Source organism: Lichenostomus cassidix, chromosome 24, assembly GCF_008360975.1.
Source record: "Lichenostomus cassidix isolate B80296 chromosome 24, HeHo_3.0, whole genome shotgun sequence".
NCBI lineage: Eukaryota > Metazoa > Chordata > Aves > Passeriformes > Meliphagidae > Lichenostomus > Lichenostomus cassidix.
The window spans coordinates 1,876,121-1,982,500 of NC_139504.1; the positions used below are offsets into that span (position 1 = coordinate 1,876,121).

Consider the following 106,380-nt stretch of genomic DNA (forward strand, 5'->3'; position numbering starts at 1 on the left):
TGATGTGTTCTTGGAAAATGCTGGGCAGGTTAGTCAATGCAGAGGAGGACTCAGCAGGTGAGCAGGGCAGAGCAGCCAGCCCTGCCCACTTCCCAGCCCCAGAGGAAGGATTGCTGCCCTGACCACACCACCTCCTCACACCACATGCCATGCCAAGAACACCTCCCCAGGACCCTGCTGGCAGGGCTGGGGAAGCCCAGAGCTCTGCTGGGAGGCATTCAAGCCATCCAGGAGGCAGCAGGGGATGGAGCAGGCTGGATCACTGCCTAACGACCTCACAAGCTGATCTGTTTCCCCAGCAGCACTGCAGGCTCCCAGCTCCAGACACAGCTGTCCAGCCCCAAGAGCCCAGAGCCAGTGCAGCAGGAGGAGCAGATTCCAGTGCCTGGCTGCTCAGGCTGACCTTCATCAGGAGATGGAGCAGATGTTCCAGCCCAGGCTCTGAGGGGGCTCAGCAGCCAGAGCTGTGTTGTAACTCTTGGCTGGCTGTGCACAGAGATTCCCCTGCCCCTCATTCCTGCATTTTTGGTAATGATTATTACTATAAAAGATGAACAGAAAGAAAAGGAACGTGGATTCCTTGCACCCTCATAATTTTAATTGGATTTATCTTCCCTAAATGGTAACTATAATTGACCTCATCTCGAAGGAGGCCCAGAGGAGCAAGTTAACCTTCCCCATGGGATAATTTCCCTGCAGCTCAGGGGTTCAGCCTGTTAACGTGGCTCCCAGTTGTTAGTCTATAAAACAACCCATCACCAAGCCCTGTAATGAACTGCACATTTAGATATTGATCAATGGTTAAAGCATCTCTGAAATGCACTCTGTTAAAAGGGAAATGACCTTATGATTCCTTTGAGACTCTTCACCTTCCTCCTCCTCCTCCAAGAATTCCTTCAGCATGACTTGCTGCAATCCCTGCCTTCCCCTTGCTGCATGGGACTCTAGCATGACTTTCAGGAGACCTTTTTCAGAGCTCAGTTTCCTCTCCAAAGCAATGCCAACCAAATGCAGCACAAAAAAACCCTTAAGAGACACTTTGTTAACCTGCTCCCCTCCCACTCAAGCCTCCTCTTCTGGCTAAGAATTAAAAATGTCATTAAAAGTGGGGGGAAACTCAGATTCGACCCAAAAGGTTTGTGGAGCCTGACCTCTGTGGTTCAGGTCACTTTATAAGTTGCCACACTAATTTGATATTAAAAAGCAAGACTGAGAGAAAAGGTAGTTCTGGGCTGATCCCTGGGGGTTTTCCATGGGAGGCACAGTCTGTGCTGAGCCCAGGGATGGCCTGGGGCAGTGAGAGCCACCCAGACACCCCAGGCCACTTGCAGACACAGGGCTGCAGCCCTGAATAAACCCCCAGGTGACTTCATTTCAATCCCTTCTTTCCTGTTCTGAAGGATCAGCAAGGAGATGGGAGCACCAAAGGCTCCCAAGACATCCACACTCAGAAACGTCACCCCAGCGTGGCAGAGCAGCACATCTGAAATTCAAGGTGCTTGGATCAGAGTGTGATCTCCACAGGAGGGAAATGCTGAATGCTGCTCCAAGCCCAAGGCTCCAGAGAAGACATTTGGCAGGATCAGGAAAGGGAGGCAGGTAACCATGACAACCACTCATTTCTCAGCAGCAGACAACAAAAAAATGACTCCTGAAGACACAAAGCCCCATGACCACCACCTCTGTCCCCTCCTGGGCAGGACTGTCCATTATTTGTGCCACCCTGGGGATGTAACACAGACTTCCCCCTAATTCAGAAACCCCCAATATCACTTCTCTGCTCAGCACAGACAGGGCAAACCTATCCAGTTCCACACTTCTAGGTCACAATCCTCCCTGTTTCACCACTAACACAGATGCCAGGCAGTCACCTCCAAGCATTTTATTTCCAAAAAACCTGAGAAAAACAAATGGAAAAACCATATGAAAATGAGCACAGGTGCTAAGAAACAGCCAAAGCTTGAGGAAATCTACCATTTCATGGCAGAACTTCATCTTTCTGCAATAGCAGGAACAACTCTAAAACGTGCAACTTCATTATCATTGTTATTCACTGTACACATCAGGTGGGAAGCTTTCTTCTCCACTGGGCACCCACATCACTGATTTTATGAGCTGTGCACACACATAAAGTCAGGAATCAAATTCAAATGGTTCAGACCTCGGCATGAACACCTTAGTGCTTCAGGCAAAAGGCACTGAACAGAGCAGCCCCCTCACCCTCCCAGCCCACCTCCCTGGCACTGGAAACAGAGTCACAGAGTATTCTGGGCTGGAAGGAACCCACGAGTTCTCACTCCCACCTTTCACTGCCTTCACTGCATCCTCCCAGCACTTGGAGCACCTTCTGGTCGTGTTGTCCTCTCAAAGAGCTCAGCCAGACACAAAACTGCTGCTCCCTTTGAAGCTTCAGCTCTTCAAGGCAGACATTTGGGGTTGTTTTCTGTCCCTGCTTTAGGGGAGAAAAAGGCTTCTACACCCCTGGGCACCCAAGGGTGGGATCCAGCAGCCAATTGTGCTGAAAATGGAAATTAAGGAGTAGGGTGAGACCCTGCATTACCTTTGCAAGTTTCTCAGAGCTTGGTCTCAACTCAGTTTTTTTCCCTGGATGACCTTTGCCATCTCAAAGTGAGTTTTTTTTAAAAAAAGCTAAACCACATGTACCCTTGCCTGCTCTGCCAGCAGCATTCCCAAGCTCTGCACTGCCCAGAGAGTGATCAGGCAGAAATACAATCACTGCACAGCTTTCCTCCCCACCTCAATTCACACAGCCTTTGTGCCTGAGCAGTATGCAGCACCACTGACCAAAACCCACCTTGGCTTTCCAGCAGGCTGCATCCTGAAAGCTGCCCAGCTTAGTCTCCCAAATCTGAGAAGGAGGCTTTTCCAGCAGGCTCTCCAACATCCATCTCCTGCAAAACCACATTCCCCAGTATAAGATCCTTGCCTTTTCCTTCAAGCTTTCACCTTCCCAGGAAGGGCTGGAGAAGCTCCTGGAGCAGAAGGCAAGGTTAGGCAGCTCTCCTCCCCCAGGATTAAAACCCAGCCAGGTACTCATGTTTAGCTTAACTGGAAGATTTGGGTCAAGCTAGCCCCAACTCAAGCCTGATCCTAAGCAAAACCACCCAACACAGCTGCTCCATGACAAAAAACCACCCCATGGAGCTGCTCCCAGTTAGGTAGCCAAACTGGGAGTCACAAAAACAGCCCATGAACCTAGATTTTCATAGCTAAGGATTTTTTTTTTTTTTGGGCTAAGGTTTCATTATCCTTGAGCACCTGCTTTTCTGGCCTGAGTTCATTGCAAGGCACCAAAGGGGAACTCTGTGCTGTGGAGGGAGCCAGGAGTGTTTCAGATGTCAGTGTCTCCAGCTGCTGTGTTGATTTGGAGGGAACAAATGTGCCCAGTGAAGCAGAGAGGTTGACAGAACTCTGTCACTGCTCAGTGCTACACAAAGCTTGAGGTTCAAGGAGTGAGAGCACAGAAACCCTGTTTGGAAATGTACTGAATTAAACACACAGAAGAAGAAGAGTGGAATCAAAATGCACAGAATTTCAAAGCTGACACCAAATGAGCCTTGCAGAATGAGCTTTTAATTAAACAATATTAGAGGCCCCCTTTTCAGGGCAGGGGGTGGGGGGAAGAAGGGCTTAAAGCTGTCATTTGCTTCAATAAATTTTGCAAAGTGGTTCTTCTCATGAGATGGAAGTTGCTGAGGGATGAGTTTTGAGTTGGGGAGCATAGGTACCACCTTGCCTTTGGCAAGAGCAGCAAGAAAGAGATAAAAAAGATGCTTCTGGTCTGAGACATAACCCTGTTCAACCCTTTTCTTCCCCACTAAGTATGGAACTCAAAAGCAGTGACTGGGGAGAGCTCAGGGCAGTATTTTGGACAGGAGAGTCAAAGGCAAGATTTGCTTTAACCACAGCCCTGGGGTGTCATGGGGCAGATGCACATGAGTGGATTGGGAAGTGAAGAGGGAGAAGCTATGGCAGAGACAGGGAAGGGAAAAGGCAGTTTTGCTCTATAACTGGATTGTATTTCAAGCCAAAAACTTGAAATGCAATACAGTAGTTGGTTTTCTTGAGAGTTTTCTTGACTTCCAAGATGATTCTTGCCCAGGTGCTCTGCAGCAGGGAGGGAGGTGCTTTGGGAACACAGGGTCTGAACATTGCCAGGGAGCTCTTCAGTTGTTAAAAAATGCAGAAAATAACATTTTAATGGGTCCCACAAAACCAACCAAACAAAAAAACCCAACCCAACCCAACCCAAACCAACAAACAAACCCCCACAAAACCAAAAAATCAACCCGAAAAACCCAAGACAAAAAAACCCCAAAACCACCCCAAAACCCCCCAAAAAACCAAACAAACCCCCCCAACAAAATTCCTCCCTTCAAAAACCTCCACACCAAAAAAAACAAACCCCTACCTCCCCAAACAAACACCAAAAAACCAAACAACAAACCAAAACAAAAAGCCCCAAAACCCACAAACAAAAAAACCCAAAACAACAAACAAATGATCAAAAAAACCAAACAAAAAACAGTCAGGAAAAAAAAAAACTGCTGCTGGACTAAACAATGCAATGAATTCCCCTAATTACCACAAGATGCTCCCCAAGTCTGTCAGTATCTCTTGGAGCAGATGTGCTGCAATAATATTTCCTCATCCTCCAGGCTGCATGGGCAGATTCCAGCAGCAGGCACTAATGTCAAAAACTACCTAATGAGCATCGACATTTAAGAGCCTGCCTTGGCTTTTGGTGTCTGCATTTTCCCCATCTCCCAGGCCAAGTTACAAACGTTCTGCTGGCATTATTCACCTCAGAAAGTGCTTGATTTAACTCAAACCCAAACCACTAAAATCTGGATTCGTGAAAGCAGTTGCTAGAAAGGAAGGACTGGAGCCCTTGAAGTTTTCCTGTAGACACAGTGAGTGCAAAGGGGAAGGTCTGAGCTTTTTCCAGCAGTGACAGCAAACGCTGCCTCCCCTGCTCAGAAGGCCCTGCAGATGTTATTCAGGGATGAAGGATTATACACACTCACACACAGAGCCCAAGCAGGTTTTTCTCATGAGTTCCCCTGTGGTTTGCTGTGCTCAGCCTGCTGCAGGGCGATGGAGGTTCTTGGAGTGATGTCTTCACTGAGCAACAGGCAAGTTGGCAGCTGCAAAAATGCAGGAGATAAAATTAAGCCAATTTTTTCTCCACAGTCCTTCCCTTGCTGCTTGGGAATGGACTGTCCAAAGAGCTGAGAGGTTTTGAAGCAGACCCAAGAACAAATGTTCTGAATTCTGCCATCTGTTGCCTCCCCTCTATCACTGGTGTTCCTTAGCTGCTCTGCAAATGTTTAAGTGGAGAGCATCATGACAGCTTGTAAAGAACATCTTCACAGAGTCTCTTTTCCATTTCCCTCTCCCTTTTCCCTGTTGCCATGCTCTGAGCAACCTCCTCTCCTCTCCTCTCCTCTCCTCTCCTCTCCTCTCCTCTCCTCTCCTCTCCTCTCCTCTCCTCTCCTCTCCTCTCCTCTCCTCTCCTCTCCCTCTCCTCTCCTCTCCTCTCCTCTCCTCTCCTCTCCTCTCCTCTCCTCTCCTCTCCTCTCCTCTCCTCTCCTCTCCTCTCCTCTCCTCTCCTCTCCATTTACACTCAGAAAGAACTGCTTTAATTAGCAATGATTGCTTTAAACAGAAAAAAGCATCCTGGAATGAGGGAACTCTGGGAAAATCCACCTTGGACAGTGGCAGCCACCTGAGCCCTCATCAAGCAGTGCTCTGTGTGTCCCTCAGCCATCTCTGGGGACAGACATGGAAGAGCTGCTTGAAGGGCTGGAAATGAAGAAATGCTACTTGTAACCTTGCCAGTTAATCCCTCAAAGGGTGAGGGATGGATTGCTGACAGCAGGTACCTTCTGCCCTTGCTCTGAGCTTGGTTTCAGACTCCAAGCTCTTGTCCTCCTCAGGGCCCCTCTCTCTTCCCCCACTCTCCATCCTCAGTTCTGAACGAGCTCCAGGGTTGATTTCCTGCGTGTTTGAATAGGACCAGCTTGACACAGCCTGCCTTAGGATGAAATCACCAACTTGGCTTGCCTTCTGTCTGAAAAACAAATCCTTCTGCAGGGCTTTCATCTAGAAAAAGGACAAGGATTCTGAAATGCAGGCAGGCCTCTGCCAAGTTCCTGTGAACTGCTGCCTGAGTAAAGCTCATGTTTTCTGTGTACTTAGCTTATCTTTAATAAAGGTAACCTACCTGAGATTTTACTCTTAAAATCATCAATGGGCCTCTACCTGTTCACTCCCTTAGTGGCTCAAAATAAGGAAGTAGAAACAGAGGGAAGTGAGATATGGGTGCTTGTAGGAACTTGTTGTTTCCAAAGAGGAATGTAAAGCCACTGGGAAGGAAATCTCATCCCCTGGGGGAACAAAGACCAGGGCAAGTGGAGAAAGGGAAACTGAGACACCAACCTCAAACTGAGAGGACCTTTTCCCATGAGCCAATCTTCCCAGGTGTTTAGGTTGTTACAGCAATACCATCTCCTGGATACCTGGGCTTTGGCTTCCCTATTACTCTGCAGAAAATGATGATGATAATGATGATGTTGATAACTCTGGGGGAGCTGAGACCTCTGCAGACATTTCTTTGTATGCAGGCAGCACCATGCAAGGGCAAAGGGGTACAGCATGCACCAGGGGCTCACACTGTGGCTCCTGCACTGCTCTGGGGACAGAGTCACTTCTGTGACAGTCCTCAAACCTGCCAGGCAGTTGATGGGCTGCTCCAGCTGCAGATGGTTGGCAGCATTTCCATCCTCAATGAGTAAGATGCCACAATGATAAGGTACCAGTTGTGTTTGGTTTGCTCCCAAACCCTGAGAGCAGCCCAAGGCCTCTCTCTGCCCTTGTCCAGCCCCTCCAATTTGCTTTCCCAGAACAGAAAATGTGCTCACATGAAAAGCAGTGGAGATGAGCAGTGGAGATGAGAGAGCTTCCTCTCCCAGCAAAGTGCTGGGGATGAGAGATGCAATCAGAGTTTGGGCTCAGGGACCAGAGTTTGTGGGGTTCCTGTCCTCCAGCCCAGTCCTCCTCAGCTTGGGCGATGCTGAGCCACAAAACAAGGTACCACTGCCCTCCCATTCCTGCTGGGAAGGTGTCTGCTGGGCACAGGCAGGGCTGGGGTCTGGATTTGCTCTGCCCTGAGTCCTGCTAACACTTCTCCTCGCTGGAGAGCTGAGATCTGAAAGCCACCATCTGGTTATCATTGGTACCGGAGCAGCATGTGGCCAGGACACGTGGAACTCACATTTTCCTCTGGACCACACTCAGCCTGCACTCACTTATCGTGGGGGAGGGACTGGAAAAACCATTGACTCACTGGCAGGAACAAAACATTCAAAATCTTGAAAATGATTCTTTTTAACAAAGCTTTTCTGCTGGTGCAGAGGAAAGGGAACAAGTGTTGACTAGGAAAGTTTGGGGGCTGCACGGAGTTTTCCTTCAGCGAGTAGAAGTGGGAGGGATTGATGGAAGGGACAGTACTTGCTGGCACTGCTTTAATCAGTGTCAGATTTCCACTCTGGCCTTGCTCTCTCTGTACCTGGTTGAACCCATGCAGAAAAATAAAGAGCCACAACCTCTGTTCCTCAAGCCCTGTCTGGTTTGGAAATGTCTCCATCAGAAATGGAGGGAACCCTGCAGCTCCAACCCACCTGCCAGCTTGGACACTAACTCAGAGCAAAAGGCACTCTGCAGATGGTTGAAATGCAGTGTGCTGGGAGAGGAGGGAATTGAAGGTTTCACCTGGAATTCAGGTACATTCCACAGCTCTGCTGAACACTCCCTGGCATCTTGGCATGAGCTGTTCTGCAGCTCTGTGCCTCAGCTTTCCCACACCAATGGGTCAAAGGCTGCAATGCATGTGTCACTCTAAAAGCTGATCTTCAGAGAAAGAAGAAAATAAGTCTAGAAAAACCAAGGATGTAAAATACCTGGGGGCAAAAAGGCCTCAGTTGTGGGCAAGGCTCCCCTCTGCCCTGTTCCACAGCCCAGTTCAGCAGCTGCACTCTTGTCTGGTTCAGAGAGGCTGAGATGCACTCAGCTACTTAGAGAGCTCCTGCAGATGGAAGGAGGCTCTGCTGGGCCTGAGAGCTGAGCCAAGCTTAAGCCTGGATTGCTGCATCCAGCTCTGTTTGCCACAATGGATCCTGCCAAGCTCGCCTGAGCACAGGAAAGATGTCCAGTTCTAATTCTCAGCTCTGCTCTCTTGCCTCTGCACTCTTCATCCCTTGTTCTGCTGCTGGAAAACACACGGATAATGGAGATTAGCCAGAGCTCAAAGGCCTTTCAAGTATTTTCCACAGAGCACGAAACCTCTGTCTCTATTCCTTGCTGGCGTCACACAGAGACAATTCTCCCCCCACCCCACACTCTCCCAGACATCTGAGAACAGCGAGTGTCTCACATAACCAAAGAGGGTTCCATCCTCAAATCTCACAAACAGTGAGCTGGCTGAACATCTGGAAGGAACAGATGCTTCTCATATCCCTGGATGGTGCAATTCAGTGTGCACTTGATGCCACCCAGGAATGTCCACCCCTGGAGAGAGGGAATGTGGGCTCCTTGGCAGAGCAGAGCCGTGAGTCACAGAGCTGCTGGTGCAGCACCATGTGCAGCTGGTGCCTCGCTGTGAAGGATAGAAACAAACTGAGCAGCCCCATCCACCTGATGGTCTCAAAACACACAGCAAGACAGGGAGATATTCACACAACATGTGGAAAGACCAGGAATAGCTGGCAGTAAGGCACAGGTGAAGGTTGTGCACACAGGCACTGCAAAATCAGTGAGCTTAGCCCAACTGCCCCATGGCTCTCAGAAAACCTTGTCCCAGCTCCCAGCAGGGTGTGCAGCAGAACTGACCTGCTGGTTCAGCCTGTGGAGTTTCCAACCAGAAAGACTGACAGGTAAATAACAAGGACTAAACCCACAACCATCAGCTGACAAGAATGATCTCTTTTTGCAGCCACTACTGAAGCAGAAGCCTCTTGACTCCTGTTGCAGACCAAGAATGGACAAGAACAAAATACAGCTGTCCTTCAGCCCTTATCTGAGTGCCTTGATCAGGTGTCCTGTTTGTCTGCTGAGCACCCAAAGGAGGAGCAGGTGGCTTTGTTTTGGCACTCAGAGGCTGCCAAGCCAAGGCTCTGTGGGAAGGACACTTTGAAGACAGATCCTGTGCTATTTTCACAGCCCAACCTTTCATGGTCTGACTTCTGGAGATGGAGGAGTGAGATCATACCTGCCAGGTGAGAAAGGGAAGAGCTGTGCTGACAAGTCCCACCTACAGCACCAGCAAAGGGAGATGAGGATGTTGCAAGTTGCCACAGCTTTAATCTGTTCTCAGCTAAACTGAGCCCTCCAACTCCAAACCCATGAAAGTTTATGGTTCAAATCCACAAGGTATTAATCTAGCTCTGTCCCTTCCAGCAGTCACTGAGCTGCCAAGCAGCAGCATTGGGTGTTGCACAGAAATAATCCCAGCCTGAGCTTCTTATGGCATCATAAATTGCCTGTGTCGTCAGTCAGCAGAAACCTGAGATGAAATTTTTTTATTTGCAGTTAATTATTTCCAAGCCTTTGCAGCCTTAGCAGAGCTGGTGAAAGGTGCTGAAGTGACAGCCCTGAAGAAAGAGCTTTCCCTGTGTCCACAGGGATGGGCAGAAGGAGCCAGTAGCAAGAGCTTCAGCCTGCTCTGCCAAGGACCTGCGAGGCTTGGACTGCTCTTCCTTCCTACTGCTCCAGGCTGAGCAGCTCTGCCTGCATGCCCCTGGAAAACCACAGCCCCAGAGTTATGGACTTTATTCCCAGGGCCAAACCCAGCGTGGATTTCAGCCTGAGTGTCTGGCAGCCTGGGAGGGTGCAGCAGCCTCCTCCAGCCCTGCTGCTGACGTTTATCATGGCCAGGTGCAAATCTTCTTGCGCTGGCCCAGCGCCATCAGACCAGCATGTTTTTCAGAGTTTCACCCTCCTACCAGACAGTGTTTTTCAATATTTTGCATTAAATCTTCTGCTGTATTTGATTAGCCCGCAGCAGCTGTTTTCCACTCTCACAACAAATCATAAATCTATAAGCTTATGTGTGAGAGACTGTCTGTGCCTAAGAATGCTGCTGTCTGAGGGAGCGCGTGGCTGCACAGCTGTGAGTGAATCTGTACCTGAGCACGGGCTGGGGAGAGACAGCAAAGCCAGGAACCCTTTTGGAGCTATGGCAGAGGCCATTTGCTTATGCAAGGTGGCTTATGAATGGTGTATGAATGAGGGTAAGAATTCCTGAAGGATCCACAGGAATCTGTGTGATTCCTCACATGAGTGTTCCACACCGGAGACATGAGAATAATGCAAATAAACACTTGCTGGCACCAGTGTGAGCTCAGGCATGGGCTCATTTCTGTGAAGGAAGGTGAGTTTTAGCACAAACAGGTACAACACGTGAGCCTGGGGACATCAGGACACAGGTAAGGAAGTGTAACAGATCCCTGACACGCCCATCCCCATCCACAAAAACACAAATCCATGTGCAAGCTGCTTTGAGATTGTGCCTACCCAGTCAGGAACTGCCTGTTGGGAAGCCAAGATCTCCTGTCCCACAGCCAATTCAGATAAGGAGAGCAAATGGCTGAAAGAGAAGGGAGGGAATCTGCTACATGTATTTAAAAAAAAAGGTGTTATTCAAAGACTATAAAAGGCAAAAGTTTGGATGAAGGAGAGGAGAGAGGGTTGCCAAGTCATCGCAATAAAAAAAAAAAGGAGGAGGCTGCTGCCAGGTCTTGGCACGTGTGCTTTTACTTGTATAAATCAGTCACTCTAGACCTGTGGTAGTTCTTGCTGACAAGCTGTCAAGCTCCTTGGCTGGGAGAACAGGGCATGTGCTTTACATGCACTTACAGAATAGTAAACTGTTATTAAAAATGGGAAAAAAACCCAGGCTGATTTACTTGTGGTTTTGCCTGCTCGGCTGTATTATCACAGAACAAATTCACTCATGCATGCAGCAGTCTGGATTCATGGAAAACTACAGGCTAAGCTCCCCGTGGAAGCACTTGACCTCTTAAGGGGAAGGGCTAAAGCAGAACATCTCCAAGAACAGAGAGCATAAGCTGAAGAAAGAGGCCAAAGCCACAGCAAGGCTGTGTGGATTCCAGAGAGCCCAGAGCTCCTTGGGATGTGGCTCACCTGTGCTGTGAGCCAGGCAGACACCTGGGAACATCCCAGCCTGGCTGGGGAAATGGGGAAAGCAGATGGGCAAATGGGATCAGCCTTGGGACAGACCTGTCCTGTGTCAAACCCAGATGGGTTAACTGGGCTCAGAGCAGAGAAACTGCCTCAAATCCAGGGGCAGCCAAGAGTCCTGAGCTGCCCAGGGGCCAAGGCAGGAGGAGGAGGAGGAGGAGGGGATGAGGAGGGGATGATGAGGAGGAAGAAGAGGCTGGAGTTTGTGCTGATGACAGGAGATGTGCACTTTGTCCGAGGCTGCTGGCAGGGCTGGCAGCAAGGAGCTTCAGCCAGCAGAAGACAGGAAAGGATGGATGTCCAGCTTCAGGGAGGAAAGGAGAATTAAAAGCAGAAAATCCAGCAAAGGCTTCAGAGGGATGTCATCCCTATAAGAGAATAAATGGCGTATTGTCTGAGGGAAACCTGACCAGACTAGTTCTCTCTGTTGGCTTTGCAGCTCAGGAAGCCCCATGGCTGCTGATCCATGGCACCTGCCCTGTCCCACTGTTCTGTGAGCAGGACCATGCCCAGACACACAGCAGCCCCAACAATGTGCCAGTGCCCCACCAAAACACCCCAACCCACCCAGATCCCAGCAGCTTCCCCAGACAGGCTGCTCCTCTACCCCCCAGAACACACTGACTCATCCTGGACAGCAGTGCAGCATTCCTGGGCTCAGCTCACTCACCAGATTTTCTTTTTTTTGAAACATCCTTGTCAGGACATTCAAACCTGCAAGAATAAAAAGTGAAACCCAACACAGATATGAAATTTTATGGTGCAGTTTGTAGCAATACTTCCAAAACTAGCTTTGGCTGGAGCACAGAGAGCTGGATTGTGCTGATCCAGGACCCACAAGACACACAAAACATCCCTACTGGAAGAGATGGAGTTTTTCTCTATGTCTTTTACTGTATTCCTCAGTTTGTAACCCCACAGCTCTGCTGTAACGTGTTCTGAGCAGTCCCAAGGGCTGGTTCCTCCTCAACAGCACATTTTTGCCACTGAGTTTTTACTGCTTATTTGTTGTAGTTATATTGGGAGGAAAACGTTTGTAAGACAAAAACTATTTTAAAAAATGTCTGCTAACAAACCCAAATGCAACAACTGCTACAGCCTAAATCTAAATCAAGAGCTTATCTGAGTGTGCAAGCAGACAAAATTCCAGTAATAATCCCACCACTAATTCACAGGGAGTACAAGTTCATCAGGACACAGACCATGGATACCACGGAAAAAAAAGGAGCAAATGAGATGTTTGTGTGTATTTGCAAAGCCAGGCTGTGGCCAAATCAAGCACTCAGGGTTTCCAAACCCCAGCTCCTGGCCCCAGCTGACACACTGGCTGTCTCACGACTTCCAGAGCATGGGGCTTTGCCATGGCCTGTGCTGCTGAGGGCTCAGGGTGGATCCTGCAGGGAAGGTCAGGCTTGAGCAAGACTCGTGTGATGAAGTAGGTCACTGATCCAAGCCCTCCAGAGCAGGTTCTGGAGCCTTGCTGATGACTTCAGCATCCAACCAGCCTGGCAGTGCCAGCGAGGGAGAGCTGCTGCCAAGGCATTAATGGATCTGGGGCAGAGCTCAGCCCCGAGCAGGAGCTGCAGGAACACCCAGGCACCTCCAGCACCTTCCAAACAGCCTCAGCCAGGGCCTGGGTGCACCTGGGAATGGGCACAGCCCAGCTGGGGCTCAGGGTGGCTCTGCAGGGCACAGAGCTCAGTGCCCAGCAGGAGGGAGGTGATCCTGCCCCTCCTCCAGATCAGGGCTCACTGCACACCAAGGATGTGGAGCTGCTGCAGAGAGTGCAGAGGAGGTACCAGGATGATCAGAGGGATGGAGCAGCTCTGCTGTGAAGGAAAGCTGAGGAAACTGGGATTGTTCAGCCTGTAGAAAGGCTTGACATAACTGGGGCCTTTCAGGACATAATGTGGCCGAAAAGAAAGATGGGGAGAGATTTTTCACCATGGCCTGGAGAGACAGGACAAGGGAGAATGGCTTCAAACTGATAGAGAGTAGATTTAGGTTAGATATATGGAAGAAATTCTCCCTGTGAGGGTGGGCAGGCCCTGGCTCAGGGTGCCCAGAGAAGCTGGGCTGCCCCTGGATCCCTGGCAGTGTCCAAGGTGAGGATGGACAGGGCTTGGAGCAACCTGGGACAGTGGAAGGTGTCCCTGCCCATGGCAGGATGGGATGAGCTTTAAGGTCCTTTCCACTCAAACCATTCTGGGATTCTCTACACATTACTGAGGCTCACCTGCCCATGTGGGGTTTGTGCAGCACAGAACTATCCCTGAACACATCACAAAACACACAAATTCCAACTCTGGGACAATAACTGCACACCCAAGCCCAGCAAACCCAAGACAAACACCTCAGCAGCCCAGTAGTTATCTCAGGCAGTTTACTTTGGTCTTCTTTAAAAGGTGTGGCTGTGAATGAGTCATGAGGCACAGGGGATTAAAGGAAGGGGGAGTAAGAGGTTAATTGGATTCTATTTGAAGAGGGATTTAGGTTGGCTGAGTTTTTTCAGTCAGCAGCACATAGTGGAACATGTCACTTGTAATTGAGCTAATGAAACACCTCTGGAGATAAAAAAACACAAGCTAAATTCAGACTTGGCTTTAGAGACTTGACGTTCATTCACCACAAGGGTATGCAGAGATGGAACTGCTTTGTTTGAGGACAGGGGCTGGAAAGGTAAGAGCAGAACTGAGTTTACTTTGCAAGATCTGCTTTTTGTCACTCAGCCTGCTGGGCCTTGGGGTGATTAAGCAGCCTGTTTTGTTATGGACACTCTTCCAGGACAGGAACCTACCCTCTGCCAATATGCTAATGCAATTTTCTCAGTCCAGCCTCTCCCCAGCTCTAATGACATTATATTTATTTTCTATAAATAGGCCTTGTGCTCCATGGTTATTGCTGTGGAGCTATACATGGCTGAGCTGACAGAGAGCTGCCAATACCTGTCCTTTCCTTTTCTCCCACACCTTCTTGGTGACTCCCAGTGCAGTCCTTTTGGTTTTGACGAGGGTGGTGAAGGGTTTGTTTTTCAGTCCTCAAAACCGTGACAAAAGCACCTTTGCCCCAAAGCCAAACTACCAGACATGACTTGACTGCAAGGAGGGAGTGTTGACTTCCTGAGCTTTCCCAAAGCCCAACCAGGGTCCTCTCTGTGAGAGATTTTAATGATCTGAAATTACCTTGTCTTCCAAGTCAAGAAGAAAACCTTTCACAGCAAGGTATATCATGTTAAAAAATAAAAGGGAGACATTTTCTGGAGGCAATTTCAAAAGCCTAGAGGTATTTTGCACAAAATCAAGACCTCCATCTTTTCAAAATGAACCACCGGCTCTGAATGAAAGTCACTTTCGAAATTAAAAAGTTGCAGTGAAAATTAGTTTCCAATTTTGCAGGTTTTATATTCTTGCTTTGGGGATAATTACAATAATCCAGTAATTTTCTTTGCAAGACACTTTCAGAAAACTAAAACTCCACTTCTTCATTTGCTCTGTCGCCCTTCAGGAGTTTAAAAATAAAGTTAGTTTTAATGAGAAAAGTGAATGTGCTTGACACCCCTGATAAAAGAAACCAAAACCAACGCAGTAATGAATTTTATGCAGTTGTATAAAAACATCACGGGCAGGAGGACCTCAGTTTCTACACTTGTGTGCCAATCTCAGAACACAGGAAACCCTGCAGGGATGTGGCTGCACTCTGTGTCAGGGAAAGGCAAGACAGCACAAAGCAGTAAGAGGAAGTGCAGACTTACACCTCTGGCCCTGCACTGAGCTAGAGGGCAGCGACAGGAGGAGGCTGGTTTTCATATCCTGCTAAGAGTGACACTTGTTCAGCAGGAATTGCCTCTTTCCCTTCAGTTTCTCCTGCTGTGGTTTGATTCTTCCCTCTTCCTGCAGAGGTTTGATTCCTCCTTCTCTGGCTTTAGGCAAGAAGACAGGAAAGTCTGCCTGGTCTGCCAGCAGGAATGGAAACTGGAATGTCTCAGGTTAATTAAGGGATCAAAACATCCAAGGTGCTGAAGGAGAGGGAAATGTGCCCTGGTCAGTGCTGCTACAGCCTTTGTCTCTCTCAGCATCCATCCCAGAGCTCTGTGCTGGCCAGCAAACAAAAGAGAGACTTGCTCAGAACACAAGTCCTGCAAATCCACTCTGAGATGGGAATTCAGGCTGCAGGCTTTCTGGCACCATCCTAGCAACAAAGACAAGACCACTTCGTGCCCAGTGACAGCTCTGCAGCTGATGCAGGGAATTTGCAGAAACACCAACTGATGGGGAAAAGTCCCCATTGCCACCCAAATTCAGCTGCCAGGTCTCCAAAGGAAGGAATCCCATTCCCTCCCCAGAAGCTGCACAGTGCAGAGACAAAGAGGGGCAAAGCCAGCAGCCAAAAACTACTTAGGACATGGCAGACAGTGACAAGGATCATCTCCATGGAACAGCCTTATTCTAGAGAGGCTCTACAGCCTCCTTTGATGAGAGCCATACTTCAAAGCAATCTGCCCTGGATTAGAAACTGTATCATATCTGAGGAGCCAAGAGCTTGCAATTTCCCATTAAGTGGTATTAATTGCCCTGGTTATCGTGTTCTGCAGTTTGACCTAACCTACTGATTCCCTTCCCCTCCTGCTGCAGAACATCCATCACTTTTTAAAGGGTTGCATAAAGCGACAGGGAAGGCTCTGGTTTGTGTTAGCTTGATTGCTCTGGACTCTAACAAAGCACCCATCACAGCTGCCCAGCCACACTATAGATCAAACTCCTCCAATCTTTTCATGTCTCCAGAGGGGAAGGCAAGGCAAATCATCAAATTTAACCTCCTGGGGCTTTTCTGGCTTGGAGGATGTCAGAGGCCATGTGAGCTTTCACTTTTTCCTTGTTCCCTTCAAATCCACAGCAACAGACAGAGGAAGAGAGCAGGAAAGGCAAGGAAGAACAAGAGAAACTAGACTTTTCATGTCACTGGACAGGTAGGGAATCCAGCACAAAAGCTCATGGCAGCTGAGCATGGATGGATAGTCAGTGTTTTCTATCCTGCAGGTTTCCTTCAGCACTTTTCTGACTGAACCTGTTCTATCCAGGGTAGTGAATTCCCAGGATGACTCACACTAACCAGCACACAGCAGTGGGATGTGTAGCAAACCCATCTCGTGTAGGCTCCTCCACAATCTGCTTCCTCCTCTCCCTCTGGAAGCAACAAGCTCAGGGCTCTTCTGCTTCCTGCTGCAGGTGAGAAAGGTGAGGAGGAGCAAAGAAACAACAGATTTAATTTTTATCCCCCGTCTCTCCCTCAGTGCTTTATTCCCTGAATCAACAGGAAAAATTCATAGAATCACAGAATGGTTTGGGTTGGAGGAGACCTTTAAGACCATCTAGTTCCAACCCCAATGCCATGGGCAGGGAACCTTGCACTGGACCCACTCTGGAGAAACAGAAAATTTGCAGTATTTCTTTGGTAAGAGACTCACCCTGGCACAGTTTGATACACCTACCTCACAATGGCAGATGAATCCTAGGAGTTTGGCTCATGCCTGCACAAACCCACTGCTGTATGAGCAGTAATTGCATCCTGCCTCATCAGAGAGATCTCAGGGAATGAACTGGGAGCAGCTCCTGTCAAAGCAGGCAGGGCTCTGACAGCCACTTTGGATTTTCCCAGGTTTTCTTTCTGTGAATCCAAGCAGCATTCACCCTAAGGAAGCATTCCTGTCTGGGATGTCAGATGATTCCTTCAGCTCCACTCCCAAACATCCATAAGCCTGCCAGATGGGGAGGGCAGGGAATGATGTGGATGCACACGAGAACATGGGCCTTGAGGTATCACAGCACCCAGTGAGACACTGGGAAATGGGTTTGAAAGGGCAGTCTTAAAGGAACTTGAGCAAAATTAAAATATTGAACTAGCTGTCAGATTTTAAAAAAATGAGCTCCAAAGCTTAGAAGATAAACACCATTTTGCCTTTAACACAAAGAGAGTTTTTAAGAGCAATTCACTCTGTTCTTCAAGGAGATTTTTCAGCCTGGGCTTATGCTCACTTTTTCAAAAGAGGCTGACCTGAGCATTTTTTTCTTTCTTTCAAGCATAACAATTCAACCCAAAGCCATTTCTTTTTGTCTGGCTCCTTCCTTTCTCTGTATTAATTTCAATTCAATCAACGAGGCAGTTGCATAACTGTTGTTTGTAATTGCTGTCACGTCAACCCTGAAACCGATCACTGCAACACTGAAGTTATATAAAAGGTTTTGTTAGGATTTCTGTTATTTTTCTCGTTTAAATTGTGGGAAGATGAAGTCCTACCCTGGAGAGATGTTTTGGTTTTCTGAGCTCTGTTGTCTATTAGTCTTGTGCTTTGGTGTCTTTTCTCTCCAGTTTTGTTTTACACAGTGCAAGGATCTGTTTATGCACAGAAATTCTCCAAAACAAGTTCTGTGCACCCCATTAGCACACAGGCTATAAAGTAAACTGTGCTGAGTCAGAGAAGCTACTGGCAAAAGTAAAGTTCACAAAATGGGTAAGCTCTTAAGGAGCAATTTAAATTTCTGGAAAGGCAGACTATTTAAATGCTTCAGTGGCTGGGATTGTAATTTACCTTGTTCTTCCAAAAGCAGTGGACTGTTTCCCTGCAATGATGGAGTATCAAACCCTGTGGGATCATTTCTCCTTGTGTGTCTCTTCACTCAAACACACAGAAATGATCCTGGAATTGAGTCAGCTCCCCCACCACTCACAAACACATCATGGTGCCCTTGCTCCTCCTGAGCACTCCTGATTATCCTCTCTGACTCAGGGTGTGCTCACCCTGGCAGGGAGACTTCTCCCTGCCCCAGACAATCTACATGATCCATTTTACCAGTTTTCTGTCTTTCTCAAGGCACAACTGCCAGGGCTACCCTCACACATCTCTCAGGCACAAGGTAGCTTGAAAGCCATTCTGCACTGCAGACAGAAATGCTTCAAGCCAACAAATAATTAAGGATTTTATTCTGATGTGATTTCTACCCAATACTTATTTGATATTTCTTCATATTTAAAAGCAATCTGTTTGTGGCTGGCATTGCTTTTTCTTAAAAAGAGTCTAGACAATGTCAGACTCTACAAAGAGAAAGAAACAGGAGAAAAATATACTGAAGTACCATCAGTGCTCACTCCCTCCTAAAAAACCCCAAAAAACCCTTCAAGGCCACAAAATATATCTGCTTCCCTACAGTATTCTGTCCATAACTCCTGCCTCCCTGTGGAGGAGAAGCTTGTTCAAATATGAGCAGGGGATGGCAGGAGAGCACATCTCTCCACTCCAAACTCAAGAGAAGCTTGTCAGGCTAAAAGAGCAAAGCAAGGTTCTTGCTGGAGGTCTGAGACTGTAACCCATTTCATCTGAGAATCACCCAAGAGACAGCAGTACCAGCTGTTCCTGCAGGGAATCAGCAAGGACAGAGTTGGCCAACTGATGTTTTCACATGGTCGTTGTTCAAAATTCCTTCGGCATGAGCACACAGGGATTGCGTGAGCACGTTCAGGGGAACAGGCAGTGCTCTGTGAGACAAAACTGTTACCTTCTGGATGATGGGAGCTTCACGAAACACAGATTTCAAGCACCTGGCTTTATGCAGGTGTATGGGAGGGTGGGAATGCAGCATACCCAGATGCAGTGCATGGATTCCTCAAGACACTCCCACAGAAATCCTGTAGTGTTTGAAATGAGAGGGATGAGTGTGTCTAAGAGTCAGGGCACAGCCACTCCAATTAACATACAGTTGAATTCATTAATGTTATAATTTGGATAGAAGAGTTCAAACTTCAACAGTGAGGTAAAGGTTCAAGTGAGACACACAGAGAGATGCTCCGTGAGTTGCTTTCTTATCTTCACCTGAGACCTTGTGACTGAGACAAAGGCAGCTCATGCTTAAAGGCAATTAAATCAAACCCTTAGAGTGGTTTTCAAACACACAGATCTCACTCTGGGTGTTTGTGGCCTATTTCTCAAGGATTTGTGAAAGGCAGCTGAGGAAATCAGGGCTACTATCAGTAAATCTGCTATTCAAGCATGCTTGTGTGCTCTGAAAAACAGTGTTAACAGATCCCAACCTCCACAATGACTGAAGCCCACAATGACTGGGCTGTAAGAAAGGTTCTACCACAGACACAGTTCCCCTGCTCTGCATGCTCAGGGTCTCACAGCAATCTTGGCTCTTACAGTGATGATGAGTTACCTTAGCACTCTGGAGATGCAGCTTGTGGAAAGCACTTTCTGCATAATCCAAGCCAGGTTTCTCTTAGCAGCTTCATTTTCCTGGGAATATCACCGAGGCAGGAATGGTGCAATAAGCCCTGGGAGAACTGTCATCCCTGCCCTACCACATTCTCAGCAGCTGAGTTTGGTCTCAGCTCAGATATTCTCCTCTGCGCAAAAGAGATTACTGTCAGGAATGAAATGCTCAACGCTCTAGGGAAGTCACACAAAAAGCTTCAGTAGTGTGCACTTGCTTTGTTAAGAATGACTAAAAGATGTTCCACACTAAACATATGGTTGTGCTTTGGCAAAACCTGCTCAAGTCACTAGCCCAGGTCTCACCATCCATTCAAGGTGTGCCCTGCTCAGCTCTGGGGTGCTGTGTGTGCATTTACAGTCAGCCAGACTTGAATTTGGGACACTTGGCTAAGCATCACTGCAGTCTGCAGCTGGGGGCTGGCTTCAAAGAACCAACGGTTTTGCTTTTATAGGAGACCCAAGCCTTTGCCTCTCAGACTGCATCCTCTCCAGAGCCCTCAGCAGATAAACTCCCTCTTCCAATTATGCTCTGGGTTAAGACACTTGTCCCTGCATGGTCCTCAGGAAAAGGGGAACTTGGGATTTAAAAACTCTCAATGCCTAGCCAAGGTTCAGCAGGGCCAACCACTCTGCACCAGGGAGTGCTTTTCCATTTCACTTCTCACTGCTGTGTCAGACACTGAACTCCGTTTGGCAGCTGCTGCATTCATCACTCCAGCCTGCTTGTCATTCAGCTGGTGCAGGGCAGAGTTAGCACTTCAGCCAAGCAGCTCCAAACCTCCCATTTCCCCAAGTTCTGCATTGATCCAGCCAGGATTCCAGTTTGCTCAGACAGGTGGGTCTGTAGGAGGGAAATTATTTTAATTGCAAAGGTTGTAGAAACAGCAGAGATAGATTTTAAGCGCCATGACTCTGGGCTGTTTTGTGACCATTTTGAAGCTCACTGCCACTACACTGACTGTCTGCTGTCCTTTTTAAACATCTTCTGCTTTGGCTGCCCCTTGACTTTCCATCCACATCACCCCATGGAAAGTTGGCCCCACCACTTTTGCAGAGTGAGGTCTAAAGAGAACATGAACAGAAGGCAATGTAATATACAATGGAAAACGAAACAGAAATGTGTACTTTATTCTTAATACCCTTCACTCATGTAACTTCTCCAACCATTTATTAATGTTAATTTTGTTTTAAACTACCTTCCTCCCAGTGACAGCTTCAGCAGCAGTGAGTTCTCCTCATGCTCAGCTATTTTGGGACTCATTATAAGCAAAAGGTGTAAGAGAATGTAGCTCAAGGGACATTTGCACCTTCTTACTGAAGGTCCAAGTGACTCTGTTGTACTGCAAGACAAACTCAGGCAGAATTAAATAATGACACAAACCAAAGATATACTCCATAAAACATTAATATTTTAATGAAAAATCTTAGCTTCATGTTTCTATCCAAAGACACTCAAAACTAGTTTTTCTCCCCCCTTAATTTTGACCTATAATGGGACCAGTTTGGAGATTTTTTTTTTGTATTTTGGAACTTTTTTTTTAAAGATTAAACAACCAGGCTAGCAAAAAGGTACCCAATACATACTTTTCTTATATCAAACAAGCTAGTATTTCAATACAATGTAACTATACAGAATATATACATTACACATATGATCACAAAGCAAACACTACAGGCTCAGAACAGATTTGAAAAAACATGATATTCACATTGATTACAATAACTCTAAAAATGATTGTAACGTTGAAACGGCACTTAGTTTACAAAAAAAGTCACAAAAATATATATAGCCACCAAGAACTATGGTTCCTGAAAAATACTAATAGCCAGATAGTATTATATAAAATGTGAAGTGTATTTAAACATCGTATACATTAAAAAACAAAACCAAAACCCAAAACCAATTCTGTTAGGTCAATAAACATGCCAAGTAATCTAGCTGTGGCCAGCATCAACAAGAGAAGCTGTACTGTGGATGAGATGATGACTGGATATACGGCTGGTGACTGGAGACTGGCACAGTTAAGGGGGTTTCACTGGTACTAAAATGCACAAAGAAGCCCAACAATAATTTAATTCACATTTTTTTTTTCCTCCAGCTTCCGCTTTTCCCTCTTGGGGGTTTCACCATAGGGCAGCACCTCGAGTGAAGGCACTGCAGGAACAGAGCAAGGAAGCTGTCCAAGGACTCGGTGGAGCCAGGGTTACAGGTCAGAATATCAAAAGCATGCATCAGCTAAATGAATAGTGAAACAAAATCACTCTTCTGGGGACTTCAGCAACCCTCAGGAAGACTGTAGGTACAGTTGCCACACAGGCTGGCAGCACCAGATTCCATTTTTTTTTTTTTTTTTAGTGCAACCAGATTTGTAGCTGAGACCTGTGGGACACTGAGTGACTGAGCTAGCACACACTGAGTGAACAAAAACCCAGAGCAGTAAGTACTGTTGCACTAAAAAAATTCACATTTGTTTCTTTTATGGTACATTTCCTCAAGTACTTGGAACCCACTCTATTTCCCAGGTACCTCTGATGTGGCTGAGGTACCATCTGGCCTTGAACCCTCTTACCTGCCATCACGATGCTATGGGATTTATTATGTCTAGAGTTGGAGATGAGAACCCTTCAAAACTGGATTCCACCTTGTGAGCAAAACTCGAACGTAACCGGCCTGAATGAAAATTAGCTATTTTCCATATTCTGATGGTGTGGAAGTTGCAATGGATGCAGGAGCAGCAGGTGCTCCTCCATCTGAATTCTCTCATCCCTGCAGGGTGCACAAAGCTCCCGTTGGATTTGCATATAAAATGCTTCCTGGTTTGTCTCAGAGAGAGACCAGCACTCATCTCAGCACTCCCACAGCCTGGGCTGGAGGGTGGAACCAGCGACCAGGAAGCGACTGAAGCCCTCATATAAAAACTTTAAACCATAGCTTACAAACAATAAAATTTTATCCCGCAGGGGACATATAGGGATCATAGTCTTATAAAACATATTTGACTGCATTGGCAGCTATTACTTTTTTAAAAAGTTTAAATTCACACCTTTTAGACTCAGAATCCACGTGAACCCAGAACCATTTTCAATAAGCGAGTCTACTGATCTCTCAGTATGAGAGACTTGACCATGGTCTCTGCTAGCCTGACAACTGAACTCCAGCTGTGGGAAACACCACTTGTGGCTGACTCTGCTTTGAGCATGAGGGTTGAATCAAATCAACCTCAGCCCTTGTCATGCAGAAATAGAAATGTTTACTAAATAATGGATTTTTTTGGGGGCAGGAAAAAAAAAAAGAATGAACAAATAAGAAAATGCATCCCAGAATTCAAAACTCTCTGATAATGTACTGAAAGAAATTTATGCTTTGGGTTTTTTTAATCCCAAGTGTAATTTAAGGCAAGTTTTTTCTATTTTTGTCATCTCTCTTGCTCTGTTTGGAATCCAAGCACATTAGTGACAAAGATTGTTTTGAGATGTCCTGTGTTTTTACATCTCTCTTGTGAAGAACACCAGCATTTCAAAGAACTGAACACTTCCAACAAGTTAGAGAGGAGAAATAAAACAGTATTTGCATTTGAACTGTATTCATTTCTATGAAGAGATATTAACAAGAAACAATTACTAACAGGAAATTTAACAAGTAAACCCAAACCTAAACCAGCCAACCAAAATCCTCCAAGAACTCCACTGTTCCTCCAGTTGAACCAGGTTGAAAAGTGAGAACTAAATTAAGATGTTACCCAGAGATTAGGAGGTTGAAAAGATACTGTGTAACACAAAATGCAGTGAATAATGAATCCCAGGCCTTGCCTTGTCCCTTGGTGTTAATGATCCTCATTTCTTTTCAAGGAAGAACAGATCAGAGCTATAAAGTCTTTGTAACTTTTCCCCTTCTCTTTGGTATTCTGAAAGCAATTTGCCTTCCGACTCAAAATTTTAAGTCTTAAAAATCCAATATCCAGATATGTCTATTGTGTATTTGTACCTTCTCACCTATGAACTCTTTAGCAAAATACTGGAGGGATGAAAATGATCAGATTCTAATGATAGATTATGTCCACCACCTTAGACCTGACCACCTTTGATTATTACATCTCTGCAGTCAGGAAAGGTGGCTGTGGGTGAAGCACTTTTCAGAACATGAATCACAAAGGACTCTCATTTGCCTGCATAACATGGCAGGAAAAAAAAGAAAATGCTGTATTTGAGTTCAGTGTCATAGCCCTCTAATAAAGCTCAGTAAAAGGCATTGTCTTGTCTCACTGGCTTCTCAGTTACAGAAATCAGAAGTGGAAGAGAAATGGTCTTTAAATTCAGCTCATCAACAGGCACTGGGCTATTTCACAGTACAGCAGCCCAGAAAAAGCATTTCTCCTTCAAGCCCTTTTAAGAAGCCTCACAAAGGTATACATGAGACTGAATTGCAGCACAGAACTTCTTTGCAGAGTGTTTCTAAAACACCCTTTGAATTTGGTGGAGAAACTTCATTCCAGCAACTTGGAAAGTACTTAAATCCCAACTGTTTTCACTCTATTTAACTGAAATATGTGGGTTTTACCTAAAAAGAGAAAAAATGCTTAAGTCACTGAAACCCTTTAAACTCTTTCCAAAGGTCAATAAACTTTTTTTTCCTTACAAAAGTTGGCTATTAATAGAAAGAACTCAGAGAGTATCAGAGCTGCCTAGGCTGACTGAATACAAATTGATGTGCAATATAATACGACTTTTGTGTCTTCTGTTTCTTCAGGAGCAACCTTTCTCTATTGGTTTCATTTCCTCCTCATGTTTGCATAAAACAAATCCGGCCAGAAAACAACAATTTCCAAAAAATCAAGGCTGAAAACTGAGGGAGTATATCATGCCTTTGGAATACTGAGATCAAGCAATACCTACTCACTCAGCACATCATCTGTAGGCCATGGGCATTTGGCATCAAACGCTGAGTTAACTTCAGAAGCTGTAAGAAAAATCACAGATCTCCTAATGTACTTCCTAATTTAGGTTTCAAAGCAGTACTTGAGCCCAAACAGCCTCAACCAAACAAGACTCACTGCTCTGAAAATCCCACACCCTACATTTGTAGCTTTTTCTAAATATGGAAAAATGAAATTGCAAATATTTCCGTTTATTGCTTGCTTGAGCTGTGTGTGTAGCTGGAGTAATGGCCTTTAATAAACCGAGTTGGCAAGGATTTAAAGTGTTTTGAAACAGGAACAATTCATCATTGCTCTATAGGCTTTTTGTAAACAACCCCCCGTTGGTTAGAAAGTTGTCCTTAGAGAGAATAAATTGCTTGTTTTGTCCAAAACAGGCTAATAAAAATCTCTGAAACTATACATACATATGTATAAACAAAAAATGTGCAATAATGCACAAAAGAGCTTATTTTTTTCCCCATCTGTAAACTCCCTCTAGCTAGCTTTCAGATTAGTAAAAATACAGTGTGTATGCGAGGGGGCAACGATCAGAACTGCAAATAATCTGGCCGTGGTTTAAGAATTTCAGCTTGGGAAAACCTTCATTTTCCTTTGTGGTTCCCCATCTACAGACAGATACAGTCAGGAGGTATTTGTCAGGCTTGCATGGCTCTACACTTTTCCATCATCCCCAATTCCTGGGGCACCTTGAGACTTTCCACGCCTAACCTTAGCTGGGCAGATCTGTTTGATCAAGCAGTTTCTAAAAGGACTGCAACAGAAGAAGTAGGAATACCTGGCATTTGTCTGGGATGGACAGGGATCATGTGTTTTGAAGAAGTGTGTGACTGTTCCTTTCAAAACTGCTCACCATTTCCAAGCTCAGGGCACAGTAAGCACTTTGAAAAACAGCAGGCACATATAGGAAGCATCACTTCTTTATGCAGAAGATTAAAGCATCCACTCAAAACTAGTCAAAACTGTTCAATCATTATTTCCAATGCATCCTTTTGTTTACCATTTGAGAAAGGTTTCCTCTGATTTCTTTCCCTTAACCAGAGGGCCTGCAGAAGCAAGAGAAACTTAATGAGCTGCTCTAACTGTGGAAGAAGGAATAGTTAAAGTGATCTGAATCAGTTGTTCTTCTTTAGAAGTATATCACAGCTTCCAGGATGTTCTGACAAGATCTTTTTTTGTGCAATCAGTCTTAAATATTTTCACAGAAGTGATCAATCAGTCATGAAAAATAACGTAACATCTGTTGCAGTTTTCAGTTTAAAGCGTAGCTTACAAAGTAAAAAGGGGAAAAACCTCCCCACTTTTTGTTTAAAAAAATTAAATTAAAATGTACAGGACCAAACACAGGCACTTTCCAAAGAACAAAAATGAAACCAAACCATGAATTATTCGATAGTAATAGATGACAGCTCCGGTTTCGGAGGGTCACCCGCGGCTGCCTCAGCAGTGGCGTTAGTCTTTGGCTGCTCTGGCACATCTTCTTCCTTCTCTGCCAACCCACCCAGAGACCCCAAGGGGAAAGTGCTTTCACAATTCTGAGTTGACGACACCTGTGAAATGACAGGCATTTGGACAGAAGAGTTGCTTTCAAAGCCATGCTCCCCTAGCTCATACTGCCCGAGGGTCTCCTCTTGTTCCTGGTTTAAGTAGTCCGGGACTAGGAAGTCACTAGAAGAGGGGTAAAGGACAGAAGAGAAATGTCATTTCCCACACGATGGCATCAGCTACATCACACAAGCTACACACTGCATTGCACAGAGAACAAAGGTACTCAATTCACATTGTCCAAGATCATGGCAGTGACATACTCCACTAAGCACCACAACCTGCTTCTCATTTCAACACACACAGAATTTATTCAATGGCATCTATTTTGCACTCTTATTTCCTACGCAGCAACTTCTTATTAGATTGTATCACCTTGATGAGAATGAAAGTTAATGTCTGGAACACATTTGGCACTGAAAATCTCTTTGAAGAAAAGGGAGCACTCAGGCTTAAAAAATGGAAACAAAAATGAGTTCAGCACTGGCAAAATGTGGCCCTTCCCATTTCTGAGGTACAATATCCCCCAGAGCAGCAGCAGGACTTCCCTCCGAGTGGGCAGGCTGGAGTTGTGATCCTGACATGTATCACACTCCTGAGAAAAGAATGGAAGTGCATTTCCTTTCCCTTTTAATCCTTTCTGGACTTCTGTTACATACTCTCAACAGCTGAGGGCTGAGTGGATCCAAAGAAAACCTACCAAACGCTCCAGTTGTATTTTCAGAGCATGAGGATGTAATGAAAATGAATGTCTTTGCAAGTTTTCAGCACCAGACATGAAGTTTGTACCTGAGACATTTATATACATGTATCACATATATGCACGTTGGTATGCTTTGGTTCCACCTGGCAATGTGGTAGTTAAAAGAAGTCCTTAGCTGACAGCAGCATTAACTGCTCCAACCCAAACTCACAGTCAGCTGTGCTAAACCTCGTGTTTGTCAAATCAGACTGAAGCAAGGGCTATAGGCAACTAAAATCACACCCTTTAATCTGACTTTGATGACAACAGTGCAGTTCTTACCACAGCCAGGGCATCACCCTGCAGAGTTTTCCCTCCAGTTTTGGCACAAGAGCCAAGAACAAGAACTGCGTAAACCCACAAATATGAAGCACTTGTACTTTTAAACAATATTCTGCTGAAAAAACAGAGACTGGCTTTCCTGGTTTGTTTTTCAATTTTTTTCATCCTACGTCACTTCTGAGTTAATTAAATAGAACAAAATGCTCAAGTGTTTTTTAGGGGAAAAAGAATAATGTCTGGAAATCAGGAGAGGTGGGATTGTGATGCTGTAACATTCAGAACACGTCTTTTGCATTGCTGAAGGCAGATGACTTACACACACCAAGCAGCACTCTCTCTATAGATTTAAGAGCTGGAAGACCTTCCTGTCTTCAATTTCTCTCATCCAGCTCTCATATTTTCTATCTTAAATTCCAACAATTACATTTATAATCAATGAGAGAATACAGTGCTCGTCTGATACCTCAGAACTCTTTTAATAGTCTTTAGCAGTGCATTTGTGAGATATGCCAAGACTTTTGTGCCCTGATAAAAAATGTCCAAGTGGCCCTTACTATTTACAAACCTATTAATCTAATAATTGAGTAATGTTATCCAGAAAATGAAAAAGGAGAAGGTATGGAGTCATGCAATCTTTCCACAGTGTTAAGCAAATGAAGTAGGAAGTCTGTGTCCTATGAAAGTGAAAAGGCTACGAACATGATTTTAAATGGCAAATCAATGTAAAATCACAGATACTGTGGTATAGAACACTATGGCTTCACACCATTAGCCTGGCCATAGATACTACTGAAAAGAGAAATTAAGTAACCCAGAACCAGCCTCTGCATATCACTGGATTCTTCAGTGGCCTCCTATATAGCTCCCATGCTGTAAGACAGATCAGATACAACAGAGAGTGGAGCAGGAGTCAATCTGACTGGAATTAGCTGGCAACCTGATGAGAGGCACAGCAGGCTGCCCTGAAAGCAGGAAATGATGGTCTAAGAAAAAAAAAAAAAAGGAAGAAAAAAAGGCAAAAAAAAAAAAGAAAAAAAAAGGCAAAAAAAAAAAAGCAAGTTTCCCTGTTAGGTTTTTGCTGTGCACCTCACCTGCTCTGGAAGTAGTTTGCTAGCTCTGACGCTTCATGGTTCAAGCTCCTCAGGTGAACGATTAAATTTCCAGAGTTGGTGAACATGGCGCCGCATGTTTTGCACTCGTAAATCCGAGGCTTGCGGATAATGTGCCGGGAAACCCGCATGTGGTGTTTATATTCCCCGAAGGAAGTGAAAGTGGCACTACATATCTGGCACCGGAAACAGCGTTTACCTTCGTGCTTCAGGCGATGCATCTTGAGCGAGTAAGCTCGGGTGAACTTTTTCCCACAGCGGTCACACTGAAATGGTTTAATGCCTGTGGAAGAGAGAGTGCAAACACGTTCACCTTTTGGAACCTGAAGTCAGGGGCAAAATCCTTCCAGAGTTCTACAGCGCAGGGACAGCAGCTGTAGGCGGTCACAGCAAAGCCCTGTTTGAGGAAGAGATTCTCTGGTTAACTTTAAAAAGGCAGAGCGGTTAGAGTGGAGCTGCACTTCCTCAGTAAGAACCTCCAGCAAATCTCATCACTGTGACCTGTCCTGAGGCTCCTTCCCCACGCTTTACACTGAACACAAGGCCCCATGGATTAGAGCACGGCTAAGATCCCGAGGCACAGCCAACAAAGACCTGATGCTGCAGTCATCTGCAACGCCTTTGAACTCCTTTGATCTCGGCAGATTCTTGTGCCAGACTGGTTTCCAACAATGCAATTATCAGCCTACCCTTAATTGCAATGTTTTTTTCTGTCTGCTTTTGGCCTCGGAGAAGTGTTCTGGCAGGGGGACTGTGTGCACACGGATGTCCCTGTAATGCAGCAGGAATGGTGATAAAAGGGGGCACTAGGAGCCTTTATGCTGCGTGGGAACCTTGCTATACAAGAATTTTCAGCAACTTTGCATGACAGACGGCTCTCTAACACAGTTTAGCTTCATGCCTCTCATTTTTTCTTGTATTAATTTAGAAATTCAGTTCCTAGCTCATTTTTCATTTCTTACCCTAAAACATACGAGCTCTGTTGCAGTAGCTGAGTGTGTAATCACACACAAACAGAACTATTACAACATAAAAGTCTAAGTCACCAAAACCTTCAGATTTAATAAAAAGTCTGAACTCCAGAAAGAGAGAAAATCCAAACACGAGGCTAAGAATCTGGAATATGGAGCTCTATTCATAATAGGGCTGTCAAGGAATAAAAAAGATTTTTTCAAAAGGCTGAATGTGCATCAGCCCTGGCTGTTAATTCCCTCAGTCTTTCACTCTGCTTTCCTTACTTTCAAAGCAGGAGGTGAACTTTTAATTGAGGGCTTTTAGACGGAGAAAGCTGTAGTTAAGGTTACACTGAAACGCCCTGTTAAGCATGTGAAAACAAGTTAATAAACTGGAATATGGTCTGGTGGAGCTCAAACTTTTCATGCTTTCCTACTGTCCAAGGGCATCTATTTCCTCTGGTAGCTTGAGGGAAATCTCTTTAGCCATTTTGCTCATGTGAAAACACTTTCAACATTTACAAGCTTTGAGAGTTCTTTTGCATGTTAATTATTCTAAACCAGCTATTCAAATCTCTCCCAACTTTGCCCAGGGGTTGCCAGTTGACAGGTTGGCCAGAAATGCTTTGCTGTCAGATTTTAACAACAGGCTTGGGATCATTTCACACCTGATATGCCCACAGAATTTGCTTTTTAAAGTATTAAACACATATCTGGTTATTTTGCTTGAAAGGATTTGACAAATAATTGCTGACAGTGAAAAAATTAGAGCTTGGTAGTTGTGGCTGCTCTGTCCCAGAATGGTACAGCTCTGCACAGGTGAGAGTGAGACTCAAACCAGGAGATGCTAAACCATGAGGCTTAGTGCCCAAGTAACCCTTCAATATTTCCTTCATTCCCTCAAATGTCAATGCTATTTCCAGAGAATGCTGACAACTCTTGAAAACACCAATAGCAAAGATGTTGGGGAGTTCATGCTTGGTTAGAAATCAAAATTAATTTGGGGATCAGAGGAGACATTCACATAAACCTCTGTCTGCCTGCACTATCTGCAGGACCTAAACTGATTATCAAACCAATTCAGTTGTCCTGCAGTCCCTCCAAAATTCTGAGATCCAAAGGTGTACAACATTCTTCAATGCAAGGACAGATAGATAATATTTTCTTACTCATTTTCATTTTCTTATGGCTGCAAGTCTCCTCTAAAACACAGCAGAGAATTACAACATGGCAGAGGAAGAATTTCAGTCAGGTTCTTTAGTGCAATAAAAGGGCTAAGTATACTTTATTTCATCTCAGATATTTTTCAGGAAAATGACTTATCCTGATGATTCCCAGGCAATCAGGTTTTTTTCAGTCCACACAAATGCTAATCATCCACGAGCAGAACTATCAGTCAGACTCCAGGGATCAAAACAAGCATTCAACGAGACAAACCTCTACCCAGTCATTCTGAAATCAACACTGAAGCACTTGGCAGGTGAGTAAAAAACCTGCATTGTTACAATTGCTGCACAACGAGGCTGTGAGTCAGGAATTCTGGGGAAACAGTGGTGTTCCTTACCTGAGTGGATAAGCATGTGTTGTTTTAGGTTCTGAATGCGAGTGAAGCGCACCCCACACGTGGGACACTGAAAGGGTCTGTCGGGGCCGTTTGGGCTGGGCCTCTCTGTGCTGCTGGTGGAAGGACCAATGTAGAGTTGGTAGGGATACTGAACGTTCTCCAGACTACAAAGAAAAAAGGCACTGGTTTACAAACAAGCCAGGGAAATGAGAGAAGAAGCCTCGTCTGTGAAAATCTGAACCTTGAGCACTTTTGTGCGAGAAGAAGAAAGAGACTGGTACATCACATTTGTGCTGAAATCTCCATTTATTCTGGAAATCTCTAGGTCTGTAGCAATGTGTCTGATCTGCACCTGAAGTCTTGCAGTCACTGACTCTGCACATCTGAACAAACCCGGGGCATAAGCTCAGACTTCTGTTTCTTTGGGCACAACTGCAAACTGAACTTTATTTTCCAGGCGTGGGCATTTCCTCAAGCATATCGATGAGTTGCAATCACTAAACAGTCCCTGAGGAAGAGTTTAACGAGCTGAGCAAATGAAAAGCGAAGGCATATTCTGCAGCTTCAGTGATATTTACGAATGAAATTAAAGCCAATTAATTTTTTATCTCAATCCCAGTTCCATGTACAAATACTAGTATCTACAATTGCATATTTCTAAGTTTAAAATATTAATCTGTTGAATCAATGCTTGCTCCTTGTCTGATTCAAAGAGCTCCATGAGCACAGCTCCAGCACTGTGTTTAAAAAACAGCACACAGACTGCAATAAGGAACAATTTAACTTTCAAAGTAATTTATTTAAAACTGACTAATTGCTCCTCCATAGCCTCCAGCTGCAAACTGTTTAAGGGAACTATAGAGCTCTAATCCAAGTCCTCTGGCAAGGAACTTGCTAAAGGGCACAGTGAAATGAGAACAAATCTTCTGGTCCAAACATGGGAACAACAGGATTTGTACTTACCTGGGGTTTCCCTTCCCTGAGCATTAAGGGCTATATTTTTTTATGAAATAGCCATTTCAGCTTGTTCACAGCCTGCTGAAAGATCAGACATCACTGGCAGCAGGGAACTGCTCTGACCCTGACTATTCATTCCGTGGCCAGCACACTGCCACTTTATCTTTACTGAACTGCAATGTCTGAAATGTTCTGAGAAAAAAATACAGTAATGTCTCCTCACAGTCAGGAGGTTTTCCTAACTGAGGAAACCCTTCTGCTGCTCTGCTTCCACCTCAAGTCCAGAGGTCTGGCTTCAGGGTTATGCTGGATTTGGGGACTTCTACCATTTACACCAATGAAACATGCACTTTGCACAAATACATTTTCCTGGACATCATACAAAAATCCACAGAGCAGATCAGCACAGGAGGCAAGAACTAGGATCACCTCTTTCAAATCAATACTTGAACTGTCTTTACTCTGGAAAAGGATGTCACTGTAACTGTGAGGACAGGGGGTATATGAATTCTGAGTGCAGAATTCTCAGAAGCCAAAGTTCCAGTTGTAAAATTTATCTGGAGAGAGAGCATCAGGTATGTCTTGATACACACAAGACTAAAGAGTTTCCTGTAGGAGTTTAGTATCACTCAGTCTGTAAAACCCATAAGGATTTCTGATTTCACATGGCACCAGAGTGAGATTTGCTCTAAAGAAGAAATTTTATTGTCCTTCACTTTTTACACACAGTGGGTCCCAGAGCTGTGGGAAACAGAGATGCTGACAGACTTGTTGATCTCTGATAAAGGGAATATTTGCAGGATATTGTCCTTTATATCTGTAATATTTGCAAGCTCATGTCCTGGGCCTGGCAGAATGAAGCTCTTTGCCATTCTGGCTGGGGTATAAAAAAACCAGCTGAGGGTTCTTGAAGTAAGTGAGGGTATTTTAAACACAGGTTCTGATTTTTCTAACCAAATTCCTGACCACCTCCACTTCCTTTTTTACACATGTAGCATGCTCAAATAAGAATAACATTTGGGTTTTGTGATAACAAAGAGTTTCATCTTCTACTGCCATGTTCCTTAGGTCCTTCCTCCCTCATTCCTGCACTGTGAGGAAGCACAAGTGCATTGTGCTCCTGGAGCTTCCTCGGGAGACACTCAAAGTAGGGCAGGAATCAGGAGCCAGAGCTCTCCTTTTGTTTCCAGCTTGCTCAGGCTCACTCACCCTCCATGCCTGTGCTGGTGCCACCTCCTCTCCCACTGAAGGAGAAGTGCTGTGGGCACATCTCCATAGAAGAAATTTAAAATAAAGTTTGTTTTTGTAATTTATAAATCTTTCATGATGAGGAAGGCTGATTAAAGCAGATCCAATGAGAATCCTGAGGCTCTCAGCTACCAGCTTGTCTGTTCCCATGCTCACACTGCCAGCAGGGTGAAATACCTATTTGGTGACATAACTTAGCACGATGAGATTATATTTGAAACTCTACGAGATTTTCTCTCCCCTGCTTCTTTTCCCTTCACATTTACTTAATTTTTCATGACTTTCAATTTGTGATCAATGTGGCATTTAACAGTTGAGATTTGTCTGAGGTCTCCAAAACCTTCTGTACCAGCTCCGTAAAGAGAGAGGTTTCAAATGTTTTCACTGAAATATCCTACTTGCACTTTTTCCTTCTTTTCACCCTGAAATCATATACATATTTAACTATGTGGAACTAAACTCTGACAAATGTGAATGCTAAAATGCTCAGTGAACCTAGAAATGTTCTCTATTTGCAAATAACAATTATTTTAGTGGAGGTTCTCATTCTATTGGATCAGATAAATCTTTTGTAACTTTTATAACTGAGCAGCTCCTTTTTAAGTGCAGCCACAAACTGATCCAGAGACCAACTGTTAAAGAACCAAGATTATGGATCTATGTTAGAAAAGTGTTTAACAATCCAATTGTGAAATATCAGAGAAAGAATAGATTAGACTTCCCAGTGGAACAGCAATTTGAACACCTAACAGATTCCTGTGTGCCTATTAAGCTGACAACAATTACATGTGACCTACTGTTTATGAAACACTGATTATGGAGGAGGCCAAATTAATGATGCTAATTATTTAAGACAGAAACTCAAGAGATAAGACATCTTAGTTTTTGAAATTCTTGTGATTCTTTCCACAGTGACATAGATGTAATACTGAGAGATCTTTAGAGGGACTAGTCTTTTGCTTTGTTTTCGAAATAGAAAAGTAATATATAGTTAATTACAACATACATTTTTCAATATTAACTTGCACTGGGCACACAAAATTGATTTTGACATTTTGAGAATTTCTAGTAATAAAGAAATGTACAACATGGACTTAAAGGTGCATGAAACACCCAAAAAGTTTGGGAGATAAATTTTCTCCATCTGTAGACATACTGATAGCTTCTTCTGTTTCAGCTAGAGAAACATGTTTTATTTTATTCCAAATTCTTATGCACCCAAAATTTGCTCCCAAATTGCTGCACAGTGAATGACAGGCCTCATTTATTTGCTGCTGTGTGCATCCCATGCTTGAGATGGGAATTCAAGCCATGCTTGAAGGGCTCTCACAGTGTATTCAAATGCACTGTCCCACCCTGAGAACGCAAATACACACAAACACCTGAAAGGAAACTGCTTAGGGCTTGGAAGCACCATTTTACACATTGAACTGCTTCTTGGAATAAGAAAATTCTTGACACTTTCATTTGAATTTATGAAAGAAATCACTTGGTAGGAAATTTTAGTTCTGGAGTCTAAAATTCCCGTAACTCTTAGTTCACTTATAGCTATATAAACAAAGTGCAAATTCTATTTCATTTTGCTGATACTTCTGTCACTCTGAGACAAATTATTTTCAAATCTGGGCATAAACTGAGGTAAATATTCTTTCCTTCTCTGCATGGAAGAGATGTTTTAGTGGGAATTTTCAGTGTGTTTAAAGAATTTTTATCTTTTGAATTTTCTATGCAGTTTGTACTGAAGCTCTACAGTTTTATAAGAAATTTCTCAAATAATCCACTGCTGAAAGTGTGTGTGCCACTTGACTTCAGAATTACAGGTTTTAAATCCTGGATTAGTTCTAGTGAAACATGTGCTCCTACTATTAATTCAACCCTTAAGTGCTGGGTGTTATTTTTATACTCAGGTTTGTTAGCAGATAGATAAAATCTTCCATGTCATCCAAAAAGTCTTATCCAAGCAGTTATTTTCCCTTTTTAATCCTACAGTGGGACAGATTTTAGATAGAAATGACAGGAAAGATTTTATGAGCTATGAAAATGCAGCTCTTGGTTATTTTCTCTGTAGGGAGCTTCTCTTGACACAGTTTCTGGAATAACTTCCAAAGGTTCACACTTCTTCCTCAGACCCACTTGTCTTACAAACCCCTGCAAACACCAGTTTGGAAAAAGGTGCTTATAGAGGGAATAACTAAGAATAAGGAGTCAAAGCAGCTGTGTGCAGCCCTGTGTGCCATGTGTAGGTACCTCACTTGGCTCCAGCAGAACTGTGATGTCTCTTTGACCAAACAGACCTGGTTTAGTTTGGTTTTCTCTGCCAGCCTTCCCTTATAAGGGATTCCCTTCATAAATCACTCAGCTCAGCACAGTAAAAACCTGCTAAATATTTACAGCAAGTGCCACACAGCATCTTGGTAAAAAGTTACAGGCAGAAAGTTTGGGAGAAGAGATTTAAGGCTGCTCTGCCTGTTCTGTGGGTTGCAGTAGTGAGGTCTGGTGAAGTCAGGGCTAGGCAGCTTTTGGGGCTGCATATCAGCTTTAGCATGAATGTTTCACATAGAGGTTTAATTAAAATTTATTAATAAAGAGCAATGATGAAGAGACAGCAAAAACATGGCTATCTTTCTTCACCAGTGCTGCCTGGAACTAGACGGGAAACAAAAAGCAACGAGTAAGCAGATTCTGACTTTCATCACCTACATTCCTCTGAAGCATCTGCCCCTCCAGGCACTGATTGTACTTTGATCAACACAGAGAACTAGATGTAGGAACAACGAAACATTCTGGGATTAAGGCTGGGGAGGTTAATTACAGCACAGCACTTGCTGCAGAACACTTTGCACACCAGGTTGGTACATACCGATCATCATCGTCTGCATGAGCGTTAGTGCCAGAGGTGCTTTGGAGTGTGGGCAATCCCTCTGTAACCCCCTCATCTATTGAGCCTAGGCAAAGAAAAAAGGGTAATTTAATGCAAAGAACTGTTCAAAAAGGGTTGGGGGGCAGGTAAATACACATCAAGCTTGCTTCCCCAAATCTCTGATAGACGCTGCTGCCTGGGTGATAAGATAATAAAAGTGCCTTGGGAAAGTCATTTAGAACACCCAGAAGCAACTTGTTCCAAATCAGCTTCTCTCTGCACAGATTATCCAGTAAATTGACAACTCAATGAAGGGCACATATTTGGTACACCTAGAAAATGGAAATGTTAAATACAGCCAGTTTTCAAAACACATTTAAAGCAGAAATGTTACATTCACCTCAAGGGACTCTTCTGTCAACTTTTCAAGGCTTCCTGAGCAATAAGGAGTTCAAACCTGCTACACTAATTTTGTGTTCCAAATCTTCCATAAATACATTAATTGATAATACCTTCATTTATTGATTAGCTGCTGAGACAGGAAGAGCCCTCTGAGAAATCACAAATGCAACAGGAAAGAGACCAAACACCTGTTTGTTAGAGAATTGTACCAACCAAACCCCTCCAGTGGGGCAAGTGTCGTTCAAGGGGCTTCAGGAACAGAATCCAGTGGAAATGCAGCACTAAAACAAAACCACACCTTCATTCAGTGATGTGGCTTTTGCTCATCTGGGCCTCTTTCATCACCACTGGGAGTTTGGTCAAGCAGCCTCTGGATGTTCCCCACTGAATCCATGGGAGACAAGGACAGATGGGGAAGGAGATTTCTCTCCCTACATCCTGAGAGCAAGCAAAGTGTAGCACAGTGCTAGGAGCTGCTCTTGCTGCTGTGGTAAAATAATTCTGCTTTCAGAGAGGGGGGTATGTGAGCAATCTGAATTTGGGAACCCCACAGCTCACTAGTAAAATCAAGCAGCATTAGGTGTGTGCTGGCAAGTGTCAGACAAAATAGAAAACCAAAGGAAAGGAACAAAGATACAAAAAGTGAAGCAGAAAATGTGCATATTCTGTCAAAAAGAATGAGAGATCTTTCCTGAAGTGAAAGATTCTTGTCTTAATGAGATGTCATGTTATGTGGCCAGTGACAAGAGGAAAATTGCATCTCTGGCAGCTTCACAATTAGTAAAATCAAAATTTTTGATTTTGTTAAGAGGTGACAGACTATAGTTGGGAAATTCATCAGCTAAGAAATCTATAAAGTTACCAAAGTTAATCTTATTTTGATTTATCCTTCTTTCTCATGAAATACTTAAATGAAAGTCTACTGGAAAATAAGCCCAACTGCTGTTAGGTTTAATTTCATGCCTTCACCTCTCAAATGGCAAAAGTGCTAATGAGTTATGAGAGCATCTTCTCAGACACAGCTGTTTTGTAACCATAATGACTTATTTATCAAGTCCCTGCTCCACGGCTCCTTCCGCATTATAAAATGCTTCCAAATACCATAAATTGCAAATGAACAATTCTTAAATTTCCCAAAGAGTGAATAAGAGCTTTTTGGAATATCAGAGAGAGAGGCAAGAATGCTTTTATAAATGCACTATAAAACACTGAGATAAATATGTGCAATTATATGAGGAAAATACGTTCAGGGAAGAAAAAGCTGTACTTTAACATATCTTGCTGCCTCCATTTACTATTCTCACATTACTGCATAAAGCAATGCATCTTTGGGAGGTAAAAAGTGCTTTCTAGCTACAAAGTGTGCTATATCATAACTGCTAAAAAGCAAAGAACACTGTTTCCCTTTATAGCAAAACATGAAGGAAAAGCATTCTGAGGATGGTTATTATGCCAAGACCACAAAATATTAATTCAAACATATTCAAAGACAAAGAGCAGATTTGTACTTTAAAGATTTTGCCCTGGCACATTTTCCTTCTCTCTGCAGCTGTTTTAAGGCAGAACATGCTGCACTATAACATCAATGACAGATATTTAAGTTAAAATATTATAATCATTAAAGCCTGAGATTCTCTGCCCCATGCACACAAAACTACTCAGCTGTAGCCTGGAGTTTACATCCAGTTTGTTCTTTCAAGCTGCTTTGGTGGGATATTTATTCATATATTTCTGATATATATCACTTGATATGCTATTTTTAACTTTCCCTAATCATTCTTGCTACTTGTTCTATTTTGTTTGTGATGATATAATTACATCCATGAAATAATTTGCATCTCTTACCGCATGGCCCTGGCAAAGTCTTTAAATTCTACAATGAGTCAAAAACTGAAGCAAACAAAACCTGTTTTTGAACAAGGACCACTTTTCCTGCGGAGTCCCCAGCAAACAAATAGTTTCTTTTAGTTTTTAATTTATTCACTATTTTAGAAAACTACATTTTGGGATTTATAGTTAAACTATAAGATATTAAGTCTGTTCCTCAGCAAAGATAAACATCCTTGTCTCCAATAAATAAAACATTTTCATTTGGAAAAGGCATTACAACCTAAAATATCAACACATGAGCTATACAAACTGGAGAACAATCCAACAGCAAAGGATGGCATAAATGGGAAATATTTTTATTTCTTTTCAGTGAGTATTACCTGAATAGTTTGACACTGGTTGTATATTGCTATTCTGGAAGGTCAGCCTGATCTCACTCTCTCCACAGAAGGCAAAGTGTTGCACTGACCAAACCAAACAAATAATGCAGATTACCAGGCTTCAACTATTGACTTGGTTGTAGTTTATTTATTTAATTAACTGGGGCAGCCTTTCACACACACATTATTTGAATGAAGCTGAGCAGTACATTTGCCATTCTTAGTCTTCAAACAGAACAGGCTTTATTAAAGATCTTTCAGTAAACAAACTCTGCTGAGCACAGGTCAAGCCACTTGAGAATGAAATAGCTGACTCGGGCAAAATTTTGATAATTAAACTAGAAATATTGCAAAATTTTTAAAATCTTCTGATTTACTGAAAGCCATTCAATGCATTCTGTGCTGAGGAAAAAACCGGATTGTTCCAGTAACCTTTAAGTATTAGTGCTTAATAAAGAACAGCCTGCTATAAGAACCCAAAACTGGTTTCAAATTGTCTTTCATGGAAAAAAAGATTTCTCTCAGCAACCAGCAGCATTTGAAGAAGCAACTTGAGAATCAAATCCCACAGAAATGGAAAGATTCTCAATATTATGACTGTGTGGTTTTATTTTTGTCTGGGGCATTAAGATGACAGTGTTTCACCACTTATTTTGCAAATCCTCTTACAAAGGCTCTCTGTCACGATTATACAGGATCTGATGTCTGATGCAAAGTACTATTCTAACCCTTTGTGGCTACAGGCACAAGCCTTTCAAATCTGGTGCTGCAGCTCAGCTGAAATTGTGCCTTTTGACACTAATGAAAGCAGAATTAAGTTTCCCCAGTCAGGCAACTAAAGGTAAAAAGGAGTTATCAACCTCTGCTGAATAGAGAGGGCTACCACAGGCTTACCATTCTCAGCTGCCTCCTGCAAAGTTATTTAAAGTACTCCAAGTTTATGTGTAACATTTCATAAATCAGGGGGAAAAAAAGGGAGTTTCATGAAAATAAAGCATGAAAAGCCATGAGGCAGATTTCCTCCACCAAAATCACCAGTGCTGATTGCTGTATGTAACTCCAGAAATGGTCATACCTATAGATGAAGACTGAGGGCTGATCAGGAGATCTTCCTGCACTTGCTCACTCCCTGGGACCGTCTGCTGGTCACTCAGGGAGCTCTGGGATGCACTCACAGGCTGCGACACCTCCTCGTGAACCTCCTCGTCACTCAGCCGCTCCACCTTGACACGCACGTCTTCCTCGATCACCAGGGGAGAACTGGCTTTTGTGCTCTCACAAGTCACATAATCTGCCATTCTCCGGTTGGACTCGGAGGGCCCAGGCATTTCCAAAGTCCGAGAGTTCTCCGCCTGCTTCGCCTTTTCTGGCTGAAGTCTTCGATCAATTCCAAAAGGAAAAGTCCAGGGAAAAGCTAAGGACGAGTCCACGGGCTGATTTCTGGACTCTGGGTAGGAAGTGGAAGGATTAAGCACTTGGGGGGAACTGGTTTGTGTGTTACACTTGAGGGGGCTCTCGGGAGACATAACGATGTAGCTTTTCCGCTTTCTCCGAGACTCCCGGCAAACAGGAATGGTTCTTTCCACGACGCTGCACTCGGAAGAGACGGGGGAAAGGCTGCCGTCTCGGGAGGTGAAATTGCAGTTTGCATTGTTCTCCTGTCCTGCATCCAGCACCTTCTCCTGCTGGCTGTTGGGTGTATTCCATAAAATGCTGGACTTCATGAATTCCGAGCACGTGCTGGCCACGCTGAACATCTGCATGTAGCTGGCTGCAGCCAGCACATCGATAATGTTCTCTGTGTTGATGGATAGTGTTGCTGTGTAAGCGTATTCCAGCAGAGGGATGAACCCGGTCACTGTCACATGGTGCAGGTCTAACACGCTCTTGCTCTCGTCCTCTGCTTGGCCGACGAGTTTGGAGCGGAAGAAGTCACTGCAGGCTGCCAGAACCACCTTGTGTGCCCTGAAGATCTTGTCCTGGACGCGGATGGTGATGTCACAGAAGTGGCCATCGTTCCGGAGCATGTTCAGCTTGCCCAGCATCTCCTGACTGTGAGCAGGGGAGTTATGAGTGAATGTTTTAACACCCATTTTTAGACGGTTCTCTTAGCGTTCTTCCCACATACGACAGATCAAAGGTATCCTGAAATAAAGAGGAAAACTGTCATTTTCATCTCTGAAAGGAAAAGTCAAGTGGATTCATGTTTATAAGACTCTGTACGAAGAAAACTCATCGGAATTCTCTAAGGCCAGATTCTTCTAGGGTCCAGACTGTGCAAGGAACTAACTCTACAGAAATGCAATTATTTACTTGTAATTTTCATAATCACAGATTCAATTATTTGCAATCCATCCCTATCATCTTCCATATATCTTTGTATCTGTATCTCCCTATACATATAGGGGTATCTCTTTCCACATTCCTGCTACTGCCTACCCAAAACCAAATTCCCAACACAGTTCAAAAAAAGTTTGTAATACTAAAAGTAAAGCATTTTAAAATCTATTATCTGTGTAGAAACCTGTGTTTTTATTTCCTGGGCCCAGAAAACAATTCTTCACGGTTCTTAAACCTGACAGACTATTAAATGTTTCTTTTAAGCAGAAAATTCATCAGCCTGAGTCAACAACAAGGGTGCAGGAGTAAGCAAATCTCCCAGGGAAGGTATTTAATACCAGAAAAGCTTTAGAGAAACTACAGCATGAATTTTCAGAGGCCAGAGTTCAAACTAGTAAACATAAAACAAAAGTTGCCAATTGTTCTGATTTCCTGCTGTAGTGCAGGTATTGATTACCTAAAGCTGCTTTTAATAAATAGTTTTAGTCTAGGATGAGAAGTTATTGAAAATCCTTTCAAAAACACAATGCATTATAAACCTCAAAGGAAAGTTTAAATCAAATACACATAAACTGATTTTATATGTGTGATAAACAAAGCAAGGAGGGCAACTTCTTTCTTCTGAAAAACACAAACCTGCCTTCTTGGGGACCAGTTCTCTCCATGTGGGAGCAAATGCATGTTTTGTGCAAGGTCCTGATGAGAATGGGGTGTTTGACCCCGGATTTCTCCAAAAATTTCAGGACTATTTCACTGTAAAGGGAACATAAACCACCACGTTTCACCTCCCTAAGCCCCTTCCAAGTTTCCATGGAGGTTTTCTGTGCTGTACATGCCTCATACAATTAACATGATACAGAATTATCTCACTCGTTCAACATCAACAACATCATTGGATTTGATTAGCTACTGGAGTCAGCCAGCTTCTGCACATCATCCTTCTTTCCCTTCCATGTGAAAAAACATAGCATGCTTGCAAATGGCTCCTGTGGAGCTTTGCAGATACAAAGAGCAACTGTAAGTGTGGAACAACTTCCCCCAAATCTGACATATCAAAACAGCAGCTGCCACAGCCCACCTGGTTCTACAGACATTTACACTTGGCTGCTTCTTGTTCCTGGGTTTTCACTTTTGATACTCAAACCCTTGCAGAGGAAAGCTAACTGTTCAAGGGAGCAGATTAACTAACACTTGATAATATATATAAAGTCTGGTGGAAACTCTAAGGGCCACTTGGGTTTAAAATGAAATTTCACACTAGTGCAGAGGAAGAAGTTAAACACAAGCAAAACATTCCCTTCACTGAAAGAAAAGGGATCGACCTCAAGAGGCATCTGAAGATCCAGACTGTTTGTTCTCCAGCATGAATCAAATGAAAAGCATATTTCATTGATCTCAGACCAAAACACTACAGCAAAATCTTGTAACAGCATATTCAAAAATGGCCTTTGGATACCCTTCCTTCTGAAATCCTGGTTGCTGCAGCTGTTCCTTGGCACATTAGAAGTCCAGAAGTACTTTTGTTCAGTACAAGAAGAACAATACATTCACAAAGCCTAGCCACGGAATAATTTGGTATTTAGAAATAGTACCAATACATCATTATAAACAAGGAGGAAAATCTGAGAGCAATCCTCCCAGTTCCTACAGGCCCAAAAGTCAAGCCCATTTTCCCCTTTGTTCTTCTGAACAAGCAATGCTGATCCCTCCAGTCCCCAAGTGAGAGCTTGATTCTGCTACCCTGCTCTAAACCATTCCTTGTCCTGCTCCCCCCTTCCTGCCTCCTCTCCCCTCTCCTGGCTTCCTTTCCCCTTCTCCTTTCATCTTTTGCTTCCTTGACCTTGATCTGGTTACAGAATTGAAAATAAAATAGCGGAAGTCAGTGATGTGCAATAAATTGATTTAAATTTATTACAGGAGCAGTGTTCCTGCCACAAAGGTGGGACATTGCTCTGTTAAATCACTTCTGTAGAATGACTTTCACCCTCATTGCACTGACACCTCCATTCAAACAAGTGGCTCCTACCCAGGCCTCAAGTGAGAACAAGGAGCGTGCACACATACATGCTGTTTTCAGGAAAATCCAAAGGGTTGGGCTGAGGAGAGGGGAACAATATCAGTTCTTTACAGTTAATGAAGTAGTAAAAACATCAAATATTTTTAGAAGGTACTTTAAACAGTACGAAAATATTTTCCACATGAAAAGATGAGCGCGCTAAAGCACAGCCAGGTTACACAATGGTTCAATTCTCTTTCTAATCTTTCAGTGGCACAAGGCACTTTTACAGCTGCACTCAATGCACAGTGACCTAAGAGGGTAAAAGGCTGCAACATTACAGCTTCACCCCAAGTCCATCATCTCTGCATCATCACCATTTCAAAATTACACTTTGTCATGTCTTATTTGCCATTATCAGGCAGTCCCTGAGTGCAGCTCTTGGACCACAAGGTGCAGGATGCCACATCCACAGCCACTCCAGAACCAGAAACCAGAACTAAATATACCCACGCCCTTGGGAATGCTGGGGTGGGGAGATCAAGGTGCACACCTAGACTAAGTGCTAAGTGGGTTGGAGCCGGAAAAGCTGTTAATTTTGGAGCCACAAACCATCAGGGATTCTCTAAGCAGGATGGTATCACAGAGAGGGTGGCTTTTCCTTCCCAGCTGTTAAAAGCAGGGCTCCTCCTCCCAATCCCCAGGCACAGACTTCTGCCCTGGCCCACAACACATCTCAAACCTCTAGAGAAACAGTGAAATTCAAAGACACTTTCACAAGTTTTAAAAATATTCACAGTGGGACACTTCAGTCCACATTTAACGGGCTGTATTTAACTTTGCCACAGACATTTACAGTTGGAGAGAATGGTTTTTCCAGCATGCATTCCTGCCCTGGAAACATGTGAGGAATCACCACCACAGCACAGATCCCTAAACAAAGTGAAAATTCAACCAGGAGCACTTCAGGGCTTCTAGAGCAAGGACAATTTTGACCACTATTGGCCAAAAGCAGTCGGAAGGGAAGTGCTACTGTACCAATGATTTTGTACAATTAAAAAATTAGTTGGGTTTTTTCTACTCCTAGAAGCACTAATGAAGACCTGCCCCTTAAGAAGTTTGGAGTAACTCAGCTCATTCTCACTGTTTCAAGGCTACTGAAATGCAAGTTTTAGCAACAGCACCATATCACGTGCACTGGTTTGGGATTAAACAGGTGTCAAGTTTCTGAGCACAGAAACAGCAAAGATGAAACTGTACACTGTAAGTGTAATGTTATAATGTAACGCAACTGTAAATGGAAAAGAAACTATAACGGAATTGAAAAATATTGCTTATGTGACCTGTCTACTTCCATGTATACAACATTTAGCTCCTTATTCACCTGCTGCCTTAATGTTACGGCTCAAAACATGGTATCTATAATAATCTTGTGGAAGAGTCTGTGAATCAAACTCACAGAGCGGTTTGCATTCCGTTTCTCACTTAGTCATGTCATTTCAAAACAAAAGTCATTTTTAGCACCACAAAACTACCGCCCACCTTTAACCTCTGTATCCTGACCTGTGGCAACTTACAGCACAAAACCACCAACTTTTTCTGAATACTGAAGCCAACAGACTTTATAACACTTTGTAGCCACATAAGTCCTCAAAAAGATTAGGAAATTTCCACTCTGGTGCTCACCAAGCCCTCAAATATATTCATCCAACTGTAAGCCCAGGGTGTAAATCAGCTCACTAGTTGTTTTATTATTATTTATTCTTAATGCAGATCAGTCCTTGGGTACTGGTTAGAGCACCATGCCATCAACAGCAGCAGTCCAGACACAGACAAATCTTCCACAGGGATAAACATGTGACCTGGATCATTTTATCTCTGTCATCTCACTGCAGTACACAGGTACCAGCACCCCTCACTCCCTCAAATTAACTGGTTAGTATAATTAAGTTCATTATTGAATCAGAACAACTGCTCAGTGGGTACTGAACTTCAAGGTAGCTATTTCTATTTCTATCTAAACACACATCTGTTTCCCCAACAGCAGCTGGCCTAATTAAAGGTGTTATCTCCACTACGAATCTTGCCCTGCTTCACTTCACAAAGCTGCTGGCCGGAGTTACCACACCATTCTAGTTTTGAATAAATCAACAGCACTTGCTAAACTTTATTTAAAATCATGTTTTAACTCAGGTCAGTAAACCTAGTTTGACCTCAACCCAGCACTGCCAAGTCTGACAGTATTAATGTAAAAGAGAAGGCAAACACGAGGTTTCTGTGCTCCAAATGACGTCAATGTGTAACACTCACTTTGGTGCTCTGGAATCTCTGGAATGCAAACCTGTAACCTTTGGCTGCAGTGGGGGAGTGGACCAGGGAAATGACCCATTCTGGGAAGTATGCAGGGCTTGGGAACTTCAATTTCCTCCAGGACAGCAGATTCCACACCGTGAGTGCACAAAGGAGCCAGTGTTAAGGCAGCTACTGCATAAACACCTATTTTAAACCTGAAATAGATTCCAAGCTCCAGCCTGCACTGGGAGTGAAGTGATGCCATTACCCTGCAAAGAACTGGCAGCACTCAGTGCTGGGGCTGACTTGGTGCTTGGTCTCAGCTCAGGAGCCAGACTCTGACTCTCCAAACCATTTCACTGCAATATCCCAGGACACTGACACTGCTCCTGTGTCCCTCTCCTCCCAGCTTCTCAGAAGAGGACAATTTTCATGCACTTTCTGTTTTAAAGAGTTTGGAGGTGTTTTGTTTCTGGGCAGGGCTCAAACTACACATTGAACAGTCCTCTGGGAAGATTTCTGTCTGCCCAGCAAAGAGTGGCTGATGACAGGTAAGTAACTCCAGAGAACTCCACTTGGGAGCTGTAATGGAAGAGCAATTTCCTAACAAACTGAAACCTTGAAATACTACAACCCACCTATTTATTGTTAGCAGTTAATGCTCCCTTTCACAGCAGAAGGCATATAAAGAGTGTGTTGTGCTTTCCCAATGTACTCCAAAAATACTGCACTTGACAAGACCATATATTTTGTAAAGATTGGGGTTTTGGCACATCACTCTTGACAAGTTCATGTGCCAGAGCTTTTGAGGCCACTGACTTCATGAACCATTAGTGTTTCTCACAGAGAGCACTTGTTGGGTGCTCTGTTCTCACCCCCAGCCTGTTCCTTTGTTCCACACTTAATTTTTCATTTAATGAGAGCACTTTCAAGGATACTACAGAGGCAAATTGTTGCATAAGCAGCCACCTCTTCCTCTGAAAAACTCCTGGCAAAGATACTTTCCAAATTCTAGAATTTAGATCTTCCTAAATTTTAGGTATAGCCCACCTGAAGCTGCTGAATCCTGAAATACCTTCAGGTGCTGAAGGGTGGCAGGCAGTACTCCAGAACTAGACTTCAGCTCCATGGAGGGAGACTAAAACAGTATCAGGAAGCAGCCACAGTTCAACCCAAAACACAGTTCAACCCAAACATCCAGGTGATGTAAATAACCTACATAATTATCAGAGGGTCTGAATGTTTATCACTCCCAGAAACTGCATTGTGCCAATAATCTCCTCTCATTCCCCAATTTTAAATGGATTTGTAAGCATTTAGGTAAATTTCTCGTGAGTGCTGTAAGAGCTGAGGTTTACAAAGTCAACACACCAAGGCTGCAACTCTTCACAAAAAATTGCTGAAAAGTTTTGCTCATCTGGAAATCCTGAGCTGTGACAGGGCCCACCATCATTTCTGGCAGCAACCAAGGTAAACCTCTTCAGGGCAGGAAGGAGGTAAGGGCAAAAGCACACAATATTTCTTTGCTGTAAGTCTTCCAACAGACCAGGAACAGTGTTTATCTGTAAAGGACAAGGCGAAAAGCATCCAACAGCTCCTCTTCCAAAATAATGACTCAGGAAAAAGGCAGACCCAGAGCGTCCATGAAATACATGCTTCATATTCCTAACGAATCTCTTCAGTTTCCCCAAAATTAAACCCTATAATAACAGAAAAGAAAAGCTTTAACTGTACCATGCCACAAGAAGAAAGCAGATGTGTGCGGCCATGGCAAAGCCCCAGCTTGCAGTTACAGCTCTGACTCACACTGTCACTGCTATCGAAAACATTAATCTTTCATGGGGATAGGAAAAAACTGACTCAGATCATGGAAAAAGGCATTTGCATGATGCAAATCTAGTAGGTGCATTTTAATTCTCAGGGCTGGTGAAGGCATTGAGACAAGTAGTGGGGTGCCAAACCCATCAATTTACTCTACAAAACGGTATTATTGTAAATCGAGATGGTATGTCAGCTGCAACAGAACACTTCTGAAAGGATAAAATTAGAAAACATGTACATACACAGTTTAAGGGAACAGTACCAACAGACTTTCCCCAAACAGATGAGCACAGATTATCCTAGACTGGTTTGCATGACTGAACTTCAGCTGAGTGTTGCATCCAGAGCTGATTCCCCTCCTCTTGGAGATGTCAAGGCTCCCAGCCACTTATCACCCTGCAATTTATCACTCAAAACCAGCCACTGGTTTTGGCAACAATGCCTTAATCACTGTTACCTTTTTGAAAGAAGTAAATCTAGTTAACTACTCGATGTATATTCCCATACAAGAGAGAGCAAAGAATTCTCCTATTTTGGCATTCTATTTTCATTCTTACCAGCAGCAAGGTGTAAGATTTGGTCAGACACTGCACCATCCTTGCAATCCACTCCTATACCTTCCTGGTATTTGATTTAACTTCCCTTGCTGAAAGACGGACAACACCTTAGCACGTGCTACTAGATCCTCCATGGTTTTGCAGAATTTTTGTGTTTTTACACCATGGATATTAAGCACAATAGCTGCTGTGAAAGCAATACAGACCAAGAACATATCAGAAATATTTGCTTCATTCCAAATATTTCAGTTGTCCTTGTTCAAAACTATAAATCTCCAAGGAAAGGTTTACAGTTCTAGAAGTGAGATGACCAAAGTCTTCCTCATGTCACAAGACTGTCTTAGATATAAAACTCAAAAAAAACCCCAAAGCATCTGCTGTAATGAAAGAGAGGTATATGTGTCTACTACTTTTATTTTAGAATATTAAAACCAGCACAAAACATATCACAGAGCTGTTGCTCCCACACTGTAAGGTCACAGCAAAGAAAAAGCTGAAAGCCATTAGTTAAACCATCATTATTTTTCAGGAGCTGCTTTCTACATTTAAGGTGAAGTGCAACATGTCTTAGGGATTTTTGTTTGTTTTCCTAACAAGTCATTTGCATGGAAATTAAGAAGCTGGATGTAAAAATCCAGCAGTTGTGTTCTGACAGTGTAAAGGAGATACTAAAGAGAGCCTGGGCAGGCTGATAGGAAGAAGAATTACAGCCTGCAGAGGAGAGCCCAGCACAAAGCAAAGGATGGAAATGTGTGCATCCAAACCAAACCAAGCCAAACCTGTCCATCACAGTGACTCCACAAACCTTCAGAAACTTCCCAGTGATGGAACAGAACAAGGCACAGAACTTACCTATTTGGGCTGATGCACCTTCCAGAGTGTTTTTGCAGAGTGCATCTGTTTGAAACCCCCAGGCATGTCCTGGAACTCAGAGAGCAGCTCTCCCAACCCTGCATCTGGCAGAATTAAGCACTCATCTGCCTGACTGTAATAATTACAGATTCCAAGGCCACATTCATTAACTTCACCAGCAGCCACATACTTGCAGCAGACTCTCCTGCAGCTCTGGCTTGTCATTTTCTTTTGAAAGTGACACTTCTAGATTTATTCTTGTCCCTTATCAGCCCTTATATTTGGCCTACAGGAAGGGGCCTGCAAGACTTTCTCCTGTCTGATCTCAAATTGGCAGGAGAGTTAATCCTACTTCAATCCTTTCTTTTTAATGTTTATGGCAGGAATTGCACATCACTTATGTCTCAGGCAAATGAGAGTTCAGGTCTCTGCAGCTGATGGACTCACAGCTGCCATGAAGCAGGTCTAGAGCAGGAAACCAACACACAGACACATGGGGACATTATTAACCACAGAAATGTCACAGAGCTGGAATTTCAGTCGTACATAGTGAAGTTTCAACTGCTAAATGCTCCTGTTGGCTTCAGGGCAATGGAAATTCATCTGCACAGCACTGCAAATGAACAAGGCTGAGTGCAAACCTTCTGACTGATGGGAAAAGCTGGGAGCTGACAACAGCTTGTAATCCAGACGCTTGGGAACCACTGGCAGCCAACCTGGTGCTCTGTACGTAGGCACTGGGTGTGCTGGATTAATACAGCAAGATTAAAGCATAGCTACAACTCCTAGCCCAGATAAAACTGGCAGATTAAAGGTCGTTGCTGTAGGTGTGCAAAACATATTACCACTCCTTTCATTAGCACTCAGTCTAAAAGTGTTTCCATTAGACACTGCTGTGATTAAACACTGATACTTTAATTCTCAGGGAAAAGGTGTCAGTGCACCAGGAGAGGCAGGACTGTTCAAAGAGTGTCTCTTTGTGGTACACACCTGCAAATAAGCTTGGCAATGTTAGCACTATGATAATGTTGTCTCTCAAATATTTAGTGTGCAAGGTCTGATTATTAAAAAATACAGAGATGTTTCCATTTCTCAAAGATACAGGATTGCAGGTGTTTGTATACAACTGCAAAAATCCAGCCAAATGAAAACAAACTGAAGAAAAAAAGAATGAAGAATAAGAAAACAAACAGAAACTGGGATGCCATCTGTTTTTACTGAAGGTAAAGTATCTCAAACTGAATTGATAATGTATTTTTCAGAAAAGAAAGATGAGAACTGCATTAAATGTTTGACTAATATGACATATAGAGCTATTAGTGAAAACAAGGAGATGAACAGACAAACCAGGTAAAGAGCCAACTGAAAGAAGGTAATTCATGTACTTGGAATAACAGATTGAAGAATTCACCTATGAAATGCCACAAGAACTTATTTCAGCAAAGATCTCCAAGACACTGGCTCAAAAAATGCTGATCAAAAGGTTAGGTTGTGTCATCAGCACAAGACACAAAACAAATTACTGAAAACTGGAGTCCCAGGAACAGAACAAAATTCATGGGAAACCCAACAGTATGAATTTAACATTTAATTTAACATTAGGGAGAGCTAGAATGGACTTGAGCTCTAAACTGGAAGCTAATGAGTTAAAAGTGACTTTGGAGTAAGATCTCCATACTATTAAATTAAATTATCAGCTAAGTAAAAGGCACACAGAACACCAGCCTACTGCAATGCCTAATTTTTTGCCAGGCATTTGTCAATATCTATTTTAACCTCCTGAAAGATTCTCAAGAAGAGGGTTTTGGTGTATTTTTCTTCTCTGTGCAGCTGTCCCTTAATTTGTCTGGAAAGTAAACTGTGCTTAGATCTTTCCAGAGCATCTTACTTCACCAGGTGATGTTTCAGCAAAGGACACAACAAGGTACCAGTGAGAACCTACAGGGAATACACTGAGTGCACTGAGCAGCACAACAGCTCTTAATCTCAGCACCTAATTAAAAGCAGAGATTACAATAATCAGGGCAGGACAGTAGTGCCTGCTGTATGTAAACTGATCTGATGCCACAAGCTGCTTTTATGCAACAGTAGATGTTTCTTGAGACCATTTACAGACACAGAAAGAAGATATATGTCCTTTTTTAAGCCTCTCTACCTTTGTACATAACTGAAGTTTGCTGGCTCCAACAAAACCCATGTTTCATCCAACAGTGAGACTCTGAAATAAGATTTATCTGGGGAGAATTGTCTTGTTTTCCTCAGCCATGACAGTTTTTTGAGTTTTGGTGTGATCACTTGAAGTCATCTCATTTGGAGAACAGAATGTTACCATTCACTACTTCAAAGGACCTAGATTTAACTTGTTGCCTTTCTGAAGCTGCAGTGTGGTGCAGAAAGTTTATGTGCCTGATACAGCTTTCACATGGTTGAGTAAGCAAACCAGATAAATGCTGCCTTCTGCAGCCTCTGGTGCTTTAAACTTTGCATTGTAGGAATCTCACATTAGCATTCCCTATAACACATAAAAGCAAATTTTCTGACAGCACTTTAAGCTGAGCCTCGTTTAACAATATGAGCAGTAACTGTGGAAAGGTCTTGTTCCACACTGAATTACCTTTATTCTCATAATAAAAATTAACGCATGAACTTCACTAGACCGAGTGGTTTGGGATATTTCACAGCAGATTCACTGCCCTGCACTTTCGGTTTTCACCAGTTCTCCAAAAATGATCAAACTACTAAATGTGCCATCAACATATGAAACAAATCTCCTTTATTTTTTTTTTTTTTTTGGTAGAATAAAAGCAACAAGTGAATTGAATCCTCATAATATCCTTATGCAGGGAAGCGCCTCAGAATGTAATCAGATTATAGTGAACAGACTGATGTGTTACAGCCCTAAGGCACACATTCAAATTGAACCACACTTGCCGTGGCACTGTTCATGCATAATTTTTATGTGATCTCAGTAACTTCTTTATACTTTTGCTCCATGCAAATTCAGGTTAAATTTTCCCCAAATTTCTCAGTGTAAAAAAAAAAGAAAAAAGCTGTTACATGACCATTTCCCACTCTGTGCAATAAAAAGCAAGGCCTCAGTTTTATAACCCTTGGTCTTTAACAGCAGTACAAAAAAAACTCCATTTGAATATTAACTACTTCTAAGTGCTGCAAATTGCCAAAAAATGTCCATATATTACTTTCATTTGCACGTGGCAGCAACCACAGCAACCTGCTAATTTAAACTAATTCCAGAAAGCTATTTTTTCTTGTTTTACCATGGCTACCCACAGCATTTGAGCCTTCACTTTCAGAAGCTCTGCAAGCGTGTCAACACAACCTTGGGAAAAATATACATGAAGAAGACTACCCAAGCCAGCCTCCCAAATTAGTCACAAAAGCAAAAATCTCCAAGCCCTTTCTGGTGCTGGCATGTGGAAGAAGTATCAGGAAAAATGGCACACCAAAGCAGTATGGCTCAAGATTTTCTTGGTAGCACTACTCTACCGGATCCCTAAAAGAGTCAAAAAGACAAAAATAACACAAGCCCCTATCTGTGCTTTCTCACACGTTATTTTTTCCTTTCCTCCAAGGCAAAATCAGGGCTTGTCTGGGTGCATGACACCAAAAGCACCCAAACTGCAGAGTCCCTCCTCTCAACTATCCCTGATGCCTCCCACCTCGCTGTGTTCTTTCCTATCCCTTGGAAACAACTAACTTCTCTCCTCATTTGACAGGAATAAATGACTGGAATGGCATAGCACAACCAGCAGGTTTGTGACAACCAAATTTGGCTAAGTGCTAGGTTTTATTAGTTCAGCACAAAGCTTACCTGTTAACTGACTGTGTGTTTGAAATATTCAAGTTTATTACACAAAATGACAGCTTTTCTCTCTCACTTTTATTGCAGGAAGCATTACACCCTAATAAAATCTACATTAACTATAATAAATGAATTTTTCTGAAGGGCAACACAAATCTGAACTCTTCCTGAAGCACACCAGCCCCATTAACACCCCCAGGGCTGGATGCAACACTGAAGAAAAACCTTCACAAAGAGCAGAAGGCAGAGATCAAGGCAAAGTCTCACATCCCATACAATCTGAGCAGAAGAAAAGGTATTGCTAATCCAGACAGCATGGACTGCTGCCAGCTAGCCAAGGTGTCACAGACATATAAACAACAGCCACCTTCCCAACGGAAGCAGCTATAAAGAATCCTGAACAAGTTCAAGCAAGGCAGGAATGTGGTTGTGTCATCACCCTTTCAGCACTACGTGTACCTTTATTTTCCTAATGACTCATTTATGCAGATAAATGCCTAAAAGGAGTTCTTCTTGGCTCCAAAACCTATAAGTCCTTGTATTTATCCATAAATCACGTTATCAGGTGAGCAACAACTCCACAGGCTGTAGCTGTCTGTCCTTGTATGGCCAAAGCTGGCCTGGCAGAACCATATCCATGGCTCATGCTGGGCATAAGGAGAGTTTTGTGGTTTGTTTTGGCTTTTTTTTTTTCCCTCCAGCATCTTTACTAACATTATACAGAAACTTCTCACAGTAGGTATTTCAAAACAGGGGTATTTATCCACTTAAAAAAAACCAAAACAAGACGTTGAAAGAAAACTGCAGGAACTCTCAGACCACAGAGCTCCAACACTGGCAGTATCTGTCCCTAACATGGAAGAACGTGTCTCTTAACCCACCAGTTACTCCCAAAGCCACTAGTAATTCCTGGACTCTCAGGTCTCCATAAGACATGGCATCTTCATGCTTCCAACACCTTCCAACAGACTTAACTCTGGCAAGTATCCACCACAACTGTAGTTTTTCCACAATGCTCTCTTGGTAACACCCAAGTACAAAATGCCTTATCAACTGCCATCTGTAGCTGTATTTATAAACTAAGATCTTCTTCTCTATCTGTATTTCCACTACAGTATCTCTCACTATGATTACTATGTTCAGTTGTACTTTGAATATAAAACACTCCACATAGTAAATGTTTATAACGTTATCACAGATGAGCTACAAAGCATCCCTTTATTAGAAAGCATTTCTCCCTTTATTCAGTCTTCTTGGGTAAAGCAAGCAAGCAAATGTTGTGGTCAAATCACCTCAAAACAATATAGCAGAGCTCAAAGAATAAAAACCCAAAGTGATGCAGAGCTGCTTCCGCAGACAGATGTACTAAACAGACTAAACAATGCAGCCTGGAAAAGGAAAAGAACCCAAAGAGAGAAAACTAAGAACAGGGGGACCTATAAAATTGCAAATGAGGTGCTAATGGGAAAAAAGATTCTTTATTCTTTCTCATTCTACAAAAACTAGGAGGGGGTCAATGAGATTACAGTTTAAAAAAAGCAAAGAAACCCCATAAACCAGGTATTACTTCTGTAGAAATCGAGGGATTCATCCCAGGGTATTCTGTGGAAGCTCCAGATATAAACTGTCCAAAATCCCTCAAGGACAGGTCCAACAGGCACTGCCAGCTCAGACCACCTGGAAACCCTTCACCACCAGGAGCTGGGGATGATGACTGAGCTGTCTGGGGTTGTGTCCTCCACTCTCCCCTAATGATTTACTTCTGGCCACTGTCACACACCACATGCTGAGCCCAACACACTCTCTGCAGCCTTTATTATCCCATCGTTCATGTACTCTGATAAGTCTGTTCACGTGAAATAATTATTTCCCCAGCTCTAAATTGGAATGCATTAAAAACAAGCTGTTTACAAATAATGCACAGTTTAAGTCACTTCCTTAACTTGATTAAATGGAATGTAAGAATTAAATGAAATGCTGAGCGTTTATATTTCCTGTCATCCCATTTTACCAGGTCTGCAGCTCGTTTCCTACCACGACCATTTCATTTAGGCACCTTGCACAAAGCAGTCCTAGACATCTGCTTTCATCCAGTGAAACCATTAGAAGAATCAATTTGCTCTCCAAGGCAAGAAGAGTGATGGACTCCTATGTTTACTCAGCAATGAGCACACAACTATTTAATTAGATCTAGAGGCTGGAAACTGCGTCTTTGAGGCAAGAGCCACAGCCACAAAGAATGAAGCGTTTCAATTTGTTACATAAATCAATGTTTTCACTATTTTTTTTTTCTGCCTGTAACTGCTGACTTCCATATGGAAACACTGTCACAGGTAGAGAGGCACATCTCCCACCCCGTTTGGCTCCTGCACTCTCACCCAACACTTCTTCGAAGAAACAAGCAATTAAGTTGCTGCCCCTTCTCAGCCACATGCGATTCCAAGATTGATGTCGTATTTCAAGCGACAGACTGTGAACACGCTCTGCAACCGTGGCATTTAATTTAGAAGTCAGCACTTGACACATTGAAGTATTTGGAATTCCTGAAGTCTGGCTGTCTGCACAGTTGCATAATTTGAGCAGGGATAACCTACTTATAACTGGGAGAGGGAGAAGAATGTCAACAGACAATCCCTTCTACGTCAGGGGACATCTCCTTCCTCGTCACATGCCAGCAAAAGCATCACTGCTTTGTCACAGGTTGACTGTCTTTTTCTTAAAACTAGTGGATTACAATCCCTAAAAGGAGTGAAGCTACAAATATCACCAGATGTTCTCCTAGGAATATACTCAGATGTTCTCAAAGCTCACTGAAAAACAAGGTTACCAGATATAATGTGGTAATACCAGTGAAATACTAGATGTGAAATAATCCACACAAGTGTGACAGACCCAAGACTTGATGCTCATCACACAAACACCTCACAAGCACCACACATCCATTCACAGGAAAGGCTATAAAGATACAAAACCTCCTTCCAGTAAGTCACAGGATACAACCAAAACCCACGTTTGGGTGGTTGTTCAACCTCAGACAGGATAAAGCTTTTGATTCTCTTGGCAAACAGCTGCCCAGACCCTCCGAGCAGCACAATTCTCTACCGACACTGCAGAATGAAACCACCCCTTTGGAAAGTGCCAGAGCTTATGATTAACCTCTGGTTGCAACAAACATGGCAAGGATTCAGTTTCACTCTCTGACTGCTCCTCTTACGTACTGCAGAGAGAATACGTAAGGACGCTCTCTCCTCTCCAAACCTCACTGTCACAGAAGCAGGAATTCTCTCACCCTGTAAACAAAACCAGGGCAAAACCTCCCAAGCATGATCCTCCCTCAGCATCCATGCATCATCCACGTGGGGAGACTAAAGCAGGGCTGGAAATTCCCTCCCCATTGAAAGGGACTGCTTGGAATGTTCGCACCAATTAAATCTTTGGATTAAAACCAGCTGTCTAAATAGAAGTAGTCCCAAGGGAGAGACACTTAGAGCATTGTAACCGGTTCCTGGAATAAACAGTTTGACATCAATGGAAGCATTTGCACTGGGAGAGCTGTGTGTGAGCTCCCAGGTTCAGCTCCACCTCCTTCAATTGCTGCACTTAAACCCAGGCAAGGTCTCCAGGCGCATCACACCTTGGATCTGCTCCCGTATAGACATCAAGCTGCACTAGGAGATCTCGAGGGCAGAAGAAAAGCACATTGCACTCCAAATACCCGGAAAGACTCCTGGATGGTCTGTGACCTGCCTGCACAGGAGTCATTCCCACTCAGCATCACCTTGCAGGGGCCACAGAGCAGAGCCACAGGTGTGTCCTGCATGTGACAAATAACACATCACCTCATCTATGGAAACATCCAGCTTGGAGACAGGGATCAGCTCAGGAGTGAACTGGGTGACCTCTACCTAAGTAAGAGCTGCTATGTGGATACCTCATGGATACACCTCAAGAATAAATAAAACAAAAATTTTAAAAGGGGAAAGGAAAAGTCTCATATCAGGCAGAAGCAAAGAAAGAAAGCAGGGCCAAACATGTAACTAGGAAAACTGAGAAACTCCCCATGTGGGTATGGCAAACCCAGAATAGTAGATGAGCACAATTATGAAAGCAGGAGGCTTCTAGAAACATCACAAAATGGTTTGGGTAGGGAGGGATTGTGAAGATTATGTCGTCCACCTCCTCTGCCATGGGCAGGGACACCTTCCACCAGCCCAGGCTGCTCTAAGCCCTGTCCAACCTGGCCTGGAATGCTCCCAGGGATCCAGGGGCAGCCACAGCTTCTCTGGGCAACCTGTGCCAGGGCCTGCCCACCCTCACAGGGAAGAGTTTCTTCTCAATATCTCATCCAACCCTTCCCCTTGTCATTTTGAAGCCATTCCCCCTTGTCCTGTCACTCCATGGCCGTGTCAAAAGTCTCTCTCCTGTCTTCCTGGAAACCCTTCAGGCACCAGAACAGCCTCTAAGGTCTCAGAAAAAATCCTAGAATGGACAAATTATGTATATGACCAAAAAAAGCGGAAGTGATGGTATTTTAGACCCATGGGATGTGCAGATAGCTAGGAAGTACACAGACTACTTAATTTCACTCTGCTGGACTGCTCAGCAAAGGCAACTCCAAAGTCAAAGCAAAAACCAAGGTAGGCTTAACCTGAGAGTCTCACGCTGCAGGATCAGCAGGGCCCAGGAAGGAAAAGGGTGGAAGTTTCAGCCATGAAAGATGCAACAGGCAGCCAAGAGAGATCAGGGATGGGTACAGGGGTGACCTCTCTGGCATGTGCAGCAGGAAAGTGATGGGAGCAAGCATGGAAACAGCTGCCACTGGGCATCTGTGGGATCTGTGGGAACATCCACGACACAAAAGGACACACAGTGGAAATCTCCACATGCATGAGAAATGCCTGCCTGCAGAAAGGCTGCTGGCCTGCACCTTCCCTCAGGTGTACCAACACACACAATGTGGGATGTACTGGCCTTTGGCAGGAAATCAGTGGGATAACCCTGGTGAGTGTGGAGGAGGAGGCAGACATCCCTCATCAGTGGGCAGAACAGGCTCCAGAGCACAGGAAATGGGCTGGAGGAGTCATCCCTTAAGAGGAGTTACATCTTTTTGGGTGGGAAGAAACTCAGCAGCTTTTTGCAGACAGGTAGGAGCCCCCCAAGGTGTGGGATTTAACAGGCTGTGCTGGTCAATCATGGAGTTCATTCCATCTGTGCATGGAAACAGGTACAGCAGATTTTGGGAGGCACTGGCACCCTGTGTGTATTAAAGGAGACAACAGGCTTTTGGCAAGCAAGAAGCAGATTATATCCTCCCAGAATCTGCTGATCATGTTTATGTAGGAAAACGACTCTGGATAGATGGATGGAAGGAGAGCAGAAAAACAGCTCTTGGCAGATGAGCACTATGACACCCTCACAGTGCATGGTCACAGAGGCAGTGCAGCAGACCCTGGCAGATGGACACTAAGGAATATGCAGAAGGGGCTGTTGTCGGGAAAAAACAAACAACAACAAAGAGACAGCAAGCTCTGCCTAACAGCTAGTGGGAATCCCCGTATTTTCTCCCATCAGCCGGCACTGGAGGCAGCAGGTATCCCGTTGGGATGCAGGAAACAACACAACTCCCCCCACACCGCTGAAAACTACAGGTTAGCGTGTGTAGCCAGAGGCTTGGGCAGGCAGTGCGGCTCTCTGGGGCAGCGGACACCCCGGCGGGGCGAGCACCGGCACAGCGACAGGGGACAGCCCAAACACGGGGACACCAGCTACAGGGCACCCCTAAGCACCGGAACGCGGGGCAGGGGACAGCCCGGAGGGAGGTGACACCCCCCAGCACCGGCCAAAGGGACAGGGACACCCCCGGAGAAACGTGACACGCTCACAGCCCGGCCCAGGGGACACTGCCCGCCCCGGGAACGCTCGGCGAGGCGCGGGGGTGACACGGCCCCGCGGGAGGGGGACACACGGGCTGTGCAGCGCGCAATGGGATCCCCGGGGGCTGAGCGCAGCCCGGGGCCGCGGGGCACGGCCGGGAAGCACGGGGGAAGGGACGCGACGGGACGGGACGGGACTGAGAGCGGGGAGAGGGGCCGGAGCGAGATCCCTCCCGCCCCCCCGCCCCCGAGGGGCACCAGCGGCCGCCGCGCCACCGGCCGGCCCCCTCCCGCGCCAGGCCCGGCCGCGCTCCCCGCTTACCTGCGGGCGGTCGGTGAGGCCGGGCCGCTATCTGGGGGCCATGACGGCGGGGCCGGGAGGCGGCGGGATGACCGGGATGCTGTCGGGGTGGGGGGGCGGAGGCCGCCGCCTCCCCCTCGGGCGGCGCGCGGGAAACCCGGGGGAGGGGGGGCGGGGGGGGAGCGGGGGGCGCGCGACCCCCCCGCGCGAGGGGCCTGAGGGGCGCGCGCTGCGCGTGCACGCCGGGGGAGGGGGGCGGGGGGGGAGCGCGCGCCTCCGTCCGAGCTCCCGCGCGCGCCGCCCGGGCACTTTGTTTGTGTCCCACAATGCACCGCGAGCGGCGGCGGGGGCGGAGCCCTGCGCATGCGCCCTGAGCGCCCGGCGGCACCGAGCGGCCCGGGCGCCCCGCGGAGAGAGCGCGGCGGGGAAACCGGCTGGGGTGTTTGCCGGGCGGGAGAAACCGGGCCGTGCCGCTCCCCGACGGGAGAAACGGGGTCCTACTGCTCCCTGATGGGAGAAACCGGGCTGTGCTGCACCCCAGCGGGGGGTGGCGCGGTCCTTGTGACCCCAGCAGGGGTAACGGGGTTCCGCTGTCCCCCGGTAGCGGGCAGACGGGGCCCTAGTGCCCCCAGTGGGGTAAGGGGCTCCTAGTGCCGCCCGGCGGAGGCTGAGCAGGGTCCTAGTGCACCCACATAGAGGGGACAGAGTGCCCATGGCCCGCGGGGACAGCAGGGCCCTAGTGCCACCCCTTCGCCATCCGGAGCGAGGCACCGGGGAGCGAGGGGCTCCGGGACACGCAGCCGGCGGAGAGTGGGGAGATACATCCCCCGGCTGGTCATGCCGTGCCCGCCGAGCACGGGTGTCCCGGTGCAGCGGGATGCTCCAGCCGTGCACTCCCCGGTGCTCCGGGAAGCTCAACCGTGCACTCCCCGGTGCTGCGGGACACTCCGATCGTGCACTCCCCGGTGCAGCGGGATGCTCCAGCCGCACATCCCCCGGGATGCTGCAGTGCTTGCACTCTCCTCCACCCCAGCACGTGCTGCTCCGGTGCGGTGCGATGCTCTGCCGCTGCATCCCTTGGCCATTGTGTTCTCCCCCAAACATGGGGTACCTGTGCAGCAGTTCCCAAAACCTCGCAAATACCCCACCAGTTTGCAACCAATCCCAATCAATTTTAATTAGTCATTAATTAACCCATTAATTAACGATAATTTGGTCCAAATCCGCACTAATTCGGGTAAACACAACTTAATCCAACAGGATTAACGCAACCCTTTCCTCCGTGGATTGTTTTATGGTGTGTTTTTTATGCTGGTTTGGGTTTGGTGTTGGTGATGAGCACTCGGTAAATTGAAGCAGGAAACAGATTGAAGGGCCACGGTCCAAAAGTATTAATCAGCAGTAAAAAATTTAAAACCAGTCCTTGGAAAAGCCATGCTTCCCCATCAGCAAAAAGAAAAGAGGCCAAACTCCCCTTGTGCTGTTCTAAAAACTCAGAGATCCTTTTAGATGCTTTCTTGCAAAACTGGGGGGAGAACCAGAGCAGAGAGTTGGACTCTGCTTAATTCTCATTTCACCTCCTCTTATATTGGTTTTCTATTCCCAGGGATCTCTTGCAATTCCTGACACATGCAGCCTCCCATTGCAATCTACTCTTGTGTAAAGCAGGACTAAAGTAGTGCCAATTATACTTGTGCAGGTGTTGTTTCCACTTTAATGAGACATAATTTTCAAGGAAATCTGCTCCTGGCTGTCCATGGTAACTCCTGAATCACAGAGGAATAAGGAAAAAGCCTCAGGCTGCCATCCCTTCCTTCAAAAAGCACTGAAATCTCTATCAGGGGCTGTTTGGTGGTGAATTTGTAGAATGAGTGATTTTAGTCAACCAAGAGCCAGTGCTGTTTCCTGTAGAAGCAGAACCTGATGTGCCTTTTCTTGCTGACTTCCTAGATGTGTTGTTGCAATTTTAAAATTGCTTGAAAATGCTGATTTGTAACAATTCCATGAATAAAGCGTCAGGGGAGCAGAGAGTGACAGTCATTGCTGTGGGTTGTCACACATGCTCGTATCCAGCTTGAAACTTGCTCTGAGCTGGTCATGGGCTTTGCACAGGAGGGAAAATGGGTCTAAACCACACAAATTCATGGCAGGAAGACATTAGAATTAATCATGATCTGTGTCCTTACTGTGCTGCAGAAATGAACATCCTCCAAATAAAGCATTGAACCAACAGTCTTCAAACCTGCTCTGTGCGACCTGGAAATAAGCCACAAAACTGCAAAATAAAGAACTACCTTGACTTCCTTTTAAAATAATTAATTTGGTAATGAACTAGTCATTCCTGTATGCAGGAAGCTGGTAGGTTTGGGATACAGATCATCACTGTGGAGGGGCACATCAGCCTGGCTCTGACCTCAATTTCTCCTCCCTGCCTCGGAAGGGGCTGTTTTATTAATAACATTTCATCAGCCCTCTGTACCTGGGGAGGCTCTCCAGTGATTCCCAGAGCCATGGCATTTGGTGGAGCAAACCAGAGAAGGAGCTGTATTGATTCACACCTGCCCAGGTTTCCTAAGTGACTGGGCTGTCCCTTATTACTCTGCTTTTTCCAAGGAGTTGCAGTTTCTCAGTGAGAGGCACTGCAATGAAGTGCCAAATACTGACTCCTGATATTTTCCCAGTGATGGGGATTTGCTCTTACATGCATTTTACAATATTCTGGGATTGATTTGTGGACATAGATGGAAGCAACACCAACATAAATCCTGAGTAATTCAGTGATAAAACTGGTCTGTGCACCTACTGCTTACTTCTAGGGACATACAGGGATCTCAGGAGTTCCTTGGCTGAACCACCTGGAATTTGATGGGTATAAAGCAGGAGAAAGCTTTCACTGGGATTCCCACGAGGGAAGTGACTGGAGGCTGTGCCCTTAAAGGCTTCTTTGTCTGTCTAAACAGAAATCCTGGTTTCCTTTACATTCAGAAAACACCCAGAGATATCTCCTATCCATCCCTGCGATCAGCCTCTTTTTTTAATCCTCGAATCTCTCTCTTACTTACCCCATTCAAGCACCCAGAAGGTGCAATTTCTGCCAGGAAGCTGGTTTGCCCTCTTTTTGCAGCCTGTGGGATGTGTTTTCCTGTGCTTCAGCAGCTCTTGGAGCAGACGCTGCACTGCTCCTGGCAGGATTCATCCATTAACAGCCAAAGCAAGTGACACCTTCTCTGCTCAGCCTTTCTCTCACCTCCCTGACCCAGCAGTGCCTGAGGGAAAACATCTTTGCTCCCACACTCGGGGACTTGTTGCCTGCTGCTGAATTTACCACCAGAGTGCAGGAGCTGTTTCCTCCATCCTCCTGTCTGCTGTGGTCTCCAGGGCTCAGTCAATCTGCTTTAACTCAATCCTGCTGACTTCTCTCTTTGGAAACCCCTGATGTTCTCCTGACATGGGGGGGATTTGGGGTTTATGTTCTTCCCAGACATGGAAATGCTTTGCCTGGTCCTCAGTGAAGGCAGTCCTGAGGGTTAAAGCATCCTAGTTAGCAGGAGAGGAGGCTGAAGCAGGAATTTAGGAGAGAAATCTGTTTTCTGAAATGCTCTGAATTGCAATAACCCTTTGGAAATTTGGCATCACCAAGGAACCAGACCAGTTGCTCGGGTGCCTAAGGATGGATTGATCAGGAATCTGTATGGAGAATGAGGGATCTAACAGAGCAGAGAGGTCATGAGTTCAAGATGGATGAGCTGAGCAGAAGATAATGGCAAAAAAGGGACATTATGGTCCAGGACATGTCAGGAAAGATGTTTCCATCAGGAATAAGGATGGATTTGTGGCTAAAGCACCAGCTGCTGGTGTGACCTTGCTGGGACACTGTGGTCCCTTCTGTCCAGGGATAATAAATTCAACCCAGAGCTGAGGAAGGTGTTTTATGAGGTGAGCCTTGCAAAGTTTAGCAAAATAAGGCTGCAAGAGGTATGACTCCTGTCCACAAACACGTTGGGAGGGAGGGATGAACCCAGGAGAGAGGAAAACCATTGAGATAAATAATAGTTTTAGCACAAGGACAAGTATCCAGCAATAGCTAGGGTTGGAGATCAGGAGAGCTCAGGCCTTGGAGGGAGGAACTCTTGGGATCAAGGAGCAAATTACCATTTCACATACCTGGGGAGAAGCCTGTGGCATCCTACATCCTTTGAAAGTGCCTTTTAAGAGGAAATATGGCCATAAAATATAATTACCGTGACTGGGGAGCAGCATTATGTGCAGCACAGGCTGGGGAGGTTCAGCCATGGGTTGACCCCAATAATTTCCCCTGATGGGACTACAGAGATCCATCTCTGCCTGCTGGTCCCTGTTGTCTCTATGGTACCATATAAGAAACATTCTAATGAGATTTATTTCTTAGAACATGATTTATTTTCTTATCCCACTATTTTTTTTTAAGTTGAATTATGATGGTCACACTGCTATCATTAATTAAGGGCTTTTCCCCTGCCTGGTAATATCCCAAATCTCTTTGGCATTGTTTAAAAATCCAATTATTCAACTCCAACCCAGCGATGGCAACAAAATGAGGAAGTAAAAATGTAGGGGAAAAGGCAGGGCAGGCTGTCACCTTAATGAGCTGAAACCCAGGGCCTGTCTGAGTGCCAAGGGAAGTCATCTGGAATGAATGTCACACCTGGTTATAAATAGGGTGGCAGGAGTGGCTGTGCCCATTAGTGTGGGGACACATGCCATGGTGGCTTAACCCATGGGAGCCTCTGCACATCATTTCCTCGCTGCATCAGTGGATGGAAATCCCCAATGTATTGACAAAAATATGATATAGAATGTTATAATAGCAACATTTTATATATTGTATGTGGTATGCATATAATGTAGTATAATAATATAATGGTTATAATGTAAGTAACAGTAGCAGCAGATATGATATAATACAGAACATAATAATATACAGAAAATAAACCAGACCTGCTGTTGGATGTCAGGGTGGGTGGGCTTTCACCAGGACAGCTGGCAAGTATCCAGATTTCCCTGTAATGAATCCAGGCTTGTTCCAATGAGGTGGCTCCAAAATTTCCACTGCCATATACCAAACTGAGCCCTCCTGTGTTTCAGAGAACTACACCCCATCTAGAGAGACAGCACCAAATTCCCTCTGCCTGTGGTTATTGCACAGGTCAGTGAAGGAGTCAGAATCCCCTCTGGTTAAGTCCTGTTGAGGCTGTAAGTCCTCCTAGGAAACTGCAGAATTATCTGTATGTATGAACCAAATATATGTTTATATTCTATATGTATATCTATATATACATATAGAATATAAATAATTTATTCTATAGATTTAAATTCTATATACATCTATTCTTATATATACTATATGTTATTAATATATAAGATATATTCTATATGTGTATATAGATATACTGAGTCTGTATTATGTCTATATTATGTGTATATAATATGTTATGAATATATAATACACATCAGGTATAGAGACAATATATAGAATATTATAATTATTGTAATTATTAATTCTAGATCAGAATAGTTATGGAATTCTATGACTATGTGTGTAAATGTATATATTATTTATATAGAATCTATATGATATATAATGTATATAGACATATTACAGGATTCTATAACATGCATATATTATGTATATATCTATGATATATATAATACAATTAGACTGATATTATGTGTATAATATGTATATTATGCATATATAACATATATTACATATATATACATCTATAATAATATAGAAACATATAATTTTATAATAATATATGAATATAGATATACTATTATATAGAGAGAGGAGGTAGAAGTTCATAAGGCATCTGCAAAATTGATTACAAATTTCTGCAGAATAATTTTGGCTCCATGGATTTTGCCTATTCTCTCATGTAGTACTTTGGTTCAGCATCTTAAAACTGAATGAACCATTTATTATCAATAAGACATGGAAAAAAAGAGATTTAAAATCTCTCTGGGATGGAGGTCATAATCCTGAGAAAAGTGCAAATAAAGACAAATGCAAAGAGATAAAAGGCAGGAAATCCTTTATTGAAGGGGTAAAGGCAGAGCCACAAACAGACTGTTTTCAAAATTAAAAACAAATACAAACAAGAGGCTAAAAATCAGAAAATTGTATTTTCCCCCCTCTCCTTAAAATTCCAAAGCTTAATTTTGGTTGGATTTGTTATGCTTACACAGCTTGGTTGGTACACCAGGGAGGAGGGAAACACCAGTCAGATACCAGAATGGATAAACAACGAGCAAAGACATCTCTTCTCTGACCTCACTGCAGGTTTCAGAGAGGGATGTGGGAGCAGCATGGTAAAACACAGTCTTTTTAATCTCTTTTTTCCTTCTTTTTTTCTCCTTTCCACACAGCTACTGTACAAACCAAACAGAAATTTATAATAAATACCTAACACAAGAGGCTCAGTACATTGCTACAATCCTTCACTGAAGGGAAACATATATATATACATATATATAGCCTAATATATAACCTCTTTGACTTAAATCAGCGTAAAGGCTACTTGTTTCTACACAAGCCTGGGGCAGGAATTCCACTCAGCATCACCCAGACCTCAACAGACCCCCCAACCCAGGGGGATCCCCACCTTCCTCCTCGCTGGAAAAGCAGCAGGATTTGCCCTCAACAAGGAGTTTTTACATCTAGGAAGCTCCAGCTAAGCAGCTGTGCAGTGATTATAAAAAAAAAAAAACCAACTGGAAAAGCCCCTGGGCGTGCACGACTCCTGTGTGATAAATACAGACGTTTTCCTTGGCACTGTCTCAGACTGATATTCCTGACCCATCCTAAATGCTGGTGGTGACACTGGAGAGGAAACACATGCTGGCTTTGAGTTAAAACCCTTGCAGACTCAGAGGGGGAAAAGAAAAACAACCCTGCAAGGCTTACATGACTCTAGCATCCAGCTATTTGTTAGAACTTAAATTCCTGGAGATTAATTAGCAGATGCAGAACATTGCCCAAAGGTAGGTCTGTACCACAGCCCAAAACAGCTCTGCATCCAAACTCTGCAGCTGGCCTTTGGTTTTTTTCCCTTTCCTAAAAAAAAAAAAAAATAAAGGAGCAAAGCCCTCAATACCCTCAATCCTGGGCTGTAGCTCCTTTGGTTTTGATTGAAATAATCTATGGGGAGATAAAACAGGAGTATTTCATGTTTTCAGGTAAATAGTAGGGTTTCTGTCTTCAGTGGAGCAGCTCATCCCACCATCCTGTTCCAAACCTGTCTGGACAGCAAGGAAAGGGTCTCACACAGGCTTGGCTCACTCAGGCAAAAGGGACAAGGAAAAGGATTCACTCTGTAAATGTGAATGGGGAATCTGAAACATCAGAAATTCCAGCCCTCCACCCCTTCCTATGAGAAAAAGGCAGATCCTGCTGGAAATTCAACATTTTGCTGCCAAAAAGGAAGCCAAGCAGGGTACGAGAGAGGAGCCTGGAGATACTGAATTGCTCATCCAGCAACAGCAAAATCTTTCCAAATTCCATCCCCGCTCCCCAGGCACTGGCTGCTGCCAGCACACAGCCAGTGACTGCCTCGGAAAGGGCAAAGTTCAGGGTCTGAACAGCCATCTGTGCTGGGGCCAGGCAGCAGCTGGGCTGGGGAGAGGGATGTGGCTGCTTCCCACTGGGAAAGAGCAGCTCCAGCCTTGCCAGGCTTGGTTTTGGACTGAGAATTGCTCAAGCAAGGCTGGAGCTGGCAGCAGATCTGAGCATCTTCACGTATCCCAGGAAAGCAGGGGTGAAGAGCAGCACTGGTCACCTCTGGCATGATCTACAGATCCTGGGCTCATCCCTGCTGCAAACCAGGTTAGTGAATTATCTCCAAAATTAGAGCAGAGCTGAAAAAAATGAGCCCCCAGGGGACTGAAAGCCAAGGCTGGGAAAGGAAACGCTGGCACACCAGAGTGCTGCTCCAGAGGGCAACGCAATAGGCATTTCACAGTCAGAGTACTGCTGAATTAGGAATTAATTAATTCTCACAGTGACCCTGTAAGACAGATCAGGTGTAATTAAGCCTTGGTTTTACAGCTGGAGAAACAGAGGTGTGGGGTAACAGGTCTAGGAATAACTGCAGATGCTGGGGGTGTTTGGACACAGAGGTTTGTCACTTTGTAGATTATAAATCCAGCAGAAACCACCAGGACCACCTCTCTCCTGTCCTCCTGCCTAATTCTTGCTAGATCTGGCCCTCAACTTATTCCTTCTCCCATCCACAGAAGCAATTTATCTCCCAAGTTAAACGCACAGCTGATAAAACACTCCTCATGCTCCAGGACAGCCATGCTGCTGCAGGGAGGGGATGGCAACCCATTCCATGCCTTTTGTGAAGAGATCCCAGTTTTATCAGCAAAGACACCCACCCTGGACCTCCTTAACCTGCAGCTGGGGTGGGGCAATGGCAAAACCAGGCTCCACATTTTCTCCAGTGCCAAACCCCAGCGTACCTTACAAAAGGAATCTGCCACCCCATTCAATGACAGCTCTTTGGAAACACCCTTCAGATGTGCTTATTTTTCCCTTTAAGTTACAACTTGCCTGCGAGCAGCCAGCCAGAAAGAAAAGAAAGAAAGGAAAAGAAGTGATTCCTCCCTGTTTTGCCACCATTATTCTCCCCTCTGAGGTAGACATCGATGCGGTGGGGATGAACCACTGCCGAGTGGTTATTTGTCTGGCGAGCGAGCCCACGGCATCCCTGCTGTCCTGCCCCAGTGCGTTGGGAGCCCATGGCACCTTGACTCCAGCAGCCCAGCACGGCTCAGCACTGCCGCAGCACGCAGGCCATGGTGGCCAGTGGTGGCCCTGGCAAGCTGCATTTCTCCGGGGCGGTGATTTTCCCGGCGTAATCGATGCACGAGGCGTTGCGCGTCCGCACGCCCTCGCCGCACGTTTGGGAGCAGGGGGACCAGGGACCCAGGCGCCACAGAGGGCAGGGCGTGTCACCACACGGCTTGATGTCCTCGGGCTTGAGGGATCTGTTGCAGGCAGAGGAGGTTTGACCCTCCACATCCCGGCAATCCACCGTCCGCCGCTGCCAGCCGGAGCCACACGTCTTGGAGCACACTGACCAGTCACCCAGGACCCACTGGGAGGTCAGCATCGGCCGGATGACGTTGACAGACTTCTTCTCTTTGCCCTTCTGCTTGCTGAAAGGGACGTCCTTGGGGATGAAGAAGGTGTACTTGACTTTTGGTGGGAAGACCTCGCTAGCAATCGTCAGCAGCTGGACGGTCAGCGGCTCTGGGAGCTGCCGGAAGCTCTGCAGCCTCTCCAGAGTGGTCATGGAGCCGCTGTATTTCAGGATGGTTCCCTTGATGAGGATGTCCTGCTCCATGGCTGAGATGGCAAAGTCTCCATTCAGCAGGTATTTGCCCTCGAGGGTTTTCAGAGCCAGGTAGTTCCCGTCGTGCCGGACCCCTCGGTGGCTGCGCTGTTTGATGTCGATGTTGGTGGCTCCGGCAGGGATGGTGACAATGTCATTGTAGCCGTATCTGCACAGGGCAAAGGGACACAGTGATTTTTCAAGGCTTAGTAAGAGCACCCCTGTGTAGGGAATAGCACTTGGGATCGTGGCTCTGAAGCCATCTCTCTGGAACCCCGAGCGCTCAAGAGCTGGAAATACTGCAGATGTTCTCGATGTGAGCTCAGCTGGAGGATTTCACTGAATTACATATGAAAATGAGTGATGCAATCAAATAAACAGCCCTGTGATTACCAGCCTAGGTGGGAAGTTCCCCTTGCCCTCTGTGTTTGGAAATGGTGCAGTGTTTGGGACTGAAAGCCTGCTACTGGTGATACTGAAGGATGACATCACCTATTGACAGAGATAATACAAAGGTAACATAGATACAGATACAGATATAGATGTAGAACAACAGAATAGGAGGGAGTCTCTGCACCCTCAACTCACTTTTTGAAGGGTTTTGCAGCCACCACTACAATGCAAAAGTAGCCCCACTGGAGGATACAGAGGACATTCCCATGCCAGGGAAACATTTTCCTGCAGAGCCATCCCAGGAGCACCACAGGTCCCAGGACAGCATGCTGAAGGTTTCACTTGAGCCCTCAGCACTGTGACTCACACTGTGGGGCCAGCAGGATCGTGTTCCATGGATCCCCATGGTGGATGCTGCGGTCAGTAATTAGGTTCAGAGTATTTTGGAAAAAAGCCTTTGAGTCAAACTTTTGCTCTCCGTCACCCTGGCCTCCCTCACCCTGATCTTAATGGGATCTCTTCTTGGCTGTAGCTCCTACACTAATCTCCCTTTAGTCAACCACAAACAACTCGTAGGAGAGTGGAAGCCCCGTTTCAGCTGTTCCCTGGAAGGAAACCATTTAGGAAATCTAATTTGACTGTGTGAGTCACCTCGCTGCATGGAATTGGACGGTTGGGCTTTTGTTACGATTTTCCAACGAAAGCCTGAAATTCTGCTCTTTGGCAAAGCCACGGAGATGTTGGGTGAGGGAAGTGCCTGCCTCAGTGCCCTTGTCTCAGGATTCAAATTCACCCCCAAGCCCAGGGAAAAGTTATTGAGTATTTATATCCCACGTCAGCCCTTTAATACGTGTCCAACTCACTGCACTGGGGTGAAATGCATTTCATAAACTCATCAGGGCAGATTTATTTGCGGTGGTGTACTGAGCCCGTCACATTAGTTATTATTTTAGGAAATAAGCTCTACTTGGCTTGTATAATTCTGCCCCGAAATAAACCTAGCCTAAGCTCCAGAGTCTGGGGAGGAGCCCAGGCTCTTGCAATGCCAGTCGACTGAGGATGCTGGCTTGGATCCTAATATATTCCTAGCCTAGAACTTTAGCCATAGAAAAAGGGGAATGAGAGAGGATGCTGGTTTTTCTCCCACAGCCCATCCTGCAGAATCTTCTCCCTGATGCCTTACTTGGATCTGTTGAGCGAGCCGGATATTTTCCTGCAAGTGGAGCCATTGCCGCCGCACACCCCACACTTGTCCAGCTTCTTGGAGGAGCCAATGACGTGATCACAGCCAGCCTTGATGCACTGCCCGTGGACACAGATGGAGAGGGTCTCTGGGCCACACAGCGTCCCATCGATCACCTGGGAAAGGGGGGTGCAGAGGAGCTGTTAGGGGATGAGTTCTGAAATGGGGTGAACGGGAGCAATTCCCATCACCAGGTACCTTTGGTGACTCTCATCACCAGATACCTTACTTTGGTGATTCCCATCACCATGAATTTTACTTTGGTGATTCCCACCACCAGGAATCTTACTCTGGCCTCAAAGACTTTGAATTCGCTCCTCCCTCGGGCTCGGCAGAAGAGTTTGCATCGGTCTCGAGGGGACACTCCTGCATACTTGGGAACCCACTCCAAGCGATTCCCTTCCAGATCCGTGAAGTTGTAGCTGTTGTACTTCTCACACTGCTGCTCCCGAAAGCTTTTCCCTGAAAGGAAAGGTGAACCATGACCCAAAATCTGTGGGAAGCTGGCAGGAGCTGCTGTCCTTGGCCATCCCAGCGAGTGGGAGTGAGCTGAGGATAGTGGGAGCACGTGGTGAGCATGCAAGCAGAGGAGGAATGCCATGAAGGAGCAATCCCACACACCTTGCACCAGCCAGAGAAGGTCAGGAAGCTCCCCCCAAATACAAATATTCAAGGGGGAGCAGAGCAATCCCCAGTGATGCACTCTGGAGGAGCAGCAGTGGGAGCTGAGCAAGCATTTGGGCACTGCCATCCTTACCATCCGGCGGGCACTCCTCGGTGTGGCACGACTGGTACTTGGTTCTCTGTCCCTCGCAGTAGCTGCCACCATGCCTGGGCTTGGGGCTGTCACAGTGCCGGTGGGAGAACTGGATTCCTCCCCCGCAGCTCCGCGAGCAGGAGCCCCAGGCGCTCCACGGGCCCCAGCCGCCGTCCACCACTGGCTGCAAGAGGCCAGCAGAAGCTGCTAAATCCAGCTCTGAGCCCTTCCATCCCCAGCTGCTCCCTCCCAGGGCAAGCTAAGGTCTGGAGCAATGCTGAAATCTCCTCCCAGCCCTGATCCAGAAAAGCTCTTTGGCACATACTTCACATGAAGTTAATACTGACTTCCACCAGGCTGTTCACATGCTGGAAGTTAAGCTGGGCTTTGAGGACTTTGCTGACTGACTCTGAAATCACTGCTAATTTCCTCAGCAGGGCAAAAAGTCATGCTTTAATTGCAGATCTGCACTGCTAGTTTTGGTTCAGACCAGCCCATGGCTCAGAAGCAGATTTTTATCTATGAGCTGGACTTGCCAGTAGTAAATATTAAAGAAGGAGAGACATCCAGAAATAAATCAGCCCAATTCAAAGCCAGTCAAGGAGATAGCAGGGGTGGGGTCAGAGATTTAGGAATCCCAAAGGGTCATGTCCCAGCCCATCTGCACTGGGTTTGTGGGGGGAAACAGGGGTGGCTTCTGTGAGCAACTGCCAGAAGCTTCCCGTGTCCAGCAGAGCCAATGCCAGCAGCTCCAGGATGGACCCACTAGTGGCCAAGACTGAGCCCAGCTGAGATGGTGTTGGTGCCTCAGGGCATAAGGTATTTAAGAAGAAGAAAAAAAAGTTATTGGGCAGATGTAATTGGGTGCAGAGAAGAGAGCAGTGAGAATGTAAGAGGAACAGCTCTGCCCACACCCAGGGCAGTGCAGGAGGAAAGGCAGGGGCTGCTTCAGAGCTGAGATTCCCCCAAAATTCTGTGGGAAGACCACAGTAAGGCAGCTTTGCCCCTGCAGCCCGTGGAGGCCATGGGGGTGCAGAGATCCACCTGCAGCCCCTGGAGGAACCCAGGCCAGAGCAGGGAGAGGCCTGAAAGAGGCTGTGACCCCGTGGGAAACCTGAGCTGGTGCAGGATCCTGACAGGACCTGTGGAGAGAGGAACCCATGGTGCAGCAGGTTTGCTGGAAGGACTTGTGACCCTGTGGAAGACCCCTGGAGCAGCCTGTCCTTGCAGGACTGACCCTGGGGGAGAGTGACCCATGTTGCAGGTGCTCTTAAGGTCTTATTTCACTTCTCATTATTCTGCTCTGATTTTGTTACTAATGAATTCAGTTAACATCTCTAATCTGAGCCTGTTTTGCCCGTGATGGTGATTGATGAGTAGCTCCTCACAATCCTTATCTCGACTCATGGACCTTCGTTCTGTTTTTCCCTCCCTGTCCAGCTGTGGAGGGGAGTGAGAGAGAGGCTCTGGTGGGCACCTGGTTCCAGCCACCACCCCAGCATCCCCCAGTGCCCCCCTTACCTGGGGTTTCAGGGCATCCTGCTGCACACAGTGCCCATCCCAGCACAGCCCCTCAGCCTTGCAGGGTGTTCCATCAGCCCACGGCAAGCTGCCGTTCTTGGTGTGGCAGAGAGGCTCCCCACTGCCTGTCCTGCACCAGAGCTGGGCACAAATGTCCTCCTCCGTGGTGTTGGGGCAGTGCTGGAAGTCCTTGCCAAAGATCTGCTGGCACTGCTGGTCCAGGCTGTACAGAGCTCTCTGGCCAGGCAGCTCAGCAGGCAGGGAGACAGGCTGGGCTGGGGCGTCAAGCAAGCAGTCACCTGGGCAAGGTTCAAGAGTCAGGCTGGAGATGGAGCTGTCAGGGCTTGGCTGCACCAAGCAGGGCACCCCAAGCCTCTGTCCAGTCTGCTCTGACTCCCCCTTCACCCCACACACCCCTCCAGGCACTGCAGAGAGCCTGAGCAATTAAGGAAAAGGTTGTTTGGAGTGATGAGGTAGCTGAATTCAGCCTTACCATGCCCTCCATCCAGGAACTCAGTGAGGTACATGGCGCTGCAGGGAGACCACGGCTGGGTCTTGTTCAGGTGGATGAAGAGAGGAGCCATCACATGGTGCTCACCAAGGGGGCCAAAGAGCCGCTCACAGTTCTTGGAGTCATCGTGGGGCATGCTGAGCACATGGCCTGGGGAGCAGAGAGCACGGCAGAGCTCAGCTCCCCAGCCCAGCTCCTGCTCCTCAGCAGATGGCTGTGGGAGCAGCTGGAAGGCGTCAAGCAGCTCCTATCTCTGCAAAAGCTATTAGCTTCCATAAATCAGAAGGAATATAAAACTGCTTGCTCTGTCTCAGTGGTACAGTCTGCTGTGAGCAAGGCAAAGCAGCCCAGATTTGTAGAAACCCAGAATGGTTCGGGATGGAAGGAAATTAAAGCTCATCCAGTTCCACCCCCTGCCATGGACAGAGACACCTTCCACTACACCATGCCCATGCCCTGTCCAACCTGGTCTTGAATGCCCCCAGGGATGCAGCAGCCACACTTTCTCTGGGCAAAAATTAGTCAGGGCAGGAATGGCAAACCAAGGGAGAGACTTGATCCCATGGCTGAGCTCATCACAACAGGTACATCACAGAATCATTAAGGTTGGAAAAGACCTCCAGCACCAGCGAGTCCAACCTTTGACCAATCACCACCTTGTCAATAGACCAGAGCACTGAGTACCACGTCCAGGCATTTCTTGACCAGCTCCAGGGATGGGGACACCACTACCTCCCTGGGAAGCTCCTTCCAAAGCTCAACAACCCTTCCAGTGAAGAAATTCTTCCTGAATTGGTGCAAATGCACCAATTTACAACAATTTGGGCACTTCTTAGTGTTTCTGCTGGTACAAACCAGCTCTTGTCGATGCCAGAAGCTCCCCACAGCTTAGTGGGTGACCCCCAGCCAGGAGCTGCTGGTGCTGGGCTGTGCCACAACCCCTCCCAGCAGCAGGGCTGGAAGAAGCAGCTTTCCCCTCAGTAAGGATGTGTTACCTTACCCAGTTCATGAGCCAGGGTGTAGGCTGCCTGCAGGCCCTCGTCCTCGATCACAGAGCAGCTCTTGTTACGATCGCACATGGTGCCAATATCTGCCACGCCCAGCGTGTCACAGCTCTGGTGTCCACAGAAGTCCTGTGTGTGCCAGGCAGCAGGAGGGGTCAGGCAGGGGGATTGGGTCCCATGTTTAGCCCCAATACCTCTGCAGGCAACCTACTGGTAGTCTGCAGCCCAAATGAAACCACCCCTGACCACTCTGCTGCAAGCTCCATTCTTTGCACATTGGGGCATCGACCTCCATGGTCAACCCTCTTCTCTCCCTCCATGGATGCCTTGACCCCTCCCCTCCCCTCCCCTCTCCTCTTTCCTTTTCCCTTCCCTTCCCTTTCCTTTCCCTCCAGTCCCCTCTTTCCTTTCCCTTTTCCTATCCTTTCTTTTCCCCCTTCCCTTCCCTTCCCTTCCCTTCCCTTCCCTTCCCTTCCCTTCCCTTCCCTTCCCTTCCCTTCCCTTCCCTTCCCTTCCCTTCCCTTCCCTTCCCTTCCCTTCCCTTCCCTTCCCTCTCCCAGGGCTGCTGACCTGTCTGGTGAGGAGGATGGCAGTGTCATAGTGCTCGGGATGCCTGTCACTGGGCGGGTTGAACCTTTGCTGCCAGCTGCAGAAGTTGCGCAGGGTGAGCCCACCGTTGTCAGACACCTCTGGCCCTGCCTCCTCCTCCTCCACCACCAGCACCTTCACCACCACCAGGCTGATGGAGTTCCTCAGGCTGGGGTGCTTGTAGATGCGAGCTGCCATGGCCATCAGGGTCAGCACGTGGTTCTGTGGGGAAGGACATGGGCAGAGCTGGGTAAAACCTCTGCTACAGGACAAGTTTTTCTGTTTGAAAAGAAGGAATCAGCCTCATTTATGAAGCCCATCACATCCAGACCATGGGCTGCTGGACTCAGTGCTGCCTTTCCTGGATGTGATGCTTTACACCTTGTGCTGGTGGACAAGCCCTGCACCCCCTTCTCCAAACGCTGTGTCTCCCCTCCCATGAACCCTCTGCAGCTAGAAATCCCTCAGGAAGAAATTCTTTGGGGAAAAACTCAGCATTCTGGAGAGTTCTCTGCATATTCCCAAAGCAATAACGCTGCCCCAGGGCAGGAACCAACTCACACGCATCTTGCTGGTGCAAAGCCACCCAGTACAGCTCCTGCCTGTGCTGGTCACAGGGCTTGAACCCGACCTCCTTGGTGACAAACTGGGACTAAAGCACTTTGACAGCCAAGTCTGTGCCCAGCAGCATCCCCTGCCTGGCGATGACCAGGGATTACTTCATATGTCAAAAGCGCCGGCGATGTTTAGGCTGATGTAAACATCTTATCGCAGCATCAAAATTCCTCCTCTGCTTGGCATCGCTCACGGCCCGGAGTCAGGAGAAAAAAATGCAGCTATTACACAATACAGTATTGGGAAAGAGAAAGTGGCTTCTCTCCTCCCCAGACAAATTACACCCTGAGGTCTCAATTCGGAGCCTAATTAAACTGGAAGGGCTCGATGGGAGCTCGCTCTGATAGCCAAGTTTCACCCAAAATACATTTCCTGAGCGAAGCTGACTCTGTGTGCTCATCCATCACAGTACTGCCAGGACAATGCCATTTTCTGAGACACAAAATGCTGTTTCCTTAGCAAATGAGGGAGATGTTGAGAGAGATACAGAATATCTGCTGCACCGAGAGCTGCTTGCCCAGGGCACTTGTGGCTATTTTAAATTATTCTGCCACATTTTATCCCATCAGTGGCAGCTCCATGTAAACAGATGTTTTGTTTCAACAAGACATCTCCCAAGTCCTCCCCGGCTCATTATCCAAGGGCAGGCCCCAGCAAGGCTGATGGGAGCAGGGAATAGACTGGTTTATTTAGACTGGCCAGATCTCCACGACATGACTCATATCCCACCCTGGAGCATGCAACTCATGTCACAGAGAAGTCACTGCTGAGGCAAGAAATCCAGGCGAGACCCCTGCAAGTGGTGGCTCCATGAAACCTGGGGGAATTGTTCACCCTGTGGGGAAAATCCATTGGGAACCTTACTAAAAATATCACAGAGCTTTCCTAAAATTACAGCCCTGAAGATCTAGAGGGAAGCTCTGCGCTGGAGCTACCCGACATGGGATCATCCCTCATTTCCAAGGGAATAAATCCTGCTGCATCCTTTCCTAACTCATTGGAGGTTTCTGTCCATAACAGTAGATTTGACCTGGGAGATCTCAGCTCATCCCACAAATCCCTCAGGACACCAACCCTCACATCCTCAGGGGTACATCCAGCCAAGATCCTCTCTCAGCAGTAGGAACAGAGGGACTTGGAAAACATCTGTCCACCTTCCCTGTGCCTGGAAAGGAAAGATGGAAAGCAAACCAAACAAATAGCTATTTAGTGAAGATTAAAAGGTCAAATTCACTTGTTCCACCATCTGCTGTCTATTTATACCCATCCCTGGCCCATGCAGGAGCTGGTTGGGTTTCAGATGGACCCTGACTGCTCTGGGGAGAGCAGCAATCCACCTGCACTGCCTCAGCGTGGCCAAGGGCTTGAAGCCATGGCCAAAAGCACATTGCAGGATCCTCATGGCACAGGAGAGGCCAACTGAGAGCTCTTGGCCAACAAGTGGCTGCAGGTGAGCTGAATCCTGCTTGTTCCATCCTCCTCCTGCCTTTGCCAACAGGCTCTGCCTTGACCACCCACCCAGGAGGGAACGCTGCCTTCCCTGGGGTTTCCTTCCCAGCTCAAGGCTGAGGATGTGGCTTTTGGGATCAGGTGCAGGGCAGTATTTTGGGTTGGGTTTGAGGAGCCCAGGGCTGCAAACAGACTGGCTTCTGCCTTCTTGCAGAAAACAAGGAGCTTCCCTGCCATTTCCAACCAGCAGCCTGGGAGATCTGGCAGGATGTCTGTCCAGCTGCTAAGCACAGCTGGGAAATCAACCTCTTACCTGCTCTGGGGGGAGAGGTCAGAGTGTGAGCCAGAGGGGTTGGGGAGTATTCCTTCCCTGCTCTGTGCACTGCATTTCTGTCAGAGCACTGTGGAGGGTGATGCCCCACAAACCTCCCTTCCCCTTTTCCTGGGCTCCTTCTGCTCTCAAGATCAAATCCCACCCACTTCCCCCTAAAAATGAGGAGGGATGGTTTTTGTCTGACACACCTGCATCACAGCAGCTCCACTATCCCTCCTGCCACAGCATCACCATGTCTGGGAGAGCCCTGAGCCAGGCACTGCCCGACAGGAGCCTTGCAGCAGCAAACAGCACAGGCAGAGGGATGTGGAAAATAAATACAAATCAGAGCAAGGGGAACTGATGTGGTTGTCTTTAGCCTCATAACACTGAAGGATTTAGCTTTCTGGTACTTGCAAGGTCTCTGCTTCCATTCCCTTTCATGGGGACCACTCAGAAGCCGAAGCCTGCAAAGACCCCCAAACAGTGGGGTTTATTTTTAATTATCATTATTATTTTGGTGGGAGAAACTGCTCTTACACAGACACTATTATTGTGGTATGCACAGAAAAATTTAATATTGCTGGACCCACCCAGAGCAGCAGGACAGCAGGGAGCACCCACAGAACACCCCAGCACAACTCACCTCCCTCCAACATGCTCCCCAACGTGTGGGGAGCAATGCTCAGCCCAACCTGGGGCAGTAGGATTGCTTGTTGGCTGATTTGGTTGGGTTTTTTCCCTGCTTTCTCCCTAAAAGCCAGCATTTCTGCAGAGGGGGGAGAAGTAGAAAGAAACACTGAGATTCTGGAGTGCAGACTGATGGAAGGAAGCAGAGCCAGGGTCAGATGTGAGGGCTGCCCAGCTTTTAGAAATCAACTGGGAACAAACATCCCAGGCTGTCCCTTTCCCCCGCAGCACCATCTGTGAGCCACCCCCTGGTTTGGGTGCCCAGGGGCTGCTGGCTGCCCTGCCTGCCTCCTCCTGTGGTTTCAAGCCTGGGCCAAGAATTCCCTTGCAAAAATGTGGGAGGCAGCCAAGGGAAATGGGGGGCAAGCCAGGGGAGAGGGGATACCTTGCCAGCCTGTTGGTGTGCCTGGCTGCCCTCCTGCCTTCCCAACTCCTTGCCCATCCCTGCTCTGTTTGCCACATTATGTTTTTCCCCTTCTCTTTTCCTCTTTGCTGGGTGTTTGGCGCTGAACCACAAAAGCAGCAATTACCCCTGCTCAATGCAGGGGAAACTGAGGCACATCCAGACTGCCACCACCTCCCCAGAGGCACAGTTGGAGTCAGACCCCATCCAGAGAGCATCCCAGAGCAGCAGTGCTGCAGTCTGGGTGACAGCACGGAGTTACTTCAGCAGGAGCCAGCTCATGTCACTGCACAGCCCTGAAATGCAGCAGCTGCTGGATATGCTGGTGTGAGGTGAGTGCAGCAGCCAGGGGAATATTTTGGGAGGCTGCCTGCTCCTCCAGCCCCTGCCCCAAAGCGGATGCAGCCTCAGGGTGACACTCAGAGGACAAATCCCAGAAGAAAAGCTGGCGGATGGCAGCATTGCACAGGTCCCCCTTTGCAAAGATCCCCTTTAATCCCATTCCAGCTGCCTTTGGGATGGGCTGCCTTCTTTTGTCAAGGGATTAAGGGAATTTACCCACTCACGCTGCAAAATACCCTAAAGCAAGCCTGAGAGCCGGACACGAGGGGACCTGAGTCACCAGGGTGGCTTTGGATTCACCTCCAGTCCATCTGGGTCTGGGAGAGCTGGCAGCAGGACCCTGGCAATGTCTGGTCTTAGAGGGAAGGCTTTGCAACAGCACTCCTAAAACCTCATAAATCTGCCTGGGGAAAACCCAGAAGGCAGCAAGGAATCCCAGCTTTTCCAGCCTGATCTGATTCTGCTGTGGTCCTCAGTCCTCAGCAGCCCTTGGAGTCAGGAACAGCAGATTGCTCACTTGTGACAGGAGAAAGGAAAGGGGATCACAGCCGTCATGCTTGCGGAGGAAAGCTTGGAAATGTGTCTCATCTGCACCCGAGAGACTGCAGAAATCCCACCACAGGAATCCCATCTGGCTGCCAACTGGCTGGGGATGCTGCAGCTGGGTTGTGGAGCCGCCTGGTGCTTTAGGTGTCTTGGCAAACATTCCTGAGCCATGCAGAACATCCTCACAAGTGCAGCCCAGCTGCAGGCTGAGCCCTCCTGCACATCAGCAGGATCAGCCCCATCTCCTGCCTCAGTTCCCCCTGCTTAAAACCCCACTGAACTCTGTGAATGATGCTCACAGTCCCTTTGTTTTCAAGCATTTGGGATCATCTGCAAGAAAAATGCACAAACTCCTGTGCCCAGCCTGGAGCTTCACTCCCATCCCTGTATCTGAGGGATATATACATCCCTCTGTAGTGCAGGTTGAATCCTTCCCCATCCTCACAGGATTTATTGCTCAGCACTGTCCTGCTGCTAATCCCCCCCAAACACCTCATCCCCTGCAATCATCAAGCCCAAAGGGTGATTAAACCCTCAAACTTCAGGTCTAGTTCTGCTCTCCACCCTTCCCTTGTGGTTTACATACAAATATTGATGAAGGTAGAATAAGCTCTTATTATCTAAATTGGGTTAGGAGCTGAGCTATAAGGCTCGATTTGATCAGGAATAAATCATTAACAGCATTTTCCCACCAACAGCATGGCATTGATTATAACTCACAACGCCTGAGCACATCTCAGGGTGGCTCTTCTGCTCGAGCTGTAACAACTTATGCAAGAAAATAACTGGGAATACAAACAATGCAGCTGACCTTTAATAAATATTTGGTAATTAAAGCCTGGTTACGGGAAGAAAAGTCATTATATAAATATGGTTTGTTCTGACTCAACATTTCTACTCCCTGGGCATCTCTCCTTGTCAGCTCTCTAAGATCTCACCAGCACTTACCACTGCTTTTTTTTCAACCCACAAAAAAGGTATTTAGGGAGAAGCAAGATGGCTGTGCTGCTCCCTGCATTTTTGTTCCAGAGAACAAAAGACACAGAAACACAGCAGGTGGTTTTTTGGCTTTTTTTTTAGCCACTACACCAGAGCTGGTGGAAGTTTTCTCCCAAATGTTTTGATATGCTATTGCTCCATTCATCCAAAACAAGATCTTTAAAGGTTTCCTTCCCATCCCTGAGAGCTGATGCAAAGATATTGCTCTTGGGGCCAAGGAAATGATGGTAAATGGGAGCCAACCAGGCAGCATCACCCAGCCCAGGGCTGGAGCAGGCAAGCCAGGGCAGGGCAATGTTCCAGCCCCTTGATTATGTCTAGGTACCATTTCCTCTCCTGCCTTCACAATTCAACCCCGAGAGTTGTTGTTTTTTCCCCCAGCTCAAGCTGGGCATTACCAGGATTTCCCCCAGCCCAAATATATCACCTTATTTCTAGCAATTTAAATACCCTTGGGTGCTGCTTTAAAACCACCAGGTGCCCAGCTGGGTGCAAAGATTCACTGAACTATTTCTTCTGCCCTCTTGGGGAATCAGAGACCAACTTCACGCTATGGGCAGAGTAAATCCCATCACCATTTACATGTCTGTTTCTTAAAAATTCAGCTAACTCCGCTTCAAACTCTTTTCTGAGCACTGTGAGCACTCTGGGTATGTCCAAGTGCATCACCCTCGCTCACTGACCCTCTGCTGTCTGCTCCTGCCAGCCTGGCTTGGCAGCAAAAACCAAGCAAGGGGCAAAACCAGAGTGATGCTGAGCAGCTGAAAGCAGCTGGAGCCCCAAGGTTTAGCATTTCTCAAGGTCCAGCCTGGCCTGAGCAGGGCTGGAGTTAAACCCTGCTTTGTTAGGAGCACAGCAGCCCCTGGGGGAAGGATAAAGTCGGTAGAAGTGGCAGAGCCAGCCTGCCAAAGTGCAGCTCCTGCTTTCAGCTGCCCTGCTGCTCCCTGCTGAGCTCCAGCTTCAAGGGCTCTTCTCCCAGCCCCGAGCCCAAACAACAGAGAATGAGCAACTTCACTGCACAACTATCCCTTGCAAAGACCCCAGAGCATTTCAGACGGTGCAAACCTGAATTTGGACCTGAAGCACCCATCCCTGCAGGGTAAGGGTGTGGAGCTGGCTTGGCCAGAGGCATGCAAAACAACCTGGTGCTGATGAATGAGGCACAGCAACAGCCCTGGAGATGGATGTGGGGGGCTGAGGCACCACGGGCTCTGCCCCGGGGGTCTCCCCAAAGCCTGGGCAGGGTCAGGGTCTCCGCAGAGAGAGCGTTCAAGGAGGGTGAGCGTTCCTGGCGCTGGCGGCTGAGGGAAAGGGCTGCTCATCCATCTGCTCAGCCGCTAACAGGTGGCTCAGGAGCGGGACTGCGCATTACTCAGCCCCGGTTTATTTACTATCTGGCCCGGGCTCCCAACCGGAAGGGAGTTAAGCGCATTGCTTCGCAGCGCGGCTCTTTCCTCGTAGCAGGAAAGGCATTAACCCGCTCTGTCCCCCACCTCTGGGGACACCAGGCTGACGGGACATCACAGTGCCCAGTGTGCACAGAAACAGACCCGCTGGGAGGGACGCTGGCTCTGGGAAAGGCTCCCCAGACACCGATTGAACCCCACGGACAACACTGCAGCCTTTGCCCCGGGGACTGCCAGCCCTACTCGGCAAGGGAAGCTGCGGACCGAGGCCACCCCGTCCCGCCCCTCGCTCAGTCCATGTTGTCCCTGGTGTCCCGGGCTGGGGGGATCGGGAGGGCGAGCGGGAGGACAGGAGGGGACGGAGAGGCGGTGGGGCTGGAGGAGTGCGTTTGGGAGGAGGAGGAGAGGCAACGGGGATGGGGACGGGAGACGGCGGGATGAAGGGGATGGAGGGAGGATGCAGGGATGAAGGCGACAGAGGGGCAGTGGGAACGCAGGAGTTCCTGAAGGAGGAGGCGGAGAGGCGGCTGGGCTGGGGGCAGGAGGGGACGGGAGGATGGAGAGGCTGCGAGGACCAAAGCGGTGCAGCCAGCAGCACAGGCGGGCACGGAAGGACGCGGGGCAGGGGGACGGCAGACCCCGCCAGCCCTTACCTCCACGTCCTCCCCGTAGAAGCGCACCATGGACGCGTCAGCCACCAGCAGCGTCTCCACGTAGCGCGCCTGGGACACGAAGCGCTTGGCCCTGGGGCGCAGCTCGCCGCTCGCCCCGCCGCTCGCCGCCGGCCGCGCTCCCTCCGGGGCCGCCCGCCGCCGCAGCCGGTGCCATCGCCTCCAGGGCGGCCCGGGCGCGGCCGGCCCGAGCGGCTGCAGCTCGTAGGCAGCCCCGTCCAGCAGGAAAGCGGCGCTGAGGCCGCGGCCGCCGCAGCTGCCGAGCACGGCGGAGGACTCGGGGCTGCCCTCGACGGCGCCCGAGTAGAAGCAGCCCCGGCGCGGCGGCGGCGGCGGCCTGCGGCCCCCCAGGCGCTGGAGGCGGAGGCGGGGGGCCAGGAAGGCGCTGTCGGGGCGGAGGCGGAGGACGACGGCGCGGCCGAAGGCGGCCAGGCGCAGGGCCAGCTGCCCCGAGGGCGCGGGCAGGCGGGCGGGCAGCACGGGCTGCGCCTCCCGCGGGGGCGGCGGCGGCAGCGCCCAGGCGTGGCACAGCAGCAGCAGGTGGAGCGGAGCTCGGCCGCCCAGCAGCGCTCGCCGCCCCATCCCGACACGGCACGGCACGGCACGGCACGGCACGGCACGGCACGGCACCCCCCGGGCTCTCCCCCGCAGCCTCCGCGCCGGCCGCCGAGACCGCTGTATTTATACTTTCTCCCCCCGGCTTTGACATAAGAGGTTTATTTTTGATCTCTCGCTGTTCTCCCCACTCCCCTCCCCTGCCAGCCCGGAGCCTGGGGGAGGAGGAGAAGTGAAAGAGAGAGAGAGAGAGAGACAGAAAAAAAAAAAAAAAGGAAAACCCAAACCAAAAAGCAACTGAAAAAAAAAAAAAAGGAGAAAAATCCACCCCCCCACCCCCCAAAAAAAAAAACAGGAAAAAAAAGGGGAAAAAAAGACGAAGAAGTAGAGGGAAAAAAAAAAAAAAGAGGGATAAAAAAACCCCCAAAAAACCCAAACCCCAACCCACTTTTGGATACGATTTGAGACCAATCAGGCGCCGGCAGCCCCGCCTGCCTCCAAGTGTCAACTGCAGCCTGTTGCTCTCGCACTATTAACCCCTTGTGCAGCCCCCGCGCTGCTCGCACGGCTCTGATCCTAGCCAGGCTCGGGGGTCCTGCCCTGGCACAGCGCCTGGCACTCTTTCCCCTCCACCACCGTGGAAGGATTTACTCCGGAGGGCTGATTCTCAGCATCCTTTCCCAGCTGGAAAGCACCCGGCCCGTGCCAGCTGGAGAGCATCTCGTTTCTTGTTTCAGAAGGTGCCTCGGGAGGTTCCCATGTCCTTCCCTCAGCCAGGGACAGAGAGGGCTTTGGGCCCCAGGGAAAACTCCAACAGGACACACGTACAAGGAGTTTCCATGCTCTGAACCAACAGCTGGATCCACATGGGGTTTCCTCCAGCTGGAATAAGACAACGAGCTAAATCAGACTTGTGGAAAATACCTATGAGAATAATGCAATGCAGCCAGCTCCTCCTGTTGCTCTTTTTTTTTTTTTTTTTGTTTGTGTCTCTGTGTGTGTTGTGTGACTTCATTTACAAACCCTCCATTCACCCCATTTCAGAGTGAGTTTTAATTCCCACCTGAATTCCCTTGCAGTGAGGGAAAATCCTACAGCAATATAAAAGTCTCAGGCAGCAAATCCAGGTAGCTACTGTGTGTTCAGCGTGGCAAACACCAGGAGATGGGCAGAAACATTGTGTCCCTGGCTGGGAACCCACTCAGGAACAGGGAACAACCGGCTGTCACGGAGAAAGGGAAATCACTACGTATATATTACTCCTTCTTTCCCCTTTAGCCCTCCTTCTCCATTAGTTCATGAAATTCCTGGCCTCTGGAGCGTCCTTTGTGCAGCACTGGAACATCCTGGGACGTCCTTGCTGCAGTCTGGGGGTGGTGGATCCTGTCCTGCTCCATGCCCTGATTTTCTGAACCTTCTACAGGGAGCAGCACCCGCTCAGGGCTTGGGTTGTGCTCCTTTAACCTAGCTGGGAGTGCAAGCCCGAGGACCAGCTCCTCCACACTGTAGGGTTTTTCCCCCTCAGCCTAATCTTAAAAAGGACTGAAAGAGCAAAGCAGCATTTGGCACCTCAGGATTCCTGGGAAACCAGGGTTTGGCCAGTGCTGAGAAACGAGGTGTGGGGTTAAAGGCTGCTCTCCCTTTACTCCAGGGTGGATTTACATCTCCCTCTCTATTATTATCTCCACTTAAAAGCCACATCCCTACCTATGTAGTAAACACACAGCCCTGGCTCCAAGTAGCAGCTGCCCTGGGGCCAAGGCTCTGGTTCTCTGGTTGCTCCTTTTTAAAGTGTGTGTTTTGCGACCATAGGAGAGGAGGAAATAACAACTAAAAATAATTTCAGATGCTTGTGGTAGACAGTGATACAGATGGGGAAGGGGACAGTTCCAATGCAGGTATTAGGTGGCCAGAAAACTGCAGGAAGGGAGGAAAGCACACCCAGGCACAGTGAAGTTTGGTCTGGGACATGTTTCCACGGCTGTGTATCTAACTTCAACACGCAGTGCCTCTCCTCAGCAGCCCCTGCTCTCCTGGCAGGGAGCTCAGCCTGCAGCTGGAGCTGCATCTCCCCACTGACCTGGGTGGGTTTTCCTCCCTCTGCAGCTTCATCGGGCTCGGGACAGTTTGTGTCCAGCAGGAAAGTGCAGCGCCAGGAGCAGAAGCCAAAAGTGAGCCCTTCCTCTGCCTCCTCCATCCCCAAACCCCACTGAAGGTGCCAACACCAGCCCGGGCTTTGCCTTCCTGCGGGGGGAGGCAGGGAGGAGCTGCCCCTGCTCTCGACTGGGACAGGTAAGGCTGCAGGCAACAGGATGTAATTTATTCCCGGCTTTCCGCTCCCGGAGCTGCATCTTTGATCTGGGAGGACACGCTTGCATCTTAGCTTGGAGGCACCGCTGGTTTTCATTAGCGGCTCCTTCTGCAAACAGTAGCTGGAATTCCTCATAGCCTCGCCGGGCTCGTTACAAACCAGCCCAAAAACGCGCTGGGAAAGGACAAAACCTCACCTGGCTGCCCCTCTGCATCTCCTCCCAGCAAAGGATGAAACACCTCAAGACTTTTTGGGGTTCTTGCTTCTTAACCCCTTGCAGGATGCGCCGTCACCAATCGTCGCCCCCCGCTCTCATTTCCAGGGGCTGCCCGAGCATGTGAAAGCCATTAACTCCCCAGTCAGTGTGATTTAAAGACCCTTTTGATCAAACAGCTTGCAAACGTCTGCCCGCTCCCCTCCGCACGTCCCCAGCTCTGCCGAGCCAGGCAGCGCGCAGCTCCTCCTGCACCTTCCCCAGGGGCTCCTCCTGCCCAAGGAGGGGTTTTGCTGCTCCCGAGGGATTTTTGGCTACCAGGATGAGCCCCACGTTGCATTTGCTGGTGCTGCTGTGCAGCAGCAAGATTGCCCCGTTTCGGGGGAGTCTGGGACGCTTTGCTGTCCCCTCCTTGCTTTGCAAACGACTTCACATCCAAATTTGCAGCTCCAGGCTGAGCTTTAATCATTCCCCTTTTCCCTCAGCGCAGAGCAAACACTCAGGACAATTATTTGAGCTGCTAATGAAGCAGCTCCAGTCTTCGAAAATGAAACCACTAGATGTCAGTGCTGCCCTGCGCTGCGGTGGGAAACCCAAAATCCATCGCTGGGAGTTTTCCGGGAAGCGAGAGCGAGGGGATCCCGCAGGCAGCTCAAATCCCACCTGATGGCAAAAGGACCAATTCCAATAGTTTTCATTTAAAGTAATCAGGTGGGCGGAAATCTCTCCTAGAAGAGCAGCTGGGCTTTAAATCAGAGTCCTGGCCTGTGTCCTGCTAAGTTGCCTTCCATGCAACCATCCTAGCAGGGAAGGTTGGTAAACCTGAGTCCGGGAAATGGTTGTTCCTCTGAGGAAAGGGGAGATTTGGGCTTGGTTTGGAGCCAGTGAGTGAATTAAATAGCAAAATGTGCCAGGAGGAATCTGCATTCACTGCCTTCCCCTCCCCCCATGGCCACAGCCACGAGAGGGCCCTCCTGCCTTAAAAGTGGTCGTGATTTAGGGTTTGGTCCCTCAAAACCACATTAAAAATGGGTTTTCCTTCCCCTTAGTGCTGTATTTGAATGTCCCCACTGCAGCAGCTCATCCCTGGAGATGATTTATCAGCAGCACCAGAGGGTTGGTAGCTGTAAGGGTGATGCTGGGCAAATGTTAATTCTCCTGGATCCCCTAAAGGTGGGAAAATAAGATTTTTAGGAGTCAGAGAAGGGCAGGAACAACCAGGCTGGGTCTTGGTTTATCAGCTGACGGTGCTGCCTCTGATATATTTGATGCCCTTGATGCTGGGCACATCAAGAGCCATGCCTGTGATCTGATGGTTTAATTTGATGTGATACGATTTGTAAGGATTCCACTTCTAATTTCCAAACCACCTTTAGATTTTTTTTTTTTCCTACGATTTTCTCCATTTCCCATGTTTATTCTCTATTTTTATTTTGATTTGTAACGCCACCCATTGCCTTCATTCCGTTTCCTACCCGGATTTAGGGAGCAAGGCTGTGGCACCAGAGGGCAGCCTTGCCTCAGGGTGGCTTTGGAGCTCCAGGTGTGAGGGAAGCAGGTTTATGGCTTTCCAAAATCAAGGGCTAAATCCTATTTCCAGCACTGCAGTCTCCTCCCTGGGGAGCTGCTTCTCTACTTCCCTCTGGGTCTTGGGGCTTCCAAGGTGTCCTGAGAGCAGCACATCAGTGAAAAGATCCTCCAGGGCTTGCCTGGTCCTGAAACTCCAAAGCTGTGTCTGATCTGGGGTTAAAACCCTCCAGAACCCTCCAACTGCCCTAGGGTTGCTGTTCCTATGAAGCAGCCCATAAATTCATTAAATAAATGTGGCATCTTATAATGAAAATACTCTTTCATACCAATTAAAAAAAAAACCAACCAGAAAACAACTCCCCTCCTCTCTATTCCACTCTCAGATGGTTGATGAAAATGAATGAACTTTATAATGGTTTGATAAGCAACCTGGAGGAGTAGGCTTGTGGAATCTCCATCACCTCAGGTTTATTCCAGATGTGCATCAGGTTTATTCCAGATGTGCATCATTTTCACGACCCTTCAGGCTCACCCTGCAGCTTCAGCCTTTTGAAATCTCAATGGCTTTGTGCATCTTTGGTGTCTGTGTTCCCCAAGCCAGCATCCCAGAAAGGGAATTAATCAGGGATGGACTCTGTGAGCTCTGGGGCAGAAATCTCCACGCTGCAGGTGATAAGGAGCACGTGCTGTTGGTTTTTGGGATGGGTGGCACTGTGATCTAGCTCTTCTAAACTGTAAAACACCCTGGAAAAACCTGAGTCTCTGCTCCTCAAACAGGAGAAAGCCTTAAATATCAAGGGGGGTGAAGAGAGGGGGGAATTTTAGATGTTTTCAGAGTGAATGAACTGCAATACCAGCTGGAAATTGGGCAAAACCAAGAGTTACCCTGGATTTCTTTTCACCACACCTTGATATTCCCACATGGAAGCTGTGCCAGATTCCAGAGGTGACACTCTGTGTCAGGAGCATGGGAGAAGTCACAGGGATGACCAAGGCACAGAGATCCTTCTGCTGTGCACAGGGGGAGCAGGCTGGTTGGATTTTTGTTGTGGGACACATAGATATGTGCTTGAAGACATTTAAAGCAAAGATCCTTTTCTCCCACCATCCCTGGTGCGTAGGACAGCATGGGAAATCCCAGGAGGAGCACCCTGCCCTTCTGTCCTATCACACAGCCAGAATAAAGCTAATTAAATTCCTTCCTGCTCTTTATTTGGCCTGAAATTCTCAGATGGTCTACTTAAAACTATTTTTTGGAACATCCAAGAGATATGTGAGGTTGGAGATGGTTATTTTTTTCTCTTTTAGTATTTTAAAATTAACACATTTGCATCACAGTGATGAATAAAGGAAAGAAAATAACTTGTCGCTTCCTGGAGATGCTTGGGATGAAGCAGGAGGAAGATAGGAGAAGGAGAATCCACACTGCAAAGCAGCTCACACTGGTATTTCAAAATCAGAGTGAGCAATGGATCAAGCCTGAGTGAAATAGGCTTTACCTGAAAGTGGTTTCTAGACAAAAATCAAAATAGAAGCAGAATTCACCTTATATACCTTAATATATTTCATTATCTGTAGCTGCTCAGAATGTTCCAAAGGCATTTTCCACCTCCCTTCCCTCCTTTCTCTGTGCTCTCCTTCAAGTCACACATATTCATCCCATTTCCATCAAATCCAGACAAAATCCAGGGGGTGAGGAGCAGCCAGGCTCAGCCCCAAGCACCTGGAAAGACATGGAATGACACTGAGGTGTTCCTTTGAACCTTCCCTTGGACCTTCCCTTGGACCTTCTCCTTCCCTTGGATCTGCTCCTTCCTGCTTCCACCCCCAGGCTGTGGGGTACAAGCAACTGCTGCTTCATCCCAGAGAGAAAAATCCCATCATGTCCTTGATTTTCCTTGAGCAAGGGGAAAACTAAAATAACAATGTCTCCTTCTCTTGTGGAGTGCTCTGAAACATTCCCGTGCCCCTGGAGCTGCCTGGAAAGGGTGACCAATATTTGTTCCTTGTGCTCTGCTGCTTTTCTACTTTAGATTTCTTCCTACAATTTTCCCAATTTCCCATATCTATTCTCTATTTTAATTTGCATTTTGATTTGTAACACCATCCATTGCCTTCATTCCGTTTCCTACCTGGATTTAGTGGGCAGGAAAACGAAGTGGCAGATGGTTGGGTTTGCAAACAAAGCAACTTCAGGCTAGGTGATTCCCAGCTGTTGAGTGAGGGTTGGGGAGGCTGTGCAGAGCTGATCCATCGCTGTGCCTCCACCCCACATGCTGGCACACAGCTGGGATCATGGGACACAGAGAGTCCTGTGCCTGGCACACACAGCAGGTCTTGGCTCAGGTAGAGCCAAGCCACTTGCATTTTCTGCCTGTCTTTCCCCATCAGGAGGCAATCAAATGTTTTCCAGGCTGCAGATAAAGTTGCTGCCAGTTTGGTTTGACTCATCCTCTTGATGAGATTTCCCAGATGGAGGGGCTGCAGTGACTAACTCTGCCTTGATGACCTCTAGGCTGAGGCAGCTGGTGGCACCTCTGGGACCCTGTGGCACGCTGGATGCTGCTGTGGTCTTTGGCTAAACTCATCCTGCTGAGCAAAGCAAGGCCATGGGAAGGAGAACTTCCCTCCTGGCACCTCAAGATGCTCAAGGCTGTCCCTCTTCCCTTGCTCCTCCACTCCCTGGGCTGCCCATTTCCCTCCACTCTGTGTGCTGCCCATAATCAGCATCCCTGGGCACATTGCACCTTGGCCAGCAGACAAACCCCTGATTCCCTCAGCCCAGTGCAGTCAGCTGGTTATTTTGGGTCACAAGTTCAGCTGCAAGGCACACGACTGAGCAAACCACAGCATGGGGATGCTCTGAGAGCAAAAAGAGCCAGGCTGTGGGCTGTGGGCTCTGTGCCTTAGGCAATAACCTTGGGTTCTGTTTCATACATGCACACATTCTTCAGCTCTACTTGGATTTCAAAGCATTTCAGCCTTTGCTGAGATCACATCGAAGCCAGCTTGTCCATGAGAGGCCCGAATGTCATCACTAAACCAAACCGTGGTGCTTATTAGTGCTGATTAATCTGTTCCTCAGCGACAATCGTTGCTGAGGACTCTTCACTGCTCTCCTTTTAGCTGTCCTGACTCCAAAAATCCCATCCACAATGACATCTTTCTACTTCCTGAGAGCATTAACTGCCCCAGCGTCCTCCACAGACACTTCTGGTGATCACTGGAAGTTGTTTTGCCGGGGAGAAGAGGAATTCCCCTGGTCTGGATGCAGGAATTGCCGGGGCAGTGTTTCATTGGGGTGGCAGGTCTGGAGGTGCATGGAGGGACACAACCCAGATCTCAGTGCTAGACACCCCTGGGCTGTGAAAAACATACATTTTCCTGAATAAATCGGGAAACTAAGCCCTCAGCTGCCAAGCAGCAGGTTCCCTACTCCGCTGAACTGTCCCAAAAGCCATCACGGAGCAGAGGATGGAGGGCTGGAATAGCTGACCTTTAAAGGTCCTTTCCAACCCAGACTATTCCATTACTCAATGATTCTATGACCTTTCATCTTCCCTGCACATCCCTGTTATAACCAGAGGCCTCCTCCCCGCGGGGTCACAGAGCTCCATCCCTTCGCTTAGAGATGGATCCAGAAAAACTGGAAAGTGGCAGGTGGGAGCATCCCTGGGGGGCTGCAGAGTTCCCCTCTTTGCTGCAGGAATAAAAGTGAAGAATCTCCTCCTACTGCATCCCACCCAACACCCCAATCCTATCCTGTCCCACCCCTCACATCCCACCTCATCCCATCCCATCCCATCCCATCCCATCCCATCCCATCCCATCCCATCCTCTATCCCATCCCATCTCAACACCCCATCCCAGTCCTTTCCATCCCACCCTATCCTACCCCAGTCCTACACCCAACCTTATCTCATCCCAGGCCCCCATCCCACCTCATTCCCTCCCACCCCACCCCTTATTCCATCCTGTTCCAACCCCCCCATCCCATTCCATCCCACACAATCCTATCCCACTCCTCAATCCCATCCATCTCATCCCAGCCGTTACACCTCCCCATCTCAATCCCCCATCCCACTCCATCCCACTCCATCCCACTCCATCCCACCTCATCCCCCCCATCCTTCCACCCCTCCCGTCTCCCGGCGGTGCCGCCCCCCAGCCCACCCCGCTCCGCCCCGGGAGGCGGTGGCAGCCCCGGGCGGAGCGCGGTTCTCTCCCGGCCCCGCTGGCTCCTCCGGCCCGGAGTGGCTGCTGCGGGGCCAAGCCGCGCCCCGCTCACCCCGCTGCCGCGCTATAAAGCCGGGAGCGCCCCGCAAAGCAGGTACCGGCGGGGCTGCTCCGCTCCTCCAGCCTCCGCGGGTCCGGGAGGAGGAGGAGGAGGGAGGAAGGGGGGGGCCGGGTCCTGCTTTCTCCCCCCCGCGCCTCCCCCGAACCCCGATGCCGCCAGCCTGAGCCTGCCGAGACGATGCTGCCGCTGCTGCCGCTGCTGCTGCTGGGCGCCCCGGGGCTGAGCCTGCCCTCGGCGGGACCCCCGGAGCCCGACTCCGCGCTGGTCACTCCGCTCCGCCTGGACCCCGACATCAACGGGCCGGCTTATTTCAGGGGCGGCCCGGCCGAGCCCCCGCGGGGGGGACAGGCGGTGGTGATCCAGCTCTCGGCTTTCGGGGAGGATTTCTACCTGCACCTCTCCCCCGACGCCCGTTTCATCGCGCCCGCCTTCGCCGCCCACTACCTGGGCGCAGCCGCCCGCCCGCCGCCCGCTCTCCGCCACTGCTTCTACTCGGGGGATGTCAACGCCGACCGCGAGTCCTTCGCCGCCCTCAGCCTGTGCGGGGGGCTCCGGGGGGCTTTCGGCTACCGGGGAGCCGAGTACCTGATCAGCCCGCTGGCGGGAGGGGCGGCCGGGGGAGTCCATCGCCTGCAGCGCCGCAGCCCCGCCCGCCCCGTCGGGGCCGGAGCATCCCGCTGTGCCGTGGGCTCCGGGCTCACCCCCGGCGTGCTGCAGGCGCTCGACAAGTACCGGGGACGTGCGGGGGGCAAAGGGGGTCGCGCCAAGCGCTTTGCCTCGGTCCCGCGTTACGTGGAGACCTTGGTGGTGGCCGACGAGTCGATGGTGAAGTTCCACGGGGATGACCTGCAGCACTACCTGCTCACCCTGATGGCCACGGCCGCCCGCCTCTACAAGCACCCGAGCATCCGCAACCCCATCCAGATCTCCGTAGTCAAGTTCCTCCTCATCGGGCAGGATGACAAGGGGCCCAAAGTCACCAGCAACGCCGCCCTCACCCTCCGCAACTTCTGCGCCTGGCAGAAGAAGTGGAACAAGGTCAGCGACAAGCACCCCGAGTACTGGGACACCGCCATCCTCTTCACCAAGCAGGTGGGTGCAGGGGGGTGGCCCGGAGGAGCTGTCCCCCCTGTCCAGGAGCCCCGCGCTGGGCTGAGGCGTTCTGCCACCTGTGTGCATGATGGGGGAAGCTGTGCCTGTGGCTGATCCCTGTTTCCCGAGGGAACCTCCGCTCTCAGATGCAGGGGTGGGAGGAGCAGAGGCGTGGAGCAAGCCGACCTGAGCCAGCCCTTGCCGTCCCCTGGGCAGGTTTTGGCCAGCAGCCTGGAAAAATCCGTGCCACGGGGTGAATGAGGCCAGGAGGTGTCCGAAGGCAGGTTGCTCCTCGGGCACAAACCTGGCACTCCGTGCAGGAGCCTTGGCAAGCGCCCCGCGGCTCTGGCGTGCCCCGAAACGAGCGGTGTGAGCCCAGAAGAGGAGGAGCACAGTCCCGCTTCCCCCTCCCCAGCTGGGAAGAGCTCGCAGTGCCACCTGCCAAGAAAAAAACCTCTCCCGGCTCCCTCTGACTCATGCGCGAGGTCCTCCTGAGAACCTGGAGCTCTGCTCCGCGCACTGGCTGAGCTGCATGGATCCCGTTCAGGGCTGGAAGTGAAGCACCAGAGATTCAGCCAGCGCTGCAGCCCTCGAGTGGGGAGAGGGAGAGGCAGTACCACTGCTGCCCTGGGCTGGCTGCATCCCTGCGGTGGGAGAGGGGCTTGGAGCTGCCTTGGGCATGGCTCTGCAGGGATGTGGGGTGTGGGGTGAGCTCTGCATCCTCCCACTCCCAAAAACCGGGCGACACCGAAGCTCCCAGAGCCTCCCCACATTGTTCCTCCTTCCCTGCACTCCTGTCTCAGTGTGGGCATCAGGTCAGTGCCTGCATCCCAAAATCACTGATGGGATGGGAGGAGGATGAGCCCAGCTTGGAGAGGACAGTCACGTCTTCTCCTGGCTGCAGGAGGCTTTGGCAGCAAAGGCTCTGTGCATTTTCTCCTTCCCCTATCCCTGCCCAGATGTTTTTGGATTAGGGACAGGTCAGGAACTCCCCTCAGTGTTAGGGAGACCATTCCCAAAACGTTTTTCCAGGTCAAGCACTTGTGGGTGGGAAGGGTATAGTGTCCAGCTCAGTTCAGCTGTCCCTAGTCTGGGCTCAGTGAGGGCTGCCAACGGCCTGGAGCAGGAATGATGCTGTGCAGCACCTGTGAGATCTGGTCCTGTCTGTCTTCTTGTCCCCCCTGCCCCGGGCCAGCTGCAAATCCTATGGGAGCACAGACAGGCTTGAAGCCCAGGCTGCACAGGGCTGCTCAAGGAGGAGGACACTGCTGACACCTCTGCAGGGACCAGCCAGCTCCATCTCTGGTGGAAACCCACTGAGGTCACTGGAGCTGCACGTGGGACAGAGTTGATCCCAGCGATTCAAGAGATGTGGATCACGTCTGGGCTGCATTTTTTACACATTGCTAAACCATTCATTCCTGAAACCCCAAAGCAAGCTCAATGCAAAGGCACATGGTCAGGGAGACATCTGCCTTCCTTGAGTGCATCCATCTGTGGTCCCCTGACATCCCGAAGCTTATCTTCCTGCCAAAAAGCTGTTACATAAGCCCCCGACTTAAATTTCACCTCGAGGCTGGTTGATAGGCAGTTCTCAGTGGTGTCAATGAGCTGCTGACGAATGAGGCTCTCTCTTACTGCTTGGATCTGCTCCCTCCCACCGTCAGTCGTGCTGAACGATGGATTTGCCTTCGGGAAGCTCAGTCCTGATCAGCTGGTGGCTGCAAATGCTCCTTCCTACCTGAGCTGCTGCTTGTTGGAGGGTCCTGCAGAGCATGCAGCCTTCAGCTGCCCTCCTGCCTCTTGGAAATAATCCTTGCACACCTCGGCAAAGGGCTTGGCCATTCTTCCACCCATCCTGGACCTTGATGTCTCATCAGCAAATGTTTGCTGCACGTCTTTGCTTCACTGTGAGACCAAAGGGATGTTGCATGAAGGAACATCTGGCTGCAGCCTAGCACGTGGCAGACGCTGTGGGGGAATTTGGAAACTGTAGCTCAAGCCTCAGCTTTTTGGAGTTGTTTTGGATGCACACAGGCAGCCTCTGTGGGAGGGAGAGTGCTTATGACCTGTTCTCTGAGTAGGTGAATTGATGCACAAGCCACAAGAATCCCCCTAACTGACCTGTGGAACATCTGGAGAAGTTCACAGTGATGATGAAAAGCCTCAGAAGGTCCCATATGGGAAGGTCAGGCTGGCAGGAGAGTGCTGATTTGCCCCTTGGGGGACCAAGCATCCTCCCTGTATCTGCTGGCAGCAGGGGACACTGGTGACAGTGAGCAAAGGCAGAGCTGGCTCTGCACAGTACTTTCCCACCCTAAACCTCTTCCATTTCTCCCTCCTACCCTCCTGAGCAGGCTCAACAGCTGGCAAGGCTGAAGGAGGTGTTCAGGTGGGGGATCAGGACCTCTCATTACAGCCCAGAGATGCTGCCTGGCATCCCCGGGCTGTCCTGAGGAGGCTGTGGTGGGGAGTGAGGGAAAACCCCTTGAAGAGCCGCTGCTGGTGTCTCCCAGCGAGGTTCAGAGTGAGAAGTGGGTCAGTGTGTCAGTGCAGGTGTTGGGCTGGGAGCCAAGAGCTTGCTGTGCCGGCGAGGAAAGAACTCTTCAAAGAGCAGCGAGCGAGGAGCTGCGAGCTGTGACTCTGTGTCATTCCTCTCCCTGCCCCACCTTCACCCCCAAATCCCCAGCGCTGAGGAGAGCAGGGGCAGGGGGTCCTGGGAGAGCTGCACCCCTGGATTGGCTCAGCAGGGTGATGGCACTGGCTCCTGGTGCTGTTTTGGGACTGGGACTCTGCACCTGGGCTGCCAGCACCAATAATCAACCTGTGCCCGTCAGTGGTGGCTCTGCCACTGGGGATGTCGCTGCCACCTCTTCCCCCTGCTGACACTGAGGTGTGATGGCATCAGGGATGCAGCAGGATCCCATCTGCTGGGGAAAACTGTTATGGAGCAAAGCGCTGAAGCCAGCTGTGTGACGGGGTTTTCCACCACCAGAGCAGACCCAGACATTTCTTCACTCACCTCTCTGGAGATCACGGTCTTGCCTGTGCCTCCACACTCCGTAGCCCCAGGTCTCCTGTTAAAGCCATCTCAGCCCTGGCTGGGGCTCTCTGAAGTCATCAGGACTGTTATTTACCCACGGCTGAACCTGCCTGCGCGGGAATGCCTTCAGCTTGGAAACCTTGCTGGAAATATTGGCAGAGCAGCTCCTGCAGGATTTTGAGCAACCCAGGCGCTTTGGCTGGGCGAGTGCTGAGCATGAATCACACTTATTTATAGCATGGGAGCGCCCAGCGAGTCCCTTACTTTTCTTTTCATGAGTAAAACAGCTCCCTGCCCACTGCCCGGCCTCCCTGGCAGCTCTGGGGCAGCACCGAGGGAGGGGATGATGCTCCAGCCCTCCCAAAACCACACCCCAGCAGGGGAGGGAGCACCTGGGACAAGGTTCCTGCCAGGCTCCATCACTGGTGTGTCTTAAATGGACTTTTTTTGTCACAAGCACCTGAAGAATGGCAGATCTGTCTACAATGAGACCCTTCCCGAAGAGACCCTTCCCAGCCTCTCTCCTGGCAGCATCTGTGTAGGATCTGGCTGTCCTCAGTTTAGGGTGAAAGCCTGGGCTTGTTCCTTCTTTGATCAGCTGGGCTTGGTTGCTCCTTGAAGGATGGCTGCAGAGGGTCTTGGGAAGGCAAGAGCACTTTCTGTAGCCTTGGGAAGCTCTGGACCTGGTCCAGGGCTTTCTTGTTCCTTGGGAGAAGTTGAGAAATGAGATTGAGAAGTGGTTCAGCCCTGAGTCCACAGCCAGATGTGTTCCCGTCTGCCCACCTGGGTCTAGTCCTTGAGCTCACACTTTAGAGGAAGGGTACCAGACTGGCTCCTCTGGGACAAAACCAGCTCCACCCTGGCCAGAGGAGCTGCTTGGGTAGGAAAAGCTGTTGCTGAAGGCAGGGCAGGATGCTGCACATATCACTGGTGCCAGGGTTAAATGCAAACTCACCGTTGCAGCCTGTCTGAGTCAGAACTGATGTTTCCTGCCTCTGTATCCTGGTGTGGTTCCCATCCCTTTGGACTTTCTTCTCATCAGTAGCTCCTCATGGGGGACCTGGGATGGGGTGGGAATGGGGAACAGTGATGTCTGTGCTGTCCCAGGACTAACCCCTTCCCTCTGTGACTGGCAGGACTTGTGTGGTGCCACCACGTGTGACACGCTGGGAATGGCAGACGTGGGCACCATGTGTGATCCCAAGCGCAGCTGCTCTGTCATCGAGGACGACGGGCTGCCCTCGGCTTTCACCACCGCCCACGAGCTGGGTAAGGTTCCCTGCTCTCCTCTTCCTCTCAGGAGGAATTCCAGGAGTTGGCAAGGTTCAAAATGTCCCTGGTTTTGGGCTGTGGGAGATGAGACAATAGGTGGTGTCTGGTGATGGGAAAACTCCACCTTGGGTACGAGACTCGCCCTGAGCTGGGTGGGAAAGGGCTGCTGAGGAAGCAAAAGGCTTTGGTTGCTACCACAGCTGGGTTTCCAGGATTCAGGAGTCCTGAAATAACAGGCAGAGGGCACAGCTCCCTCTGGGAGGAGAGAGCGGGGCAAGTGCTGAACTCACCTGTCACCATCTCCTCGCAATTTCCCTGGTCATTCCTTTCCCATGTGCTTTCCATGTGCATGAAGCACCCGGGAGAGAGCTGGAACGTTTGCTGGCTCTCCTGGGCTGTCCACAGCTGCCATCCTTGCAGGGATCTGTCCCACTCCATGTCTCAGTGTCCCCTGAAAGGAGCTGGGGTAGGCCCTGTTCATCGTGCTGTGCTGGGTTATTCATGCTCCTCCCTTATCTCACCCCCAGGCCACGTGTTCAACATGCCCCACGACAACGTGAAGGCCTGTGAGGAGGTCTTTGGCCGGCTGAAGACCAACCACATGATGTCCCCCACCCTCATCCAGATCGACCGTGCCAACCCCTGGTCAGCCTGCAGCGCTGCCATCATCACCGACTTCCTTGACAGTGGCCACGGTGAGCCCTGCTGTGCCTCTCACCCTCTACCTGTGTCCCTATGCCATAGGAACAGGGTCTGACCCTGCAGGTGTTCACTGGGAAAAGATGGTTGGCTGCAGAGCACTTCCTCTCCTGGCTCTGTAAATAAATTTAAAAGGAAATGGGAGTTTGGCAGCATTTCTGTAATGTCCAGACTTCCTGGGTGTCCCCAGCAGTGGCATCTGTGCTCAGGCTGCTGGCACAGCAGGAGATGGAATCACCTGCATCTGGGATACAGCCAACTCCAAGGGCATCCCTGGGGCATCACCTGGGTAGTTTTGGCCCAGTCCCTCACTCATCTCCCTACAGCACTGCTTCCCCTCCCTGCTCTGGTCCATCCAACCCCCCAGCACCTGGTAGACCCTCTCTCCCCACTCCTGCAGGGGACTGTCTGCTGGACCAGCCTGCCAAACCCATCCCGCTGCCCGAGGACCTGCCAGGGACGAGCTACAGCCTGAACCAGCAGTGCGAGCTGGCCTTTGGGGTGGGCTCCAAGCCCTGTCCCTACATGCAGTACTGCGCCAAGCTGTGGTGCACGGGCAAGGCTCGCGGGCAGATCGTGTGCCAGACGCGGCACTTCCCCTGGGCTGACGGCACAGCCTGCGGCGATGGGCGCTTCTGCCTCAAGGGTGCCTGCGTGGAGAGGCACAACGTCAGCAAGTACAGGGTGAGTACTGTGCTGGGAGCCCCAAAAACAGCCTGCAGGGTCACTCCCAGACGGTGCTGTCCCCAACCTCACCATGGTGGAGACCCAGTGTGGGGACAGTGATGTGGAAAGAGCAGGAGATCCTTAGGATGTCATGTATTTCTCAAGGAGTGAGAATGCTGCTCTGCTCCAGACAGCCCTGGGCAAGTTTCACAGAATTTGCTGTGCTGGAAGAGACCCACGAGGATCATTGAGTCCAACTGATGGCCCTGCTCAGGACCATTTCCATGTGCCTGAGAGTATTGTCCAAAATGCTTCTTGAGCTCTGGCAGGCTTGAGGCTGTGCCCATTCCCTGGGGAGCCTGCTCAGTGCCCAAGCACCCTCTGGGGGAAGAACCTTTTCCTAATATCCAACCTAACCCTCCCCTGACCCAACTTCAGACCACTCTCGTGGGTCCTGTCCCTGGTCACCCCAGAGAAGAGATCAGCACCTGCCCCTCCTTTCCCCCTCACAAGGGAGGTTTGTGGGTGGCTGGAGGTTTTGTTCATGAAGGGCTGGCTCCATGTGAAGGGTGTGCAGCGCCTCATCCTGTCCACCCCTGCAGGTGGACGGTGGCTGGGCCAAGTGGGCTCCGTACGGGCCGTGCTCTCGGACATGCGGCGGTGGTGTGCAGCTGGCCAGGCGGGAGTGCACTGACCCCGTGCCGGCCAACGGCGGCTCCTACTGCGAGGGCATCCGCGTCAAGTACCGCTCCTGCAACCTGGAGCCCTGCGCTGCTGCAGGTGAGGGCTGGAGCCTTGCCTCTTCAGCTTCAGCTCTAGCAACCCTGTAAAACTAGAGCTGGATGTCCAGGCTGCTGCCCAACCCCACATCTCTCTTGTTTTCAGTGCCAGGGAAGAGCTTCCGTGAGGAGCAGTGTGAGGCTTTCAATGGCTACAGTCACAGCACGAATCGCCTCACTGCCTCTGTCTCCTGGGTTCCCAAATATTCTGGTGTCTCACCACGGGATAAGTGCAAGCTCATCTGCCGGGCTAACGGCACTGGATACTTCTATGTGCTGGCACCCAAGGTTGGTGAGACTGGGGAATGGCTCCAGAATGCCTGGAAAGGAATAGATTTGTCTGGTGGGTGGATGGTGTTGGATGAGGTGGTGAAGGAGGGGAGCCCACCAGTCTGGTATGAATCAGTTTGGGGCTTCCTCTGGAAGATCTCATTTTTACCTCTTGTAAAAGTGCTTCTGGCATATTCCTATAGTTCTGGAATAGAGGATGATAGTTGTGGTGCTGGGGAAGCAATGGGCAGGACAGGGTGGGCATCCAGACACGGGACTGATCGGGGCAGTGTTAGCCATGTCCCCTGTGCAGCTTGTTCCCTGCGATTGGAAGGGCAGGAAATCCTGCAGATGGGAGCAGAAAAGGGATGTAGTCCTATCCATCTCTTCTCAGAGACCCCAGAAATCATGCCTGCAAAGCAGAACACGAGCAAAGAGTGGCACAGTGCCTGCTGGCATCTCCTCAGGACCTGTGGGATGGATTGGGGTTGGATGGGCACAGCTGGGGGACCTGGGGGGTGTGAGAGGGAAATGCAGCAGCTTGTTTTGCTCACCTTTTGGTTTAGGTTGTGGATGGCACTCCTTGCTCCCCGGACTCCACTTCGGTCTGCGTCCAGGGCAAGTGCATCAAGGCAGGCTGTGATGGGAAGTTGGGCTCCAAGAAGAAGTTTGACAAATGCAGTGTCTGTGGAGGAGACAACAAGAGCTGCAAGAAGGTCTCGGGCTTGTTCACAAAACCAATGTAAGTGTTTGATGACTCTGTGTGCTTCCCCTTCTCCCAGCTCTGCTTTCGGGTGTGGGGGGATGCAGGATGGTTGGGGAGATGGTGATGGGATAAATCCATCCTGAGCAAAATCTCTGCAGCTCGTCTACATCACTGCCCAGAGATCTGGGCTGGCTCTGAAGGAGAAGCCTTCAGGACACATTTAATGTTCTGTTGACTTCTGCTGATGCAGTGCTGTCGAGCCAGAGGAGCTGAAGCACCTTCCTGGGTGACATCAGACTAGGCAAAACTCAACGCAGGGAGCAGATTCAAAATAATCTTCACAGGAAGAAGACAAATGTAGGGTGGGAGGATCACAGGGCTGTAGCTGCAGAGGGCTGGAGTAACGCAGTAGTATCAGTGCCTGATGTCTGCCCTGCTTGCTCTTCTCTTTCAGGCACGGCTACAACTTCGTGGTGGTCATCCCCGCTGGTGCCTCCAACATTGACATCCGCCAGCGGGGCTACAAGGGACTCATCAGCGACGACAACTACCTGGCGCTGAAGAACGCGCAGGGCAAGTACCTGCTGAACGGCCACTTCATCGTGTCGGCCGTCGAGAGGGACCTGATGGTGAAGGGCAGCGTCCTGCGCTACAGCGGCACCGGCACCGCCGTCGAGAGCCTGCAGGCCTTCAAACCCATCCAGGAACCCCTGACTCTGGAGGTGCTCTCCGTGGGAAAGATGACCCCACCGCGGGTGCGCTACTCCTTCTACCTCCCCAAGGAGAGCAAGGAGGACAAATCCTACAAGAAGGAGGGCAAGACCCCGCCGGACCTCAACAACAGCGTCCTCAGCCTGTCCAACCGCCTGGATGGCGGCAGGCCGAGCTACAAGCGTCCCTCCTACAAGTGGGCGGTGGGCGGCTGGGAGGAGTGCTCTGTCACCTGCGGCGACGGCCTGCAGAAGCGGTCAGTGGCCTGTCGCGACTCCTACGGCCAGCCGGCCGCCGAGTGTGATGCGGCGCAGCGCCCTGCCGACGTCCGGCTGTGCGGGGAGCCCTGCCCGGCCTGGGAAGCTGGACCTTGGTCTCCTTGCTCCAAGAGCTGCGGTCGGGGCTTCAAGAGACGGGTGTTGAAGTGCTTGGTCCCCACAGGGCGCCTGCTGCCCCGGGAGAGTTGCAATTTTCGGAGGAAGCCGCAGGAGCTGGATTTCTGCACCTTGAGGCCGTGCTGAGCAGGTCGAGGGGTGTCTGCAAGGCAGGGCGTGGTGTTCCTACGGCTGGGTGTGGCCAAGCGGCAGCCAGAGGTTGGGAGTGGGGGAGATGTCCATAGCACATAGCAAAAGGGGGAAAAATAAGAAAAAATGGGAAAAAAAAGGGACCTGGGTGTGGGGATAACCCCACGCACCTGGGAGAGAGGGCTTTACCGACCTGGTTGCTTGGAGACAGAGCGGGAATGAACATCTACCTCGAAGCCACTGAACGACACGGAAACCACCGGTGGAGGCTGGGGACTGGGGGGACAGATGGAAACGAGGAGGATCATCCCTGCCTGTGGTGGATCTGTGCTGCAGGCAGGGAGATACCCCGAAATTGCACAGCTGAAGCCTCCCCCCCACCTTCCCAGGACCAACCCTACCTCCCTTCTCCCTGGACTTCCCCAACACTCATGCTAAACAGGACCAAAAGGATTTACCAATGCAATGACCACCGGTGCGATGAGGCGCTGGGACTGATGCCTCCAGGGCCTGCTGGTGGTGACTTTGTTGTCCCAGCAGCATCCCCGGGCCGGGCTGGAAGGTGGTGGCTTTATTTTCATTCTCTCCTCATGTTTATGACCTGACCAGTGTAAATTTTATGGTGCTTAACTCTGTATTTTTTTAACCTCCTTCCTCCCCTCCTGGTGGATGTAAACCTTGCCTGGCAGGGCTGGCGTTATTCCTGGGGGATCTCGCCTGCCTGAGGTTTCCTATGGTGCTTTGGGATGGGGCTGTGTGAAAACTCCCTCACACCCTGGTCCACCTGAAGCTTTTCAGGGCTAAAAGGGATCACTGTGGGCCTGAAGTTTGAGGTGTCATTCCAGAAAAGCCACAAGGTACTGTGCTGGAGTTCCACAGGGTCAGACACAGCCTCCCGAGTCACTGATACTTCACTCTGCTCACAAAATGGTGCTCAATGCTTACTGGGACCAGTATGTCATACCCAGACATCCCACAGCCTCCCACCTTTAACTAGGTTGGGATGTTTTTCCTCTGTGTTAAGCCTCCCTGAGATATTCTGAGCTCTATCAGAGCTGGGGTGACCTCCCTGGCATCACTTTTGAGCTGAGGGAGGGGAAGATTAATTTGGGTCTTTGGGGAAAAAGGGGCTCAGTGGGGTTCAGGCATGCAGGGAAAGAGAAACTGTTGAACCTCTTGCTGCTGCAAAGCATCTACAGCCAGTTTCCCCCTCCAGTCATTCTGGGGTTATTCAGTACCTCTGGGGTTATTCTGTACCTCTGACAGTTTTGTAGCATCATGCCTGCTGTGCTCAGAGGCTGTTTTACCTCTCCCAAACCCCATTTTAATCCATCATTTAGGTCCCTTGCTCAGATCAAACTATCGGGCACAATGGAAATTTTTGCTTTGTCACTGATGAAGGTGCCTCTTAATTAATGAGCTGTGACTGCCAGCAAGCCAAAGCTTCTGGGTCAAGCCACGCAGTTACTGGGATCAGCAGAAGGGTATTTTAGGGATGAAACAGGGATTTTGGGTAGGCAGAAGGTGCCACCAGGGCAAGGAGAGGCTTGGAGGCTGCCTTGCTTGTTCAGTCCCTTGGAAATGTGGAAATTCTGTGTGCCCTTGGGTGGCTCCAAAAGGTGTCCAGCTGTGGGCAAGGTGAGAATGACGAGAAAAAAGGGATGATGAGAAAAAAGGGATGACAAGAGTGACAAGAAATAGGACAGGTGGCATGAGGGTTCCCTTGTGAGGTCTTCCCACCAGCTTGGAAACTCCTCGTGATGATGTTTGTGGGCTCGTCCTGCCTGGATTGATGTGATGCCTTTTTTCAACACAATAATATTTTAGGTCTCCACGCTGCTCCACAGAGCCAGGAGCAGATGTTGTGGTTGCTCTGCACAGCAGGGAACAGGAGTTAATGTTCTTTAGGAAATCCCTTCCAGGTCTCCATTCCCATGAACATCCATTTTCCGAGGGTTTTCCTGCATATCTGAGCCCGCTGCGCTTTCCTCTGGGGACAGAGCTCTGAGGAGCTGCCCTTTAGCATCTTGCCATCCCACAGCTGGTTTCCAAGCCACCAAGAAGTTGCCAACCTCGTTCCTGAGGAGGGGAGGGATTCCCTGAGTGTGGTTCTTTCGCTGAGGGTGCAGCGAAAGGACGGAGATGCCGATGGTACTTGGCTGCTTTGTGTATACCATGTATACTGAACATCGATCTCTGCTGTTTGTGCATCAATAGCAAACCTGAAATAAATCTGTATTTAAAGTTACACCTGCTGGATTTAAAGTTACACAGTCCTGCCAAAGTTGTTTTGTTGGTGGCTGCAGGGCATTTCTTGTCTTATTGTGATTCTGATCCCTTTCTGATGTCAGCTCGTTAACTAAAGAACAAAACCATCACATTGAACAGCCCAACAGGTTTATTCTGACTTGGTTCTGCTACAGGATTGGTTGTTGGTAAAAAAGAAACCCAACTTGAATGAGTCCAGTGGTGAATCAGTCCCTGTGAGCCCCAAGGGAACTGGGAATGTTAAATGAAAGAGACTGGTTTGCCTTAGGCTTGAATCAGGATGTCCTTTGGTCAGGATAACAGGAATTATAGAGTTAAAAGGACTGATGTAAACTGGAACAGCACTCTCACATCCTGGAACAACCATGTCTGTGTGTTCCTCCTGAAATTCCCAGCACACCCTCCCTGAGTCAGAGCCCTCTTTCCTCCCTGTGGCACTGGGAGAGATAAAGCCTTTCCTTCTCCTGGGATGTGTCAGCTCAGGGATGTCTGATGTCAGCCCCTCCAGCTCCCAGCAGATTGCCTGGGGTTTTATTTCCCCCCCAGCAAATGCAATTTATTTCCCCATTGTGTTGTGATGATTTGGCAAATTTTATGGTTTTTGGTGGGGGAAAGCTCAAATTGCTTTTCTTCATCACAGAATCCCAGACTGGTTTGGGTTGGAAAGGACCTTAAAGATCATCTCATTCCATCCTCCTACCATGGCAGGGACACCTTCCACTATCCCAGATTGCTCCAAGCCCTGTCAGCCTGGCCTTGGACACTTCCAGGGATCCAGGGGCAGCCACAGCTTCTCTGGGCACTCTGTGCCAGAGCCTCACTACCCTCATAGGGAAGGATTTCTCCCTGATGTTTAATCCTAAAGAAACAGACACAACTGAGAGCCTTCCCCCTCAGCAGCTCCTACAGGGATATAAAGGATTTATTACTTGTGCCTTCCCTCACGATAAAGTTTACTTTCACCCCAAATATAGCCCACACTGCAAAGGCACCAGCTGAAAATTACTTTATTGGGAACAGAGAGGGAGATTTCCACCTGGTATAGCCATAACTTTAGTCTCAATATCTGTTCATGGGCAGAAAATTAAGTTAAAGCTGTCACTTTGCTCCTCCAGGTGACAGCCCCACACTCTTAACCAGATGCCCTTAGAGGTCACCCAAACAGAGAGACAAAAACCCCACACAATCCCCAAGTGTTTACCTGGCAAGGAAGAAATAACCCCAGCACTGATGGCAGGAACACCTCCTGGAAGGGAAAGGGGTGTTCAGGCAGGGAAAGATGGGGATGAGGTGTTGCCATTGGTAATTCTCCAGATTCCTCATTTTCCAGCACTAAAGGATATTATTGTTTCTTCCCTTCACTGTGAATTTGTCTTCTTTGGATTCTCTAGGATCTCATAAAAGGCTAAACTAGCTGCTTCTCCCTTCAGGGGACACTGATGTGTCTTCACCTGCAGGGAAATGAAGGTGAAGGATGCTCTGATAAAGCAATAGGCATGAGATTCATCCCCTCAGGCCAAGGAATCATGCCCAGGAATCCCCATTGTGGTCCAAATCCATCCCTGGAGAACTGAAGATGGCTTGGGCAGTGCACACCAAATGTCTTTAGGAAGATAAAACTCAATCCTGCCTCTGGGACTGCCTGCAAATCTGCTTGTTTACATTTGTCCTGTGCTGAAAACCAAGAAACTTAAAAAAAAAATTTAAAAAAGGGATTACCTGGAGTGCAGCATAAGGGAGAGAAACCATGGAGGGTGAGGGAAATCTCCTGCCTCACGTGTTGTTCTGATCCAGGACTTTGACGTGGCTGTAGATCAACTCCCTGGGGCTGGGATGCTGCCCTGCTATTTTTATATCTCTCTATACACACACACACATAAATATATATTATTGCCATTACTATTAATAATAATTATAATCGCTGGGCTCTGCCAGGAGACAAAAGCAAAACCAGACGCATGTTGAACAAATGGACCTGATTGATAACACATGTCCTGCAGGAAAGCTCTCCTGGGAGAAGAAATAAACTGGGAAGGGCTCTGCTGTGCCTGGGAAAAGGGGAATGTTCACTTGAGCTCGGGGATGTGGAACCAAATGCTGACGTGGAGCTGGGATGTGAGACCTCAGCCCCTCTTGGTGCTTTTATTTGTCAGCTCTCCCAGCACCAGCACCTCCATAACTGCAGCCATGGCTGGTTCTGCCTGAATCTGGCAGGAAAAATCCTGCTCTCCAAGCTGAAAAGGCCTTTTTCCCACTCTGGCACCTCTAGGAATGATCCCAATCCTGGGTCAGGCAGGCTGGGCAGCTTTTCTGCTTGGGCTGGAGCTGAGCTCTGGCAGGGCTGTGGGACCAGGGATGCCAAGCCATGCTGACCCCCCGGCGATGCTGACCCCTGCAGCAGACTAAACTTCCCCTGTTGTCCTCCCAGCCAACAAACCCACACGTTCCCACAACCATTTCTGCTGTTAGGGTTTGATTTCCTTTTTTTTAACATTTTTTTTCTAATTACACAACACGCTCAGTGCCAAATTCATCTGGCCGACGCTGAGCTGGCAAGCAGAGCTCACGGATTTATGGCAAGCAAACTCCCACCCCCTTATTGACCAGCAGCAAGAGTGGGATTTTATCTTTTTGGAGCTCTCCATCACATACTTTCACCCCTATAAATGCAGAATCCTGGGAGAAGCGATGGCAGAAGGAGCAGGAGGGGATTTGTCGGCCGAGGAAGGCGTCAGCATCTCCCAGGGAATGAGCTGAGTAAATCAGGCAGCTGTTAAAGATTATAATCCTTAACTAGGTAAAACCCTTGGAAATTGCAGCCATGGGGTGAGTGCTGAGAGCTTTCCAGCCAACTCCTGGGGAAGGTGCTGCCTTTGGATTTAGCCTAATTAATATCAAGTTCAGCCAAGCAAGCCTGGGAGGTGGATGGGCTCCCAAATGGTTATTTAATGTGCCTTGATTATTTTTTAAAGGTTTCTTTATTTTCCCCCCGCTTGTAAATGAATTTAGCGCCGGTGAAAGGTGTTGGATTGACAGCCCTGGAAATATAAGTCCTCAAGGAACAATGTTTTGGAGTTGTGAAGGGAACAACACTGTGTGTAATCCAGACATAGGGGTGATTATCTGCAGCAACAGCTGCTTTTTGCTCTAAATTAAAAAATAGAGGCCACAGGGATTCATCAGAGCATCTGAGACATTTTCAGGTGGCTGAAGCATTGGGCACAGTCAGAGCTGGCTCTGCAACACACTGTCCTTGAGGTGCTGATGTGGCACTTGGTGCCATGTTTCAGTGTTTAATTGCTATTTTCACTTAGAAAATGGCACTTTTTTTTCAGCCCTTAAGCATGGTCTTAATGTTGAGCAGAGACCTCAGCACCTCCCTGCTCAACAGAGCCTGAAAGCAAAGCTGGAAGCTTCCACCAAGGCTGAATCAAAGCCTTTGGGGTGTGCAGAGAGGAGAAAATATCCTAAATATATCCCTTCCCACCTCACAAAACAGGGAGGGGAGGGAAAATATGTGTATATTTTTTTGCTAATATCCACTGTCGGCCTTTTCTGCAACTCTGCATCCCTCAGAATGTTTTCAAAGGCTCTGCAGAATATAAACACATCTCCAAATTGTGCTCAGCACAGAGAATCAGCATGACAGAGCTAATTAGGGATCTCTGTGTTCTCCATGACATGTGCTGTCCAGAAGCAGCCCCAGTGCTTCAGAAACCTTGGCTGGAGAGGTAGGGAAGGACATCTGGGCCAGGGATGGAGGGAAAGCAGCAGCAGGATGATGAGGAGGAGACTGAGTCTCTAGAAGAATGGTCTAGCTGGGCATCTTAACGAAATCCCAGGGAATTTGGGGATAAAAAGCAATATCCCAATGCTGGATGTTAGGGGAAATTCGGGAGGCTAAAGGCCACGTCTTCATCCATCTTCAGATCCCCCCAGGATGGGGTTTTGGGGTCATGCAGTTTTCCCAAGTTGCCCATTAACCCCTGGGCTTCAGCACTTACTTTTGAGGTGAGGATATATTAGGTGGAAAAACAAACACGGAGGAAAAGGGACACTGAAAGACAGGGAGAACCTGGGCTGAGCTGCTTTCTCCCAGAGGAAGGGGGAAAAGAGTGAGCAGAGAGAAAAGGAAATGAGGAGAAAGAATAAAAACAAGAGAAACCTCAAGAGGCAGATGCTAATGCAAAGCAGATGTTATCCCACCTGGAAATCCTGGGATTTTTGGCTGCTCCACATCCCTGGAGCACCAGAGAGCAGCCAGAGCCCTTCTGTGAGTTGGTGCTGCTCTGTCCCTGGAGGGGCTGCTACAGGGAGATGGGAGAGGAAAGGAAAATCCCTTTTATGCTGTTCACAGTCTGCTTTTTTGGGGTGTATAAACTGTGTGGAGCGTGTAGTTTTCTGAAAA

General features: G+C 48.1%; 3 protein-coding genes and 2 long non-coding RNA genes across 5 annotated transcripts; 1 reads left to right on the plus strand and 4 right to left on the minus strand.

Moving 5' to 3' along the window:
- Positions 1-2,057: 2,057 nt before the first annotated feature.
- On the minus strand, positions 2,058-4,234 carry LOC146427462 (uncharacterized). The gene is made up of 3 exons (XR_014856409.1): positions 3,313-4,234; positions 2,816-2,912; positions 2,058-2,452 (listed from the first exon to the last, which is right to left on the minus strand). It is a non-coding gene; the product is annotated as an uncharacterized LOC146427462 (long non-coding RNA).
- Positions 4,235-20,935: 16,701 nt separating this feature from the next.
- On the minus strand, positions 20,936-58,380 carry ZBTB44 (zinc finger and BTB domain containing 44). Its single transcript, XM_085082028.1, has 6 exons — positions 58,229-58,380; positions 39,428-40,497; positions 35,741-35,825; positions 30,676-30,839; positions 28,141-28,441; positions 20,936-26,148 (listed from the first exon to the last, which is right to left on the minus strand). The coding sequence occupies exons 2-6, from the start codon at positions 40,443-40,445 to the stop codon at positions 25,866-25,868; spliced, it is 1,851 nt and encodes a 616-aa protein (XP_084938154.1). The 5' UTR covers positions 40,446-40,497; positions 58,229-58,380; the 3' UTR covers positions 20,936-25,865.
- A 5,884-nt stretch (positions 58,381-64,264) lies between these two features.
- ADAMTS8 (ADAM metallopeptidase with thrombospondin type 1 motif 8) lies at positions 64,265-81,769 on the minus strand. Its single transcript, XM_085082045.1, has 9 exons — positions 81,018-81,769; positions 73,584-73,823; positions 73,010-73,142; positions 71,992-72,159; positions 71,499-71,797; positions 69,978-70,161; positions 69,510-69,682; positions 69,161-69,336; positions 64,265-67,753 (listed from the first exon to the last, which is right to left on the minus strand). The coding sequence occupies exons 1-9, from the start codon at positions 81,615-81,617 to the stop codon at positions 67,021-67,023; spliced, it is 2,706 nt and encodes a 901-aa protein (XP_084938171.1). The 5' UTR covers positions 81,618-81,769; the 3' UTR covers positions 64,265-67,020.
- Positions 81,770-86,032: 4,263 nt separating this feature from the next.
- On the minus strand, positions 86,033-87,406 carry LOC146427465 (uncharacterized). Its single transcript, XR_014856394.1, has 2 exons — positions 87,200-87,406; positions 86,033-86,308 (listed from the first exon to the last, which is right to left on the minus strand). It is a non-coding gene; the product is annotated as an uncharacterized LOC146427465 (long non-coding RNA).
- Positions 87,407-89,909: 2,503 nt separating this feature from the next.
- On the plus strand, positions 89,910-101,952 carry ADAMTS15 (ADAM metallopeptidase with thrombospondin type 1 motif 15). Its single transcript, XM_085081608.1, has 8 exons — positions 89,910-91,034; positions 95,214-95,346; positions 95,877-96,044; positions 96,449-96,732; positions 97,317-97,494; positions 97,600-97,781; positions 98,330-98,505; positions 98,924-101,952. The coding sequence occupies exons 1-8, from the start codon at positions 90,120-90,122 to the stop codon at positions 99,699-99,701; spliced, it is 2,814 nt and encodes a 937-aa protein (XP_084937734.1). The 5' UTR covers positions 89,910-90,119; the 3' UTR covers positions 99,702-101,952.
- Positions 101,953-106,380: the final 4,428 nt, after the last annotated feature.

What these genes read in the sequence shown, in the direction of transcription:
- ADAMTS8 (XM_085082045.1), bottom strand. Translation starts at nt 81,617, where the DNA reads ATGGGGCGGCGAGCGCTGCTGGGCGGCCGAGCTCCGCTCCACCTGCTG. An exon ending in CACCCTGGCTCATGAACTGG is followed by an intron (nt 72,160 to 73,009) that starts GTAAGGTAACAC and finishes TCTGCTCCCCAG; the next exon opens with GCCATGTGCTCAGCATGCCC. An exon ending in GTTCCTGGATGGAGGGCATG is followed by an intron (nt 71,798 to 71,991) that starts GTAAGGCTGAAT and finishes AACCTTGCCCAG; the next exon opens with GTGACTGCTTGCTTGACGCC.
- ADAMTS15 (XM_085081608.1), top strand. Translation starts at nt 90,120, where the DNA reads ATGCTGCCGCTGCTGCCGCTGCTGCTGCTGGGCGCCCCGGGGCTGAGC. An exon ending in CACCACCGCCCACGAGCTGG is followed by an intron (nt 95,347 to 95,876) that starts GTAAGGTTCCCT and finishes TCTCACCCCCAG; the next exon opens with GCCACGTGTTCAACATGCCC. An exon ending in GGAGCCCTGCGCTGCTGCAG is followed by an intron (nt 97,495 to 97,599) that starts GTGAGGGCTGGA and finishes TCTTGTTTTCAG; the next exon opens with TGCCAGGGAAGAGCTTCCGT.
- ZBTB44 (XM_085082028.1), bottom strand. Translation starts at nt 40,445, where the DNA reads ATGGGTGTTAAAACATTCACTCATAACTCCCCTGCTCACAGTCAGGAG. An exon ending in CATGCAGACGATGATGATCG is followed by an intron (nt 30,840 to 35,740) that starts GTATGTACCAAC and finishes TTTTCTTTGTAG; the next exon opens with TCTGGAGAACGTTCAGTATC. An exon ending in GCAAACTACTTCCAGAGCAG is followed by an intron (nt 26,149 to 28,140) that starts GTGAGGTGCACA and finishes CCCCTCTTCTAG; the next exon opens with TGACTTCCTAGTCCCGGACT.